The following is a 144,179-nucleotide window of genomic DNA, read 5'->3' as shown; positions in this document are numbered from 1 at the left end:
TTGTGGAAGTTGGAGACTTATTTTAGAAATCATGCATATTGAATGTTATGTTCTTACGCGTATGAAAGACAATGATATTGGTATGATGTCGTTGGAATATATACTATAAGGTTGTTATCGTGTTCATTGAAGTCGGAAGGTTTTGAAAAAAAATAATAAATTGAAATCATGCATCTTGGATGAAATGTGTGAATTGCTAGTGCGATTGTTGATTCTGTTAATAGTTTGGCCGGGTATGAATTCCCGGATTGTGTTGGTTGAGAATTTGGCTATGTTGAATGTTGAGGATGGTGTATATACAGACGAAATGCTGCCGAAATTTTGGTAGCCAAGTGTCTCCTTAAGATTCTAGCTCTAAGTATGCTAATAAGAGTTTTGGTAACTATGACCAAATTGCAGATTTTGACGAGATTGCGACGTGAATTTGAAATAGCAAAAAGGAGCGAAAGAGGTATGTAAGGCTTCACCCTTCTTTCTATGGCATATCTTAGTTGTAATAAGTTGGGTACGAGCCTCGGGGACAACTCAGTTCCCCGGAATCCGCACCTAAAGTTTTCCACTTTTTGTTTAATAGAATTGAACTAGAAAGTGTGTCAATTGTTGGAAAAACCTCCTACACCCTTAGAACTTGTATAAATGGGACCCGATTACCCTAAGACCCTCACAAGTAACGCTATGACACGTAACATACGTAAATCGTATACGCTACCTCATCCGGCCCGAGGTGGGCCCGTTACTCTCGGATTTTTCTATAGTCGTGGTTGCCTTACTTGAAGTAAATCCAAAGGGGACTTTTGATCCCAATCTCGTTACCGAATGATAAGCACTATGAATACTCTAACGAGAATGTTTCTATGAGGATAATGATAATTACAATGTTAGACAAGAGAATGTACCTTTGATAAGTACGACCGGAACGACTCTATGACTAAGATGACTAAGTTAAGTATCTTATGTAAACATGAAAGTGATACACCAATTTTTGAATCGTATTTATATTTCCTAGCTATATCTTTATTTTCTCTGACTCCAAAGCCTATGACGGTCATCTATGATGCCCACGATTTCATTCTACGGTTACTGTAATACTATTCTCCGTTGATAGTCTTGCCTTAAAATACTTGTTCCTTCAAGGTGAGACAAGGCTATAACTAGCATTCCATAACGTAATCGGAGGTCACCGACCTTACGTCACTCCGATGGATACATGATTTTTCCTTGACTCTTGTGTGCTTATATGATATATGTATATAAAACAGGTATATGTGTATGGATATGTATATATAAATAAGATAAGTAATTGTATATGAGACGTGTATATGTATAAAAGATAAGCAAATGTACATGTATATGTGTATGGGGAAAGGGGAAGGGCCACTGTTATATCACCACCTGATTCAGCTGGATTTCATCCTGGACGCAAGATGCCCGGACGCGGGATATGGGAGAGCCGTACGCGGCGTCTGTATATATATATATAATGTATGCTACCTATATATGATGTAATGTGTTGGGACACCATTGGGGAGGGGGCTTGGGAGAGCCGATGTATTCGGCGTCTGTAAATGTGGATAAAAGATACTGTTTACTGAAATGTACTTTTTTCTATATACGAGAATAAGGGACACCGTGGGGGTGGAGCTGATTGTATTCGGCGTCTGTAAATGTGAGCAAAAAAGGTACCGTTACTGAAATGTACTATTTTCTGTACACGAGAATAAGTAATATATAAATGTTAATTCCTATGCTTATGAAAAGAAACGTTTCAAAGACGAAAGGACAAGCCTACATGACAGCCGGCCTGAAAAGGGGCCTTCCTATGCACAGGTTACTTTCTCGCCTCGTTATATGCCCTGTGACTCTATGATATTATTAATCGTACTCTATGTTACTGCTTGTGTTAATTTCTATGCCTTACATACTCGGTACACTATTCGTACTGACGTCCCTTCTTGTGGACGCTGCGTTTCATACCGCGCAGGTCAGCAGACAGGCGGACTTGATCCTTAGGAGCTCTGCCAGCTGTACTCTACAGCGCTCCAGTCGTTCCGGAGCCTTATTTCAGTGGTACTATTTTGTGCATATATAATCTCGGGCACGATAGTACTCGGCCCTTTCTATGTATAAGTGTACTATGTCTAGAGGCTCGTAGGCAGATATGTACAGTCAGTCAAGTATAGTTAGATATATGGTGTTTTGGCATGTTAACGTTGTTGTATAAAGTGATAACGAAGTTTATTAGTCTATGTTCAGAATGACGCTGCTAATGTTAATGTCCAGTAACGAAAAAAAAATATGGTTCTGTTTACACGGCTTGCTAAGAGGTAAAGGTAATATGATAGATAAGGAGTGCTCGGTACAAGTATCGGGTACTTGTCACGGCCCCTAGTCGGGTCGTGACAGTATGTAAATGTACAGAGTTCATGATATCGCCCTTTTATCAGGCAGTATGAGATCACTCTAAGTCATTTATAGGCCCTTAATGCTTAGTATGATTCAGTTATGAGTACAGGGGTGTTTGGTCAGTAGAGGTCAGATACTCGCGTCACGACTCATTGGGTTGGTTCGTGATAGAAGTTGTATCAGAGCAGTTTCGTCCTAGGGTTATCTGCAAACAGTGTCTAGTAGAGTCTTATTTATGGGTGTGTTGTGCCCCACACTTATACATAAGAGGCTACGGGACATTTAGGAAATTATCTTTCTTTCTCTCCTAGATCATGCGATAGAGCCATGTGGTAAGAGTTCGCCTTCTAATAATTTGTTCTGATTTCAGCGATGCCTCGCAAGACAGTTATATCTGCCCAGAAGGGAAAGAGAGTGTCTGGTGAGGCCACTAGCCATACCTATCGGGCTACTAGGACTCAGGATGAGATTCAGAGTGAGAACCCATCTGAGACTTCACATACCCCACCTCCAGCACCTGCCCCAATTCCCCAGCCAGATGCACCAGGCCAGGATGATCGAGATGCTATACATTGACTAGATTGGTAGCTGTCTAGGCTCAGTGGCAGGGGGTTGGTATTGATGAGGTAGATAGGGCTGGTAGTTCGAGGGTTAAGACTTTCCTTGGATTAGACCCTCTAGAGTTCTCGGTGATAAAGCAAAATATGGACCCCAGGACTTTATTGATGGTATGCAGAGGACCTTGAGGGTTATGCATGCGGATGAGGTCGAGTCTATGGAGTTGGCTTCGTATAAACTTTGTGACATTGCGGTACAATGGTATCAGACTTAGGAGCTATCTAGGGGAGAGAATACCCCTCCAGTTATTTGGCGAGAGTTTTCAGATGCTTTCATTCGCCATTATTTACCTCCTAAGGTTAGGAGAGCCAGAGCAGATAGGTTTCTGTGTATTGAGCATGACAGTATGAGTGTCCAGGAGTACTATATATATTTTGATTCTATGGCTAGGTATGCCCCAGCCATGGTGGCTGAGATGGAGGACAGAGTTTATCGTTTTGTGTCGGGTTTAGGGCTGCATTTGATAGATGCTTGTACGACTGCTGCATTATAGCTGGGGCATGGATATATCCCGTATATAGGCGTATGCACAGAATTTGGAGGACCGCAAGCGTCAGCGGAGGATAGAGCGTGACTGTGACCGGGGCCATGGCAAAAGGGCCATATCTTTAGATACCGGGGGTGAGTCCAGTGGAGGACAGAGACAGCAGTATCCCCAATACCCATCCTATTTGGCAGAGAGTGCACCTCCGCGGTTTTTAGGTCCGAGAATTGATCGGCCTTCTTATTCCAGAACGGGTCAGAGTTCAAGAGCTTCGGGTTCTCAGCATAGACCGGAGTCAGGCTAGATGAGACCCCCTTTTCCACAATGTGCCCAGTGTGGAAAGTTACACGAAGGTCAATGTCGGTTAGGGTGAGATGTTTGTTATGCTTGTGGCCAACCAGGTCATAGGATGCGGCAGTGTCTGATGAGAGAGAGTGGGGGTATGGTTTAGCCTACAAGGTCAATGGCTAGATCTTCTTCTGCAGTACACCCTTCAGGGCAAGCTTTCCAGACACCAGCAGGATGAGGTAGAGGGAGGAGTGGAGTATACAGCTCAAGCAGTCCTCAGCATCGTGTGTATGCACTAGCCGGTAGGCAGGATCATGAGTCGTCTCCTGATGTCGCCACAGGCATATTATCAGTCTCCTCATATGATGTATATCGGGTTCCACTTTATCATATGTTTCTCCATTTATCGTCACCGGCAAGTTTGGAATAGAGCCTGAATCGATTAAACCATTTGAGGTATCGACACTAGTTGGTGATCCAGTCATAGCTAGACGGATATATCGAGGCCGTGTCGTGATAGTTTGTAGTCACCGTACCTTAGCAGATTTGATTGAGTTAGACATGATTGATTTCGATGTGATCATGGGTATGGATTGGTTGGCATCCTGTTACGCTAATGTTGATTGCAGAACGAAGATACTCCGATTGCAGTTTCCAGGTGAGCCAGCCCTTGAGTGGAAGGGCAATGCTGCTTCGCTGAAAGATAGGTTTATTTCCTACCTTAAGGCAAGGAAGATGATTAGAAAGGGGTACATTTATCACATGGTTCGGGTTTAGGACGTACATGCAGAGTCACCGACCCTTCAGTCTGTTCATGTGGTTAACGAATTCCCAGAGGTGTTTCCAGATGAGCTTCCAGGCATTCCGCCAAAGCGAGAGATTGATTTTACTATCGATTTATTACCAGATACTCAGCCAATATCTGTTCCTCTTTATAGAATGGTACCTGCGGAGTTGAAAATGTTAAAGGAGCAGTTGAACGATTTACTTGAAAAGGGTTTTATCAGGCCCAGTACATCGCCATGGGGAGCACCGGTATTATTTGTAAGAAAGAAGGATGGCTTCTTGCGAATGTGTATTGACTATAGGCAATTGAATAAGGAGACTGTGAAGAATAAGTATCTGCTTCCGAGAATTGATGACCGGTTTGATCAGCTACGAGGCGCCAAATATTTTTCAGAAATAGACTTGAGATCGGGGTATTATTAGGTTAGGGTGAAGGCGGAAGATATTTCGAAGATGGCATTCCGGACTAGATATGGGCGCTATGAGTTCTATGTCATGTCATTCAGATTAACTAATGCTCTAGCTGTGTTCATGGATTTGATGAATCGCGTATTCAGGCCTTTCCTAGATCTGTTCATAATTGTGTTTATAGATGATATTTTGGTCTATTCGCCGTCAGAGGCGGATCATGCAGAACATTTACAGAGCAGTGCTTAAAATCCTTCGAGATAGAGAGTTGTATGCCAAATTCTGCAAGTGTGAGTTCTGGTTGAACTATATGGCTTTTCTTGGCCACATTATTTCAAACGAAGGCATTAGAGTGGATACTCAAAAGATTGAAGCTGTAAAGAATTGGCCAAGACCCACGACACCTACGGAGATACATAGTTTCTTGGGTTTGGCTGGTTATTATAGGAGGTTCGTAGTAGGGTTTTCTTCTCTTTAAGCGCCGTTGACCAAGCTGACTCAGAAATCAGTCAAATTCCAGTGGACAGATGCATGTGAGTGGAGTTTTCAGACATTGAAGGACAAGTTGACCTCAGCACCTGTTTTGACTCTTCCAGAAGGAATAGATGGCTATGTGATATATTGTGATTCTTCGGGTATTCATTTGGGAGGTGTATTGATGCAGCACAATAAGGTTATTAATTATGCATCTAGGCAGTTGAACAAGCACGAGAAGAATTATCCAACTCATGATCTTGAGTTAGCTGCGGTGATCCATGCTTTGAAATTATGGAAACATTATTTATACTGTGCCCATGTTGATATCTATACTGATCACAAGAGCCTCTAGTATATCTTTAAGCAAAAGGACTTGAATTTACGTCAGAGGCGATGGATAGAGTTACTAAAGGATTATGATGCTGATATTCTGTACCATCCTGGAAAGGCCAATGTAGTAGCAGATGCTCTTAGTCGTAAATCCATGGGTAGTCTAACCGATGTACAGCCGAAGAGAAGAGATATAGTCCGTGAAGTTCGCCGATTAGCTAGCCTTGGAGTTCGGTTGATAGACTCGGGTGGGACAGGAGTTACAGTTCAGGATACAGCGATGTCATCTTTGGTGGCAAAGATAAAGGAGCGTCAGTACGAGGATCCTATTCTAATCCATTATCGGGATACAGCTCCTCAGAAAGAAAAGACACCTTTCGTGATCACAAGAGATGGGCTACTCAGATATCGAGGTAGACTGTGCGTTCCTAATGTTGCAGGCCTCTATCAACAGGTTATGGGGGAAGCCCATTATTCTCGCTATTCTATCCATCCGGGCACCACCAAGATGTATCACGATCTCAAGGAAGTGTATTGGTGGGATGGCATGAAGAGAGATATAGCGGAGTTTGTTTCCTAATGTCCGAATTGTCAGCAAGTTAAAATAGAGCATCAGAGGCCTGGAGGTTTATTACAGGCTATGGAGATCCCGACATGGAAATGGGAGGTAATTAATATGGTTTCATTACAAGTTTGCCCCGTACTCAGCGGAAGTATGATTAAATATGGGTCATAGTTGATAGGCTTACAAAGTCAGCTCCTTTCTTACCTGTCAGAACTAACTATTCGGCTGAAGATTATGCAAGGCTCTACCTTAAAGAGATTGTATGACTTCACGGTGTCCCTACAGCCATTATCTCAGATAGAGGGGCACAGTTCACGGCTAATTTCTGGAGATCTTTTCAGGATGGATTGGGGACTCAGGTGAGTCTTAGTACCCCATTTCACCCGCAGACCGATGGGCAAGCGGAGCGTACTATACAGGCACTTGAAGATATGTTGAGAGCTTCTGTGTTTGATTTTCAAGGTAGTTAGGATGACCATTTGCCTCTTATTGAATTTTCCTGTAATAACAGTTACCATTCCAGTGTCCAGATGGCTCCTTATGAGGCTTTGTATGGACGGAGATGTAGATCCCCTATAGGATGGTTTGATGTTGGGGAAAATCAGTTAGTTGGCCCAGAATCGATACAGCAAGCAGTTGACAAAGTGAAAGTGATTTAGAGAAGATTGCTAACGGGTCAGAGTCGATAGAAATCCTATGCCGATAACCGACGACACAAGTTGGAATTTGAAGTAGGCGATTGGGTTTTCCTGAAATTCTCACCTATGAAGGGAGTGATGATATTTGGCAAGAAAGGCAAGTTGAGCCCTCGGTACATCGGGCCATACAGAATTACTCGTACAGCGGGTAAGGTGGCATATGAGTTAGAGCTACCTTCTACATTGGAGTTTGTGCATCCGATCTTTCATATGTCGATGCTTCGTAAGTACATTGGGGATCCTTCCCGGATTGTACCTGTAGAGGATGTTCAAGTCATCGAGAAACGATCTTACGAAGAAGCTCCTATTGCCAGTTTAGATAGGCAAGTGCGGAGACTCCGAACCAAAGATGTAGCTTCAGTTAAAGTCTTATGGAGAAATAATAACAGAGAGGAAATGACGTGGGAAGCGGAAGAAGACATGAAGCTCGAGTACCCATATTTATTTCCATCTCCAAAGGAGACTCAGACAGAGACACCATCTTCCCCAGGTATGTAATACTTTATTTGATGCTTTCTTGGTCATGTGTGGCCATGGTTATTGATGTTGTTGTTGTATCCCTGTGAGGTGATGTATTTTGGGTTCTTGTGATAGGATGGTAGTTCCATATTACTGGGGAAACTCTGGCAAAATTTTTGTAGAATCCCCAAGAACCTAACATTCGAGGATGAATGTTCCTAAAGGGGGGAGAATGTTACACCTTAGACATTTCGTGTTGTTATGCGGTGAATAGACTTATGCAAGCTTAAGGTCAACACGAAGTCCATATGATCCCAAGGGGGGTATTTGGTGGTTTAAATGTGTATGCTACAAGGTTTTTGAAGTATTACGAATCGGAGAAATTAAGCTCGTCGAAGGAAGTGAACTATAAGTTGTGTTTGGGGAGGTTTAGCAATTGTCGAGTTGATAATTATTTAGTAATGTTTTGAGGAAGAGCTATAAGGCTCCTTAGATGGTTAATGAAGTGTTATATAAGTGCCTAGAAGGTTTCGTCGAGAGAAGTTTTCAAAAAACTGTGGGTTATACGACCACTTATATGGACCGTATAAGTTATACGGCCCGTATAAATGGTTTGTATGACCATGGCAGAGAGAGGTGTTTCCATGGTGGCATTATACGGACCGTATAAGTTATACGAACCATATAATGGTCGGTATAATCGGGTCGAGCTAGCTTTTTAAAATTTAATATATGGATGACCCTAGTGCAGTTAATTCATTTCCAACATGTTCCCAAGTCTTAAAAGCCCTAGAACCCTCTCTCAAACTTATTCTCCACAAACCCAAGGGGGATTAGAGATTAAATAGCAAGAATCAAAGGATCCAAGTGTTGGAAGGCTCAATAGGGTTTTTAGAACTCAAGATTTTCCTTGGTATTGAAGCTAGGGTTTTCCTACAAATTGGTAACTTGATCCAAATCTCATCTCTATGATATACAAGGTTAGTTTCCATGATTATTTCATGTTTTTAAGAATGTTTGGTTGTTCGATAACTTGGATGAGGGAAATAGTAGAAGAGGAATTTTAAATGTAGAATTCATGATATTTTGAGCAGCAACTTACCTTGGGTTATTATTGTTAGAATTTTATGATTATAATGTCGTTGTGAAGGGAAATAACGATGACAAGAAAGTGTTGTGTACGATTGTGTAAAGGATTGGTGTGAAGTTGTTGGTATAAGTTGAATGTGAGAATGAATTGTGAAACTTAATGAAATATGACTACTTGGTTATCATATTGTGGATGTTATTATAGTTGTTTGGGAGTTGTTTTGCAATATCATGGAAGTCAATAAAACAGAGGAAATGCTGCCTAATTTTCTCTAGCTCATGAATTATTCTAGTATGGACTTAAAAGTGTCTTTAAGGCCTAACCTTAGTATGATCCTTTTAATGTAGATTTTGTGAAGGTGGAAGGAGAACGTTAAACGATTAAGGAGACGTTAAGGTATGTTAAGGCTGTCCCTTCTTTCATTTTGGCATGATCCTATGCTATGAGCCAACCAACGAGTAAATGAGCTTCCATATTACTCTACTCTTAGAAGCACTAGGAGTATGTCAGTCTTTGATGCTCCTATACCCCGTATGATTTTTCCTTCTGCTCATGGGTCATAAGATTTCTTATATTGATGATGTTAGCTCAAAAGATGTTCATCGGAGATAGTACGACCATGTTTCACTCCGAGAGTTTTATGTACTCAGTTTATACATACATTGCATTCATAAATTCATATGCATATTGACCCGTGACCAGAAGGCGTTATATACACGTATATTATATGTACATGGGGTATAGGAAAATGGCTAGGCACTATATACACTTTACCACCTTATGAGCTGGGGCACCTTGATGATGATATATGGATCCGGCCGTACGTTCCTCATCATTATTATGTGATATATGGATCGGGTCGTACATTCCTCGGCACTATTATATGATATGGATCGGGCTAAACGTTCCTTAGCACTACGACCGATATTTACATACATGAGCACGATTGTCATTGGGAGTATGCATATTATGCGCCCACAGAGGCATTGTCAGTTACACAGATACTCATTCATACAAATCTATGCAGACAATCAGTTTAGCCTTGAGTTCCAGATTTCGTTCATGATTCTCATGTTTATACTTACGTTGCTCTTATGCCTTACATACTCAGTACATTATCCGTACTGACTCCCTATTGCTCGGGGGGCTGCGTTCATGCCCGCAGGTTCAGGTAGACAGACAGGTGGTCCAGCTCCGTAGGCCCTTCACTCAACAGTAGTTGGTGCGCTCCATTTGTTCCGGAGCTGCAGTCTATGTTGGTATGCCATTCCTTTTGATATGTATATGAATATGGGTATGACGGGGCTTTGTCCCATCCTCTCTACAGTTTTCTATTCCACTGGAGGCCTGTACACAGATGTGTGTGTATGTCAGATGATGTAGCCTTGTCGGCTGCTATTCTTTTGTGTACAGTATATGTAGTAGCCTAGTGGGCTTGCACTGTTCTTTTAGCTTGTATGTATGTAAATGTAACGAGTTCATGATGTCACCCCTTCATCAGGCAGTATGAGATCAGTCTAAGTCAATTATGGGCCCTTAATGTTCAGTATGATTCAGTTTTGAGTACAGGGGTGTTTGGTCAGTAGAGGTCATACACTCGCGTCACGACTCATCGGGATCGTTCGTGACAAATTCCACCATTCAGCTAAGGACAGAAATTGAACCCAATCAGTAGAAGAATCAGCACAAAAAGCTATAGAAGTCTGTTTGCTAACACCCTGAATAGTAAGGAATTCCTTCCAAAAAATACTAATAAAAATGGGATCTTTGTCACTGGTAATAGTAGCAGGAAAACCATGTAGTTTGAAGATGTTATCTAAGAATATATGCACCAACTATTGTGCAGTGTATGAATGTGATAAAACAATAAAGTGATCAGCTCTAGTAAGCCTATCAACTATTACCCAAATCACTTATTTGCCCTGGGATTTTGGAAAACCCTCCACAAAACCCATGCATATGTAAGACCAAGGTAAAGCTAGCATAGGCAAGGGTTGGAAGTAACCAACAGAAGTAGAAATCATACTTGTTTCTCTGACAAGTAGCACACTTGTGAATGATATCAACAATGTCATACCTGATATCCTTCCAGTAAAAGTATGTGAGCACCTACTAGTAGTAGGATCAATACCAGAGTGTCCACCAAAATGTGTTGAATGCCACAAACAGAGAATATTGAGTCTGAGAACCTTATCATTCCCAATAATAAGTTTCCCTTCCTTCTGGGTTGTTCATTAACCCAAGTAAAGTGCTTATGTGGTGTATGTTTGTCACGGCCCAAATCACTAGTCGTGCGGGCACCTACACTTCCCCACCTGGTAGGCGAACCCATCCCTCAATCATTCATTCAAACACAATAAGGTAAATAAAACATAAGTAATAAAAGTTTACATCGTAAATAACATAAGTTCAAAATCTAAATACAACCCCTAAATGTGATCTGAATCATGCAAGAGCAACTAAGTAAATGTCTAGAAATACAAGTATAAAAGTCAAAAACAACTGTCTAAATGGAAGAAAATAAAGACAAGGTTAGTTGAGTCTCTGGGCAGCGGGCTCGTCAGATGCATACCCTAGACACTCGAAGGCGTAACATGCTTTCTCCGATAATAACTAACTTTACATATGCTTCGCTAACCGAAGTTTAACCAGAAAGTAAGCCATAACCTACCTTACTGCCGAGCTGGAGCCACGTACGATCAAATCTGAGCTTCGCCCTTCCGAAGAGCCTCCAAGTACTCAAGGTCTAGCCATTATTGAATTCTAAGTTAGAAATAAGAAACAACGATATCCATATTGTTATACATTCATTCGGATCAAAATCAACTAAGTAAAAGAGGGAAAACGGGCCAACAAGGGTAAAACGAGTATTTCAAAGATGGAAGTGGTAACCCAAAGTTATAGAAGTTCAATTCTACACCCCAAATGCTAAATTAGCTCAAGTATTGATCAATTTCATCATTCAAGTCAAAACCCCCAATTTAGGTGTAAACCCTAACTTTCAATCTTTCAATTCTTCAGCTATAATGGAAGATTCAAGCCTATGGGTTACTAATTCATCAAATTCCATGCTTAGATTAGTCAAATCCATCAATAAATCTCATATTTGAAGACTAAATATCAAATAATAACGATATAGGTCAAAACTCATCTTCTTCCTTTAGTTCTATAGATTTCTACCATAGATTCAAGCTTATAGGAATGGTAAATAAAGGAAAGCAAGGTTACCGAGACTTACCCCAAGAAGAATCCACCTTGAATCCCTTCAAATCGACTTAAAGACACTTAGAAGAAATAATTTTGGGAATAAGAAATGAAAGGTTTAACTTAACATTAAATACAACCTGTTCTACGTTTCCTGCCACAGCGATAATGGGTTCGCTACAGCGGGACCGCTCCCACGACACACACACAAATCCCTCTATCACGCGCCAATGGACGAGGCCTCGTGAGGCGGGTCCGCTGTCACGACCCATTTTACTAGGCCGTGCGGGCACCTATCATTCCCACTGCGATAGGCGAACCCTTATCCCAATATAACCAACTTAAGTATAGACAGAAGAAATAAATATAGAATAAGTCTCAAATCATCCACATAAGAATAAGTGTGGAAATACTAAATACAACCCCATAGATCTGGTCTGGTCATACAGGAGCACTAACTACATACTACGAGTCTGAAAGATGATAAAGTCTCATAATGCAACTGTCTCGAAATAAGAGTAAGACAAGTAAATAAAGGAGAGAACATCCGGGCAGCGGCCGTCATCGTGCTCACCCTAGAATGAATCTACAGTAGCCTCGCCAATCATCCCCGAGGGAAAAGAGTGGAACCTGTCTAATACTATGCATCAATAAAAGAATGCAGCAAGCGTAGGTCATTACAAAACAATGGTACTGGTAGGTATCATCGGCCGACTAAGGATAGCTGACATAATTCAGACAATAAAGTAGAATAGGTAGATAAATCAACAAGTATAAGTCATACACAAGCAAGAACTAAGTACACGTCATCACCTAAGTTGAAGCATCTACTCCCCAAATGTGCCAAGTCACAAATACTCAGTCCGAATCCATACGTCACAAGTACATCACGAGAATATCAAGTACATCACAAGGATATCACAACAGAATCCGAGTACAATGCAATGCAATAATGTATGAAATGTATATGCAATGCAATGTTGTGTACACATGTACTCCGGATGGAAATATCGACGTCTTGGTAGCACAACCTATGAGGGACCCGCGAAGTCTATGTACTATGTCGCTCCGTATCACACAGCATAGAGACGACCTTTCCACCCTTCACGCCTGCCGACCATCCCGTATCACACAGCATAGAATGGTCGCGCAATTAGTATAAAACCTCCCAAGTATTTCAAACCAACACAGGCCACATCGTCACCGCCTTGTCAAATGTACCTTACAGATATATATATATATACAAGATGAGTGCTCCATGTATGATTCAAGTATGCAGAAGACAACAACAAGATCTCTTATCACACTCATTCTTCTCCGATACATGACCTCGGATCACGGACTCTCATCTCTCTTTCACACAATCTATGATTTCGAAAAAACCATCGGACTACTCACATCACTTGCATGGGAACGGAGCTTAGCTCATCACAGTGTTTCATCAAGTACCAACAATGTATCAGTGGTATATCATGAGAGCGTGTGCCAACATCAAGAATCAGGTCAACATCACAAGTACCAACATGGGTACGCCAACAATATCATGACAGACTACACAAGTCATATAGAACTCTATCCTCGCATTAACATCCACCCGCAAGATACTATAATATCACAATCAAAATGGAATAACAATTCCTAATATCTACTAGCAACACGTGGCATCAAACAAACACAATAAAATAAACAAGTCACAACACAATGGGGTGGCTAGCCCCAATCACACAACAAGGCCCAACCTAAGGCAATATCTAACCCAACTTCATACCCGAAAGTTTACATGCTTTCTACGATAATATAATCTAAATATATGTTTCACTATATGAAGTCTCACCAAGGGCAAGCCATAACCGACCTGGATGGCCGAACAGCAAACACCGACAACTCACTCCTCTGCCTTGCCTTTCCGCTGAGCCTCAGAACCAAAGTAGTCTAGGCATATTCGAAATCTAGATTAGAAATCATGAAGAATGATACTAATATTTCTTTCTTTCAAACTAGGTTAAAACAACCCTAAAATTTGGGGAAACAAGGCCCACAATGGTAAAATGTGAAACTCGGGGGCAAAATATCAAATTAAGCACTGGGTGATCAAAACTCATCAACTAATTGCTAAATTAACTCAAGTATTTACCTAATTTCTAAATTCAAGCAAACCCCCAGATTTTGGGTGTAAACCTTAACTCTTAGATTTACAAATTAGCCTCTAATTAGGAAGAAATCATGCAATAATAAATTCTAGTCATCAAATCCATGCTTAATAGAGCTAACCCAACAAAAAAATTGAGATTTAAAAGCCTACCAAGAATACTCATTAAACCCACTTTCATTCTTCAAGTTCTATGGATATTCTACCACGGATTCTTACTAGGGAAGGTAAAGAAAGAGATTAAGATAGGGAACTTACCCTCATGAGAAATCTAACCAAACCCTCCTCAAATTGCCTCCAAGATGCTATGGAAATGTAATTTTTGGAATGGGAGGAAGAACGGTTCCATAAGGCATTTAAATATAAAAATCTGGCCCGTCGACCACTTCGGCGGTTCGGCCAGCGTTTTTGCGCATCGCTTCGGTGGTTCGGCCATTGTTTTCATGCATTGTTTTTATGCTACCACTTCGGCAGTTCGGCCATCATTTTCTCGCATGGCTTCGGTGGTTCGACCACCTCTTCGGTGATCACCAGACACTAGAAAATTCTGGTGTCTTCCAAACTTGAAATCGACCCCCGAAACCATCCCGGAACCTCCCGGACACAAACCAAATATGCAGATATACATAAAAACGCGCTACGAGGGTACTTGTGGCCTCGGAATTCTCATTGGAATTCTTGTTGACCGAGTCAACCCCCGATACCTCAAAACTAACTTTCCAACTCAAGTCCCAAAATGCACCCGTGTGTATTGGGAACCGAACCAAATATGAACACAAGTTCTAAATGACCATCCAGACCTCTCAATATCGACGAATTTTTGAAAAAGGCCCGTTTACCCAAAAGTCAACTTTGAGTCAACCATTTTTTCGCTTTAAGCCCAATTTTCACAAAAGTCACCCGAATCAAATCTAAACACCTCGGAAAGAGTGTCAAGGGTCCCCTCAGGTAAAAAGTGAGCTAACCAAGCTTGTAAAATGATCAAAAGTGTCGGAGATGTAATAACAACCAAACGGGTCGTTACATCCGCTGTAGCGCACATTGTCTCGCCCCAGCGGGACATCAGACACCAGAAAATTGCTTATTCTTTCACTAACTTCTTCTCAAAACCCGACAATCACTCAATACCTCCCAGATGCAAACCAGGCATACAAACATACATAAAAGAATTCTACCGACTCACTCACGATCTCGGAATTTCCAATGCTGGTCTATTTGACCGGGTCAACACCCAATGGCCAAAGACCAACTTTCCAACCAATAACCCAAAACGCTTCTGAATGCCTCGGGAGCCGAACTGAATATCCCACTAAGCCATAATTGACCATTCGGACCTCTCAGATTTGACGGATTTCTAAAAAAGATCTGTTTACCTAAAAGTCAACTATCGGTTAACTATTTTTCACTTTAAGACTCTATCTCTCATAAGTCATCATAAAACTCTCCCGACTATCTCGAGAACCTAGCCACCCATCCCCGCAGGCCAAAATTATGCTAATAGGCTCGGGGAAGGGTCAACGGGAAGCTCTATAACGACTAAACAGGTCGTTACAATGTTGGATAGAAGCAATGAGAGCAACCACTTAGGGTATGTGGACCCACTGAGCTTAATTTCACTCAATAAGTCAGTTTAGATAGAAGAAACTAGCAATAACATCAACTCAGCACCTTGCATTCTAGAAAGAGAATCAACATCAACATTTTCCTTTCCCTTTTTATATTGAATTTCAAAAATAAAAAGGTAGAAACTTAGCTAACCAGGTGATCTGAGAATCAGTATGTAAATTCTGCTCTAATAAGTATTTTAAAGTTTTCTGGTTAGTCCTTACAATAAAATGTTGGCCTAATAAGTAATGAGACCATTTGGTGACAGCAAAAAAAAACAAAAGCCAAGAGTTCCTTCTCATACACACATAAAGCTGCATGTGTACCAGATAATCCCTTACTAATAAAAGCAACAGGATGGCCAGACTGCATCAACACTGCAGCAATACCATTTCCACTTGCATCAGTTTCAACCACAACCGACAATGAGTAATTAGGCAAGGCCAATACATGATCAATTGTGAGTGCAACTTTCAAGTTTGAAAAGCTCTCTCAACGTCCTCAAACCAAGCTAAACTATACTTCTTAAGGAGGTTTGTTAGGCGCCTACTAATGAAGTCATAACCTTCAATGAATTTCCTATCATACCCAGCTAAACCAAGGAACCCTCTCGGTTTCTTGAGAGTTTTTGGAATTGCCCAAGGTTGCAGTACTATTATCTTCTTAGGATTAGTAACAACACCATCAGTAGATATAAAATGACCCAAATACTCAACTTTGGGTACTCCAAAGACACATTTGGATTTATTAGCTAGTAAATAGTGCTGCACCATAATATCAAATACCTTCAGCAAATGTAAAATGTGATCTTGCAAGTTAACACTATAGATAAGGATGTCATCAAAAAAGACAAGAACAAATTTCCTGATATGCGGTTGAAATACATGATTCATCAAGCTTTGGAAAGTTGATAGACCATTTTTAAGACCAAAAGGCATAACCTAGAATTCATGGTGACGTATGTGAGTCTTGAAAGCAGTCTTTGGGATGTCCTCCCCTACCATCCTAATTTAATGATAACCTGACCTTAAGTCCACCTTAGAAAATACACTAGCACTAGATAATTCATCTAACAAATCCTCAATGATGGGTATGGGAAACTTGTCCTTCATAGTGCAATGATTCAATTCCTTGTAATCCACACACAACCTCCAACTTCTATCTTTCTTTCCCAGTAACACCACAGGGGAAGAGAATGAACTATTGTGGTGTTGTATGACACCTTGTTATAGTATATCCTTCACTAGTTTCTCAATAATATCCTTTTTCATGAAAGCGTACCTGTAAGGTATGATATTGACAGGTTGAGCACCAAGTTGAAGAGAAATCTTGCAATCAAATACTCCTCTCTGAGGGGGTAGAGAAGTTGGTTCTGCAAAAACTTGCTGATATTGAGTGAGTAAATTACCCACCAGTTTATAAGTTTCAGTGGTCTTAGGCAAGTGCAAAGATTTGAACTGACTATGCACTTCCACCTTAGCTGTAGTGGGCAACAGTTGTAGCATAAAAAATTGGGCATCCTCTCCTTGCAATTTAGTCACAACTTTAGAGCTAGTCAATCTACATTCGTCATTCACACCTTTCAGTACATGGTGTTTGACTTGATGGTCAAATGTCATGGTCAACTCAGTATTATCCATAGTAACTGGACCCATGGTTTTCATCCATAATGCACCCAAAACCACATCATATTTTCCAACTAGAAAAACTATCAAGTCAAGATAATAAGTGGTGCCATTCATCATCCACTGGAAAGCCTTGACTATACCAGATGTTTGCCTCCAATGAACTGTTACCTAAGCTAACATAACTAGGTAGGGTAAGAATGACAACAAATCCGAACTTCTTAATAGCATTGACATCTATAAAGTTATGAGTACTTCTTCCATCTAACAGAATTTGTATGGGCCTCCTGTCATTGTACCTAATGACATGAATGGTTTGAGCACCTTGCAACCCAGTTAATTCACAAAAAGAAATCATAGGTGTGTCCCCTTCAGTAGTTGGCCATTTCTCAGCTTCCTTGACTCTCTCTAACTACTCCAACCCTACCATAACCCCTTTTGGTTCACCTTCTTCTAACTCCAAAACAAACAATTGTTTCGGCAAGTTGCACTTGTGACCAGGAGTGTATGTGTCGTCACACCAGAAGCAAAGACCCTATGCCCTCTTAGCTTGCATTTCTATAGGAGATATAGTCCTCCTTGGTCTAGGATTATTGGTAGAATTAACAGGTGGTAGAGCTAACCTGGATTTCTGCTGGTAATTGAAGTTAGGAACTCTAGAAACTGAGTTGTCCTTCCTCACAATACTAGCATGCACACCAGTTGACTTTTGACCCCTAGCATTAGCATTCATGGTTGCTTCAGCTAATCTAGCAAGTCTGTACATCTTAGATAAAGTCTGAGGCTCATGCATCAGAATAGTACCAATCAATTCCTCTTTCAGTCCTTCTAGGAAACAAGATATAGCTTGTTCATTAGGTAGATTACATTGTGATAGCATTCTGTCAAATGCAAACTAAAATTCTCTCACTATTCCCATTTGCCTCAACCGTTTCAATTCCATCATAGGGTTAGCAAAGTCATCCCCAAATATTTCAGTTATTGCGAGCAAGTATTCCTCCTAACTAGGTAATGCAGGTGTTTCTCTACATTTCAAATACGGTTGGTGCCAAGCTAGGGCCTCATCTTCCAAATTCATTGCTACTAGTTTGATTCGATGAATGACAGGAGTGTCATCCACAGAGAAGTATTGTTCAATTCAATACAATCACGTTTTCAAAGTTTTTCCATTAAAATGAGGGAACATTAAATTGTGACTACAAGTATTACCAGTAAAGTAAGGATTGGAAGCTAAAATATCAGTACCAGGTACATGATTAGCATCCCTAGATGTTGATGAAGTCACTGTCTCCTTTGCCATTTGATGGAGGTGAATTCCATCGACGTAATTATTCAGTGCATTCACAACCTGAAACAACTCAACTTGTCTCCGTTCCATTTCATCGCGCATCTCTTAGTGTTTTTGATCCATAGCTGCACGAAGTTCAAACTGTTGAGTAGCGAGATCTTCATACGGCTCTTTTGCAACAGCGTATGGGTTCTCGAGAGCAGCTTTGGCTACCTTGCGTGGGCCATTTTAGAGTGCAGGAAAGGTGGCTTTGATACCAATTGATACCACTTAAATGGTATTGTGAAGAATTTAGTAACAAGAAGAGGAGGAGAATATGAAGAAGAGAGAAATTGGGAGAGAAGAAGGATTAAGAGTGGGCAAAATTAAGAGAAATGGAGAAATCAATGCATTAGCATGTCAAAAGTATCTATTACATTTTCCTCTATCTATACTCGCTAAAATAATAAAACTTGCAGAAATGCAGGAAATGAAATGCAACAATTTGAATTTAACCGAATTAACTAACTTTCCTGCCAAAAACTTGTGGGTCAAAATTGTGTAATCATAGCCTAGTTGGCACTGATGTGGCATTCCCATATGTATCTTGCTGATTAGGCACTGATATGTGTATCAGCTGCCAAAATTCTGAAAAATATGATTCTTTTTTTCTTCTCCAACGAATCGGATTAATTTTCCGGCCAAAATCATGTTTTCGGTCATTTTTCTTTAATCAAATCACTGGTTTACATCCTAAACGTATTTTAGGATTGATTTAAACCTCCAAACCAAAGTAAAACCATCCAAAGATTGATCCATATCACAAACAATTGATTGGTGTTGTTCTAAACCAACCCTAGTGGATTTTTCTTCTGATCCTACCCAAATATTCGATGAAAATCACAACTCATTAAATGGTTTTGCTCAAAAACATATGGGTAACATATTACCCAACTCAATTCACACAAAAATTACACGAAATTGAGATCATTGAATTTTTGGTGTTAAAGTGGTGATAATAAAACCCCAGATCTTAAAATTCAATTACTCACAAACTATAAGGCCAAATTTTATGATCCACATATCGTCGAAGCTCTTGCAGAGATTTACAAAAGCCCTAAGGTTTCATGCAAAAACTATACATTTATAAACATGAAATAATGCAATTAAGATTTGGGATTACTCATAAAAAAAACCCTAATTTTTATGTATTGCACAAGATCATGTCAACAATCAGAACACGAGCCTATGGCTCTAATGCCAATGAAGTATTTGAAGCATAAGATACTAGTTAGGAGACTCACGGGTTTCTCCATAGCGGAAGTGGATCTGGAGCAACCATGACTCATGTCACCGATCATCGGGAATCCTCATAAAGCGGATGAAATCCCTTTGTCCACAACCTAGATATCCCTCTAACAGATGATGCATAGATTTTATCCTAACCCAAGCCATTTGCTATTGTGTAAATCATCTTTTTTTTATTACACCCATAATGGTGTATTTGTATGCTAGTAATAGGGTCTTAGGAGAAGGGCTAGCTAATGGTTTAACGGGCTAGTTAGCACCCCTTATGGATGGACCCGACCCAATAGCAATTTTCCAACAGATGATGAGTTGAGATGAATGTACATCCTCCATATGTAACAACAACAACAACAAACCCGATGTAATCCCATAAGTGGTGTTTGAGATGTGGGGGGGGGGGGGGGGGGAGGTAGTATGTATGCAAACCTTACCCCCTACCTTGCGAAGGTAGGCTGTGGGAGTTGTTAGCAAAATATTAGGTATTGTCTCCTGCTTTGGATCATGGTAACACCAACACTTTGATGGTAAATGCAGTCCCAGTCTTACCCCACTTAGGAGTGTTTTTTTTTTCACCACCCCATCAAGAGGATCAATAGTGTTCCCATTTACACGAATCCCAACCTACTAATTGATGGTGGAGATGCTCAACCACTAGAGCAAGCCTCGCTTGTCCCTCTTGGGAGTGTCCAAAAGAACAACATGAAATTCAAGTTGCCATGGTCCTATATCAAATCTTACAACGTCTCCAGCCGAGCCAACTATACCTCAATACTCTGATATGAACTTGGTAGATATGATGAGGCGACACTTTGGCATCAGTTTTGGACAAATTAAATTGATCGACAAGTACACAAGAAACATCATTCCATGTGGGTAGATAAGAATGGCAGCTCTACCACTAGGTTAAGAGTTTTCTACATAAAGATGTGGTTGATAATTTAATGGGAAAAATAGACATTAAGGGGGGTGTCTATAATTTAAACCTAAAAAGGTGTTGGGATTTTAAAGTGTGAATGAGAAATGAGAAAAGGTATCTTTTGTAGTGCACCCCTAAGCCACCTTTTAGGTTGCACCTCTCCATCTCACCCTTTCATTGTCTGTAAATTCAAAGGATTTGCCTCAGATTTGAGACACAAAAAATCTGAATTTTTTCTCCCCTCAAAATTGTTCCCTGCATTTGTTTTCAAAACAAAATTATAGTATAGTCATGTGATTTGTTGCCGAATTTGCGTTCGATGAAGTTGGTGGGGTTTGAGGTACCTCTACACCATCAACAGGTAAATCCATTTTATCTTGGGAGGAAGTAATCAATATTCTTGGGTACAATGAGGGGATTAGATTTCTTAAGGGTACACAGTGAATTATGTTGACTCGGATAGTGTTTTTGTCATGTTGGTTTCTCAGTTTTATTAAAATATTGTTTCATTGTTTGACTAACAATGTTTATTGTTTTGAGCACAATTTGGATAACACGCTTAAGGAATTTATTATGTATATTTTCTGTGTTCATTTCTACTCCTAAGTTACTGCTCAATTTAAAGAATATAAAAACTTTATTGAGTTAGTAGATTTGGTTTAAAGAATACCAAGGTTTTGCCGAAGTTAGTAAATTGTGTTGGTTTGAAGAAATAAAATTTTCCCCGGTTCTCATTGTTTTTAAGAAATAAAAGTACTCTTTCCGGAGAAAAAAAAGTTACATTTTCACGAATAAAAAGTTACTTTTTTGGAGACTAAAATCTTTGGATTTTCTACTTCAGTTTTGAGATTAAAGTTTTCATAACTTTCTGCCAATTTGATTACTCGATTTGAAGATATAAAAACTTCATCGAGTACATATAATTTTTGTGTTCATCTCTTTTCTGTTTTGGAGATTAAAACCTTCGTGTTTTTTCTACTGCAATTGTTGAAGATTAAAATCTGTGAATTTTTTGCTCAGATTTAATATACAGTTTGAAGATATAAAAACTTCAATGTTTTATTAAATCTGTTTGTATTAGAGATGAATCAGTTTGAAGATATAAAAACTTCACCGGTTGCTGGAATTATAATAATTCAGATTCACTTCAAGGCGAACAAAACGTCTCTATTAACGTGATGCGTTCGCTAGAGAATTGAACTTCGTCAAAAACAAAGGAAAGATTTCTATTCGCGTCACTGGAGAGAATAACGTACTACTACCATTTGTTTTGATTTTTTTTAACTATTTTCGGCATTATCTTCTCATTCTAAAAGAACATCATTCATCTCCTTATGGAAACTTGTTTCAAATAGTACGTATTTCATGTCAATATTCGTGGAATAATATTAGAGCATGATGGAGATGGCGGCTAATACATTACTAATGAATGATATTTAACAAGAGAGTCTAACAGATCTCCATAGAAAATGAGAAGAAGAAAGTCAAATGAAGGAACCAATTTATTGTCCACCACAGGAGACAATGAAAAACTTGAATACAAAAAATGGGTTTTTGGTGGCTATGTCTTTGAACTACAAGAACAGAGGCATTAATTAAATTGATGTTGTTCTCATGATTAGTACCATCTTGATTATGGACATTAATATATGATGGTGTAACAATTTTGCATTTTGTGAGGAATATACAAAAAGATGATGGTCATCTACAACAGTGAAAGGAACAGAAAATTGCCTCTAACTTGGAAAGAGACTCAATCTTATTTAATGTTTTCGCTACATTCATGGTTTATAATTTTTGTGAATTTGGGTTATAAATGGAGGGTACTGAAGGAGATAAAAATGGAGAAGGAATTATGTATGTATCATATTCCCTTTATAAGATCTGATGAAAGGAAAGCAGTGACCTCGACCATTACTGTGATGGCTAAAGAAATAATAGCAGAACAACGAATTGAGAAGAAAGTGATAAAAATCGGGTTCTACTTTCTTTACTTTGCTCGTCTTTACATTTTCTACCCTTTATGATTTATGACATTTAGTTTTTATAAGCGTTAGAGTAAACGTTTATTATTTGATGATCTTAAAATATATGTTTATTTGTGTGCCATAAAATTAATTAGTAGGTATGCAATTTGATAGCATATATAAAATATGTGGAAGATTATTTTCAAGGTACTAAGGCATGAATTAGGCTTACATTTATACTTGAAAATTATTCTTGAGATCATGAAAATAATATGTTTATATTATTTTGAATCAATAAAATATACATATATTTTAGTTTGATAAGAACAAGACATCAAACTATTGAAATATGTACGAGTTACAAAGAATTAGTTGAAAGACCATTTATATGTCATGACATGCAATTATTTGGTGAAGAACAGAGATTGAAGTCTTCTTTACGCTAATGAAAATTAGAATTACAGTATGTTAATACTGTAGGCATGGCATAACTTTGTGACAATGTTATTTTTTAATATCTTTTGAAATATGGTCAAAAGTAATATGTTTCAGTTTAGTATATATAGAAACATGAATGATGGTATCAATTAACAGTGGTTTGATAAAGTCTATTCTCATTTAATATGAGTCTCGTGTGCATAACCATTGTTATTGATATGATCTTTTAATTTTGAGTTGCCCAAGAACATGGTACTTGAAATATTTAAAATGTGGGGGTTCTTAACTTATGATAAAGTCAATATTAGACTTAGTGTCTATTTTTTTTGGAAGAACAAGAGATATGAAATCAAATGACATTCTTGTACTATGTTATGTCCACAAAATCCTTGGCGGATATTTGATACGGTGGTCGTTGAATTTTTAACTAGTATATGATTAGTTTATGAAACTACCAAATTGATAATTGGTCATACACTTGTTCAAAAGAAATATGTCTTTCGTAAAAGGGTTTCACTTGAAATGTCGTGATTTTTCATGAAAAGATCGTCCATTAAAATATAATTATTTTTATAGACATAAATGTTGGTGAAAGCCTATCCCCGTTGGTCAGTAAAATATGACGATCAATTACTCATTAGTAATGATGAATGCCTTTTGAGTTACCTCAGAGCTTTTGAGGGGACCTGAATACTCAATTAAGTGCCCCATAGGCAAACACAGTATATTCCATATGAAAAAAGGAAAGGAAGAAAACTCAATTTGGAATACTTTAAAGTGTGGTGGTGTTTTGTCAAAGTGAAAGTTCCTAAATCCAAAAGGGGTAAAATAGGACCTAAAACTGTTGATTGTGTTTTCATGGGATATGCCACAAATAGTATAGCATATCGATTTTTGGTTCACAAATAAAGAAAATCCCGACATTCATGTGAATACAGTAATTGAATCAGATAATGCTAACTTCTTTGAAAATATATCCATATAAAAGGGAATGTGAGTCGTTCAGCGAAGGATCTAAATGACCTCGGGAAGAAACAAAGGAAGATGTTTCTGATGAGGAAAATTCAAGACGTAACAAACGTCAAAGGACATCTACTTCCTTTGGACTAGGTTTTCTAACTTTTTTTTTTTGTTGTTGAAAATGATCCTCGAACATTTCAAGAAGCTATGTCTTCCTCGAAAGCTCAATTTTAGAAAGAGGCAATCAATAGTGAGATAGAATTCATATTGACCAACCATACTGGGAAATTGGTTGATCTTCCTCCAGGGAACAAACTTTTAGGTTCAGGATATTCAAAAGGAAGATGAAAGATGATGGTACTATTGACAAATATAACGCAAGACTTGTTGTCAAAGGATTCAGACAACGAGAAGGTCTTGATTAATTTGACATATACTCACCGGTAACAAGTATAACATCTATTTGGATGTTAATAACTTTAACCGATGTGTATTGTCTTGAAATTCATCAAATGGACGTTACGACAACTTTCTTAAATGGACATTTAGATGAACAAAACTACACGGAACAACCCGAAGGGTTTGAAGTTTCCGGGAAAGAAAGTATGTCGACTTGCTAAGTCTCTTTACGGACTAAAACAAGAACCCAAATAATGGCATGCATAATTTTTCCAAACGATATTGGCCAATGGATTCAAGATTAATGAGTGATAAATGTGTTTACATTAAGAACACTCTGAATCATATAGTCATTGTCTGTTTGTATGTTGATTTGTGACACCTAATTTTTGACCTCCCATGATTTTATTTCATTATCCAGATTCCTTCAATATCAATTGAAGCAAAATGTATATTTTTACAGGTCAAAAGGATTTTTATAAATTATTCCGAAAATATTTTTCCATTTCATTTGGAAAAAAAAACTTCAGTAATATTATGAGTCATTTAGAGATTAATCTACACATTTTGTAGTTGTTATAAAATATTTGCTAAATATAATTATTTAATTGCTAAAATTATCAGATCAGTTAGCAAGCAATTTACTTCATTTAATCAAAGAACCTAATCAATTAAATAAATTTATCATTCTTACCCCTCAATTTTTTTTTTTTTTTTTTTTGCATACTCTATGCGCATTAGTATTAATCGTAATTAATAAGTGTTTTATTTTGGTTAAAATCCATAAGTTATTTTGCAACATAGCTAATAGCGGCGACAATTGAAATAATCAATTGTCAGCCGATTATGGCCATATTTTAAATATCCAATTTCATGTCTTAATTCAATTAAGGTCAATTTTGCAAAATTAGTTTTTAATTGGTCAATTAGTTATAACGTGGTCATAATTTAAATGTTCAATTAATGGACATTGTTTAAATTTGGCTATTTGTTAAAATTTTGCATATGTTCCCTCCATGTATGCATATATACACGGATATATGCATGTGTATACATATACACATATGAATATCGTGTGTACATATGCACAAATTGGGCTCCCCCTCTATGTCTTTGCAGTTGGCCGAGTCCAGCCAAAAATAGGGCCAGACGCGACCCAATTGGCTTAAAATATAAAAGTCAAAGTCTCAAGCCAAACAACCCCTTTGGTTCATTTGTTCATTTTCAGACAAGGGTTTCAATTCTAGGCGCCGCCACCACATTCTCTCCTCTCTTCTCGTCATCGGCTTGAAAATGGCAAAGAGAGAGTTTGCTTTTTGTTTACGCAGAAGATGCTCGATCAAATGGGGTAAAGCAATAATTGCTTTACCCTCTCTCCACCGTAGAATAGCCAAACACGGTAAAATCACCCCCTTTTCTTTGTTTTCGCTTTGCAACAGTCTTCAAGCACTGAAATCCTTAATGGGTTTTGTTTGCATGCATTTGAAATACTCGATTTTTATTGGTTCATGAAGAACTCATAGATTGACCAATTTCGAGTCAAATCTGACCCTTTATTTGTTGATTCACTCGATTCTTGGCTATTTGATGTGGTATTGAAAGATGCATTTCTAAAAATTGAAAGACTCCTACATCGATTTGGGGCTACGGTTTTTGAGGATTGGGGTTCTATATAAAGAACCCCATTACTACCATTTGATACACACCTTGAACTGAATACTTACAGGTATTAACTCAAAAACTCGATTTCTTTAAGTTTTGGCAAATAATTGCTTTGAAACTTTAATCTTCGAGTTTAAGTTAAATTTTAATATATTTTCTTTATTTGTGTGGCTAAGTCGTGGGGCTAATTATTATTTTTTATGCTCTAGTATTCATGCTTCAGGTTGTGAGTTATTTTTCTATTTTTTGGATATTTAATCTTAGTTTAGTTTTAGTATACTTCTATGTAACGACCCGTTTGGTCGTTATAGTCTTTCCGGCATTTTTGCCCTTTTCCGAGCATTGATTAGCTCACTTTTGACCCGAGGGGACCGTTGACACACTTCCCGAAGTGTCAAGATTGGATTCGGGCAACTTTTTGTGAAATATGGGCTTAAAGAGAAAAAGAATTGACCTAAAGTTGACTTTTGGGTAAACGAAACTTTTTTGGGAATCCATCAATTCCGAGAGGTCCGGATAGTCATTTAGAACTTGTGTGTATCTGGTTCGGTTCCCAATGCACTCAGATACATTTGAGACTTGGGTTAGGAAATTTGAATTAAGGTATGGGGGTTGACTCAGTCAATGACACCTCCGTTGGGAATTCCGAGGCCATGAGCGCATTCGTAGCGTGTTTTTATGTGTGTCCATGAGTATGGTATGTGAGCAGATGGCCTCTAGAATTAGTCAAAAAATCGGATTGAATTGTCAATTTGGGTGGATTTTTTGGTGTCTGGTGCCTGCTTTGGCGGCACCAGCACCACGGTAGCGGTACCGCTGGAGCGGTTACCCTGTCACTGGAACGGTCCAAGCCAATTGGGCTTGACAGCTGAAGCGGTCAAGGGACCGTTGGAGCGACTCCTTTAGGGCGGTCCCTGTGTCGCCAAAGCGAGTGACGGGCAGTGAGTATTATTAATGAAATGTTAAAAGCCTTTAGTCCCTCATTTATTACCATTACGAAAATAGAACTCTTGGGATCTGTTCTTGGAGAGTTTTAGTGAAGATTCTTGGTGGTAAGTTTCCTTAATCCTTTTACTATTTCATTAATCCTAATCATCATAGATTTCCGCTTCCCTTAATAATCCCTTGGTAATGGAAGATAAAAGTGGGTTTTGCTGAACATTCTATCTAGGCTTATTAATGATGAAATTGATGGTGTTTATGCTAGATTTGGATGAATCTAAGGCTGTTAATCATTTATATTCCATTATTAGAGTAGAATTCTTGAATCAAGGAGTTAGGGTTTATACCCAAAATTGGGGGTTTCACTTGAATTTCGAAATTAGGTCAATCCTTAAGTTAAATCAGCAATTAGTGGTTGGGTTATGATCACCTAGTGCTTAATTTGATATTTTACTCCCGAATTTCCCATTTTGGCCTTGTGGGCCCCTTTTCCCCAAATTCTAGGGTTGGATTTGACAAAAATTGAAAGATAGCAATATTAGTATCATTCTTAATGATTTCTAATCTAGATTTCGAATATGCTTAGACTACTTTGGTTCTGAGCTTAGCGGAAGGGTAAGGCTAAAGAGTGATTTGTTGGTGTTGCTGGTCGGCCATCCAGGTAGTTATGGCTTACCCTTGGTGAGACTTCGTATAGCGAAGCATATATTTAGATTATATCATCAGAGAAAGCAAGTAAACATTCGGGTATTAAGTTAGGATAGATATTGTCTTAGGTTGGGCCTTGTTGCGTGATTGGGGCTAGCCACCCCGTTGTGTTGTGATTGATTGTTTACTGTGCGGGCTTGATGCCACGTGTTGTTAGTAGATATTGATATCTGTTGTTCCATCTTGATTGTGATATTTTTGGCGTACCCACCGTTGGTACTTGTGACACTGATATATTGTTGGCGTACCCCTTTGTTTGTACTTGTGATATTGAGCATGATTATTGATATTGATACATGCATTGCACGCACTCTCATTCTTCATGGTATACTGTTGAGACACTGATGATACTTGATGAAACATTGTTGTCACGACCCGTCTAGGGGCCGTGACGAGTACCCGATACTTGTACCGAGCACCCCTTGTCTATCGTTTTACCTTTACCTCTTAGCAAGCCATGTAAACAGAGCCTTTTTTTTTTGAACATTAACATTAGCGGCGTCATTCTGAACATAGACTAATAAACTTCGTTATCACTTATACATCAACATTAACATGCCAAAACACCATATATCTAACTGTACTTAACTGACTGTACATAACTGTCAACGAGCCTCTAGACATAGTACACTTATACATAGAAAGGGCTGAGTACTGCCATGCCCGAATATATATACACAAAATAGTACCAAGGAAGTGAGGCTCCGGAATAACTGGAGCACTGTCAACACTGCTGGTAGAGCCTCTAAGGATCAAATCCGTCTGTCTGCTGACCTGCGCGGCATGAAACGCAGCGTCCACAAGAAGGGACGTCAGTACGAATAGTGTACCGAGTATGTAAGGCATGAATAGTAATATACAGAAAATATGAATCATGTATAATGACATAAGAGAGTTACAACACATGTCCTGGGATAGAAACATAACCTGTATATATATATACCCTTGGCAGGTGCTATGCGTACTTAGCTTTCCTTTAAGAATCTTTCCTTGTTCATATACATATACATATAAAATAGGACATCTCATATTGCCGAGGCGTCGGCAGCCGATCCGTTTAACCATAAATATACACATCCCGCGTCCGGGCATCCCGCGTCCGAGACGATATCATATCATGTAATGCCAACTGATCAGGTGGATATGCGTTCATAACGCTCTGCCCTTACCTCCATTTTCCCCGTATACACATGCATATATCATGTACATATATCAGTGTCTATAGCGCTTTATCTCTTTTATCATATACATATACGTGTGTCGTGTAGGTACATCAGCGTCTATAGCGCTCTAGCTCTTTCGTCATGTGCATGTTTTAAAAATATATATACACATATCTTACATACATTTACATGTCTTATATGCATTTACGTATCCTATATACATATGTCTCATAGGCACGCAGGAAAGCCCAAAGAAGAATCATGTAGTCATCGGAGTGACGTAAGGTCGGTGACCTCCAATTATATTATAGAATACTCGTGATCGCTTTGTCTCACCTTGAAGGAACGAGTATTTTAAGGTGAGACTACCAACGAGGAATAATATTAAAGTAAACGTAGAATGAAATCGGGGCATCATAGATGACAGTTCATAGACTTTGAAATCTTTTAGAAAATAAAGTCATAGCTAGGAAATATAAATAAGATTAAAAAATTAGTTTATCATTTTCATGTTTACATAAGATACTTAGCTTAGTCATCTTAGTCATAGAGTCGTTCCGGTAGTACGTATCATAGGCATATTCTCTTATCTAACATCATTGTTATCATTATCGTCATGGAAGTGCCCTCGTTAGAGGAGTCATAGTATTTATCATTTGGTATCGAAATCGGGATCAAAGGTTCCCTTTGGATTCACTTCAAGCAAGTCAAGCAAGACTGTAAGGAAAAATCCGAGAGTAGCGGGCCCACCTCGGGCCGGATGGGGTGACGTATATGATTTACATATATTATGTGTCATGTCATTACTTGTGAGGGTCCTAGGGTAATCGGGTCCCACTTATGCAAGTTCTAAGGGTTTAAGAGGTCGTTCCATCATTTGCACACTTTCTAGTTCAATTCTATTGAACAAAAAGTGGAAAACTTTCGATGCGGATTCCGGGGGCTAGGGTTGTCCCCGAGGCTCGTACCCGACTTATTACATCTAAGACATGCCATAGAAAGAAGAGTGAAGCCTTACATACCTCTTTCCGCTCCTTTTGCTATTCCAAATTCACGTCGCAATCTTGTCAAAATCTGCAAATTGGTCATGTTTACCAAAACTCTTATTAGGGTACTTAGAGTTGAATTCTTAAGGAAACATTTGGCTACCGAAATTTCGGCAGCACTTCCCCTATAAATACTCCATCCTACCAAGTTCAACTTGGCTAATTTCAGTCAACAACAATCCCGGGAATTCAAACCCGGCCAAAATATCAACCACAATTCCAACAACAACAATACTAACAACTTCCATATTCAATCAACTTACTACTTCTTCCAAAAACTTTCTAACTTTAATGAAAACAATAACAACCTCATAATCTATATTCCAACAACATCATACTAAATAAAATTAACTCATTCTCTTCCATTTTTTCACCATAACCACACGGCCAACACCAACATACACACTACAACTTCTCAAAATTCATTCAACTTCCATTTTCCACATATCATTCACAACAATAACAACCAAACACTAATTAAAATAATTGAAGCATGACTCCTACACATATATACATACACACGGCCATGTACTATATTTCTCTCCTTCATGAATTTCATCCATTTTAGCATACTACAACACATATAAACCATATATAACACATAAAACAAGATCAAAACTCACCTTTCTTCTTCAACTTCTCACTTGACTACAACTTGAAAATTTGTATGATTTTGAATTTTTCTTGCTCCAACAACAACTCCACCTTGTTAATCACCCTTTACTTGGTAGAAAATGATTTTTGAAGAATTTTTATCAATTTTTCCTTGGAAATTTGATCTTGGCCGAAATGGCCTTCAACTTTTCTCCTTCTCTTTCTTGTTCTTCAACTTCTTGAATATTCTAGAGGTTGTGTGATAAAGATGACTTAGTCATCTTATTTATTGACCAAATTTTATGTAATATGGGATTGGGCCATAACCATGGCCGGTTGGGCCTCACAAATTTGGGCCTTATTATTTTTTTGATTTTTTTGGGCCAACTCGGTTTGGTCCCGAGTTGGGCCTAGCCCACTGACCTTTTGACCTTAAAACGTTCATATCTCCTTGTACCGACGTCACCTGGGGACCCACGACCTATGGTTGGAAAGCTAATTCAATTATCTACAACTTCTAGTTCTTGGTAATTTTCCAAATTCCAAACTTATAATACCGTTTTTGCCCCTTGAAGTCAGATCACCCGAAAACGTTTTCTTAAAATATTCGTTTTGAGGACTTCCACTTTGATTTGGCCCAAGGGTCCTTCTTGAGTTGTGTTTAACTTCCCATATGTGATTCATATGAATTTTTAGATGTCCCAAAAAAAATCTCGATGTGTGGGTCCCATCTCAGTAAATAATCTGACGTTCAAAAATACGGGATATAACATTCTCTCCCCCTTTAGAACATTCGTCCTCGAATGTTAAACTGGCCTCATAGTGTATCATAATACTTCGGGGAGGTCTCCTTCGTAGACATCTCACATGTCGCTTAGGTCGCTTTTATGTCATAAGTCCATTGAGTAAGCTCTGAACGTTGGCCCTACGTTAATAAGTCCCCTTTCTGTCACGCTTTCTCCTCTTCCGTTAGTCTTGTCCGTCTCAGCCTACATGACTTTTATAGGGTTTGTAACCACTCCACACACTCTAATTTACATTGGACTACCTAGCTTCACATTCGTCTCTTGTTCCCACATTTGTAAAAATTTCAGCATATTTCCCAGGGGATCACCCATCATGAAATTACTCTCACCCTAGCACGCTTAACCTTGAAACTTTAGTGCATTTCAGCGTCTTAGCGTTAGTATTTTCGCCCCCACTCCCTCGCACTACTTATATCACATATTATGGAACGAGTTGGGGTGTTAGCAGTTTTCGAAACGCCGCGTAACACATCTCTTCTTTTATTTACGGTCCTAACCTCCGCAATCTCTAGTATTCGTCTTTTTACCTGTCCGTATGGCTACCTTTCGTCCTAATTTTTGAATTCTTAATATGATCAGCAATATAAAGGCAACGTAGGATAGGATAGAATCCGAATCAATTAACATACACATCATAGAAGGTGCCGAAAAAGTACCTGTGGCCGCGTCTGCGGAAGGCTCAGGGTCCTGTCGTCCTGTCAATGCATATAGGCGGTGCGGAGGACCAGCTGAACTAGGTGTCCCTCCTCCACCTCGGCCGCGGCCCGCTGGAGCTTGGGAAGTCTGTCCAAGAGGGCGTACGGTGGACGATGAACCAACCGCGGACCCGACGGGCTGGGCTTGGTCTCCCTCATACCTCAGTGGGCAATCACACATCAAATGGCCAACCCGCCCACAAGTATAACATGCACCTGTACCTGCGCGACACTCTCCAGAGTGTGGTCTACCACATCGCGCACACCGTGGCGGGGTGGCATCATCCTGCTAGAATCAGCTCTATACTGGGATCCTCACGCCTTAGTACCCTGATCTGGTCGCGAGTGAGTAGAACGGTCAAGTCCCCTATCCGTAAATCGAGGCGGTGCACCGGCCGCCGGTTGTTCTGAATGCCTGAATAGCTCTTGTGCCTGTCCCCCTCTGTACTCGCTTCTAGTCCTGGAAAACCTGCCCCTTTTTCTGGAACCCCTATCTGGGTAACGCTCCTCTCGCCATGGCTGATATTGTTCCTCCAGATTTTGGGCGTGGGCCTGGATTCGAGTAATAGTCATCCCGTCCTGGAGTGAAGCTGTCAAACATTCCTTAACCAAATGTGGCCCTAGCCCACTCACAAATCGGTGTACATGATCTCCCTTATCCGCTATCATGGCTGGGGCATACCTGGCTAATGAATTAAAACGGAGGCTGTATTCTCGAACGCTCATATTTCCCTGTCTCAGGTTCAAGAACATATCGGCTCGAGCCCGTCGAACCTCTGGCGGTAGGAATTGTCGCAGGAACGCCTCAGTGAACTCCTGCCAAACCGGAGGGGGTGTATTTGCTCCCCTCGATGATATCCAGCTACTGTACCACAGAACTGCCACATCCCGCAGCCTGTATGAAGCCAACTCTACGGACTCCGTATCCGAAGCATGTATGATCCCCAGAGTCCTCAGCATCTCATCTATAAAACTCTGCGGGTCCTCCTCTGGTTTTGATCCATAAAACTCTGGAGGCTTCAGGGTGATAAAGTCACGGGCCCTTGCACTTACCGCTCTGCTTCCCAGGTCTACATCTTGCCGCTGAGCCTGTGCGGCAACGAGCTGGGTTAATAACTGGATGGCCTCTGCCATCTGCTGGCCCGGAACTGCTGGCGGTAGAACTGGAGGTGCGGGGGCTGGAGCTGGAACTCTTTCCTGCTCTGCTGATATAGGGGAAGCAGGAGGAGTCTGAGGGAGAGCTTCATTATGGGATTCTCCTTCTTCTAGCTCCTGTTCAACTCTCCTTCCAGCCACCGTCTCACCCTTCTGTTCCGCCCTAGCTTTCTTTTTCGGCGGCATTACCGAAACCATAACTCAGGATTAGGAAAAGAATATGGAAACCTAGTAGCATAGCTCTATCGCACGATCTTGAGTACAAAGAAGGTCATATTTCCTAAATGCCCTGTAGCCTCCTGTTTATAAGTGTGGCGCGCTACACACCCATAAACAAGACTCTACTGGATACGGCTAGTAGACAAACTCCTAGGACCGAACTGCTCTGATACCACTTCTGTCACGACCCGTCTAGGGGTCGTGACGAGTACCCGATACTTGTACCGAGCACCCCTTGTCTATCGTTTTACCTTTACCTCTTAGCAAGCCATGTAAACAGAGCCATTTTTTTTTTAACATTAACATTAGCGGCGTCATTCTGAACATAGACTAATAAACTTCGTTATCACTTATACATCAACATTAACATGCCAAAACACCATATATCTAACTGTACTTAACTGACTGTACATAACTGTCTACGAGCCTCTAGACGTAGTACACTTATACATAGAAAGGGCTGAGTACTGCCATGCCCGAATATATATACACAAAATAGTACCAAGGAAGTGAGGCTCCGGAATAACTGGAGCACTGTCAACACTGCTGGTAGAGCTTCTAAGGATCAAATCCGCCTGTCTGCTGACCTGCGCGGCATGAAACGCAGCGTCCACAAGAAGGGACGTCAGTACGAATAGTGTACCGAGTATGTAAGGCATGAATAGTAATATACAGAAAATATGAATCATGTATAATGACATAAGAGAGTTACAACACATGTCCTGGGATAGAAACATAACCTGTATATATATATACCCTTGGCAGGTGCTATGCGTACTTAGCTTTCCTTTAAGAATCTTTCCTTGTTCATATACATATACATATAAAATAGGACATCTCATATTGCCGAGGCGTCGGCAGCCGATCGTTTAACCATAAATATACACATCCCTCGTCCGGGCATCCCGCGTCCGGGACGATATCATATCATGTAATGCCAACTGATCAGGTGGATATGCGTTCATAACGCTCTGCCCTTACCTCCATTTTCCCCGTATACACATGCATATATCATGTACATATATCAGCGTCTATAGCGCTCTAGCTCTTTTATCATATACATATACGTGTGTCGTGTAGGTACATCAGCGTCTATAGCGCTCTAGCTCTTTCGTCATGTGCATGTTTTAAAAAAATATATACACATATCTTACATACATTTACATGTCTTATATGCATTTACGTATCCTATATACATATGTCTCATAGGCACGCAGGAAAGCCCAAAGAAGAATCATGTAGTCATCGGAGTGACGTAAGGTCAGTGACCTCCAATTATATTATAGAATACTCGTGATCGCTTTGTCTCACCTTGAAGGAACGAGTATTTTAAGGTGAGACTACCAACGGGGAATAATATTAAAGTAAACGTAGAATGAAATCGGGGCATCATAGATGACAGTTCATAGACTTTGAAATCTTTTAGAAAATAAAGTCATAGCTAGGAAATATAAATAAGATTCAAAAATTAGTTTATCATTTTCATGTTTACATAAGATACTTAGCTTAGTCATCTTAGTCATAGAGTCGTTCCGGTAGTACGTATCATAGGCATATTCTCTTATCTAACATCATTGTTATCATTATCGTCATGGAAGTGCCCTCGTTAGAGGAGTCATAGTATTTATCATTTGGTATCGAAATCGGGATCAAAGGTTCCCTTTGGATTCACTTCAAGTAAGTCAAGCAAGACTGTAAGGAAAAATCCGAGAGTAGCGGGCCCACCTCGGGCCGGATGGGGTGACGTATATGATTTACATATATTACGTGTCATGTCATTACTTGTGAGGGTCCTAGGGTAATCGGGTCCCACTTATGCAAGTTCTAAGGGTTTAAGAGGTCTTTCCATCATTTGCACACTTTCTAGTTCAATTCTATTGAACAAAAAGTGGAAAACTTTGGATGCGGATTCCGGGGGCTAGGGTTGTCCCCGAGGCTCGTACCCGACTTATTACATCTAAGACATGCCATAGAAAGAAGAGTGAAGCCTTACATACCTCTTTCCGCTCCTTTTGCTATTCCAAATTCATGTCGCAATCTCGTCAAAATCTGCAAATTGGTCATGTTTACCAAAACTCTTATTAGGGTACTTAGAGTTGAATTCTTAAGGAAACATTTGGCTACCGAAATTTCGGCAGCACTTCCCCTATAAATACTCCATCCCACCAAGTTCAACTTGGCTAATTTCAATCAACAATAATCCCGGGAATTCAAACCCGGCCAAAATATCTACCACAATTCCAACAACAACAAAACTAACAACTTCTATATTCAATCAACTTACTACTTCTTCCAAAAACTTTCTAACTTTAATGAAAACAATAACAACCTCATAATCTATATTCCAACAACATCATACTAAATAAAATTAACTCATTCTCTTCCATTTTATCACCATAACCACACGGCCAACACCAACATACACACTACAACTTCTCAAAATTCATTCAACTTCCATTTTCCACATATCATTCACAACAATAACAACCAAAGACTAATTAAAATAATTGAAGCATGACTCCTACACATATATACATACACACGGCCATGTACTATATTTCTCTCCTTCATGAATTTCATCCATTTTAGCATACTACAACACATATAAACCATATATAACACATAAAACAAGATCAAAACTCACCTTTCTTCTTCAACTTCTCACTTGACTACAACTTGACAATTTGTATGATTTTGAATTTTTCTTGCTCCAACAACAACTCCACCTTGTTAATCACCCTTTACTTGGTAGAAAATGATTTTTGAAGAATTTTTATCAATTTTTCCTTGGAAATTTGATCTTGGCCGAAATGGCCTTCAACTTTTCTCCTTCTCTTTCTTGTTCTTCAACTTCTTGAATATTCTAGAGGTTGTGTGATAAAGATGACTTAGTCATCTTATTTATTGACCAAATTTTATGTAATATGGGCTTGGGCCATAACCATGGCCGGTTGGGCCTCACAAATTTGGGCCTTATTATTTTTTTGATTTTTTTGGGCCAACTCGTTTTGGTCCCGAGTTGGGCCTAGCCTACTGACATTTCGACCTTAAAACGTTCATATCTCCTTGTACCGATGTCACCTGGGGACCCACGACCTATGGTTGGAAAGCTAATTCAATTAGCTACAACTTCTAGTTCTTGGTACTTTTCCAAATTCCAAACTTATAATACCGTTTTTGCCCCTTGAAGTCAGATCACCCGAAAACGTTTTCTTAAAATATTCGTTTTGAGGACTTCCACTTTGATTTGGCCCAAGGGTCCTTCTTGAGTTGTGTTTAACTTCTCATATGTGATTCATATGAATTTTCAGATGTCCCAAAAAAAATCTCGATGTGTGGGTCCCATCTCAGCAAATAATCTGACGTTCAAAAATACGGGATATAACAATTGTGATGAGCTTGGCTCGATTTTTAAATGAGAGTGATGTGAGAGTCCGATATCCGATGTTAGTTCCGGAATCATGGATTGAGAGAGTGCATGGACTTCGCGGATCCCCTAGGCTGTTGCCGGTGAGAACCCACTGTGGGCAAAGATTCGGGGTCCCGTCTGTTTGTTGGGCAAATATCCGTTACACGTAGCACTTAGACTTCGCGAGTCACCTTGGGTTGTGCTACCGAGATGTCGATATTTCTGTCCGGAGTACATGTGTACACAACATTTGCATGACATTTCATTGCATCCATACATTATTGCATTGCTGTGCATCATAGCTTACATTGAGATGTTTTGGTGTTATACTTGTGATGTTGGACTCAGAATTGATATATTGAGACTTGACACATTTGGGAGTAGATGCTCTACTTAGGCGATGACGTGTACTTGACTTCGATTATGTTTGACTTATACTTGTTGGTTTATCTGTCTATCTTGCTTTATTATCTGAGTTGTGTTAGCTATGCTTAGTCAGTCGATAATGCCTACCAGTACCGTTGTATTGTACTGACCTGCACTTGCTGCATTCCTTTATGAATGCAGAGTATCAGGTTGGGTCTGCTTCAATCTCTCATGGCTGATTGTCATCTTCAGCATTGTTGCGAGTTTCCAGGGTAAGCACGGACGTTCGCTGCCTTGAAGACTCTTCCCATTTTATGTCTTATTTTGCTATTCTGAGACATAAACGGATTTATGTAATATTTTTTCGGACTTGTATATTTTCATTAGAAGCTCTTGTATGATTTAGACTAGACCCTAGGGGTATTTTTTATTCTACACTATTTCTATTATATTATAATTGTGAGACTTACGTATTATTCTTTTCCGCTTGCTCGATTATTTATTTTTGTCTTTATTTATTATTGGGTTGAGGGTTCGCTTACCGAGGTAGGGAAGGTAAGTGCCCGCGACTTATGTCGAATTGGGTCGTGACATTCTATGACTGTTTAATCATGCTGCTTAGATAGATTGTATTGTTAGGCTAGATTTGTTGTTTATTAATCCTGTTTATGTGTTTAATTGGGACTAGGCATTTATGGCTAATATTAACCCTGTCTATGTGATTAATTAGGAGTAATGGTTCGTAATCTCTACTGGCCATGTCTAAATGCCTACTTGTTTAGAATCAACTGACTTATAGTTTGCCAATCATGCCTAAATACTTTCCATGTCTAAGATTAGTGGTTTTCTGTTAATATGTGAAAGTGTTTACTTGCTTGTTTAAGATTAGTTAACTTGTGATTTGTTAGCCATATATGAAATAGCTTACCTGTTTTTCAGAGGTTCATGGATTTATGACTGTTGGTCCTGTCTATTCCTCAAACTGTTTGAGTTCAATTGGTTCATGGTTTGTTAATCATGTTCATGCACTTAACTAATTATTAAGGGTTGTTTGGTCCATGTTTTGCCTCATACAAATATGCCAAATCATAGTTGTAGTTGACTAAGTTTGGTTTGTGTAACAGTTAAACCATGATCATTAGTTTGAGTTTGCAACTTTCTTTAAGAGATGCCATATACATTTCTCTTGATTAACTACAAGTTTATAACTCATTTAAAAGGTCCTTGTTGTGTGTTGTTTGACTGTATTTGCTACCCTGGACATTAGTAAATATTTTGAATACCTTATATGAACCCATAGTGTAGTATTTCTTTGGAACTTGGTCTGTCTAAAAGTAAATGATATCCTGTTGGTGTTGAAGCTTTGTTTGCCTTCATGTGTGGTCTGTTGAAAAGTTCTCTACGCCTCTCAGTTAAAGTTTTTGAGTCTTTTGAAAAATTCTTGTTGACGTACTGATACATAGTTTACACATAGCCAGAATATATTTATACTTAAGTAAATAGAGTAGGATTTGAAAGTCATTAACAAGAGGTAGTCACTTAAATATGAAGGATTATAGGTGTGACTTACCTAGGACCAAGAAAAAGGGGACAAGACTTAGAATTTATAGTCAGACTCAGTCAAGTCTCTTTTCATTTTGGTAGCTGGGGTTCCCCTATATGAACTCAATATCATGGGACCCTTTAGGATAAATAAGAGGATTAATATACCCGCGCCCTTTAGTGTTGTTGAAGCAGTCCTGTAGAGTTTAAGTTTCATTTCAAAAAGTGTGGAAATCTGTGGCTTTTTTTTCCTTTTCAGTAAAAACTGTGTGTTTTAAGCTGTTAAGCGTTGACTTTACTGGGTTAATTACCATGAAAATTCCACCCATTTTTTCCCCTATTTGTTGCTGATATATGTCTTGTATACTGGGTGTATACAAAATATATATGACTTTCATACACCATGATGTATACAAAGAAGTATATTTTGTGTACCTCTTGAGCAAATCCTGAAACCTATTTTACTATCCTAAGTGTTGGGCCAAATCTGACCCTTTAAGTGTTTATCATATAGGCCTGATTAAGATTTGTTATGACTTGTTCTCAGTCATGTGACATTTGGGCCATGCTATATCTGTTTTTACCTAGGGCTTTGAAGTGTTGTGTCTATTTGTTTAAAGTTTGTTAAGAATATATATAAACCGTATATATGTATCTGTGCTTCCATGTTAGTTGTAATGTTTACTTGATTTTAAATTTCTTGTTAGTCTCGTAAGGGAATTTAGATACTTTCTAACCATAGATTTCTTTTTACCCCTTCGTGTTTGCATGTGAAATATTGTGGGATATTTGGGCCGCTCCTTTGCGTTGAAGCCTGTTGGGCCAGAGGCCCAAAATCACTATCTTTGATTGAGTCTGCGTGAAAATAGAAAGGGAAGATAACATATTGAAGGCCCAACCATGTTGAAAATGGTCACTGGTGGGCTTGGGTAGGCCCACCGGTCCAAATTCTCATTCCTTTCCCCTTATTTATTTATGTATATCATCATATGTATATGTATTGTATATGTAAACAATTGTATGGCATATTGGAACCCTATAGGAGTTAGAACGTAGAAAAACACTTAGTATTATTAGGAAGTCGCCCAAATAATTTTTTTCAAACCCCCTTAATATCTAAAAATTGCATGAAATCGATATTTAGGCTTCGATTGATTTTAAAACTATTTCAAGTTGTTTGGATACGGTTAAATAGATCTTCAAAAATGGGATTAATTTATAAAAAAAAAAACAAATTTGGGCTTTCTGCCTCTCATGAAAATCGGCAAAATGAAATGACCTAAAAGGGAATTAGTTTTGGGCCTTAAACCCATTTTAGAATTATTTTTATGAAAATCAATAACTGTTTTCTCCTTTTGGGCTTTTAATACAAACTTGGGCTGAATAAAATGGATAAGGAAATAACCTTTGGACTAAATAAAGGGCACCACCGTTAAAAAACTTGGGCTATTTATTTCAACACTAATCAAACCCAAATATTTTCAGAAAACGAATGGACTCTTTTTACACTTAAGCTAGAAGGAGTTTTTAGAAGAAGAGGAAAAATAGTAGTTGGGCTTAAGACCCAAAAACCTCGGGGACAAAAACAAGGAAAGATCTACTTGGACCAAATTGAGATAAATATACTCCATATTTTCTTATATATATATATATATATATATATATATATATATATATATATATAATAAAACCTATAAGAACTAAACTCAAATTATTAGGATCAAATAGTAGTGACTCTACTTGGTAGAAATCCCAAGTGTATCTTGATCTGGCAATAAAGTGAGTTGAAAACTTATATGGATTTTCGAAACCAAAGCCCCCTTTTCTAAGGGGACTTTTTTGCCGAAATTTTGAATTTATGACTAGCATGACAGTTTAGCAGTAAAATAAACATCTTAGCAAATAATCACAATATAATAACAAGTAATATCTGGAATGAAAATAGACATCTGGAAAGAGAGATCTTCAGGTGGCATGGCATGGATAGAAGCTTATGCTCGGATCTGATCAAGCAAACTAGCTTCAAGCTAGAGATGTAATCTACATGAAATTTCTGGGACATAATGTGCACTAAAAAAGGGTGCAGCAAGGTACTATCAGTACAAACACTATGTACCGGTAAGCATCATAGGCCGACTAAGATTAGTTCACGCATGTAAGTATAAAATCCACAAGATAAACAGATAGGCACTTAACACTCAAATCCAAGTCACAGAATATCCCTTAACCGAATCACAGCCTAAGATGAAGCTTCTAAACCACAAGCCTGTCAAGTTTCAATAACCTCACCTGATAATCACAAGTCCAAGTTCCTTCCCTAGGTAGAGTCACTAATCCACAATTTAACTCAGTTAATGATCATATCAATACCACAACAGCCGTTTCAGAAACACACAAAAATCAGAAGTAAACGAGCCATATAATAATGCAAAATAGAATATAATGATGTGCAATGCAAAATATGATGATGTGCAATGCAATGTAATGCAATGCACTAGCCAAATACACACTGTACACACATGCTACTGATGTCATAGCTCAATAGTCATGACCTACAGAGGACCCATGGTGTCCATGTACCCTCGTTCCAGACCCATTCCTCGGACCCGAGCCATAAATCCTCCGCCCCGGAAAGAACCTCGGTCGCGGCCATATCAATATACCTCTCATCTCCGGAAAGAACCTCGGACTACGAGCCCATGATCTAGGTCACATCACTCCCAATGATTAATTCATCAAGTACCATGTATCAAATAGTATCACAAGCGCAACAAGAAGATTATATTAACTTCTTCACTAATTTCACATCACAATATGTCTCAACGTATTCCAGTTCATCAATATGTATGTACTATGAACAATTAGCAATATCAATGTCAAACACAAGGCATTATGCCACAAGTCTTCCAAACTATTTCCATCGTGCATGAGTGTATGAATGCTTAAATGAGTGTAAACGTGGTAAATTAATGCAAGCCAATAAAGCAACAGTGAAGGTACAAGTCACAAAGCCACAAGTCATATCAAGACTCGGATCAACTCAACCATGGAATGAATCCTATAATCGTCTCAACCAACATAATAGTCTATGTCCCTCTTGACTTCCACCTGTAGCAAGTACGCCTCACAACTAAACCTTGTATTACTAAGAAGCTCCACTTTTCTATATTTTATCATCAATAGTAAATCATACATCAAGGGTTCATCTACGTATTATCATAAATATATAAATCACAATTCAGGTTTAGACCCAGTATTCCTTCCTTTCTTCGATGATATGTGTCACAATAAAAGAGAATTGAGTACAATACGACAATTCATGTAATAAGTCTAATCACAATAACGGGGCAACGAGCCACCATCAATAACAATCAGCCTAATAGAAATCCATCTCGAATCGCCACAGTATGAATACAACTATACCTCATATTTCAGTACATAAGGTAATGGCGACGAGCCCACAAAATCAGAAGTCATAGCAACCTAGCTAATATCCAACCAAAACACCATGTCCGAAGACCAAATCATGCTTTCTCCCGTCAATTCTACACAATACATATGTTTCGCTAATCAAAGTCTAACTAACGTAAGCCATAACCTACCTGGAATGCCGAGCAACAGTCTTGAATGGCCAAACCTTAGCCTTGCCTTCCTCTTTGGAAAACCTCAAATGATTAACGTCTATCAAATATGAATTTTATGTTAGAATACAAATCTAAGGATACCCATATTGCCATAGTTTACCCAAAATCCAAAAATGGACCTAAAATAGCCAAACCCGAGCCACAAGGGAAAAACTTTAATTTCATTGAAAATTCAGATACAATATAGTCAAAATAGTACTCTACAGGTCTAAATGAGTCCAACGACACCCATATGGCTATACTTTTAGAAAAATATCTAAAATACCCCTATAATGTTTTTTTTTTCTTTAATACCCCTACAATGTGAAACCGGGTTCATGAGGGTAAAACGAGAAATTTAGTGCATAATTATGTTACCCATCATCTGGTTAACATCTTAATTTCATGAAATTCTATTCATCACAAGATATTTGAATTCATCTTTCCAATTTTTAGCCCTAGGGTTCTCAACCCATTAGTTCTTCACAATTACTGTATAGGATGACTATGAGATGAAGATAATCGACAAATAAATAATGAATATTAAGTTAGAATCTTAACCCAAAGTGCTTGTGAATACTTTTCGATTGCTCTCTCCCCAACCCTCCAACTATTGAAGGTTTCATAAATTCGTGGGTTTTAATCTTGCACCCACCATTAATGGAGCTTAAACTTTTCATGGGATTTGAGGAAGGAGAAATAATGAATCACGTAAGGGTTTGCGCTTACCTTCAAGGAGGAACTTCACCCTAGCCCTAGGAAAATAGCCTCTCACATTCTAAGGAAGTGTTTTTGGGTTTAGGATGGGAAAAACTTGAAAAAAGACATCAAAAACGGACCTACTGCCCAGTTGGCTCACTACGGCGGTTACCAGACCGCTGTGGCGGTCACCAGACCTCTATAGCAGTCCTCTGGTCGCTGCCAGCGGCAAACTAGAACGGCCCGAAAGAAAACGGGCATAACTCCCTCATTCGGAGGCGAAGCACAACGATTCTTTTTCCTATAGCTTCGTAATTTCGATACAGATCTAATGGTTGAAACCTCACACACAAAAAAAAAGGTTGGATGATTAATATGGAGCCGTTTCTATCCATAGACCTCCGGCGAAAATGCCGAATACGAGCGCGACAAAACCCCAAACCCATCTGAAACTCTTTGGAACCTCACCGAAACTTGTGGACAAGTTCAAAATCATCATAATAACATATTGGAACTTCCAAAATATAGACAAGGGGTCATCCTAACCTGACATTGAGCATGGTCAACTCTAACTCATCAACTTAACTAGTTTCTCCATAAATGACTCAATTTACACTCGAACCTTGCGGAACCCAACCCAATGACTTTATTAAGTCATATATCATACTAACACGACATGGGGAAGGGTCAAAAAGGTAATTAGGTCAAAAGTACTATAACGACCAGGTGGGTGGTTACACTAGCGGATCTTCAGAACCCTTACCTAGAACTCTAGTACTAAAAAGGATTTTTCCCTTGTTGAATAAACACTTTTACCAGGTTTTCCTAATTTCCCTAATTAATTAGGTGGTGATTCTAAAAATACTAAAATCCCTTTCGAGTACCAACAACCTCGAAGTAGCTTTTATGCACCCACATAAAAGTGAACCGTAACAGATGGCGACTCCGCTGGGGATTTTTCCTAGGTTTTAACCGTAAGGTTTTCAATATAATGTGATATTAATTGTGAATATTTTCTTATTTGTTCACTTTCCTGTAATATATAAATTGTCATGCATTCATATCATAAATTCCACCACTCCTGGAAAAAGCATGGTTTCAAACGGGACACGCGAGCTTGCAGTCTAGCCTTCACTAAATAACTCGAAACACCTTTTCTTTAGAACACGTTGAATGTGAAGTTAGTGTGCGGTCACCCAACAGCCAACAACGGTTCACCCTGAGTAGTCCTTTCGGATCCATGGTCATTTCGAAAAATCGCTCTTGCATATGGCTAGATTAAAGCTAAAACAAATCCAAAAGAGAACTAGAAGGGTTTGGGTATTTGAGACGTATCTAAACCCGATAGGGAGACTACCTCATGTCAAGTACGGTCTACGACACGAAAAATACTGCATCTCATTTATGTGCTAAATGGAAACATGTAATATGCCTATGTACCAAACCATTGCCTGGGGGGGGGGGGGGGGGGGGGGCATTAACCTTGATTTTGTTTTTGTAGATGTGGATAGATTTCCAATTTGACATGGTCATCGATACATCGGGTTTGTTGCACATATGGTAGAATGGGTTGAGTCAAGAGGAGAAAAAGGGAATTTCTTGCTACTTAGAGAATTTAACTTTGATAATGACAGTGAAGTGTCGTAGAGAGTTAATAGAAGTGATCACCGGGTTTTGGGATCGGGATAGAATGGTCTTCCTCTTTGGGAATAATTTGGAGATGGCCCCGACTTTGGAGGAGTTAAGAGATGTCTTAACCAGTATAGGATTAGATCTAAAAAGAAGAAAGAAGCCCGATAATCACGTTTTAATCCCATAAAAGCCTACCTACCACCAAATATTCAAAATGCTTTCCTTATGTCACACCAATTAGGCGCATAGCCCAACTGTACCTTTTAGAGAATTATATAAACGATTCAGTAACGCAAAAGGATTTGTGGAACGCCCAGCCGAATTCGAAACCTATGCCAAATAGGACGCTACCCGACCCTTAGACTTTGCCATATGCTTCTTGGGACTCATGGTCTTTCCTAGATACGCTACCCTAGCTATAGACACCTGAATCATTTCATTCACCCATGTCATCTTTTATGGCATAACCCACCAAGAAGACACCAAATACTTCGACCTAACCCCCACAATCCTAGCTGACATGTACCGAGCCTTAAGCCTTTGCCGAAACCACCATAATATTTTTAAGGATGCAACCTACCCATACAATGGTAGATCCTCAAGCACATGATCAGAGTCGGGGGTTTCCAATGCCTAAGTAAGCCGACAGAGAAATATGGCCTATTCAATTTTTGCCCCAATTTTAGGGATCAGACCGAGCAAAGTTGGGCATTTACATTCTCTAGGCTTTGGGAGGATCATGTACAATAGATGTTTGATGACTTCGTAACAAACACCATTGTGGTCAAAGGAAGAAAATGTCCATTTTTGCCACTTATAGGAGTTCTAGGGATTCACCCTTATGTGCCTTCTAGAGTTTAGAGACAGTTGGGGAGGACCCAGATCGTACCCCAAGTCGAGAACATGGGGATTTAATTATAGACTATGACGGGGATAGGATTTTGAGGGTCGGGGATTGTGTTCGTGAATGGAATGGCCGCACAACGTGGGGCCCAGACACATTAGATCCAATAGGTTTTATCCGGGGTATGAAAAAGAATATAGGGATTGGTTGAGAGCCGACCTGCAAGGGACCCTTGCCCCTAAGCCTATCCTCTATAATTGTGTCCAAGATAAGGCCTCCAAGGCTGATATTAGAGCTCGTTTGATTCAAAGAAGGGTCGATGATCGAGATGCCAAATACTTGGAGAAAATAGAACATGACCGAGCTACCATAGAAAGCTTGAATTATGAGTTGGAGTTCACTTATGACTATTTGGTAGAGCTCGATGACCGAATGAAGAAGACATTGGATGACGTCGCTCCGATGAGTTTCACCAAAAAGGGGTTTCTAATGGAAGCCATGTTAACATCAACTCACCTCCGTATCCAGACCGCCCTCCGAAAGGCCAAGAAGGCAAGGACAGATAGGGTTTCATCATCAGCTACTGAAGGACATTTCTATTGATTTATTTTTCTGTCTTTATCTATCTTTTGTATCCTACGGGGAAGAATATCATTAATGAAAATTTATTTTGATTTTGGGGCAATGGTTTGGCATAATTGGCACGTTCATGTTTCAATACGAGTAGGAGCTTTAGAAACCCGAGTAGTATGTGTTAATATTGCTATGTAAATATATGCTTCGTTTGTTTCATATGTTTCGTTTTAAAGCTTGATTAATCTCAAGTATCGACCACTATCCAAAGAAAAAACAAGGAAACAACACCAAAGTGGTTACAACACCAAAGTGGTTACAACTCATACTAACCCTACGGTCGAAATGGATGTTGTGAGCACCCAAGAGCATACTGCCATCAAAAGAAAAATACAAGAGTTGGAAAGAAAAAGCCGACGAGTTGATGGACTAGGCAGAAAGCCCGCCCAAGGAACCCACTGAGATATGGTGCCACCAAGAGGACTTGCCAAGCAAGCGAAAAGGAATATCCTCGGGATACATAAACCTATTCAAAGAGCAAGAAAAGTGAGGGGCATGGAACAAATTCTTATCCACAAGAGCCAACCTGGCCATCAAGGGAGGTCGCCTCTGTAGCCTCCGCGAATCAATAAAGTGAGCCAGAAATGCAAGTAGAGTTCCTCCGCCCGACATGGCTAACTTGGTAGGCAATTGCACTTAAGGCCGGCACCTACCCTTATCGCGTCTCACCAAGTCATACAACATGCGAGGAAATCTTTGATAAGCTCAAGAGCATGGGTTCCATCTGCATCAGCCTCGAGAATCTGCCACCATGCACACCAGTCTTTGAGCATAAAAGGTGCCCATTCCATCCAGAGCATTCAGGCCATACCGCCAATGAATGTTTGGCCCTTAGGAAAAGAATCATAAGTCTAATTGATGACAAGACCATCACTAAGCTTTGGGGGCTTCATTCACTTTTGGTTCATGACACTCTCTCTCCAAATGAGGGAATCACTCTGAACACTCAAATTTGGCGGCTAGCACAGGAAAGATCCAGCCAATCAGAGCTTCTTGGAGAACTCGTCAGTAGGTACAAGTCGAAGAAAGATTTGTCTTTTCCACTCCGGGGCTTCGGGACATGACATTGAAGAATGCAAAGCTTTCAAGTTTGAGCTGGAGCATTTGGTCCATCAGGAGGAATTTTAGGTGGTACTCCCTCCTCAATATTAAAAGTAAAGGCCTCTTGGCCGGGAAATATAGTTTACAGGACAAACAACAAGTTTTGATCTCAGGAATAGGTCATCTTTCGGGTAGATATTTTAGGAGCCCCCCCCCCCCCCCCTCTTTGTTTTTTTATAAGTTTACATAGATTTGTCCCCTTCCCATATTTTATGTAAAAGAAACTAAGTCCGACCTGATGTCTCGCGGAGGGATACGTACGAAGCCCCTATAGGGCCTGGTCTGGGTAGGTTAAATAGGAGAGTCTTTATTTTTGTAAAAACGAACTACAAAAGGGCCTGATTTCCCACGGAGGGATATGTAGGCAGTCTACGTAAGACGTGGTCCCTATATTTTATAAATATGCATTCTCCCACTTAACAAAAAGCTAAATACCCAAAAAACTTGATACAGCAGATTAATCAAGCATTAGAATCAAACGTATGATGATTTGTGTGCTACGTGCTTTATATGTTAAACTCTGTGCGATGTTTTGTTTATTTTATCATGCCTTAACAACTAACTTTGTTTACCTTTAAGTGATTTTGTTTCTTATAGAAGAGAAAGTTGATCCGAGCTCACACTGGCATACTGCACGAGGTCTAAAGCTGCGATACCATCCCTATCCCAACAAGATCGAGGTAAAGGAAAAATGACTGGTATACCAGAGAATGGGCAAAACCAAACTGACCTCGCTCTTAGAGAGTCGCCTGTGGCTGAACTACAAGGACCCTCGCCTTTCGAGGATATAATGAAGATATTGTTGGAAAAAGTCATTGATCTCTAGGAGAAGCGGCAAGGACTGAAACATCCTTTGCTGCCCGAGAGCAGCCACTGAAACAACAAGGCCTCCACTGCCTTTTCCATCTCAAAGCTCTCCATCACCCAACCATTTACCCACTTATCCCGCTGGGACCCCTACTCCATTTACTGAACACATTGGTACCTCGTACCAAACCCCATCGCCAATCGTCACTACTCGAATCCCTGGAACCATACATTCCATTCCTTTTTAACAAATTCCACAAAACACCCATCCCAGCTCCACTACACAAACAAACACTGCTCCACCATCAACCACAAAAGCCATATACGCACCCAGAAATCACCTCGCACACCTAACTGTTTCTTTTCGCACACCTGTCACCTCAGATGCCTTCTCACCCGACCACCAAGAAATTGACCCCTACAAAGAGATGGAGAAGGCATAGAGGGCCAAACAGGAGAAGTGCGACAAAGAAATGGAGTACAAAATGGTCGAGATGTTGGAACAATCCACGAGATCCACTTGAAAGGCTGCAGGGTTGAGCTATGATAACTTATGTATTCACCCCGATTTGGATTTGCCCGAAGGCTTCAAGGTGACAAAATTTGAAATGTTCAATGGAACGGGCAACCCCAAAGCCCATCTCTGAGCTTACTGTGACCAGTTGATCAACGTGCGAAACAACCAAGCACTTATCATGAGACTATTGTTACACCCCGTATCTTCAAAGAAGCACTTATCGAATTTGAAACATAAGTACGTTGAGTTATGGTTAAGTAAACCCACTTTGGAATATAAGGAGCAATCATTATTAAGTATATTTAATGAGGAAGATGTATATAAGGTATACCAGAAGGTTTTATAAGGAAATGAGTGGAATAAATGGAGTAGTACGACTTTGAAAAAAGGATGGGTAATGTTTTGTGTGAACATTTTGGTCCAACTTGGTGGACGAATATATCTTATCATATGAAGTGGTTTAAGGTGAAACAAAAGCCTAAAATAAAGTTCGTCGAGTCTAGTTTCTAACGCAACAAATTGGTCGTCGATAGGACATCAGAGTAGAGAATTATGGACGTTACAAGTTCAGCTGACAGAGAAGAAACGCGTGCTACAGTACTGCTACAGTACCGACTTGCTACAGTACTGCTGCAGTAAAATGCTACAGTGAACCGACCCGAATTTGACCCTTATAAAAAGGGTAAGAACCCCTTTTTTCACCAGATTTTTCTGGAAAATTCCAGAAATTTAAAGAGAGAGAGAGAGAGAGAGGGAATCAAAAAGTGAGCAATTTCAAGTAGCGGAGTAGTAGTTTAGGTCCGGGTAATGCATGGTTGTGATTCTAGTGTTTTTTTGTGGTGGATTTTAGCGTGGATACTGAGGATATTGCGGTATTAACAAGAAAGAAGGTATGAATCTTTCTCTTTTGGTATTATTTAAGACTTAATTACGGAGATAAAGTCGTTAAATAATTGTATAGTAAGTTGGTTAGTTATGGAAGTTGGAAAAAAGCGTGTGGGTTGTTTTATGGTACATATTGGTGTTGGAAATGATGTTATTGATGTTGGTATTGTTGTTGTTGTTGTTGGTTGCTGAATTGAGATTCCGGGCTAGGCATATAAACAGGGGAAATGCTGCCCGATTTTCAGCAGGATATAAAATAGTTTGACTTGAGAGCTTAGCACAAATATACTACGATGAGTCTAACGATTGTGTGAATCGTCTTAAATGTAGACTTCCGAGCTCGGACGAATAAGTGTAGATAATTGGAGGTTGAACAGGTATGATAAGGCTCGTCCCTTTCTTTCAAAGGCATGATTCCTATGGTGTGATTTCATAAATGTTTCCGTAACCTTCTTGTTTTCAAAAACTAAAAGTCCATGGTTCTTAAAGCTTCTCATGATGTGGAGGATAAGAATGATTTTATGATGGCGGCAACGATAATGATGATTTCGTGTTTTAAGAACTCAAGTTTATGATTTCAAAGCGAATATGAGAATGTGGAGCTACTTCTAGATTTTCTCAATTTTACTCATGGATGATGACTCTACTTCTAAAGGCTCCAAAGTGTATGTAAAGCTATCCTTTCTTTCTTTATGGCATGAACTACATAAAGTGAGCGAACGACGAACATACATGACTCCAATGAACTCTAATTCTCAGTGGTACTTGACATGATAATTGTCTTTGATTCTCAAGTGTTGGTTTATCCTAATTATTCTATTGAGTCTCAGATGATAATTTAGTTTGCATATGGTTGCTCATGATATTCTACTCGTGCATACCGTTGATATATCATTCACCGAGTCCCGGGCCAGGTACGTAATCGTGCACAATTTCATTGCATTGTTCACCGAGTCCGTCACTAGAGGGCCGGGTACGGTATATTATATATATGCATGACTCTCATCTCATAAGGCACAGATGCATTGGTATCCTTGATTATCATACTTGTCTCATGTCATCTTCTACTCAGACATAATCTTCATTATTGTACTTCATGTTTTCCATACTCAGTACATTTTTCGTACTGATCCCCTTTCTTCGGGGGCCGCGTTTCATGCCCGCAGGTACAAACACTCAGTTTGGTGATGCTCTGGCTTAGGACTTCTGCCCAGCTGCTTGGAGAGCTCCATTGTTCCGGAGCTTGAGTTATTTTGGTACAGACCCTTTTGACGTAGACTTTGTTACACTCTTAGAGGTCTGTAGACATGTGTGGGTTGTGTATATACGGTTTGGTCAGCTATATCGATGTAGTTCATCTTGGACGTCCCCGTGTATAGCGGTAGCCTTGTCAGCTTGCATATTTGTTATGTTTTGGTTAACTGTGACTTCTCAGCAGACAGGTTCTTTCTGATGTATGATATGATGAGTTCACAGCATGCTTTTACAGAGTGCCATATTGTTTTCAATTTTAGTCTGATTATATCTAGCGGGTTGTATACGGGTGCCCAGCTCGGACACTAGTCATGGCCCATCGGTTTGGGTCGTGACAACTATTTGGTCGAAGTTTGACCGGAGAAGCTTCTGAATGGTTCACGACACAAGACATACGCCGATTGACCACATGGTAAGACATGGCGGGAGCTTTCATGGAAATATTCCGCTTCAACATGGAAATGGTGCCAAGCAGGTACTATCTACAGAAAATATAGCAAAAATCCACCGAGAACTATCGCGAGTATGCGAGTAGGTGGAGGACCGAAGCTGCTCGAGTGCAACCACCCATGGGGGAGAAAGAATTGGTTTCTGTCTTAATCCATTCCCAAGAAACGGATTTCTACGATCAGATGCTTTCAATGGCGGGAAGGCCCTTGTCCGAACTCGTCAAAATGGGAGAGGCCATAAGGATGGCCTTAAATCAGGGCGAATCATAAGTATAGCTGGCAGGGCTACTAGAACAAGTTCAACAGGGTTTGTTCGAAAGAAGAAAGAAGATGTGGCGAACATTTCCCATACCGCCAGCCCCAGACTCAAAAGGAAGGAGGATTTTCAGTCTCCAATAGACGTATATTCTTCGCCACCTCTAAATGCCTATATAACTACCCCGTACAACACAGTACCTGTTTACTACGCATAACCCACTTTCCAAACACCACCGCCCACTTACCAAGCTCCACAAAATACCTTCCAAACACCACCGCCTGCTTACAAAGCTCCACCAAATACTTTCCAATCACCACGACCAAACTATCAATCGCCCGCGCCCCTTTTTAGACGTCAATAAAACAATCCCCAAAAAAATTACCAAAATTAGCTACCACCAAATGCCTATAATGCGCCACGTCAAAATTTAAAAAAAAAAGGCTTGCCCGCACATTTACACCATTAATGGAAACTCGAACTGAGTTATTCAAGAGGTTGAGCACTGCTGCAATGATACAAACACTTCCCCCAAAGATCGTTGATCCCAATAACCGGTTCTACCCGCCAGACCAAACGTGCGCCTACCATTCCAATGAAGTAGGCATAGTACCGAGGATTGCATCAATCTAAAGTACAAAATGCAGAATTTGATTAACAAGAGAGAAATTGTCCTCCAAACGGCTGCACCTAACGTGAACACCAATCCTTTTCCCAATCACGGCAATAATGTGATTCATATGATTGAAAAAAGAGGAAGATTGGATCGCAGGAAGGCCAGCGATCCGAGACTCTATACAAGACTCGAGCGCATGGTGGTATCACTTACCATACATGAGCGCCACAGTTAAAGTATGATGAATACCCACGCTAGTGGTTGTGAACGTTTCCCAGATAACAGAAGGGCCACCCAAAAAAAAAATCCATAGTACAAGTGGCTGCAGCGCATGGAATGAAAAATTTAGGAAGGTGTTACACTATGAGGATGCCCAAGGGGCACCACGAAAAGAGGGAATCCAAAAGAGGACCATATCCTCAGGAGTGGAACACCTTCCAATGGGCACCACGAAAAGAGGGAAACCACAACAGGACCATTATCGAGGAGAGGCAGAAGACTTCTGGCGCCAAATGCAGCTAGGGAATACTCTATTGTAGAGCATTTAAAGAAAACACTAGCCATAATAAGAACATCAAAAGGATATTAAGGAAGATGACAGACCACTACAGAGGCTGGCACGAGCAGTTGCCAAACGCTCTATTGGGTTACCGCACAATAGCCCTAACTTCAAATGGGGTAACTCCTTACTTGCTTGTTTACGCTACCGAAGCCGTCATACCCGCCGAAGTCGAGATACCTTAACTTTGAATCATTCAAGAGGAAAACTTGGACAATGCAAAATGGATTAAGGCTCGATACGAGCAATTGGCGTTAATTGATGAAAAAAGGATGATTGTTGTATATCACGGTCAATTATACCAGCAAAGGATGGCACACGCCTTCAATAAACGCATCAGATCAGAGCGTGACTTTTTCAAATAGGCAATTGGTACTCAAAAGAATATTCCCACACCAGGAAGAGTACAAGGGGAAGTTCGCCCCTATCTGGCAAGGTCCTTTCGTGGTTTGCAAAGTGCTCTCCGGAGGATCAATAGTGCTAGTATAGATATACGGCTAAGAGTGGTCTAAGCCAATCAACGCAAATACAGTCAAGCGGTTCTATGCCTGAAGATGCACCTCCTCAGTTGCAAAAGTTTGTTTTCATTTGCTTGTAATCATTTGTAATAGTTAAAAGAAAAAAAAATTACCTCTTTGTAATATGAACTACGCAATGACCTGAGTTTCCCAAAGTGGGATACATCGGCAGTCCATTTGGGACCCGGTCACATTATTAGTAAAAACCAAAAATCAATCACTTTATTCCGACCTACGTTCGGCCTCATTCCTGCTGCTGGGAGATACCAAAATAAAAACCCATGAAACCCCTAGGAATCCTCGAGCAGGGTCTGGATCAGGCACAAAGAAATTGCCACACATGCCCAACTGGGGTAGAATTTTTGAGAGGATCTCAAAAATTCGCGCCACAAGCTCGTTACAAGAAGTAGTAAACCCAAAGTTCCAAAGTGGGGCAAAAAAATTTGGAAGATCTCAAAATTTCTCACCCTCAACCAGTCAACAAGGTTTAATCAATACGACACCCTAAATTAGGGCAGATATTTTGAGGGGATCTCAAAATTTTTACGCTATTACTCGGCACGAGAGTTTGCCAGGCAAATATGTCCAAATTGGGGCTGGATTTTTTTTTAAGAAGATCTCAAAAATTCTGCAGAGGAGAAAGAGCCATCAGCTATTCGAGTAGCAAAGAAGAGAATACTTCTCATCCAAAGCACATGTCATGACAATTAACTTAAACAATTTTATAGAAATTGAAAAACACATTTACTCCCATAAAATAGTTTTATTCTGTAACTTATGATATATGAAAATAATTTTCCTCTCATAGTCACGATAAATTCATCTTTCAAATACCAAACCCAAGAGGGATTGAGCCTGAAGCCGGCAAAGCTGGCGATACAACTAGGGATTGCAAGACGTATCAACTTTAATAGGAAACTAACCCTTTGCTGATGCAGGTCCTGATATCATCAAGAGAATGATCCATTTTTCTAATTTTGTTTCATGTGTAGGTGAAAAGAATTTGCCATACAAAATCGCAGCCATCGCCGGAGGCAAGGTTTATAATCTGGTTAGCAACGAGGGTTATAAAGTATCGAAATGCCATGAGGGCAAATATCTAGCCATGAGGTCTATCAAAAGATCGAAATGCCATGAGGGTAAATATCTAGCCACAAAGGCTAAATTGAAAAAAAAACAAATGCAATGAAGCAGCGCATCTGACCAAGAGGGTCACAACGAACGTTTAAAGAGGCAAACGATGTAAATACGGCCAATCGACTACAATTTTCGCTCAAGTGAGTTAGGCGATGTAAATTCGGTCAATTGGTTACAGTCTTCGCTACAAAGGTTAAGTGATGTAAATCGGGTCAATTGGTTGCAATTTTCGCTACAAAGGTTAAGGGATGTAAATCCAGCCAGTTGGGTGCAGTTTTCGCTCCAGTGAGCTAGGCGATGTAAATCCGGTCAATTGGTTTCAGTTTTCGCTATAAAGGTGAAGCGATGTAAATCTAGACAGTTGGGTATAGTTTTCGCTCCAGTGAGTCAAGCGATGTAAATCCGGTCAATTGGTTGAATTTTTCGGTACAAAGGTCAAGCGATGTAAATCCGGCCAGTTGGGTGCAGTTTTCGCTCCAATGAGTCAAGCAATATAAATCTGGTCAGTCGGCTTCAGTTTTCGCTACAAGAGTCACACAATGTAAATCTGTCCAGTTGGTTTCAATCTTCACTCAAGAGTCAAAGCGATGTAAATCTGGCAAGATTGGTTGCAGCTTTCACCCCAGTATATCAAAGCGGTGTAAATCCGATCAGTCGGCCGCAATATTCACTCCAAAAGTTCAAAATGATGTAAATCTGGCCAGACGTCCGCAATATTTTCAAGTTCAATCACAATATTACCCAGTAGATAGAAGAAGATTGGCAGCCACCAAACAAGAAGCAGGCTAATTCAATCAGATCCAGAAACATGCGAAGCAAATGAGGAACTTTTTCTTATGCAACCTGTCGAGATAGGGTGACCATGAGATTCAAGCTCTCCGGCCAAGACTTGGAAGATCGCTCCCACCCATGCTCGGCCACACAATATTACTTACTTGCTTGTTTTTTTGCCTTCTTTAAATCTTCTCGCAACCGATCGGGCACACACTGGACACATAAAGGCATTCCCGCATAAGGGATACCCTTTTCCTCTTATCGAGTCGAACAACAAATGACTTTATTCCCAAGACCAGGGATATGTAGGCGACTCAATACCAGAGATTCAGTCATACTCCAACCAATCACTCCGGACTTCTCGATTTTTGACAATCAGGAAATCTAAAATTTATTTAAATTTGCATGTTAGTCCAAATTGAGTCGAACTACATGTGGCCTGAATTCTCATATTACTTGAGATATGTAGCAAAACCCAGAAACCAGGGTTTAGCCATATATATTGAAAATTGCATAAAAAGAGAGGTAGCCGGAGTTCGGGTCAGTAAAAAATCAGGGTTAGTCAAATTTCGTTACTCAGGGATGGTCTCGCCATCCCCGAATACCCAAGGGGCAGTTGTTAACACCTAATTTTTGATCTCCCATGATTTTATTTAATTATCCAGAGTCTTTGAATATCTAACGGAGCAGAATCTATATTTTTACAGTTCAAAATGATTGTTATAAAATTATTTCGATAATATTTTTCCATTTCATTTGGCAAAATAACTTCAGTAATATTATGTGTCATTTAGAGATTAATCTACACAATTTGTAGTTGACATAAACTATTTGCTAAATTTAATTATTTAATTGCTAAAATTATCAGAACCTAATCAATTAAATAAATTTATCATTCTTACCCCTCAATTCTTTTTTTTTTTTGCATACTCTATGTGCATTAGTATTAATCGTAATTAATAAGTGTTTAATCTTGGTTAAAATCCATAAGTTATTTTGCTACATAGCTAATAGCAGCGACAATTGAAATAATCAATTGTCGGCCGATTATGGCCATAATTGAAATAGCCAATTTCATGGCTTAATTCAATTAAGGTCACTTTTACAAAATTAGTTTTTAATTGGTCAATTAGTTATAACATGGTCATAATTTAAATGTTCAATTAATGGACATTGTTTAAATTTGGCTATTTGTTAAAATTTTGCATATCCCCCCCCCCCCCCCATATATGCATATATACACATGTGTATACATATATGTATATCGTGTACACATAAGCAGAAATTAGGCTCCCCCTCGATGTCTTTACAGTTGGCCGAGTCCAGCCCAAAATAGGGCCAGAGCTGACCCAATTGGCTTAAAATATAAAAGCCGAATTCTCAAGCCAAACGACCCCTTTGGGTCATTTGTTCACTTTTAGTCAAGGGTTTCAATTGCTACCCTAGGCGCCATCCCCACATTCTCTCCTCTCTCCTCGTCATTAGCTTGAAAATGGCAAAGAGAGAGTTTAATTTTTGTTTACACAGAAGATGCTCGATCAAATGGAGTAAAGCATGAATTGCTTTACCCTCTCTCCACCGTAGAATAGCCAAACACGGTAAAATCAGCCCCCTTTTCTTTGTTTTCGCTTTGCAATAGTCTTCAAGCACTGAAATCCTTAATGGGTTTTGTTTGCATGCGTTTGAAATACTCAATTTTTATTGGTTCATGAACAACCCCATAGATTGACCGATTTCGAGTCAAATATGACCCTTTATTTGTTGATTCACTCGATTCTTGGCCATTGGATGTGGTATTGAGAGATGCAATTCTGAAAAATAAAAGACTCCCATATTGATTTGGGGCTAGGGTTTATTAGGATTGGGGGTTCTATATAAAGAACCCCATTTCTACCATTTGACACACACCTTGAACTGAATACTGTGTCTATTTGTTTAGAGTTTGTTAAGAATATATAAACCGTATATATGTATCTCTGCCTCCATGTTTGTTGTAATGTTTACTTGATTTTAAATTTCCTTTTAGTCTCGTAAGGGAGTTTAGATACTTTCTAACTATTAATTTATTTTTCCCCCTTCGTGTTTGCATGTGAAATATCGTGGGCCATTTGGGCCGCTCCTTTGCATTGAAACCTGTTGGGCCTGAGGCTCAACATCACTATCTTTGATCGAGTCCGCATGAAAATTGAAAGGGAAGCTATCATATTGAAGGCCCAACCATGTTGAAAATGGTCACTGGTGGGCTTGGGTAGGCCCACCAGTCCAAATTCTCATTCCTTTCCTCTTATTTATTTATGTATATCATCATATGTATATGTATTGTATATGTAAACAATTTTATGGCATGTTGGAACCCTATAGGAGTTAGAACTTAGAAAAACACTTAGCCTTATTAGGAAGTCACCCAAATCATTTTTTTCAAACCACCTTAACTTCTAAAAATTGCATGAAATCGATATTTAGTCTTTGATAGATTTTAAAACTGTTTCAAGTTGTTTGGATAAGGCTAAATAGATCTTCAAAAATGGGATTAATTTATTAGTTTTTTTTCGGGAGGGGGGGGGGGGGGTGCTTTCTGCCTCTCATGAAAATCGGCAAAATGAAATGACCTAAAAGGGAATTAGTTTTTGGCCTTAAGCCCTTTTCAGAATTATTTTTATGAAAAATCAGTAACTGTTTTCTCCTTTTGGGATTTTAATACAAACTTGGGCTGAATAAAATGGATAAGGAAATAACCTTTGGACTAAATAAAGGGCACCTCCTTTAAAAAACTTGGGCTCTTTATTTCAAGTAACACTAATCAAACCCAAAAAATTTCAGAAAACAAATGGACTCTTTTTATACTTAAACTAGAAGGAGTTTTTAGAAGAAGAGGAAAAACAGTAGTTGGGCTTAAGACCCAAAAACCTTAGGGACAAAAACATGAAAAGATCTACTTGATCCAAATTGAGATAAGATGATTTTGATGGGAATATAGTTTTACTTATTGAGCTTCAATTAATAAAAATAGGCTAAGTAAAAAACCTTCAAATTTTATCTCTCTCTCTCTCTCTCTCTCTCTGTCTCTCTCTCTCTCTCTATCTATCTATCTATCTATCTATCTATCTATATATATATATATATATATATATATATATATATATATATATATATATATATATATATATATATATATATATAAGATGGTTTTGATGGGAAAATTGTGTTACACCTCGTAGTTTTGTACGTTGAGATTCGCTAGGTGCGAGTTGTTCAATTGTGGACACTGGAGTTATTGTCGAAGATATATTAGATTATATGTGCTTATCTTATGATTATGAGGATTTACGCTCATGCAGCAGGTTATGAAACGATTGGAGAACACGTGAATCAAGGAGATTAAGTTTTTGGAACTTTGGAGAAAAGTTGGGCAAGATTTCGTACGGTAATTTTAGTCTAACTTGGGGAAAGAATATCTTTCAGCATATGAATATTTTTTTGGTAAAGTAAAAGCCTAAAATGAATTTCACGAAGTCTAGTTTCCAACGCAACAAACAACGCATCGATCCAACATCGAAATCAAACGTTATGAGCATTTTAAGACAGACTACCAGCGCAGGATTAACTCTGCGCGACCGCGCCTGGAGGTGGTGTGAACGCATAGAGGACCAAGGGATAACTTAGAGCGAACGCGCCCCAAGGTGGCGCAAACGCGCTGAGCAATTTCTAGGTCGGTGCAGGCAGGCTCTAGAACATTATAAAAGGGGGGTTACCCCTTATTCTTCATCCAAACACCCCACAATTTCCCCAAAATCTCTGAAATATCTCCCCAACTTCCAATTATCAAATTTTAACGCGAACTACGTATAGTCTCCGGATTCAGGTTCAGGCAGTGTATAGTTGCGATTATAATATCGTATTGCGATGAACCTTGGCTGGAATTCAAGGTGAATATTGAAGATATTGCGATTCTAGCAAGAGAAAGGTATGAATCTTTCCTTATTGATATTGATTTAGGTTTATTTACAAAGGCAGAGCTATTAAATGATCGTATAACGAAATTGTTGGTTGAGAAATTGGATAAACATCGTGTGGGATGTTTTATGGAATATTTTGATATGGATGATGATGTTGTTGACGTTAGAATTGTTGTTGTGTTGGTTGTTGGTATTGTGATTTCAGACTAGAGATATAAATAGGGGAGGTGTTGTCCGAATTTTGGCAGATTCTACATAGATTTCGTTTAAAGGCTCATGACAAGCATATGAAAATAAGACTAACAATAGTATAATTTTCTTGAATATTGATTTACGAGCTTGGGAGGACAAGCGTTAAGTAGTTAAAGTTAAGGCGGCCAAAAAGGTATGTTAAGGCTATCCTTTCTTTCATTTTGGCATGATCCTATGATATGAACGAACAAGCGAATAAACGAGCTTCTATATTACTCTACTCTTAGAAAAACTAGGAGTACTTCAGTCTTTGATGATCCTGTACCCCCTGTTATTATGTTCCTTCTATTCATGGGTCTTGACATTTCATGTATTAGTAAAGTTAGCTCAGCAGTTGTCCACCAGAGTTAGTGTGACATCATATTATTCTGAGAGTTTTATTGTTTTATCTTACATATGCATTGCATTCATTATACATATGCACATTGACCTATGACCAAACGACATTATAGACGCGTATATTATATGTATATGGGATATGGGGAAAGGGATAAGCGTTATATATGCATTACCACCTGATCAGCTGGTGCACCATGATGATGATATATGGATCGAGCTGCACGTTCCGCAGCAATGTATATGATAATGATGATGATGGCCGCAGAGAGGCCGATGGGATATGAAATAATGGATCGGGCTGAACGTTCCTCAACACTATGACCAATACATATACATGAGCATGATTATCATTGAGAGCATGCATGTTATGCACCCACAGAGGAATTGTCAGTATACAGATTTATGCAAAAACGTTCAGATACTCAGTCATACAAATGCCTACAGACAGTCAGTTGGTTTTTGAGTTCAGAATCAGTTCATGATTCTTATGTTTATATTACTTCTATGCCTTACATACTCAGTGCATTATCCGTACTGACTCCCTTATTGCTCGGGGGAGCTGCGCTCATGCCCGCAGGTTCAGGTAGACACAAAGACGATCCAGCTCAGTAGGATTTTCCCTCAGCTGTAGTCGGTGCGCTCCACTCGATCCGGAGCTGCGGTCTATTTTCGTATGTTATTTTGGGATGTATATGCATATATGGATATCACGGGAGCCCTGCCCCGTCCTCTCTACAGCGTGTAATCCATTAGGGGTCTATAGACAATTGTACATAGTTGAGATGTTATGTAGCCTTAGCGGCTCTTATTTTGTTGTACAGCATATGTAGCTGCCTAATCGTCTTGCATCATTCTTTCCATCTTATATATGTACAAATTATGCAGAGTTCATGACGACATCCTTTCATGAGTCAGTATAAGTTCGGTTTGAGGTATTTATGGGTCGGCTCTTATTTTGTTGTATAGCATATGTAGCGACCTAATCGGCTTGCATCATTCTTTCCATCTTATATATGTACAGACTATGCAAAGTTTATGACGAAATCCTTTCATGAGTCAGTATAAGTTCGGTTTGAGCTATTTATGGGCCCTTGTTATTTAATGTCATTCATATACGAGTATAGGCGTGTTTGGTCACTAAAGATCAGACACTCGTCACGACTCATGGATTTGGATCGTGATAAAAGTGGTATCAAAGTTGTTCCATCCTTGCGTTATCTACAGACCGTGTCTAGTAGAGTCTTGTTTATGGGTGTGTCGTCCACCACACTCTAAACAGAAGACTACAGGATATTTAGGATATTGCTATTCCTTCTATCCTAGATCGTGCGATAGAGCTCTGAGATAAGAACTTCCTTTCTAATAATTTGTTTTGATTTCAGCGATGCCTCGTAAGAAAGCTACAGCTACCCAGAAGGGAAAGAGAGTTGCTGGTGAGGCCACTAGCTGTATTCAGCTAGTTACCAGAGCTCGGGGCGAGTCTCAGTGTGAGACCCTATCTCAGACTTCATATACCCCTCCTCCAGCACCTGCCTAGTGCCCCTAGTTCCTCAGCCAGATGCACCGGTCTAGGATGTGCGGGATGCTGTACAGCTATTGACCAGATTGGTAGCCGCTCAGGTTCAGCGGCAGAGAGTTGGCGTTGACCAGGTAGACCGAGCTGGTAGTGCGAGGGTTAAGACTTTCCTGGGGTTAGATCCTCCAGAGTTCTCTGTGTTAAAGGAAAATATGGACCCTCAGGACTTTATTGACAGTATGCAGAGGACCTTGAAGGTTATGCACGCTGATAAGGTCGAGTCCGTGGAGTTGGCTTGTTATCGGCTCCGTGATATTACAGTGCAGTGGTATCAGGCATGGGAGCTGTCTCAGGGAGAGAATGCCCCTCTAGCCATGTGTTGAGAGTTTTCAGATGCTTTTATTCGCCATTACTTACCACCAGAAGTCCGACGGGCCTGAGAAAATAGATTCTTGCGTATTGAGTAGGGCAGTGTGAGTGTTCAGGAGTATTATGTACATTTTGATTCTTTGGCTAGATATTCCCCAACTATGGTAGCTGAGATGGAGGAAAAAGTTCATCGTTTTGTGGTTGGTCTAGGGCCATATTTGATAGATGAGTGTACAACTGCTGCATTATAGTCGGGCATAGATATTTCCCGTATATAGGCTTATGTAAAGAATCTGGAAGATCATAAACGTTATCAGAGGACAGAGCATGAGCGTGACCGAGGCCGTGGTATGCGGGCTAGATCTTTCGATGTCGGGGGTGAGTTCAGAAGAGGATAGAGATAGCAGTATTCCCTGTATCCATTCCATTCGGCAGGGAGTGCACCTTCGCGATTTTTAGGTCCGAGATTTGACCGGTCTTCTTATTAGAGCGGGCTAGGGATCTCGAGAATCAAGTTCTCAGTACCGACTAGAGTCAGGCCAGGTGAGGCCACCTTTGCCCCGGTGGGCCCAGTGCGGTAGGCAACATGCCAGATAGTGTCGACTGGGATAAGATGCTTGTTATGCTTGTGATCAGTTAGGCCATAAGATGAGGGAGTGCCCGACGAGGGGTGGTGCAGGCACTGTTCAACCTGCAGGGTCTATAGCCGGTTCTTCTTCATCTGTACGCCCTTCAGGGCAAGGTTTGCAGACCCCAACAGGACGAGGTAGAGGGACGAGTGGAGAATCTAGCTCAAGTGTGCCGCAGCACCGTGTCTATGCACTAGCAGGTAGACATGATCGTGAGTCGTCTCCTGATGTTGTTACAGGTATACTGTCAGTTTCCTCCTATAATGTGTATGCACTGATTGATCTGAGTTCTACCTTATCATATGTTACTCCATTTATTGTTGGCAAGTTTGGGATAAAGCCTAAGTCAATTAAACTTTTTGAGGTGTCTTCACCAGTTGGCGACCCAATTATAGCTATGTGGGTGTATCGAGTTTGTGTAGTTATAGTGTGTAATCGTCATACCATAGCAGATTTGATTGAGCTGGATATGATCGATTTTGATATCATTATGGGTATGGATTGGTTATCTTCCTGCTATGCTAATGTCGATTGTAGAACGAAGGTTGTACAGTTCCAGTTTCCAAGCGAACCAGTTTTAGAGTGGAAATGTAATGCTGCTTCACCGAAGGGTAGGTTTATTTCCTACCTTAAGGCCAACAACATGATTAGGAAAGGGTATATCTATCACCTGGTTCAGGTGCAGGATGTACAGGTAGAGTCACCGATCCTTCAGTCTGTTCCTGTGGCTAATAAATTTCCAGGGGTATTTCCAGATGAGCTTTTAGGCATTTCGCCGGAGCGAGAGAATAATTTTACTATTGATTTATTACTAGATACTCAGCCAATATCCATCCCTCCTTATAGAATGGCACCTACTGAGTTGAAGGAATTGAAGGAGCAACTGAGGGATTTACTTGAGAAGGGCTTTATTAGGCCTGTACATCGCCGTGGGGAGCACCAGTATTATTTGTAAGAAATAAGGATGGCTCCTTGTGAATGTGTATTGATTATTTAGTCTTAGTTTTTCTGTCACGCCTTATGCTGCAATCTTTACAAGAATATGCGAAGGTGCTCAAATGAGCCCAAGAATATCTTAACATCGTTTCGCTAGTCTGTATGATTTATCTTGTATTTTCCTCTTGTATCTTTCAATCGGTATCGGGGCTCAGCTATCGCCATGCCCTATCTGCCCTCAGTACTAATTCGGTACTTTGGTTCAAACCATCCCACACCTTTCCTTAATATATCCAAAATATCGCAACCTCATTATTATTACTGAATCCTTGCTCTTCTTATCAAGTACTCACTTGGTCTCTTTCAAAGCATACAAATATTCATAGGTTGTATAACTATTCTTGTACAACTTGTATAAAATATATCCAATCTTAGCCCTAACTCTTCTTCCTCCTGGTTCATTCTGCATTACATATCTCATCTGTATCAAAACTCGCTCGTATCCTATCTTATCATACTCCTTTCCTTCCTTTATTCACCCCTTTGATTTTCTCATATCCTACTGTAGGAGATTTTCTATCCCCTCCTTTTGCTGCTTATAAATCGCAATATCATTAGCGCACAACTCTGTTGCCAAATCTTAGCCTCTAATCTAGTATAGCATTGCTATCCTTCGTAATATCGCTTAAATTACTCGTTGCCATTCTCTTATCGTACTCTTTATTTTCATAGCACCTACCTTTTAATGTCATATCATTCAAGATCTTTATAAATAATTCTTAGCACTGTCTCAAATACCATTTTGACTACCATCCATTTCTCGCTAGCTTTCAGATCTTACCAACTTGTTTCAGCATGGGGTCTCACTTGAAGTTTGAGTATCCATATTAAATATATTGTAGTGTCAATTGTTTCCATTTATACTTGCTTTGCTTTCACCCGCTTCCCCCCTTTGGGGTTGTACTTATACCATTATCTGTTTATATTCCGCTCCATGTCCCTATTTCCAATCTCAAATTCACCCGATCCTTCTTCCAATTCACTCGGTATACTGTACCATACTCATGTCTTTCTTTATAATATATAACTTTGATTATCCACGTATGAAACCTTAACAAAATCGTGAAGCGATGAGGACCTTTCCATATATAGTATAAAATCTTATATGATAATTCGTACCCGAGTAATCCAACCAATGTAGCAACTCATCCAAGGCCACATTCCACTTAGTCCAATCAATAATTATTTAGTACTTGTAGTCGTTCTAACTTCTCAATCAAGTAGCACTCATATCCCAGTGATAAGTATCCAAGGCTCTCTTGTAACATTATCTTTACCCCAACCTATATCATCTATTTCCTTTAATAAATTCACAATACCTCATTTGTTCCTTAGGCTTACAGTCTTTATCCTTTAAGGATTTCACTCTTTCCGAGGTGAAGTCATATACACGCGGTACTCCTTTATGCCTTATGCTCTTTCACCCTTGTTGTGTACCCAACGCTAACTACTAACTTACTCAAAATCATATCGAATTCGTCTTAATAATGATCTTATCTTACCACCTTGTCGTCGTACTGCACCTTTAAGTTCGTAGCTACATATTTTCCTTTCTATTTCATACTCGTACTCAATTGGTCACGTTTATATTAGGTGTTTCCTTTAGAACTCCTTTTATTTCTCCAGTCTATGTCCATCTTTTATTCTGTGCACGAGGAATCTCATGCTACCTCGTTGCTCATCTTTCTATAGTCTAGTCTTTCACAACTCTGTCACTTATATTGCTCGTGTTCTCGACTATAAATGTCGTAACCAATTACTGTACTGTTATCTTGCTCGCTTCCTTCTTATTTCCTTCTTTCAATTAACTCATTTTCCTGTGCTCGCTTTCACTTTTGTTACCACTTTATCTCTATTCTGAACTTCCCTATAGGACTTTGTAAGTTTTTTTTTTCTATATTTGCTTTTCCGTTTCACACTGATCACATCATATCCTTTAGTTACTTCCTTGCTAGAATTTACTCATTTCTATAACAATCCTTATGGTATTCACATTACATCCTGTTCGTAATCCATCCTATAACATAACACTTCCTAACCTTATTCACGATTCTTACTATGTTTTAATTGCACTCTGTGGAGTAGGCGTATTTAACCCTTCACCCTTTCCGATCAATCTTATCCTTAATATCTCACAAGTTGTCTCATCAATACCTTCATAATTTGTCATAATTCTTCCTCCTCCGTACTTTTATCTCATTCATACTATCACTCCTTTTAACTGTAAACTCGTCGTAATTTATCCCTACTTATCAGTTCACTCGATACCTCAATAAAATGATTTGTTAAGATTTGCCACCTTTTTTTCTAAATCATCCTTAAGTACCACAAGCCCTTCCGAATTATTCTAGCATTTCATCAACAACATATGAAACACATGATCCTAGACAGCCCACAAGTTTGAGTCTTCCTTCCACAAATTCCATCTCCAATTAGTTTATTAATAACTAATAAAATGTCACCATGAGGCATTCTCCAACCGCCACTAGAAGAAAAACTAGAATCCGACAAGCACCACAGGACTTTTAGTGCTTGATTCACATGGTTTACCTCCAGATTTATTCTTGAGTCGTGAACGAATCATTTAGTTCATAAACTACTTGATGTATGCTCTGTATTCTTCCAATGAAGTGAAACTTAATTGTTGGACGTTTTTGCCCTTCAATATGAGCTTTTCTAAGGTATAAATGTGGCTGGAAAGTATTCTGGTCCGTTCAAATGAATTCCAAACTTTGCTGCTCATATATGCTTCTTCGAAATAAAATTTCCCAAGTAACAATGGTGCCTCTTACGGATTACATGGAGGGTATCTCTTAAAGCTTTAATCCAACATAATAAATTTACCCTATCGGTATCGACTTTCAAGACATATTATGAACTTATATCTCATTCTCTCTTTTCTATTTCTGGGAAAATTTAGGTAGAGTTTCCTCTGTACTTCTTACCATCCCAAAACCTGCACGCAGGAAATACCAACAATGCCTCACAGGGCCAACATATATACGTATATATCATATCATGTCATAGCCACAGAGGGCTCCCAATTTCAAGTAAAAAGTATAAAGGTGTCGAAACTTACCTCACATATCGCACCTCGAGACGTACCTGATCCTTTAACGATCCGTCCTATTATACCTTCCTATCTACCTCCCCTTTCATTCTTCAACTTTACATGTCAATCATACTCCAATATTCTTACCTTACCCGACATGCCTCTTTCGCACCGTGGCTTACCTGTGTACTGTGTAGCTTCTAATATCGTCAGTCACTTTCTTCTATCGATGTCGTTCTTCAGCTGAAATCAAAGGTTAGTATAAGGAATTTCATTTCCTATAGCTGGGCTCTATCGCGCGATCTAGGATAAGAAGGAAAGATAACATCCTAAATGTCCTGTAGGTTCCTGTTTATAGATGTGGTGCACAACACACGGATAAACAAGACTCTACTAGACACGGTCTGTAGACACTTCGAGGATGAACTGCTCTGATACCACTTTTGTCACGACCCAGCCCCGTGGGCCATGACTAGTGCCCGAGCTGGACACTCGTATACATACCTGTTAGATATAGTCAAACTGAATCTAAGAATAATATGGAAACTTGCGAAAGAACTGCAAAGGTTCATAATGTCATCATATATATATATATATATATATCCAGATAACCTGTCTCCTGAGGAGTTACATCTAATCAAAACATAATATGGTACGCAAGCCGACAAGGCTGCCACTACATGTCAATATGATACGCAAGCCGACAAGGCTGCCACTACATATCAGTATCATATGCAAGCCCACAAGGCTGCCACAACAGACGAACATATCCATAGCACATCTTATAGACACAGTTGAACAAAACTTATACACAACCCACACACATATCTACAGACCTCTACGAGTACTAACAGTGAAATATGACAGGACAGGGCCCCGTCGTACCCCTGGACAACCATATATAAATACATCAGAAGATCTGTACCAAAAGTCTAGGCTCCGGAACAACGGAGCTCTCTAAGACAGCTGACTGGAAATCCTAAGCTGGGGGAAAACTGAATCGAGCGTCTGTACCTGCGGGCATGAAACGCATCCCCCCGAAGAAAGGGGGTTAGTACGGAATATGTACTGAGTATATAAAGCATAAGAACATCAAGTACAGATGAATCATGAACACCAGCCTCAATAATAGAATGCATCTGTGGCTAACATCTGAGACTATCTACATAACTCTATATGACAGAAACTGACTCTACGGTGTATGATAGGCATAGATTATAATATAACTGATAGTGCTGTGGAACGTACAGCCCGATCCATATATAATATAATAGTGCCGAGGAACGTATGGCCCGATCCATAAATATAATATGTTAGTGCCGAGGAACGTACGGCCCGATCCATAAATATAATATGTTAGTGCCGAGGAACGTACAGCCCGATCCATAAATATAATATGTTAGTGCCGAGGAACGTACGGCCCGATCCATATATATAATATGTTAGTGCCGAGGAACATACGACCCGATCCATATATAATATAATATATACAAATGTATGTAAAACTCGGAAAAGGATACTCTGAACCCCTCAGGTGACATAAGAAGCTAATATGAAAAGTCTCTGGGAGTTATGGACATGAAACATAGGAGGCCAACGATACAAATATCTCTACAGTCTCTAAGAACAGAGTCTTTGGAACTTGCTTACTTACTGTGTTCGTTCATATGATAAGGATCATGCCAAAAAGAAAGAAAGGATAACTTTACATACCTTATCCGCTCCAGGCTAAATACAATAAGATCTCAGGCTTCCCAATCTACAACAACATTATTGATATCAAGTATTAACTATAGCGCGCCTAAAATCCAAAGCCTAAGCTAGCACGTTACTTAACAAAATTCGGGCAGCATTTCCCCTGAAAACTTAACAATCCTCGAGATTCCAATTTAGCAACATCAATCAACATACCAACAACAACAATACCAACAATTTCATATCAAACTAGAATTAAATCTATTCCTAAATCACTTCCAAAACAGCCCAATATACATTCCTATACCGATACTTGTATAGACCTCTTTATTTTCGTATATACATAGTATAACAATAAACACAACAACAACAACTACAGCCAATCCCACGATATTCAGCACACCAAACAATTTATAACAACCACCAAACAATCCACATGACGACAATAACAATTTATCCCATTTCCCGCAATTAATTTTCGTATTTCTTTCATCTAGCAATGTAGATATGACTTGGATAAATCAAATAAATCTAGTAGAGAGGATTTCTTACCTTATATGCAAAGAAGTAGTCTTCTTCCATCTTACTTCACTTCAAAGAAAGCTCGGATCAACAATCGGTATTAGAATTATGTAATTGACGGACATCACCACCATATTATTCATTGTATCTTGCTGCATCAACGGGAATTGTGCACCTTGTACTTCTAAAAAAAAATTATTGTTCCTCCAATATACTTGCTGCTCCATACGTTTAAAGAGGCACCTTTCTTTATAAAAGGAAAGATTTCAAGCAAAACTAATGCTTAGAGACCGTGGGGCCCGCCTTTAAATATATATAATTCACTTATCCTAAACATGCCACCAATGCCACCTTATAATCGGTGTATGTTGCTGCCCTTAGTCATGAACACGTGGAAGTGTCTCAACATAACACTTATTCATTACATTAATATGTAATTCCTTTCCCTCTCCATAATAATCCAATATTTAATCAAATACACGCATAACTAATTTCTTGATCTCAATTTATTTAAGTAGTAATAATTTTTAACATACTCCATATAGCCATTGCCATGACCATGTGATATAACACTAGTCCATAGCCTCATTCTCCACACATAAAATATTATTTTCAATCATCGTCGTCACACTTTTTTATCTTAAATCATTTCGGGACTTCATTCCTTGTATACATCGAGTTCTTGATTTTCCTGCTTGAATATGACCAAACCCTCCAGGCTCGAATAAATTTGCTCATGTTGGACGGTCCAATTTTCTAGCCCAAAATACGGGATATTATAGCTTGGACCGTATTTCATTCAAATAAATTTCGAACCTCGACGAAACTTATTTCTGCGATTTATTTAACTTCTAATCTCTATGATACATATGTACCATCACTATAACCACCTATGAGCTTGAGGGATAACCTCGCTTCCGTTACTAACGTCATTTAACTCGCATGCTTTCCAACGCACAAAAATAAGGGATGTAACAGTATGCTACGGCCATGGTAGCGGATATGGGTGGCCGAGTACACCGATTTGTGAAAGGCATAGGGACACATTTGATAGATAGGTGCTTGACTGCGTCCCTTCAGGACAATATGGATATTTCTCGCATTCAGGCCCATGCTCAAAATTTAGAAGAAAGTCTACAACAACAAAGAAGTAAAAGTGAGCATGATAGAGGACATAGCAACAGGGCTAGATCTTCGGGTCCGATGAGTGAGTTTAGAGGTGGGCACAGACAGCAGTTTTCTAGGCATTCAGGCTATTTTATGACTAGTGCGCCTCCAGGGTTTTTAGGCTAGAGATTTGATAGATCCACTCATTCCGGGCCGAGTCAGAGCTTTTCGGGATCTCAATTTAGAGGTGATTTGGGTCAGGCGAGGTCACACGTGCCACGATGTTCCTAGTATGGGAAGTTGCATTGGGATCCATGCCGATTGTGTTTAGAGGTTTGCTATTCATGTGGTCGACCAGGCCATATTATGCGTGATTGCCCTTCAGTTCATGGTAGAGGTAGGACCAAGCCTTCAGGGTTGGTAGCCGGATCTTCAGCATCTGTACGCCCTATGGGGCCAGGTTCACATGCGCCAGTCGGCCATGGTAGAGGAAGAGGGAGAGTCCCCAGTTCTAGCGGTCCTCAGCACCGTATTTATGCTTTGGCTGGACGTCAAGATCTTGAGTCTTCTCCTGATATGGTCACAGGTATGTTATCGGTAGTTTCTCATGATGTATATGCTTTGATTGATCCGGGCTACACATTGTCATATGTTACTCCGTGTATTGCGGGTCGCTTTAGAGTCGAACCGGAGTCGATCAAATCTTTTGAGGTGTCTACACCCGTTGGTGAATCGGTAATAGCTAGCCGAGTATATAGAAACTGCATAATCGTGATTTGTGACTGTCGTACTATGATTGACTTGCATGAGTTTAAAATGGTAGACTTTGATGTTATTATGGGCATGGATTGGTTGGCTTCTTGCTATACCAATGTTGATTGTAGAATGAAAATGGTTCGTTTCCAATTTCCGGGAGAACCAGTTGTATAATGGAAAGGGAATACTGCGTCACCAAAAGGTAGGTTTATTTCCTATCTAAAGGCAAGGAAAATGATCACGAAGGGATGTATTTATCATCTAGTTCGGGTTCAAGATATAGAAGCTGAATCGCCAACTCTTCAGTCAGTTCCCGTGGTGAATGAATTTCCGGATGTGTTCCCAGAAGAGCTTCCAGGCCTCCCTCCTGAGCGGGAGATCCATTTTTCTATTGATGTGTTGCCAGACACTAAGCCTATATCTATTCCTCCTTATAGAATGGCACCCGCAGAATAGAAAGAGTTGAAGGAGCAATTGAAAGACTTGCTTGAGAAAGGCTTTATTAGGCCTAGTTCATCCCCGTGGGGAGCACCCGTGTTGTTTGTCCGAAAGAGAGATGGATCCTTGAGAATGTGCATTGACTATCGGCAATTGAATAAGGTGACGATTAAGAACAAATATCCTCTTCCAAGGATTGATGACTTATTTGATCAATTGCAAGGTGTCAAATGGTTTTCAAAGATCGATTTGAGGTCCGGGTTTCATCAAGTGAGAGTTAGGGAGGAAGATATCCCTAAGACTGCCTTCAGAACAAGATATGGTCATTTTGAGTTCTGGGTAATGTCATTTGGGCTAACTAATGCACCGACATTATTTATGGATTTGATGAACAATGTGTTCAGGCCCTTTTTAGATCTATTTGTGATCGTATTCATCGACGATATCTTGGTGTACTCTAGATCCGAGGTAGAACATGCGGATCATTTGCGTACTGTCCTTAGAGTTCTTCAAGATCGAGAGTTGTTTGCAAAATTCTCTAAGTGTGAGTTTTGGTTGAACGTAGTGATATTTCTGGGGCACATTGTTGCAGCCGATGGTATTTGGGTAGATAGTCAAAAGATTGAGGCCGTGAAGACTTGGCCAAGGCCCACAACTCCTACGGAGGTTCGTAGCTTTCTGGGCTTAGCAGGTTATTACAGGAGATTTGTTGAGGGTTTTTCTTCTATTTCTGCACCACTCACAAAGTTGACCCAGAAATCAGCAAAGTTTCACTGGACAGATGCTTGTGAACGTAGTTTCCAAGAGTTAAAAGATAGATTGACTTCTGCCCCAGTCCTGACACTTCCAGAGGGATTGGAAGGATATGTTGTTTATTGCGATGCTTCAGGAATTGGGCTAGGCTATGTGTTGATGCAACATGGTAAGGTGATTGCGTATGCTTCAAGGCAATTACGGAAGCATGAGAAAAGTTATCCAACCCATCATCTAGAATTGGCTGCAGTGGTTGATGCATTAAAGATATGGAGACATTATTTATATGGTGTCCATGTGGACATTTATACAGATCATAAGAGTCTTCAGTATATCTTCAAGTAGAAAGAGTTGAATTTGCGGCAACGACGATGGTTGGAATTGCTAAAGAATTATGATGTTGATATCTTATATCACCCCGGAAAGGCAAATGTTGTGGCTGATGCTCTTAGCCATAGATCGATTGGGAGTTTGTGTGATGTATGACCAGAGAAAAGAGAAATGGATCGTGAGCTCCAGCAGTTAGCTAGCCTAGGAGTTCGAGTAGGGACTCAGGTAGCAGGGGAACTACCATTCAGAATTCATTAGTCTCGTCGCTAGTAGCGGAAGTGAAAGAGCGACAATATGAAGATTCCGTGCTAATGCATTACAAAGTTCTTCGATGCCAAGGAAGATTATGTGTCACGACCCAGCCCCGTGGGCCGCGACTGGTGCCCTATTTGGACACCCAAAAAGACTTAAGTACCGGATCGACATATCAAAGACTTAGTCAAACTTAACATACGTATATTTTAAGCAGATGCTAAAACAAGTGTCGTCTTAAGCGGTCGCCTGTACAAACCATCACATCAAATCCGATAAGTTGGCGGTATACACATCGCCCAGATATACACATATACAGACAAATGGGCCGTTTTGGCCATAATAGCAAACGGGACCGCATTAAGACGCAGATCATTATCACAAACGAACAAACATGACCCATGACCCACATACATGACTACAGGCCTCTACAAACCATGACAGAAACATAAGACGGGACAAGGCCCCGCCATACCTAAATAGTCATATATACAGAATATGTATAACAGAAGATTTGTACCAAAAATATGAGCTCTGGATCAGAAAGGAGTAATCCAAGTGGCAGAATATGTATCCTATACTGGAGGACCACCAAAACGAACGTCCGTACCTGCGGGCATGAAACGCAGCCCCCGACGAAAGGGGGTCAGTACGAATTATGTACTGAGTATGCAAAGCATGAAATACAGAAATCCGAATCATAATCGAAGTGAGGAGTACAGAATATGGATACAGAATAAGTATATCAAAATCTGTGCAGAAAACATATATATGTATATATATATATATATATATATATATATATATATATATATATATATATATATATATATCATGCAAATAAAAATCATGCATAAGGCTCAGGAACGTGGCCGCCACTCCGACGCTGGCGCCACAACACATCATACTCCAGAAGGTTTCATATCTCCGTACGATCCCCGAACATATCGTATCATCGTAACATATCACAACACCAGAACATATCATATGCCATATCACATCATAACGCCATATATAAGCGGTACCCGGCCCTATGGCGAGGTCTCGGGAACCGTAACACATCATACTGCCGAATATCACATAGTACGCACGATCACAAAACCGGCACGGGATCCGGCGAACGACATCATAGTAGTAGGCACGAGCGGAGTAGTGCGGAAACCATATGCATATACATAATTAAATTCCACGACTCGACAAACAAATACATATTTATATATTGATATCAGAAAGCTCAAAACAAGTATCGAGTCCATCGGAATAAGTATACAAAAGATGCGAGCTTTTAATTTACAAAACTTTCGAAAAACACTTCATAGGTCATTTCCTGAAAATTAAGTATCATTCATATTAAGGAGCTTGCAAATAACACTATGGAGCAATCAAACAGAGCCTTAGAATCGTATGCATATATCCAAAATATACATATCCAAACTTTGGCCATATCAAATATTTGTCGAACAACATCCGGAAACGTATCGGCTAGAACTACAAACATCACAAGTATGTATAAAATCATATGGGATGGTTTATGGGAAATTAAAGACACGGGCCATCCTAGTGGCTCTAGGAATAGAATTGTCTTTAGGAGCATACATATGTGTCATTCGTTTATTTCACAACGGACATGCCAAGGAAAGAAAGGTAAGCTTTACATACCTCGATCGCTCGCTAACAAAACTCGATCACTCGCCAACCAAATCCCGACTCAAGTCTCGGGCTCTCCAATATCTACAATAATATTATCAATTACCCAAAAATTAGCTACAAGTACTTAGAAGTTTAATTCTAATTAGTACTTGTCTACAAAAATTTTGGCAGCATCTCCCCTGTAAATTCAACATCCCCGAGAATTTAACTCAGCCAAATTCATCAACAACCATACCAACAATACCAACAACCATACCAATAACATCACTAATCAATACAAAACACATTTTAACATTAGTAACCTTCCTTTCAACATAATCCATCAACATTCAATTCAACTACGAATTTTCAAGCCGCTATCGACACTTACATATTCACTACCAATTTAAGATCATTCACGTGCAATTCAAAAGCATTTCATACCATTCTTGCAACATATACAACAATCCCACCAAAACTATAATTTACCCGAAACCTCCAACCTTCGACACAACATTCACAACACATTTTTCATCTTCCAATTTCATCAACAACAACAACAATTTGCATCTTACAACTCCATTCCCATAATTACGTAAATTATAATGAAATCACATACTTTCCGACAACAACTTAACAACAAATTTTTCATGCTAACTAGAACCATTAATCTTTCATTTATATCACAAGGCCACAACAACATAATTAACATACTAAGCAAATTCGATTCATCTTCCTTCACAAAAGGCACCACACGTCCACAACACACACACACACACACACACGGCTCACACACCACACACAACATCTCCATATTTTTCATTAAATTCTACTCACTATAACAATATAAATTTTCCATAAGAAAAGGGTAGAATTCTTACCTTTTCTAATTTTTCCACTTGATAAAAAAAGTACTTTCTTGCCTCAAAATTTCTATCCCGCTGAAGAGGGTCTTCCAACTTAGTAGGGATTCTAGAAAGTTAAGATTTTTGGATCAAAGTTGATGGGCTAAAATTTTTTTTTTCTATGGCCGAATGGCCCCCTCTCACTTGCTCTTTTTTTTTTTTTTGATCTTGAATGTTCTACTATGTTGAAGAATAAAGGCCCCTTTCCCTTTATAATACATGGGTTTTTATTGTTTATGGGCTTGGGCCATTGTAGTTGGCCGGCCACCCCACAAAAATATTGGGCCTCTTTTTTTTTTTTCATTTTTTTCCAAGCCCAATTTATTGTGGGTCTTATTTTGTGATCCACAAAACTAATTTCCGAAATTCTTATTTTACCCTTAGCCTTCCTCGATATTTCCACATCAACATTTCATGAGCAACACCCATATTTTAAATAAAGGTCAAATTATGGCCTTATTTCTTACAAGTCAAAATTTTGTTTCGATTTTTTTTTCCGAACATGCAAAAATGCGGGATATAACATCCTCCCCCCCTTTTTGAACATTCGTCCTGGAATGTTAAATTAGCCTTATAGATCTTACAAACATCTTGGGGGAGGTTCTTTAATTTTATATGGACAGCACAAATAAATCATTCATTAATCAACATAACCAATTACGGAATTTAGATTACCTGAAGGCATAGAAAACAAGTGAGGGTACTTCTTCTTCATCTCGTCCTCCGCTTCCCAGGTCATTTCTTCTCTATTATTGATTCGCCACAACACCTTAACGGAGGGTACATCTTTGGTGCGTAGTCTCCTCACCTGACGATCCAGAATAGCAACAGGTTGTTCTTCATAAGACAATTTATCCGTTACCTGAATATCCTCTATGGGGAATACTTTGGAAGGATCACCAATACATTTACGGAGCATTGACACATGAAATACCGGATGTACTGCCTCCAGATCGGATGATAAGTCTAGCTCGTAGGCAACCTCGCCTATTTTCCGAATAATCTGATAAGGCCCAATATATCGCGGACTGAGCTTTCATTTTCTGCCGAATCTCATTACCCCTTTCATAGGCGACATTTTCAGGAATACCCAGTCACCAATCTGGAACTCTAACGACCGACGTCGTTTATCTGCATATGATTTCTGTCGACTCTGAGCTGCTAATAACCGTTCTCGAATAAGTTTCACCTTATCGACTGCTTGCTAGATCATATCTAGGCCGATCAACTTAGTTTCACCCACGTCGAACTAACCAATTGGAGATCTGCACTTTCTACCATATAAGGCTTCATACGGTGCCATCTGGATGTTGGAATGATAACTATTATTATAAGAAAATTCGATAAGCGGCAAATGATCATCCCAACTACCTCTGAAATCAATAACACAGGCTCGTAGCATATCTTCCAGCGTCTGTATAGTACGCTCGGCCTGTCCGTCGGACTGAGGATGGAATGCTGTGTTAAGACTCACCTGAGTCCCCAATCCTTCCTGAAATGACCTCGAGAAATTTGCTGTAAACTGAGGGCCCCTTTCGGTTATAATAGATATAGGAACTCCGTGACGCCTTACTATCTCTTTAATATACAATCTGGCATAATCCTCAGCCGAATAAGTAGTCCTGACCGGAAGAAAATGGGCTGATTTCGTCAGTCTATCAACAATAACCCATATAGAATCATACCTGTGTGGAGTGCGCGGTAAACCTGCGATGAAATCCATATTGATTATTTCCCATTTCCAAGCTGGAATTTGCATTTCCTGTAGCAATCCACCAGACTTTTGATGCTCGATCTTAACTTGCTAGCAATTTGGGCACTGAGCAACGAACTCAGCAATATCTCTTTTCATACCGTCCCACCAATATAAACATCTGAGATCATTGTACAGTTTAGTGGATCCAGGATGAACAGAATATCGAGCATAATGTGCTTCTCCCATAATCTGTCGCCGCAACCCTGCAACGTCAGGCACACATAACCTGCCTCCATATAGTAATACTCCGTCAGGTGAAATTTCGAACTGAGTCTTTTCCTTATTAAGGGCCACATCTCTGTACTGTACCAAAATAGGATCCTCGAACTGACGCCGTTTTACCTCTTCCATAATCGATGATTCAGCAACTTCTCGGACAGAAACCCCAATATTTCCAGAATCGGCCAAACGAACTCCAAGGCTGGCTAACTGATGAATTTCACGGACTAATTCCTTCTTCTCTAGCTGTACGTCGGTCAAACTTCCTATAGACTTGCGACTAAGTGCATCCGCCACAACATTAGCTTTTCCAGGATGATACAAAATATCGACGTCATAATCTTTCAATAATTCAAGCCATCTTCTTTGCCGCAAATTCAGCTTCTTTTCCTTAAAAATATACTGAAGGCTTTTGTGGTCCGTGTAAATATCAACATGAACCCCATATAAGTAATGCCGACATATCTTCAAAGCATGAATTACCGCGGCTAGTTCCAGATCATGAGTAGGATAATTTCTCTCGTGCGGTCTGAGCTGCCGGGAAGCATAGGCTATAACTCGACCATGCTGCATTAGTACACAACCTATCCCAATACCAGAAGCATCACAATAAATGACGTACCCGTCTGACCCCTCTGTAAGAGCTAGAACTGGAGCTGTAATTAATTTTTCCTTCAGCAACTAGAAGCTGCGTTCACAAGCATCGGTCCACTGAAATTTTGCTGCCTTCTGAGTTAGCTTTGTTAATGGTGCCGCAATAGAAGAAAAACTCTCCACAAACCTCCTGTAATATCCGGCCAATCCCAGAAAACTGCGTACCTTAGTCGGTGTAGTGGGCCTAGGCCAATTCTGTACAACCTCAATCTTCTGTGTATCGACCCGAATACGATCTGCTCCAACGATATGCCCCAAGAATGCCACTGAGGTTAACCAGAATTCACACTTGGAGAATTTAGCATATAATTTATGTTGCCGCAGTGTGCCAAGTACGGTCCTCAAATGATCTGAATGCTCCTCTGCTGATCGTGAATAAACCAGAATATCATCAATAAACACAATCACAAACATGTCGAGGAACGGCCTGAATACCCGATTCATTAAGTCCACAAACACTGCTGGAGCATTAGTTAGCCCAAAAGACATTACTCTGAACTCATAATGCCCATACCGGGTCCTGAAAGCAGTCTTTGGAATATCTGCCTCTCGTACCCGCACCTGATGATAGCCCGAACGCAAATCTACCTTCGAAAAATATTTAGCACCCTGCAACTGATCAAATAAATCATCAATCCGGGGAAGGGGGTATTTATTTTTGATAGTCACCTTATTCAGCTGCCTGTAATCAATACACATCCGCAACGACCCGTCTTTCTTTCTCACAAGTAATACCGGCGCTCCCCAGGGAGACGTACTGGGTCTGATGAAGCCTTTTTCTAATAGATCTTTCAGCTGCTCTTTCAACTCTTTCAATTCGGCAGGTGCCATTCTGTAAGGAGGAATAGATATAGCCTGGGTATCTGGCAATACATCTATCGTAAAGTCTATCTCCCGTTCAGGTGGGAGACCTGGAAGCTCATCCGGAAATACATCTGGAAATTCATTAACAACCGGAACTGACTGGAGAGTAGGTGTTTCTGCTTTAGTATCATGCACTCGAACCAAATGATAGATATACCCTTTCTGGATCATCTTCTTAGCCTTGAGGTATGAAATAAACTTACCTCTCGGGGATGCTGTATTTCCTGCCCATTCTATAACTGGTTCCCCTGGAAACTAGAAACGAACCACCTTTTTCTGGCAGTCAACATTAGCATAACAGGAGGCTAACCAGTCCATACCCATAATAACATCAAATTCCATCATATCTAATTCTACCAAATCAGCCTTAGTGCAACGGCCATATATAATCACAGAACAGTCTTTATATACCTGCCTTGCTATGATAAAATCCCCAACCGGTGTAGCTACCTCGAATGGCTCTATAGGTTCAGGTGTTATCCCAATTTTACTAGCGACAAGGGGAGAAATATATGATAAAGTAGAACCCGGATCGATCAATGCATACACAGCTCGAGAGAAGACAAATAATGTACCTGTGACAACATTTGGCGACGCCTCCTGATCCTGTCGGCTAGCCAATGCATATATGCGGTTCGAAGGACCGCTAGAATTAGAAACCCCGCCACGGCCTCTACCGCAGCTCGCTGGTGCTGGCATACCTCGCCCCGCAGGGCGCATAACTGAAGGAGTGGAAGACGAACCAGCAGCTGATCTCGTCGGCTGAGCTGTACCACCAGAACCACCCGCCAATGGACAATCTCTCATAATATGGCCCTGGCGGCCACAAGAAAAACAGGCACCTGTAGCTCGGTAGCACTCTCCTGGATGCGACCTCCCACAATAAGAACACCGGGGCATGGGTGGCCTAGACTGACTGGGACCCCTGCTCGTCTGCGAACCCGAGGCTCTGGAACTCTAGCCCGCTCCAGAATACCCTGAACTACCAAATCGTCTACCTGTAGACTGTGTACCCCGGCCTGACGAAGGAGGATATCTACTAGACTGCTGCTGCTGAGGCTGCCCGCCTCGAGACTCTCTAGAATACCCAGCTGACCTAGCCCGCTTGGGCATCCTCCTATCACGATCTCTACCCGACTGATCCTCTCTGTGCCGGTCCTCCATCCCTTGCACATAAGCCTGTAACCGGGCAATGTCCATACCAGTCTGCGATGCCATCACCATACAACTGTCAATCAAGTAGCGATCCAACCCTATCACATACCGGTGCATCCGATCAGGCATCTCAGCTACTATGGCAGGTGCATATTTAGCCAGAGAATCAAACTCCAAGCTGTACTCTCGGACACTCCTGCCTCTCTGCCGCAACTGCAAAAATTTGTCAACTCTTGCCCGCCACAACTCTAGGGGCAAAAAGTGGCTGAGAAAGGCGGCTACAAACTCATCCCATACGGCCGGTGGAGCATCCTCGCCTCTGGACAACTCCCATGACTCATACCAATTAATCGCAACATCTCGTAATCTGTGTGAAGCTAACTCGACAGACTCGGTCTCAGAAGCCCTGACCAGTCTCAACGAGCGCTGCATCTGTCGAATGAAATCCTGGGGGTCCTCTTCGGGCTTTGACCCGTAAAACTCCAGGGGACCACAAGTCAAGAAATCCCGAACCCTCAGACTGTCACGTCTGTCCATATCATCACCCCCTAGCCCGCGTCTGCGAGCCTGTCCTGCTACCAATGTCGTCAACAACTGAACAACCTCTGTCATCGCCCTGTCCTCCGCCCCTGGCTGAGGAGCTGGAGGCTCGGGCGCGGGAGCCTCTGGAGCTAATGGTGGAGCCGCTCCAGGCTCCTCAGATGATGGTGTAGCAGAACTCTCTAACTGGGGTGCACTATCGGGCATAATCTGAGCCCGAGCCCGAGTAACCCTCTGTATCTGGCTGGTCTCTCCTGCCACTGCTTTGCCCTTCTGGGCAGCCGTCGTCTTCTTCGGAGGCATCACTGTAAACATAACAATCGGTCAGAAGAGATCATCCTAATAGTACAGCTCTATCGCACGATCTAAGATCCAAAGAAAGGTAACACCCTAAATGTCCTGTAGACTCCTGTTTATAGATGTGGTGCACAACACACCGATAAACAAGACTCTACTAGACACGGCCTGCAGACATTCCGAGGACAAACCGCTCTGATACCACTTCTGTCACGACCCAGCCCCGTGGGCCGCGACTGGTGCCCTATTTGGACACCCAAACAGACTTACGTACCGGATCGACATATCAAAGACTTAGTCAAACTTAACATACGTAAATTTTAAGCACATGCTAAAAAAAATGTTGTCTTAAGCGGTCGCCCGTACAAAACATCACATCAAATCTGATAAGTTGGCAGAATACACATCGCCCAGATATACACACATATACAGACAAATGGGCCGTTTTGGCCATAATAGCAAACGGGACAACATTAAGACGCAGATCATTATCACAAACGAACAAACATGACCCATGACCCACATATATGACTACAGGACTCTACAAACCATGACAGAAACATATGACGAGACAGGGCCCCGCCGTACCCAAATAGTCATATATACAGAATATGTATAACAGAAGATATGTACCAAAAATATGAGCTCCGGATTAGAAAGAAGTAATCCAAGTGGCAGAATATGTATCCTATACTGGAGGACCACCAAAAAGAACGTCCGTACCTGCGGGCATGAAACGCAGCCCCCGAGGAAAGGGGGTCAGTATGAAATATGTACTGAGTATGCAAAGCATGAAATACAGAAATCCGAATCATAACCGAAGAGAGGAGTACAAAATATGGATACAGAATGAGTATATCACAATCTGTGCAGAAAACATATATATATATATATATATATATATATATATATATATATATATATATAAATATATATATCATGCAAATAAAAATCATGCATAAGGCTATAAGGCACAGGAACGTGGCCGCCACTCCGACGCTAGCGCCACAACACATCATACTCCAGAAGGTTTCATATCTCCGTACGATCCCCGAACATATCGTATCATCGTAACATATCACAACACCAGAACATATCATATGCCATATCACATCATAATGCCGTATATAAGCGGTACCCGGCCCTATGGTGAGGTCTCGGGAACCGTACCACATCATACTGCCGAATATCACAGAGTACGTACGATCACAAAACCGGCCCGGGATCCGGCGATCGACATCATAGTAGTAGGCACGAGCGGAGTAGTGCGGAAACCATATGCATATACATAATTAAATTCGACGGCTCGACAAACAAATACATATTTATATATTGATATCATAAAGCTCAAAACAAGTATCGAGTCCATCGGAATAAGTATACAAAAGATGCGAGCTTTTAATTTACAAAACTTTCGAAAAACACTTCATAGGTCATTTCCTGAAAATTAAGTATCATTCATATTAAGGAGCTTGCAAATAACATTATGGAGCAATCAAACAGAGCCTTAGAATCGTATGCATATATCCAAAATACACATATCCAAACTTTGGCCTTATCAAATATTTGTCGAACAACATCCGGAAACGTATCGGCTAGAACTTCAAACGTCACAAGTATGTATCAAATCATATGGGATGGTTTATGGGAAATTAAAGACATGAGCCATCCTAGTGGCTCTAGGAATAGAATTGTCTTTAGGAGCATACATATGTGTCATTCGTTTATTTCATAACGAACATGCCAAGGAAAGAAAGGTAAGCTTTACATACCTCGATCGCTCGCTAACAAAACTCGATCAGTCGCCAACCAAATCCCGACTCAAGTCTCGGGCTCTCCAATATCTACAATAATATTATCAATTACCCAAAAATTAGCTACAAGTACTTAGAAGTTTAATTCTAATTAGTACTTGTCTACAAAAATTTCGGCAGCATCTCCCCTGTAAATTCAACATCCCCGAGAATTTAACTCAGCCAAATTCATCAACAACCATACCAACAATACCAACAACCATACCAATAACATCACTAATCAATACAAAACACATTTTAACATTAGTAACCTTCCTTTCAATATAATCCATCAACATTCAATTCAACTACGAATTTTCAAGCCGCTATCGACACTTACATATTCACTACCAATTTAAGATCATTCACGTGTAATTCAAAAGCATTTCATACCATTCTTGCAACATATACAACAATCCCACCAAAACTATAATTTACCCGAAACCTCCAACCTTCGACACAACATTCACAACACATTTTTCATCTTCCAATTTCATCAACAACAACAACAATTTGCATCTTACAACTTCATTCCCATAATTACGTAAATTATAATGAAATCACATACTTTCCGACAACAACTTAACAACAAATTTTTCATGCTAACTAGAACCATTAATCTTTCATTTATATCACAAGGCCACAACAACATAATTAACATACTAAACAAATTCGATTCATCTTCCTTCACAAAAGGCTCCACACGGCCACAACACACACACACACACACACACACACACACACACACACACACACACACACACACACGGCTCACACACCACACACAACATCTCCATATTTTTCATTAAATTCTACTCACTATAACAATATAAATTTTCCATAAGAAAAGGGTAGAATTCTTACCTTTTCCAATTTTTCCACTTGATAAAAAAAGTACTTTCTTGCCTCAAAATTTCTATCCCGCTGAAGAGGGTCTTCCAACTTAGTAGGGATTCTAGAAAGTTAAGATTTTTGGATCAAAGTTGATGGGATAAAAATTTCTTCTTCTTTTTTTTTTCTATGGCCAAATGGCCCCCTCTCACTTGCTCTTTTTTTTTTTTTTTTGATCTTGAATGTTCTACTATGATGAAGAATAAAGGCCCCTTTCCCTTTATAATACATGGGTTTTTATTGTTTATGGGCTTGGGCCATTGTAGTTTGCCGGCCACCCCACAAAAATATTGGGTCTCCTTTTTTTTCATTTTTTTCCAAGCCCAATTTGTTGCGGGTCTTATTTTGTGATCCCCAAAACTAATTTTCGAAATTTCAATTTTGCCATTAGCCTTCCTCGATATTTCCACATCAACATTTCATGAGCAACACCCATATTTTAAATAAAGGTCAAATTATGGCCTTATTTCTTACAAGTCAAAAAAAAATTTGATTTTTTTTTCCGAACATGCAAAAATGCGGGATATAACATTATGTGTTCCCGATGTGGCAGGTTTACGCCACCAAATATTGAGAGAAGCTCATTACTCTCGTTATTCTGTTCATCCTGGAGCAACGAAAATGCACCATGATCTTAGATCTATATATTGGTGGAATGGGATGAATAAAGATATACCGGAATTCGTAGCTCAATGTCCCAACTGTTAACAAGTGAAAATCGAGCACTAAAAGCCGGGCGGATTGTTGCAAGCTATAGAAATTCCAACTTGGAAGTGGGAAGTAATTAACATGGACTTCGTTACAGGCTTACCCCGTTCTCGACGCAAGTATGATTCTATATGGGTGATTGTGGATAGAGTCACGAAGTCAGCTCATTTCTTACCTGTCAGAACGACATATGTGGTGGAAGATTATGCAAAGCTTTATGTTAGAGAGATAGTGCGAATCCATGGTGTCCCAGTAGCTGTTATCTCTGATAGAGGGACTCAGTTTACAACTAATTTTTGGAAGTCCTTCCAAGAGTGTTTAGGGACCCAAGTGAGTCTTAGCACGACATTTCATCCGCAGACTGATGGCAAGCTGAACGTACTATTCAGACTCTTGAAGATATGTTACGGGCATGTATGATAGATTTTAGGGGTAATTGGGATTATCACTTGCCACTCATTGAATTTGCTTATAACAATAGTTATCATTCTAGCATTCAAATGGCTCCGTTTGAGGCTTTATATGGGCGAAAGTGTAGATCCCCAATTGGGTGGTTCGAGGCAGGAGAGAAAAAATTGATAGGGCCAGACTTGGTCTAGCAAGCCATAGAGAAAGTCAAGCTCATACATGATTGGTTATTAGCAGCCTAAAGTCGTCAAAAGTCCTATGCGGATAATCGTCGAAGGGACTTAGAATTCTAAGTGAAAGATTGGGTATTCTTGAAAGTGTCACCAATGAAGGGTGTAATGAGATTTGACAAAAAGGGGAAGCTTAGTCCCCGATATATTGGGCCTTATGAGATTGTGCGCAAAATAGGCAAAGTGGCCTATGAGTTAGATCTACCTCCTGATTTGGAGTCAGTTTACCCAGTTTTCCATGTCTCGATGCTTCATAAATGTGTTAGAGATCCTACTAGGATCGTGCCAGTAAATGATGTTCAAGTGACAGAAAAGCTGACCTATGAAGAGGTACCCATTGCCATACTAGATAGGGAAGTACGGAGGCTTAGAAACAAAGAGGCGGCCTCAGTTAAGGTTTTATGGAGAAGCAATAAACGAGAAGAAATGACATGGGAAGCGGAAGAAATTATGCGATCCAAGTACCCGCATTTATTTCAGCCAAAAGAAGAAATCCAAGATGAGATATCAAGATCATAAGGTATGTATGTTTTCCTTTTATGCTTTTGGGTCGTGTGTGGCCAAATTCTATTGCTATTATGTTGTGGCCCTGTGAGGCATTGTTATTATGGGATGTTGTGACAGGATGGTAGTGCCATATTATAGGGGAAACTCTGGCGAATTTTTTTATAGAATCCCCGACAACTTAACATTCGAGGACGAATGTTCTTAAGGGGGGGTTGGGGGGGGGGGGGGGGGAGAATGTTACACCTCGAAAATTTTTCCGTTGATGCACAGTGAATAGACTAACGAAGAGCATGAAGTATACTGTATTTCGATAAGTAAGGAATGACATTTGATGACCCTAATTAAGATTTCAAAGACATTCGAGAATGAGGAAGAAAGTTACCAAGAGAAGGCAAGGAATACGATAGGTATCGAAGAGGAATTACGAGTAACAAGTTAACGAGGATTTAATAATGCTTTGGAGGAGAGTTATAACGTCCCTTAGATTGTTAATGAGGTGGTAAACAAGTGCTAAGAAGGTTCCATAAGGATTGGGGATCAAACGAGTCGACGGGAACGAACTTCGAATCACTGGGGTTTATACAGCCAAACATACTGGTCGTATAAACATACGGACCGTATGTTGGACCGTACAATCAGCTCAGATTTTCACCATTCTCTGGACCAATTCTACGGCCAGACATACGGTCAGTATAATTTATACGGACCGTGTGTTGGTCCATAGAACTGGCCGGGAACAGATTGGTGTATTTAATGAGGGACCAAGTCTGATTTCTTTTCATTTCCATATCACACCCCTTCTCTCTAAAACATCTCTCTACATTTATTCCACAAGAATTCAATAGGTATTAGTGATCAACAACATAACTAAGTGAATCAAGTGTAAGAAACCCATTAAAAGAACACCCAAGTCAAGAAATCTCATTGGAGATGAACTAGGGTTTTGGCTCAAGTGAAGTATTTCCAACCAAAGTTTGTTCCTACAACATCTAAGGTAAGATTTATGGTATTTCAATGTTTTTTAAGGTATTTTAAAGTTGAAATACTTGGATTGTATAAGGATGTAGAAAAATGGGTCATGAATGTGGAATAGTGCCATTTTGAGTAATAGCTCAAATTGAGTCATGATTCTTGATGTGCTGTGATATTGATATGTTATAAATGATGTTAAGAACACGGGATAGGCAATGTATATGAATGAACGTAGTCGTGTGTTATGACCATGGATATGGGTGATTGGAAGTGAATTGAGAAATATAGATAATGTGGATGAATAAAGGCTATTGTTATGATATTGTGTATGTATTATTGACGTTTGGGAGTTGATATACAATATGGAGGAATGTTGTATAAATAAAGGAGATGCTGTCCAATTTTCTCTAGCTATAGTCGTGTATGCTAGCTATCGATTTCTAATGATAGTATAACTTCAATGAAGGTAAAAACGTGAGCGTTGAAGGAGAACGTGCAAGTGGTAGAATAGTTGAACGGAAAGGTATGTAAGGCTAACCCTTCTTTCATAAGGCATGGTTCTTTGGCCAATCTTCTAAATCTTTTATAAGTCTATGATGTCCTCCAAATGACTCTATCTTCAAAAGCTATTAAGCTTATGATTCTCGCTATGTTACGATCATACTGAGTTCCTCATATGACGAGTAATCTTATAAGGATAGATGTAATGAACGACGATGATAGTGATAACGATACGATAACGACAATAATAGCGATGACGATAATGATAGTGATGATAATAGTAAAGATGCTTATGAGCTATTATGTATATGTATCTATGTATGACTAGTATGGAACCCCGAGCTTATAAGGCCGAGTAGAATATGTACATAATTATGTAAAGCGTGCACACCTCTGCAGTTGGTACGGATTACCCTGAAGCCTTAGTAGGGCCAGGTATGTGTAACCTTTAGCCTTGGTTGGCCAAGTATGTATGATAACCGAGCCTAGCCATGGTCGGGTATGTGAAACACCGAACCTTCTTGGTCGGGCATGCTATGTATATGATATGGTTATGTATATGATATAGATATGAGTATGAATACGAGTATGATACGAATATGAACAAGACTATATATATGAATACGATTATGGACGAAATGTAAATGAGTACGGATACGGATATGGATGTATGTACACAAATACGTGCTAGAAATGGAAGGTCCGCATAAGAAGCAAGTAAGTGCTAATGACGATGATACGATTATCTCCCATCTTATGCCTTTTCTTATGTTGTGTATTGTGCTTCTATGTTGATATTGATCATGCTTTACATACTCAGTACATTCTTCGTACTGACGCCCTTTTGTTTGTGGACGTTGTGTCATGCCCGCAGGTGCCCAGGGAGATAGACTTGATCCGTAGCTATATTGCTCAGGGACTACATAGCGGAGCTCTATTTCATTCGGAGCTATAACTTTTGGTACTTATTCTTTTGTGTACATATTTATGGGCATAGCGGAGTCTTGTCCCACCTATATGATATTACATACTCTCCTTAGAGGCTCGTAGACATGTGTATGCGGTTAGATGTGTTTGGCCTTGTCGGCCTATATTTTGGGTTTCATTTTGTTGGCCTCGTCGCCTTATGTACATTGATATGGGCATAGATGCCAATGATGATATTGAGGTATTGTTGTCCAATGGGACTAGTATGATTGATGAATGGAAATGTACGATTTAGTATGTGGCTCACTGTTACACCTGCGAAATTTTCCGTTGGTACGCAAGTAAATGGACTAATGATGTGTGCGAGGAGTGCGAGTGTATAATGTTTCATGGGAAATGTATGTGAAGAGATGTGGATGATTAGGATGAAAAGTCGAGAAATGAGAAAAAATTGAAAGTTGGCAAAACTGCCCAGTGGTCGTATATTGCAAAATACGGACCGTAAAGTGCAATACGGTCCGTAAAATGGCAGTCATAAACTGCCATGCAAAAGCTTCAGCCTTCTGCCAGTGGTCGTATAGTGCAAAATATGGACCGTAAAGTGCAATACGGTCCGTAAACTTGAAGTCGTAAACTGGCATGCCCAACTTCAACTTTCTACCAGCTGAGGAAGAGGTATAATACGACCTGGTGGACGGACCGTAAAGTGATTTACGACCCGTAAACCATGGTCATAAATCCCATGCATGCAGGCTAAAGTCTCTGGTCCTGCTTAAGCTTAAAAACGACCATGAGGGACGGTCCGTAAAGTGGAATACGGACCGTAAACCTCCATGGACGACCACTGTTCACCCAGCACAGATTTTCCAATTCATTAAATATGAGGATCAAGACTTGTCTTATTTCATTTCCACATTACACCACTTCTCTCTACATTTATTATATGAGTTTTCAAGGATTATGAGCCATCAATAACATTAAGACAAGTGAATCAAGGATATGGGAATCATCAAGGATCATCCAAGTCAAGAAATCCAAATGGAGAAAAACTAGGGTTTTGCTCAAAGAAGAGTATTATCAACCAAAGCTTGTTCCTACAACTTCTAAGGTAAGATTCATGATTTTTACAAGATGTTTAAGGTATTGGAGAATTAAAATACATGGATTGTAGAAAATGTGGTCAACTAGGTCATGAATGATGAATAGTGACATTTTGAGAAATAGTTTGAATTGAGTTATGAATGTTGTTGTGTTGTGATATGAATTTGTTATAAATGGTATTAAGATCATGAACTAAACACTTTAGACGATAGGGATAAAGATGGGTGTTATAATCATGAATGTGGGTGAATTAGAGGCAAATTGAGGAATCTAGATAATGTGGATAATGTGAATGACTAATGGCCATTGTTATGATATTAATGAAGGTATAAACTCTAGCATTGGAAGGGAACGTGCAAGTGTAGAATAGTTCGACGGAAAGGTGTGTAAGGCTAACCCTTCTTTCATAAGGCATGGTTCTTGGCCAAATTCCTAATTCCTCCATATGAGTATGTTGTCTTCTCATGGTTGACATTCCGAGCTCATAAGCTCACGACCCTTGATATGTACTATGATTATACTATGTTCCTCGTATGACGAGTAAGTCCATAATGTAGATGTAACGATAACGATGAGAATAGTAATGATAATGATATCAAAAATGATGCAAAAGGTGCCTACGAGCTATTATCCTTATATGTGCCTATGAAGGGCTATAATGAACCCCGGGCTTATAACGCCGGGTAGAATATATGTATATGAATATGTATGAAGTATCTATACGATTATGAAACGCGCGCGCACATCTGCAGATGGTACGGATAACCTTGAAGCCTTGGTAGGGCTAGGTAGAAATAACATTGAGTCTTGGTTGGCCAAGTACGTTTGAAACACCGAACCTTATGGTCGGGTACGCTATGTATGTATATAAGTGTATGGCTATGTATATAATATGAATGTGAATGTGATAAGACTATGTATAAGAATATGAATAAGGACATGTATACGAATATGAGCACAAGTATGGTACGAGTATTATTATGGGATACGAACGACGATGTATGCAAGTAAGCGACATGAGGATGATGATATTACTGTCTCCCCTCCTATGCTATCTTCATATGATATCTATTATTCTTCTATATTGATGCTGATCATGCTTTACATACTCAGTACATTCTTCGTATTGACGTCCTTTTGTTTGTGGACGCTGCGTCATGCCCGCAGGTGCACAGGGAGACAGACTTGATCCATAGCTGCTTATTCAGAGATTGCATAGCAGAGTTCCATTTCTTTCGGAGCCGTAGCTTTTGGGTACTTATTCTTTTGTGTATATAATTGTGGGCATAGCGGGGTCCTGTCCCGCTCATATGATATGTCATACTCTTAGAGGCTCGTAGTCATGTGTATGTGGGTAGAGATGTTCGGCCATGTCGGCCCATGTTTTGTATATCTTTTGTTGGCCTCGTCGGCCTTGTACTTATGATGTGGCATAGATGCCTATGATATGTTAAATGATGATGGTCGTCTAATGGGATCAGTATGATTAACGATAAGAACAGCACGAATTGACTTATGGTTCACCTAGATGTTATGTTATGTACGATAAGGGGGTGCCCGGGTGGGGTAGCACCGGGTGCTCGTCGCGGCCCCTAGCCGGGTTGTGACAAAAGTGGTATCAGAGCGGTTCAGTCCTAGGATGTGTCTACGAGCCGTGTCTAGTAAAGTCTTGGTTATGGGTGTGTTGCGCGCCACACTTATAAACGAGAAGCTGCGGACATTTTAGGAATATATGACCTTCTTTCTTCATAAGAATCGTGCGATAGAGCTATGACGTAAGAAATTCTTGTTCCTAAATCGTGTGTTGTGTATTTCACAGATGCCTAAAAAGAAAAAGGCTACAGCAGCCCAAAAGGGCAAGACGGTGGCAGAAAAGCGGGCTGAAAGAGCACCGCCACCGGTAGTAGTGGAAGATGAGTCCCAGAGTGCGGCTCAATCTCAGTCCTCCCAGATAGTGCCTATTACTGAGGAGCACGTGGGAGCCTCAGCCCCAGCTCCAGCTCCTCCACCGAATGCTTCGGGCCAAGACGTGAGAGAGGCCATTAATTTGTTGACTCAGTTGGTTGCGGCCCAGACTCAGAGGCCAAGCGCAGGGCAAGGTGACAGGACTGTTAGTGCAAGGGCCCGTGACTTTATCGCTTTGAAACCCCTGGAATTCTTTGGGTCGAAACTGGAGGAGGATCCCCAGGACTTTATTCATGGTATGCTAAGGACGCTCCGGTTGATACATGCTTCAGACACCGAATCGGTGGAGCTAGCGTCATATAGATTGAGGGATGTCTCAATCCAGTGGTATACGGTTTGGATGGCTTCGCGGGGAGCCAATGCACCTCCACCGGTATGGCAAGAGTTTGTTGATGCTTTTCTCCGTCATTATATGCCTCCGGAAGTTCGGCGAGCTAGGGCCGATAAATTCTTGAATTTGAGGCAAGGTAGCATGAGTGCTACAGAGTATAGTCTCCGCTTCAATTCCTTGGCTAGGTATGCTTCAGCCATGGTAGCGGATATGGGCGATCGGGTGCACCGGTTTGTGAAAGGCCTAGGGCCACACTTGATGGATAAATGTTTAACTGCGTCCCTTCAGGATGGCATGGATATTGCACGCATTCAGGCACATGCTCAGGAATTAGAGGAACACTTACAGCAACGGAGAAATGAACGTGAGTAGGATAGGGGCCATAACAAAAGGGCCAGACCTTCGGGTTCGAGGAGCGAGTCCAGGGGCGGACACAGACAGAAGTTTCCCAGCCATTCAGGCTATTCTATGACCAGTACACCTCCACAGTTCACGGGGCATAGATTTGACAGATCTACTCGTTCTGAGCCGAGTCAGGATTATTCGGGGTCTCAGTTTAGAGGTGATTCAGGCCAGCCAAGGCCACCTATACCACGATGTTCCCAGTGTGGGAGGTTGCATTGGGTTCGATGCCGATTGGGCTCGGATGGTTGCTATTAATGTGGTCAACCAGGCCATATCATGCGTGATTGCCCCTCAGCACAAGGTAGAGGTAGGACCCAGCCAGCAGGGTCGGCAACCGAATCATCAACATCTGTACGCCCTACGGGGCCAGGTTCACATGCTCCAGTCGGCCATGGTAGAGGTAGAGGCAGAGCTCCCAGTACTAGCGGTCCTCATCATCGTATTTATGCTTTGGCTGGTCGCCAAGATCTTGAGTCTTCTCCTGACGTGGTCACAGGTATATTATCGGTATTCTCTCATGATGTATATGGTTTGATTGATCCGGGCTCCACATTATCATATGTTACTCAATATATATTGCGGGTCGATTTATAATTGAGCCGGAGTCTATCAAACCTTTTGAGGTGTCTACACCCGTGGGTGACTCGGTAATAGCTAGCCGAGTATATAGGAATTGTGTGATTGTGATTTGTGATCGTCGTACCATGATTGATTTGCATGAGCTAGAAATGGTAGATTTTGTCGTTATTATGGGCATGGATTGGTTGGCTTCTTGTTATGCCAATGTTGATTACCGAATGAAGATGGTTCGTTTCCAGTTTCCGGGAGAACCAGTTTTAGAATGGAAAGGGAATGCGGCATCACCAAAAGGTAGGTTTATTTCCTATCTAAAGGCAATGAAGATGATCACGAAAGGGTGCATTTATGACCTAGTACGAGTTCAAGATGTAGAAGCTGAGTCGTCGACTCTTTAGTCAGTTTCGGTAGTGAACGAATTTCCGGATGTGTTCCCGGAAGAGCTTCCAGGTCTTCCTCCCGAGCGGGAGATTGATTTTGCTATTGACGTGTTGCTAGACACTAATCCCATATCTATTCCTCCCTATAGGATGGCACCCGCAGAGTTGAAAGAGTTGAAGGAGCAATTAAAAGACTTGCTTGAAAAAGGCTTCATTAGGCCTAGTTCGTCCCCGTGGGGAGCACCCGTATTGTTCATCCGGAAGAAGGATAGCTCTTTGAGAATGTGCATTGATTATCGGCAATTGAATAAAGTGACAATTAAGAACTAGTATCCCCTCCCGAGGATTGATGATTTATTTGATCAATTGCAAGGTGCCAAATGGTTTTCAAAGATTTATTTGAGGTCCGGGTATCACCAAGTAAGAGTTAGGGAGAAAGATATCCCTAAGACAGCTTTCAGAACAAGATATGGCCATTTCGAGTTCCGAGTATTGTCGTTTGGGCTAACTAATGCACCGGCAGTGTTTATGGACTTAATGAACAATGTATTCAGGCCTTTTCTGGATCTATTTGTGATTGTATTCATCGATGATATCCTAGTGTATTCTAGATCCGAGGCAGAACATGTGGATCACTTGCGTATTGTCCATGGAGTTCTTCGAGCTCGAGAGTTATTCGCGAAGTTTTCCAAATGCGAGTTTTGGTTGAACTCAGTGGCATTTCTGGGCCACATTGTTGCAGCTGACGGTATTCGAGTGGATAGCCAAAAGATTGAGGCCGTGAAGACTTGGTCAACGCCCACGACCCCTACGGAGGTTCGTAACTTTTTGGGCTTAGCTGGTTATTACAGAAGATTTGTTGAGGGTTTCTCTTCTATTTCTGCACCGCTTACTAAGTTGACTCAGAAGTTAGCTAAGTTTCAATGGACAGATGCTTGCGAGCGTAGTTTCCAAGAGTTGAAAGACCGATTGACTTCAGCCCCAATCTTGACACTTCCAGAGGGATTGGAAGGATATGTTATTTATTGTGATGCTTCAGGCGTCGGGCTAGGCTGTGTATTGATGCAAAATGGTAAGGTGATTGCGTATGCTTCTACACAATTACGGAAACATGAGCAGAATTATCCTACCCATGACTCAGAATTGGCCGCGGTGGTCCATGCTTTAAAGATATGGAGACATTACTTATATGGTGTCCACGTGGATATTTGTACAGATCATAAGAGTCTTCAGTACATCTTCAAGCAGAAAGAGTTGAATTTGCGGCAACGACGATGGCTAGAGTTGCTAAAAGACTATGATGTTGAAATCCTGTACCACCCCGGAAAGGCAAATGTTGTGGCTGATGCTCTTAGCCGTAGGTCGATGGGAAGTCTAAGTGATGTACGACAAGAAAAGAAAGAGATGGCCCGTGATCTTCAGCAGTTAGCTAGCCTAGGAGTCCGAGTGATGGACTTAGGTAGCATCGGAGCTACTATTCAGAATTCAGCAGTTTCATCGTTAGTAGCGGAAGTAAAATAGCGACAATATGAGGATCCCATGCTAATGGAGTATAGAGATACACTCCCTCAGAAGGAGGAGTCATCATTTGACATTTCGGAAGACAGAGTTCTCCGATGTCGCGGCAGGTTATGTGTTCCCGATGTGGCAGGTCTACGCCATCAGATTTTGAGAGAAGCTCATTGTACCCGTTACTCCGTTCACCCCAGAGCGACGAAAATGTATCATGATCTTAAGACTATATATTGGTGGAATGGGATGAAGAAAGACGTAGCGGAATTCATAGCTCAGTGTCCTAATTGCCAACAAGTGAAGATAGAACACCAAAAGCCGGGTGGCTTATTGCAAGTTATAGAATTCCCAACTTGGAAGTGGGAAGGGATTAATATGGATTTCATTACAGGGTTACCCCGTTCTCGACGTAAATATGATTCTATATGGGTGATCGTGGATAGGCTCACAAAGTCAGCGCATTTCTTACCGGTCAGAACGACCTATATGGCAGATGATTATGCCAAGCTTTATCTTAAAGAGATAGTGAGACTCCATGGCGTTCCGGTATCTATTATCTATGATAGAGGGACTTAGTTTACAGCTAAGTTTTGGGAGTCTTTCCAAGAGGGTTTAGGGACCCAAGTGCGCCTTAGCACGGCGTTTCACCCACAGACCGATGGGCAGGCCGAACGTACCATTCAGACTCTTGAAGATATGTTACGGGCATGTATGATAGATTTTGGAGGAAATTGGGATGACCATTTGCCACTCATTGAGTTTGCTTACAATAACAGTTACCATTCTAGCATTCAAATGGCACAGTATGAAGCTTTACATGGGCGAAAGTGTAGATCCCCAATTGGGTGGTTTGAAACCGGAGAAGCTAAGTTGATAGAGCCAGACTTGGTCCAGCAAGCAATAGAGAAAATTAAGCTCATACAAGATCGGCTGCTAGTGGCTCAAAGTCGTCAGAAGTGTTATATCCCGTGTTTTGTGCATTCGGAAAATTAGAAATGAGTTTGACTTGAAAGAAATAAGGCTATGTTTATGTTATCTAACATATGTGTGTGATATTTATGAGAAATATTGTTGCGGAAATACGGAGGAAGGCCAAGGGCAAAATTTGGAATTTTGGAAATTAGTTCGGGAATTACAAAATAAGATTTCTAATGAATTGGGCTCAAAACTAATAAGAGAAAATGAGGCCCAAAGTGAGGGGGTGTCCGGCCATAGCCCATTAAGAGGAGCCCAAGCCCATGTTTTAGTTCAAGTCATGTGATGATTAAATAAATAAAGGGACCATTGTTCATTCTAGACTATTCTTGAAAACAAAAGAAAGAAGAGCAAGAACAAAGTGAGGGGGTTTCGGCCCCTTCAAGAAAAAGAGAAAAAAATTCCAAGCTCTTCAATCTTGATCTGAAAATTTGTTTCTTCATGTATTTCTACTAACTCAAGGATGCTCTTCAACATGGTATAATTTTTAAGGCAAGAAAGTGCTTGTGTTGGCAAGTGGAAGTTTGAAGAAAAAGGTAAGATTTCTATTCTTTGGTGTTATGGAATAAGTATATATGTTATGATGATGAGAATTGGATGAGAATTATGGAGTTGTGATGTGTATGTGTCTAGCCGTGTGTATGTGTGAAGTAGTGCATGGCCGTGTGCCATGGTGATGAAGGGAGGAGATGAATTAAGTTCCATTTAGTTTGTTAGTTGTGTTGTTGTGGTGTTTGTGATATAAATAAGGGTTTAATGAATCAAGTTGGTATTGAAAATGGTTGTGGGTTGTTATGGGAAATTATGTGATTTTTATATAATTTTTATATAATTATGGAAGTAAGATTCTAAGTGTGGATTATTGTTGTTGGTTATGAATTTGTAAGTAGAAATATGTCTTGTGATGGTTTTGTCGCATTTGTAGGAGTTTCAGATGGAATATGGAATTGGCGGAAACACTTGAATTCATGAATATTGTTTGGAATGCTATGGAAATATGTTTGAATAATCTTGAATTAGTTAATGGATATGGAAAATGTTGATATTAGTTTGATAGTGTGAAGTTGGAATGGAAGTCGTTGAACTATGAAGAAAAGAGGACTATTTATGTTATAGTGCGTTTTGTGGTAATTGTTGGTGTTGTTGAATTGTTGGGTTGTTGTTGTTGATATATTGAGCCGAACTAAGTCTCGGGGATGCTATATGTATAGGGGAAATGCTGCCAAAATTTCGGTAGACAATATGAATTTAAGTTTGAATTCATAAAAGCTTGGAACTTATATTTGGCAACTATGACCAATTGTAGATTTTGGACGAAACGGGGATTGAGTTTGGACGAGCGTAAGGCGCAAGTGAGGTATGTAAAGCTATCCCTTTTCTTCTCTTGGCATGTCCTAGATGTACTAGGTTTGAGTTTGAACCTCGGGGATCATTCTATTCATAGAAATCCGAGCTTACTTTTAGCACTATTCCATTCAGTGAAATTGAATTAGAAACTTATGCTTTGTTGAAAAGAAACGTTCAAACATTCGTAACTTTCGTAAACATGATCGAATCACCCCTAAGCTTTCATGGTTGATTCCATAAGGTCAAATGTCTGTAAAATTTGTACGCCGCCTCGACATGGACCAAGGTGGGCCCTCTAGCCCCGAGTCTCCTTCGTTCTCCTAATTGACTTAACTTTGTTCGATATCGAAAAGAGACTTTTACTTATGACTTTAGCTATTAAAGAATAATGTTTTGATTTCTCCATGATATTCTGATTTACATTTTGAACTATGAATACGATTTCAGAAGTACTTTTGTGAGATAAACTCCGTATTGATCAGTTGTCCGGACTAGTTTGCCTAACGGGTTGTCATATGATTATGTCCAGTTTCATAAATGTTTTGATATGTAAATTGCATTAGTTTCCGCACTACTCTGCTCGTGCCGATTATTATGATATCGTTCGCCGGTTCCCGGGCCGATTTTGTGATCGTGCGCACTATGATATATTCGGCAGTATGCTGTTTTACTGTTCCCGAGACCTCGCCATAGGGCCGGGTTCCATTTATGGAGTTATGCTGTGATATGGCTTATGATATTTTGTGATGATGTGTGACGGGGATACGGAGATTTGAAACCTTCTGGTGTTATGCTGTGTTATGGCGCCATCGACGGGCGGGCGACCATATTCTCTGTGCCCTATGCATGACTTATATTTTGAGAGTAAACATTTTGATATTTTGGGTTTGCACTTATGTTCTGTACTTCTATTTCATTTATGCCTCAGGTTTGTTTTCTGTATCCTTTGCTTTGCATACTCAGTACATATTTCGTACTGACCCCCTTTCTTCGGGGGGGCTGCATTTCATGCCCGCAGGTACAGACGCACAGTTTGGTGATCCACCAGTTTAGGACACCCTCTTTTGCTATTTGGAGTGCTCCTCTTATTCCGGAGTCTACATTTGGTATATATCTTCGTTCGCTACATATGTATGTATTTGTTCAAGGGTACGGCGGGGCCCTGTCCCGCCATATGATTCGGTTGGTCTGTTTAGAGGTCTGTAGACGTATATGTGGGTTGTGCCTACTTCTGTACAGGTGTGTTTGTATGATCCCACTCGCCATGGCCGCCTTGTCGGCGCACATTTGTATATGTTTTGGGCCGTTGCGCCATTTGATAGCCTTGTCGGCTTCTGATATATATGTATATATATGGTTGTGTTTGAAATGTGTCTGAGACAGTTTGATACAATTTGAGGCAGCGTGTGATATTTGTGCCCGGCGATGTACATTCCGCCAATCTATCAGATTTTGATGCGGCCTAAATGGCCTGTATGTTCGTATATGTGTGTATATATTCGGCGATGTGTATTCCGCCGCCCCTTTTTGTTCTGATATGATATCTCTGTACATGTGACCACTTCATATGATAATGATTTTCAGATCTGTTTATAATGATGAATTTGAAATTGACCTAAGCTATTATATGACGATTTGGTATGTTTGTCCGTTTGGGTGCCCAAGTAGCGCACCAGTCGCGGCCCACGGGGCTGGGTGGTGACAAAAGTGGTATCAGAGCGGTTTGTCCTCGAAATGTCTACAGGCCGTGTCTCGTAGAGTCTTGTTTATCGGTGTGTTGTGCACCACATCTATAAACAGGAGGCTACAGGACATTTAGGGTGTTACCTTTCTTTGAATCTTAGATCGTGCAATAGAGCCAGCCGTAGGAAATGAATTCTTTCTACTAACCTTTGATTTGAGCTGGAGAACGGTATCGACAAAGGACAGCGACTGATGATATTGGAAGCTACACAGTACACAGGTAAGCAATGGTATGAAAGATGTATGTTGGGGAAGTTATTTGAAGTATGATTGAAATGTAAAGTGAAGATCGAAAAGGAAAGTAAAAAGGAAAGTGCCACCGGTGCCGTCTGGGTTATGTATGTGAGGTAAGTCTCGATATATTCATACTTTTACTTGGAAATTATTAGCCTTGTGTGGCTATGATACGATATGATACGTACGTATGTTGGCCCTGTGAGGCATTGTTGCTATTTCTGCGTGCAGGTGTTGGGACAGTAAGAAGTACAGAGGAACCTCTGCCTAAATTTTTTCCAAATTTATAAAAAGGAAAGAGAGTAACTGAGTGGAAGATAAGGAGATCAAAATGTCAGAAAGGTGAAAAGTAAGAAACGTAAGTAAGCAGAGCCTCAAAAAGAGCCGACGGGCAAAGCACGAAATTATTTGCAAAAAGGAACTGGAATGTAATAGTGCAGGGAAAAAGGGAAACCTATGGTATGGAATGATGAATCATGTGAATACCAAGTAATTCAATTATCGAGAAAACAGAACGACAGATAAGGAACGGGTATGGAGGAAGGATATGATTACTAAAAGATAAATTGCTACGTAAATTATATTATTTGAGGACCAGCTATCAGATAAGATTTTGTACTATGTGATCGAGAGTTCTCATCGCCTCATAAAAAGAAACTCCCCCGAAATGCTTGTGGGACCCTATAAGGCCAATCCAACATTCGAGGACGAATGTTCTAAAGGGGGGCAGAATGTTATATCCCGTGTTTTGTGCATTCGGAAAATTAGAAGAGTTTGACTTGAAAGAAATAAGGCTATGTTTATTTTATCTAACATATGTGTGTGATATTTATGAGAAATATTGTTGCGGAAATACGGAGGAAGGCCAAGGGCAAAATTTGGAATTTTGGAAATTAGTTGGGGAATTACAAAATAAGATTTCTAACGAATTGGGCTCAAAACTAATAAGAGAAAATGAGGCCCAAAGTGAGGGGGTGGCCGGCCATAGCCCATTAAGAGGAGCCCAAGCCCATGTTTTAGTTCAAGTCATGTGATGATTAAATAAATAAATGGACCATTGTTCATTCTAGACTATTCTTGAAAACAAAAGAAAGAAGAGCAATAACAAAGGGAGGGGGTTTCGGCCCCTTCAAGAAAAAGCGAAAAAATTTCCAAGCTCTTCAATCTTGATCCGAAAATTTGTTTCTTCATGTATTTCTACTAACTCAAGGATGCTCTTCAACATGGTATAATTTTTAAGGCAAGAAAGTGCTTGTGTTGGCAAGTGGAAGTTTGAAGAAAAAGGTAAGATTTCTATTCTTTGGTGTTATGGAATAAGTATATATGTTATGATGATGGGAATTGGATGAGAATTATGGAGTTGTGATGTGTATGTGTCTAGCCGTGTGTATGTGTGAAGTAGTGCATGGCCGTGCGCCATGGTGATGAAGGGCGGAGATGAATTAAGTTCCATTTAGTTTGTTAGTTGTGTTGTTGTGGTGTTTGTGATATAAATAAGGGTTTAATGAATCAAGTTGGTATTGAAAATGGTTGTGGGTTGTTATGGGATTTTTATATAATTTTTATATAATATGGAAGTAAGATTCTAAGTGTGGATTATTGTTGTTGGTTATGAATTTGTATGTAGAAAAATGTGTTGTGATGGTTTTGTCGCATTTGTAGGAGTTTCGGATGGAATATGGAATTGGCGGAAACACTTGAATTCATGAATATTGTTTGGAATGCTATGGAAATATGTTTGAATAATCTTGAATTAGTTAATGGATATGGAAAATGTTGATATTAGTTTGATAGTGTGAAGTTGGAATGGAAGTCGGTGAACTATGAAGAAAAGAGGACTATTTATGTTATAGTGCGTTTTGTGGTAATTGTTGGTGTTGTTGGATTGTTGGGTTCTTGTTGTTGATATATTGAGCCGAGCTAAGTCTCGGGGATGCTATATGTATAGGGGAAAGGCTGCCAAAATTTCGGTAGACAATATGAATTTAAGTTTGAATTCATAAAAGCTTGAAACTTATATTTGGCAACTATGACCAATTGTAGATTTTGGACGAAACGGGGATTGAGTTTGGACGAGCGTAAGGCGCAAGTGAGGTATGTAAAGCTATCCCTTTTCTTCTCTTGGCATGTCCTAGATGTACTAGGTTTGAGTTTGAACGTCGGGGATCATTCTATTCATAGAAATCCGAGCTTACTTTTAGCACTATTCCATTCAGTGAAATTGAATTAGAAACTTATGCTTTGTTGAAAAGAAACGTTCAAACATTCGTAACTTTCGTAAACATGATCGAATCACCCCTAAGCTTTCATGGTTGATTCCATAAGGTCAAATGTCTGTAAAATTTGTACGCCGCCTCGACTTGGACCAAGGTGGGCCCTCTAGCCCCGAGTCTCCTTCGTTCTCCTAATTGACTTAACTTTGTTCGATATCGAAAAGAGACTTTTACTTATGACTTTAGCTATTAAAGAATAATGTTTTGATTTCTCCATGATATTCTGATTTACATTTTGAACTATGAATACGATTTCAGAAGTACTTTTGTGAGATAAACTCCGTATTGATCAGTTGTCCGGACTAGTTTGCCTAACGGGTTGTCATATGATTATGTCCAGTTTCATAAATGTTTTGATATGTAAATTGCATTAGTTTCCGCACTACTCTGCTCGTGCCGATTATTATGATATCGTTCGCCGGTTCCCGGGCCGATTTTGTGATCGTGCGCACTATGATATATTCGGCAGTATGCTGTGTTACGGTTCCCGAGACCTCGCCATAGGGCCGGGTTCCATTTATGGAGTTATGCTGTGATATGGCTTATGATATTTTGTAATGATGTGTGACGGGGATACGGAGATTTGAAACCTTCTGGTGTTATGCTGTGTTATGGCGCCATCGACGGGCGGGCGACCATATTCTCTGTGCCCTATGCATGACTTATATTTTGAGAGTAAACATTTTGATATTTTGGGTTTGCACTTATGTTCTGTACTTCTATTTCATTTATGCCTCAGGTTTGTTTTCTGTATCCTCTGCTTTGCATACTCAGTACATATTTCGTACTGACCCCCTTTCTTCGGGGGGGCTGCATTTCATGCCCGCAGGTACAGACACACAGTTTGGTGATCCACCAGTTTAGGACACCCTCTTTTACTATTTGGAGTGCTCCTCTTATTCCGGAGCCTACATTTTGGTATATATCTTCGTTCGCTGCATATGTATGTATTTGTTCAGGGGTACGGCGGGGCCCTGTCCCGCCATATGATTCGGTTGGTCTGTTTAGAGGTCTGTAGACGTATATGTGGGTTGTGCCTACTTCTGTACAGGTGTGTTTGTATGATCCCACTCGCCATGGCCGCCTTGTCGGCGCGCATTTGTATATGTTTTGGGCCGTTGCGCCATTTGATAGCCTTGTCGGCTTCTGATATATATGCATATATATGGTTGTGTTTGAAATGTGTCTGAGACAGTTTGATACAATTTGAGGCAGCGTGTGATATTTGTGCCCGGCGATGTACATTCCGCCAATCTATCAGATTTTGATGCGGCCTAAATGGCCTGTATGTTCGTATATGTGTGTATATATTCGACGATGTGTATTCCGCCGCCCCTTTTTATTCTGATATGATATCTCTGTACACGTGACCGCTTCAGATGATAATGATTTTCAGATCTGTTTATAATGATGAATTTGAAATTGACCTAAGCTATTATATGACGATTTGGTATGTTTGTCCGTTTGGGTGCCCAAGTAGGGCACCAGTCGCGGCCCACGGGGCTGGGTCGTGACAAGAAGTCCTATGCGGATAATTGTCGAAGAGACTTAGAGTTCGAAGTGAAAGATTGGGTATTCTTGAAAGTGTCGCCGATGAAGGGTGTGATGAGATTTGGCAAAAAGGGGAAGCTCAGTCCCCGGTATATTGGGCCATACGAAATTGTGCGCAAAATAGGCAAAGTGGCCTATGAGCTAGATCTACCTCCGGATTTGGAGTCAGTCCATCCAGTATTTCATGTCTCGATGCTTCGGAAGTGTGTTGGAGATCCTACGAGGATCGTCCCAGTAGATGATATTCAGGTGACAAAAAAGCTAACTTATGATGAAATACCCATTGCCATATTAGATAGGCAAGTACGGAGGCTTAGAAACAAAGAAGTGGCCTCAATTAAAGTTCTGTGGAGAAATAACAATCGAGAGGAAATGACATGGGAAGCGGAAGAGAATATGCGATCCCAATACCCACATTTATTTCAACCCTTGGAAGAAGTCCAAGATGAGACGTCAAAATCATAAGGTATGCATGTTTTCCCTTTTGTACGTTCAGGTCGTGTGTGGCCAAATTTCTAGTGCTGTTGTATTATTGCCCTGTGAGGCATTGTTATTGTGGGTTGTTGTGACAGGGTGGTAGTGCCACATTACAGAGGAAACTCTGGCGAAATTTTTATAGAATTCCCCAAGCCTTTAACATTCGAGGACGAATGTTCCAAAGGGGGGTAGAATGTTACACCTCGGAAATTTTTCGTTGGTACGCAAGTAAATGGACTAATGATGTGTGCGAGGAGTGCCAGTGTATAATGTTTCATGGGAAATGTATGTGAAGGGATGTGGATGATTAGAATGAAAAGTCAAGAAATGAGAAAAAATTGAAAGTTGGCAAAACTGCCCAGTGGTCGTATATTGCAAAATACGGACCGTAAAGTGCAATACGGTCCGTAAAATGGCAGTTGTAAACTGCCATACAAAAGCTTCAGCCTTCTGCCAGTGGTCGTATAGTGCAAAATACGGACCGTAAAGTGCAATACGGTCCGTAAACTTGAAGTCGTAAACTGGCATGCCCAACTTCAACATTCTGCCAGCTGAGGAAGAGGTATAATACGACCTGGTGGACGGACCGTAAAGTGATTTACGGCCCGTAAACCATGGTCGTAAATCCCATGCATGCAGGAAAAAGTCTCTGGTCCTGCTTAAGCTTAAAAACGACCACGAGGGACGGTCCGTAAAGTGGAATACGGACAGTAAACCTCCATGGACGACCACTGTTCACCCAGCACAAATTTTCCAATTCATTAAATATGAGGATCAAGACTTGTCTTATTTCATTTCCACATTACACCACTTCTCTCTACATTTATTATATGAGTTTTCAAGGATTATGAGCCATCAATAACATTAAGACAAGTGAATCAAGGATAAGGGAATCATCAAGGATCATCCAAGTCAAGAAATCCAAATGGAGAAAAACTAGGGTTTTGCTCAAAGAAGAGTATTATCAACCAAAGCTTGTTCCTACAACTTCTAAGGTAAGATTCATGATTTTTACAAGATGTTTAAGGTATTGGAGAATTAAAATACATGGATTGTAGAAAATGTGGTCAACTAGGTCATGAATGATGAATAGTGACATTTTGAGAAATAGTTTGAATTGAGTTATGAATGTTGTTGTGTTGTGATATGAATGTGTTATAAATGGTATTAAGATCATGAACTAAACACTTTAGACGAATGGACGAAGATGGGTGTTATAATCATGAATGTGGGTGAATTAGAGGCAAATTGAGGAATCTAGATAATGTGGATAATGTGAATGACTAATGGCCATTGTTATGATATTAATGAAGGTATAAACGCTAGCATTGGAAGGGAACGTGCAAGTGTAGAATAGTTCGACGGAAAGGTATGTAAGGCTAACCCTTCTTTCATAAGGCATGGTTCTTGGCCAAATTCCTAATTCCTCCATATGAGTATGTTGTCTTCTCATGGTTGACATTCCGAGCTCATAAGCTCACGACCCTTGATATGTACTATGATTATACTATGTTCCTCGTATGACGAGTAAGTCCATAATGTAGATGTAACGATAACGATGAGAATAGTAATGATAATGATATCAAAAATGATGCAAAAGGTGCCTACGGGCTATTATCCTTATATGTGCCTATGAAGGGCTATAATGAACCCCGAGCTTATAACGCCGGGTAGAATATATGTATATGAATATGTTTGAAGTATGTATACGATTACGAAACGCGCGCTACATCTGCAGATGGTACGGATAACCCTGAAGCCTTGGTAGGGCCAGGTAGAAATAACATTAAGTCTTGGTTGGCCAAGTACGTATGAAACACCGAACCTTATGGTCGGGTACGCTATGTATGTATATAAGTGTATGGCTATGTATACAATATGAATATGAATGTGATAATACTATGTATAAGAATACGAATAAGGACATGTATACGAATATGAGCACTAGTATGGTACGAGTATTATTATGGGATACGAACGACGATGTATGCAAGTAAGCGACATGAGGATGATGATATTACTGTCTCCCCTCCTATGCTATCTTCATATGATATCTATTATGCTTCTATATTGATGTTGATCATGCTTTACATACTCAGTACATTCTTTGTACTGACGTCCTTTTGTTTGTGGACGCTGCGTCATGCCCGCAGGTGCACAGGGAGACAGACTTGATCCATAGCTGCTTATTCAGAGATTGCATAGCAGAGTTCCATTTCTTTCGGAGCCGTAGCTTTTGGGTACTTATTCTTTTGTGTATATAATTATGGGCATAGCGGGGTCCTGTCCCGCTCATACGATATGTCATACTCTTAGAGGCTCGTAGTCATGTGTATGTGGGTAGAGATGTTCGGCCATGTCGGCCCATGTTTTGTATATCTTTTGTTGGCCTCGTCGGCCTTGTACTTATGATGTGGCATAGATGCCTATGATATGTTAAATGATGATAGTCGTCTAATGGGATCAGTATGATTAACGATAAGAAAAGCACAAATTGACTTATGGTTCACCTAGATGTTATGTTATGTACGATAAGGGGGTGCCCGGGTGGGGTAGCACCGGGTGCTCGTCGCGGCCCCTAGCCGGGTCGTGACACTCACCTAGATGTAAATGTAAAGGTATGATAAGAGGTGCCCGGGTGGGCTCGCACCGGGTGCCCGTCGCGGCCCTCCGGTTGGGTCGTGACATAAGCATAGCAGTCAGCACTACCACGGCCACTCTGGCTAGACAGTGCTCCTCCCCTGGAGACTTAGAACCACTCCTGCCAAACTGATGTCCACTCCTGGAAGAAGGCGAACCACTGCGGCTAGAATCAGCACCTCCTCTAGCTGAAGAACCACCCTCGCTACCAAAAGATGTCAGAGTCCTAGAGGTATGGAACTGGGAGCCCTGCTGAGTCCCACTCTGTCTAGGTCGGGTGCTGTCACGACCCAATTTCATTAAGTCGCACAGGAACCTACAATTTCCCACCTCGGCAGGCCAACCCTTTCCAAAATTATCAATTCAAACTACAATAAATTAATAGAGCAGAATAAGTAGAAGCCTGAATGATAAATAATCATAAGTGCAAAATATAAATACAATCCTCAAGGAACTGGTTTGACTCGTACAAGAGCAACTAAATAATATCCAAAAAATACAACTCTCAAATGATAAACACATTTGTCTGAATGGAAGGAATAAAGATAGGGATAGTGGAGTCTACGGGCAACTAAGGGCAAGGGATAACCAAGCTGATATAAAAATAGGGGGAAGGATCTCTAAACCACTCCTCTGTTAGTCAACTCATCACCTCCATCACCTGAGTGGCTGGAGTCCTCGCTGCCAAGACCAGATGCACTTAGGAAGGAGAACTACGGAACATCTCAGGTGGTGACCTTGGGGTGCTTCTCCTTCGGGACTAGGGTCTTCAAAAGGATTTTGACGCTTTTCCATATCCTCACAAATAGCTTGTCCCTAGCCCGGATCTTCTTCTTCTCCCGGTCCAAGTCCTTTCAGAGATCCACGTGGGCCTGGGCCAAAGATCCAAAGGCGCCCTGCAGGGCATTCACAACGTCCCCCATTTTGGACTGAGCGTCCAGATAACCCTTCATCTCATCAGGAGTGAAATGACCCGCACCAACAACAGCACTAGAAGACCTGGCCTCCATGGAAGGCCATCCAAACGCCATCATGACCACTTTCACTATCGCCATATCCGCCTCCATAAGCTCCAAGGTAGCCGAGGGCTGTGAATGACCACTCCCGTAGCTGCCCTGTTGGCCCTCGCTGTCCTCATCATCATCCGAGTCAACCCTCCCTCTCTTACCCCTACCCTGTGCTCCCTTCACCTTTAAGGGGGGTCAAAGGGGACATTTCACTTGACATATCGGTCACCAGGCTCCAAGGGCAGCCTCACATTTCGGCATAGGTGGATAATCAGAGAGGGAAACATCAAGCTCGGGCCAGCCTTGGCCATGAAACCCCGCCACTACTCAATCACCTGTATCCCCATATTCACGGGCACGTCATCTAATATGCAAGCAATCATAAGGTCCCGGGGGTAAGTGACATCAGTAATATTGCTCGAAGGACGAACCCGTCGGGCAACGAGGTTCAGCCACCTCCGAGCCTCCGGAGTAAAGTGACGGCTCTTGATGGCTGACTGGGTAACACCCCATGTAGTCTTCATCCTCTTAGACACTTTCACCAACGTCCTCACCAACCACGACCCGTTCCCCTCGTGGTCCTTGGCCCGAAACTCAGCAGGTGAAGGGTTAGGCAGACCATGAGCAACATTGATGGCCTCCGTACCAACCTTGATATTGACCTCTCGGATAGTGATCTAAGGTTTTGGAGCAGTCCAATAAATAGTAGGGAGCATGGCATAGAATTCCCTAACCCAGTTGCAGTTTATATTCCCCGACTCCTCGACCAGTTGACCCCAACCCATGTAATGTAAACGTTGGTAAACTTCTGGGGCCAGCTCTTCCACTCGGTCCATAAGAAAGGCCCTCTCATAGAGTAGACCTTTGGTCTAAGGTCTATTGCTCCATAGAGCTCCTCTTACAAGTATGTGAAGCGAACCTAACATAGGCGGGGGCAGCGGGTGGTGGTTATTCTTGTGGATTCACCATAGCAAAGTGAGAGAGTTAGCCTGTAAAGGGAAGATTAAGTTAGAGTAATAGGGCAAAGAGATTAGGCAGTGGTAGGACATGCATGATTTAGTTAAACAATCGGTGTATTTTAGGTTGAGGAGTTTCTGCCTAAGGCAGCTTTACTGCGGCGGTAGAATGACCATTGTGGCGGAGCCGCCTTAGCGGTAAAGGGGCCGCCACAGCGGAAAAGGCTCCGCCATGGCGTTGCTTCATCGTTGTAGTGGGCTTACTATAGCGAGTAGGTGTCCGTTACAGTGGACATCTTCCAAAGTTGACAACCCGCTCCCAGTGATAACTCCATCGCCACCGCAAAACCGCTGTAGCGAAGGGTGGTCCGCCTGTCTTCTCCAACCAGAAAACCCTCCGACCCAACATTTAGGAAACCCAAAATTTCACCATAGTTTCCCCATTTTTGGAAAGGATAAAGTATTATGATAGCATGCATTACTTTTACAACCTATAATATCCTATTTCAACTACAATGAGCACCAAAAGTTGAACAAAATCATCAAAAGGTGTACCTCTGCCAAACACCCCCACCCAACATGAACTACCCCATTTTAAGTAGATCTTTAGTATAAAGTGATGCTAGGACGGTATGAACAACGAAATAACCTTCCATGATGCAAGAACTTCCTACCCCAAGAAATCAAAAACCCTTGTTCAAAGAACCCAAAATTTTACTCTAATCTTGCAACTTAGGCATGGGAAATTTCGAAATAAAAGGCCATAATCAAGTTGTAGGACAATGAGAGGGAGTACATACCTTGGAATTGTCACGACCCATCCCCGTAGGCCGTGACTAGTGCCCGAGCTGGGCACCCCTATGCGCTCATGTACCAGATTCAGCATACAGATGACTCGTACATAATGAATATCAGACGTGGCTCAACACTGGTGCCTGCAACCATATATACTGCATAGAAGCCGGCAAGGCTATCATACTAAACATAATGAACCAAAGTATACATACACGCGGCCGATAGGGCTGCCACGGCGGATGAGCCGCTCAAACCCAATTCACACAACGCGTCCAAACAAAACTGTACATTACCCACGTCTATGTCTACAGACCTTTAATACGGAACAACAGAATCAGATGGCGGGACAGGGCCCCGCCGTACCCTGAATAAACATAAGCATATACATCGGAAGAGTATGTACCCAAAATGTCGGCTCCGGAACAAAGGGAGCACTCCGAACGACAGAATGGAAATCCATTGCCAGTGGGTCACCAAAACGTGAGTCTGTACCTGCGGGCATGAAATGCAGCCCCCGAAGAAAGGGGGTCAGTACGAAAGATGTACTGAGTATGCAAAGCATGAAGTACAGAAAACGAAGTCATAACCGAAATACAATGTACAGAGGGTGAGCACAATAACCAGAATACCAAACTGTTGCATCTGACGTACAAATCATACATAAGAGGTTCCGGAAGACAAATACGGCAATCAGAATGCTAAAATGCTTTGCTTTCCTTTGAAAAACATTTCCGTCTCATACACATAGAAAATCAAACACACAATTGCCGCGGCCAAAAGTCCAGCGGTCACTATCACACATACCGCGGCCAAGTACCCAGCGGTTAACATCCCAAACCCGACATACCGCGGTCAGGAGTCCAGCGGTCAATGTCGCAGATACCGCGGTCAGGAGTCCAGCGGTCAGTGTCACAAGTCCGGCATACCGCGGTCAAGAGTCCAGCGGTCAATGTCGCACATACTGCGGTCAGGGGTCCAGCGGTCAATATCACATAGTGCGCACGATAATATAACCGGACCGGGACTTGGCAAAAGAGGTAATAACAGAATGCTAAATTTATTACTTTCCAAACATAAATCACACATGCCAGGGTCATGCATCACACAAGATTCATGTATGCCAAAATCGTATATCAGAAAAAAATACAGAAGGTAAGTAGCTTATCCAGAATATCAGAATAAGATTTCCAAAAACGTTCCAGGTGTCAAAAATATTTTATAAGACTCATAGAGGTAGTCATAACACTTATCGCATAGTAAACAGAATAATAACCAAAAGCTACCCGTGAATTCCGGAAAGAAATGAGTTGGCCAAAGCCATGCAGAAAGTCTCAGGATTTGTGGACCCACCTTGGGCCGAACCGAGGTGGCATACATAAATTATGGATCATAGGTCTTATGGAGTCATCCGTGAGAGTTTTAGGGCATTCCGACTTCATTTGTGAAAGTTGCATACATATAGGTCATTTTGCCGACGAAATGTTAAGAAACCAATTCAATCTCATTGAATGAAATGGAGCCAATTTCAATCTCGGATTTCTAGGAACAGGGTCGTATCTAAGGCTCGCGGCCGAGCCTATTATGTTTAGAACATGCCAAAGAATGAAGGGCAAGGCTTTACATACCTTAGCTGCGCCTTACACTCGCTCAAATTCAATTCCCGTTTCGCCCAAAATCTACAAATGGTCATATTTACCAATTGTCAATAGTATGACTTTTAGCATTCAAATCTTTAATTCATTACTTGTTTACAAAAATTTGGGCAGCATTTCCCCTGTAATTTCGCCGCCCCGAGAATATCACTCGGCTCAAAATATCAACACAACACCCATAACAATATCAAAAACATCAACACTTACGACAAAACACATTCTAACACAAATAGTCTTCCTTTCTTCATAATGCCACAACTTCTACTCCAACTTCATACTTTCAAACTAAGATCAACATTTTCATATTCATCCACAAATTCAAGATCATTCAAATGCAATTCGGAAGCATTTCACATTATTCTTACAAAGTATACAAAATTTCCACCGAAACCATAATTCATCCAAAACTTCCAACCTTCGACATAAACATTCATAATGCATTTTTACCTTCCAATTTCATTAATAACAATCATAATTTACACCTTACCACTTTCATTTCCATAGTTACATAAACTAGAATAAAGTTGCATATTTTCCTACAACAACCTTACAACAAGTTTTCCATAACAACAAGAACCATTAACCTTCCATTTTCATCACAAGACTACAACAACACAATTAATATACTAAATAATTTAATTCATATTCCTTTAGACTAGGTGCCACACGGCCACACATACACACACACTTACACCACAATTCCATGATTTCCATTCAATTCTACTCACTCTAACATCTATAAATCTTCCATAACATAAAAGAAACAAGAAATCCTTACCTTTTTCCAATAAGTTCTCCTTGCCACCAAAGTCACTTTCTTGCCAAGACAATTATACCACTTTGTAGAGAATCTTGAACTTAGTAGGATTACAAGAGAATTATAATTCTTGAATCAAAGTTGAAGGCTTGGAATGTTTTTTTTCTCTATGGCCGTGAGCCTCTCTTTCTCCTCTCTTCTATGATTTTCTTGAAACTTCTTGAATGAAAATGACAACTTATGGGGGAATTTACCTCTTATAGCCATTTAAATTAAAATCCCAAGTGGGCTTGGCCCATGGTTTGGACGGCCACACCCTCCAAATTGGGCCTTTGTTTCCCCTCTTTTTTTAGCCCAATTACTTGTGGCTATTTTGTGTAATTCATGAAACAAATTTCCGGAATTCCAATTTTGCCCTTGGCCTCCTTCCATATTTCCATATCAATATTTTCCATGAACAACTTATATATTGAACAAAATCAAAATATAGCCTTGTCTTTAACTTGTCACAATTATTTTCAAATTTTTTCAAATATGAAAAATTGCGGGATATAACAGGAATAGTTAGAGATCTCCAAGTTTTTGCTCTGAAAGGTGACCCTTGGGTGATAGAGAAATCCTTCCTTTTCCTTGGTAATTGAGTAGTGTAATGAGAAATGGAGAGCGTAAGGTGTTTAAAAAAGGGACTGGAGAGGGAGATGAGAGTTCTAAGAAGATGAATAAAGGGAGAAAAATTCATGGGAGGGGAGACTTTTTTAGTTATGGGGTATAAGGGGAGAGTATGTGAAGAGAGGGGTGAACTGAATTCACCCCACTTTTAAATCTGCCCGATTACCGCTATGGCGGTGGATTTACCACTGCGGTGGCTGACCGCTGTAGCGGGCTACACATTTTCCAAACTCTTGTATTTTTTCCCTTTTCGCGACGATGACTCAAAATCTTGCCTCCTATGGTGTAATGGCTAGGAGCATGACCATTACCCCACCCTATGTTGTTCGGGGATGAACGGTGGTTTAATTGGTATCTGATGTAACAACCAGCCCGGTCGTTATATAATACTTCGTGAACCCGTGCTCAATCTAGGCCTACGATCCGAAATGGTCAGACCCATGAGGTGTTTAAAAGATAAATAGTAGAAAAAATCAGTTTCGAAGAGAGTTAAAAATCGTAAACCCAGGCAAAAGTTGGTCCGGTACAGAGGCGAGTGTACTGCCGCTGCGGTCCCACTATAGCAAACCTGACGTCTGCTGCAGCGGATTTCACAAACCAGAATGCGCATTTCCATACTCAGTTTTATATTTCACCATCCCTTTTAATAAATGACCCTCCAAGGCTGCTATTAGGTTTTACCTAAAGAAAAACCCTTGATACTAAGAAAAAGAGGCTCCTCCAACATTCTCCATATTTTTCCCTACAATTACCATCCCCCGTGGATTTCTAATAAAGGCCAGAAGGGTGGATGCTTCATGAAAGTTCGAATAGTTGTTCATCATCGAGGTAGGTTACAATTTACTTGAGTTAAACATTGATTAGTGAATCGTATATACATATAGAGTTGACGGGAGATTTCATGATAATGTCTTCAAACACAGAGTTTGGATGGATGCATTCATAATTTAGTGGAAGTTTATGTGTATACAGTAACTAGGGTAACAACGAATATATAATTGAGTACTAAGTCCTACAATTGTTGATGTTATATGTGTCACAAATAGGAAGTGAGTATTTGTCATGGTTAGAAAAGCGCTATTCTGTAGTTAGAGTATTTATTCACATGTATATTTAATTTCCGCAGCGATTGTCGAGTAAACTTGTAATATTCATTATGGCTGCCCATTCATGTCAATTAAAATGGCTGCATTGGGGGAGTTGAAACAAAGGCATAATAGTGTACGCCGCGAAGGACATCTTTCATGACATTGCTTTCGTCCTTTAGCATCGTTGCATATATTACAAGTTGTTATGGAGTAATGCATGGAGTAGAAAGTTTGAGTAAGTACCAGTTGTGTTATCCGGTATTATGGCCGACTTGGGGTGATTATGAGGTACTACTAAGAATCGATCATTGGAAGCGATGGGAAGGTAAGCATATTTACATATATGAAAAGGCACATTTGACCGAGGGTGAGAATGTGGCTCGATTCCGAGGAGTGGATCCGAAACGACTGGTACATGGATACCATGGGTCCCCTACAGGTCATGACTACTAAGCAATGACATCAGTTAGCATGTATGTACAACGTGTATTTGGTCTTAGTATTGCATTTCATACGTTCATATCCCTATATTTATATGCGGCTAGTATATCACATTGTATGGTGTATCTCCTATAATTGTGTTGTACTGTTTGAGGTGTTGATCATTTAAGAAGGTTTTGACGTAAGAATGAATAATTAAGTTTCATAGTTCTGTATGTAATCTGATGGACTTAGAGAGTTCCAGTGGTTGGTGGAAGTGTGGTGAGTATGTTCCGTGGATGCATCATATCTTAGCGAGTGTACCGGATAGAAAGCTCTAAGGCTAATAATCAGGAAGTAGACGTTAGTGTAATTGAGGAGATAAGACATAATTATTTTGCCCTAGAGGAAATATGAAATAGGACTTCACTTGATTAGTCGGATAGCTGGTAATGCTGTGAGAATAAAAGAACCGAGATAAGTTGGAGTTAGAGAGGTGAGTTCGCATTGGGGTAACTATTTATATTGGGAGCCCTGAAGGCGTACATTGACTTATCTTTTGATCTTATTTTGCTTATATTGTGTTGCTTGAACTAATCTTAGTCGACCTATGATGCTTACCAGTACGTGTGGTGTATTGGTACTACTCTTGCTACATCCTTTTGGAAGTAGGTGTGTTGTAGGTTTAAGTTGAAGTTTCTTCTTTTGGATTACCGGACATCTTCCTACAACCTTGCTTATCTCATTCCAGACAGCTACTGTGTAATTTATTTTCTTTATCCTTGTGTAATAAGAGCTCTTGTACCTGTCTAGACTAGATCCAGGGGAGTTTTCAAATTTTTCTTGTATCAATAACAGAGTCATCATGAGTTTTACTTTGAAATTTGTGATCATTAAGTATTTGTTGTTAACAAAACTGTTTGAACATTGGGTTGGTTGATAAGGGTCTGCCTACTAAGTAGTAATATGGTAGGTGCCCACACGACCCGAAGTTGGGTCGTGACATGGAGTCTCTGGGTAATGACTCGCAAGCCAAGCCTCAGAAATCAGTCTTGAGAAGTGGAAATGAAACATATCTCAAGCTTTACACCCCAAAAAGGAGTGTAGTAAGGTTGCATTAGTACAAACAACACGAACTGAGTAGGCATCATAGGCCGATAACAGTTAGTTAACATATATAAAGAAAGAAATTGAAAAATAGACATGCTCACAATCAGGTATATGCACCACACTGTCCAAGAATAACAACTCAAGTACATACAGATCAATAACTAAATCATAGCCTATGGTGCACCTAAACACAAGTCTTGCCAAGTTTCCAACGAGTCCTCGGAATAACCATAAACACTAGTACAGACAACAATCTTACTCCATAACCTCAAGTCTAAACCTAGGAGAAAGTCTTTACTCCTCGAATCCATCAATTTCAAAAATATATTAATCAAGCACACAGCGATCTCAATCAGTAACCAACGAGGAAGTCAATGTTCATGAGCACCGTACAATATGATAAATAACCACACCTAGAAATCAAATATATGACTGAATAAAATATGAATGCAATGCAATGATACACACAAGCTTTGGGCGGAAATATCTCGTTGCCTCGACAATCATGAGCCATAGAGGACTACTAAATCCATGTACCTACTATGGCACGCAACCCGGTCTCAGTCAATGTTGCATTACGTGCAACCCGATCCAAGTAAGCGTTGCGGTACGTGCAACCCGATCCAATATATATATATATATATATATATATATATATATATATATAAATTCATGCATGATATCAATGTCAACAAGAGTATATCAATTGCCAAATCCTTCCACACATGGACGCATATCACAATAACAACCACAATATCAATTGCTTCCACTTCGCAAGTCAATAACCAATAACTGAGAGATACGGGTTCACAACCATGAATAACTCACTAAGTATTCATATCAAAGTATCGTGAAAGATGAAAATTAGTACACTACATAGTATCAATAAATAATGACAACATATCAAATCAATCATGCCACACATGGACAACTTCGTTATTCAAGTGAAAACTCCCAAACTGAGTATAAAATGTAACTCTCCAACAGTCAGTCTCATTAATCATAAATGGAAGGTTCAAGCCTATTAGCTATTACATCATCATCTCCTATGGTTAGATTAGTCAACCACCAACAATCCTATTTAGAAAGACTAAAACTAATTTTATTCCTCTTAGTTCTATGGAGACTCCAGCATGGATTTAAGCTTAAGGAAAGATAAAGGAATGGATTTAAGGTTAGGAGACTTACACACCATAGAAAGCCACCAAAAACTCGCCAAATCGCCTTAAAGGATTCTTACAAGAAATAATACTTGGAATGGGGAATAGAAGGGTTTTAACTAAGATTTAAATAACATTCTGGTCACATCATCCACTACAACAGTTGGATTTCCACTGCAACAGGCTTGCTACAGCGAGGCTGCGCCCAATACGGTGGACAACCTCTAACTCACACTACCGCTAATGGGACTCCTTTTCCACTATCGCGAGTCCGCCACAACGGATATCCGTCCGCTGTGGCGACTCGCCATAAACTTCACACAATTGCTATGTCAGTCAGTCCCTCGCTTTAGCAAGACCACTACAACGAGTCTGGTTCTGCTACAGCGGACACCCGACACCAGAAGAATCCTTGTTTTTCACAAGTCTCACCCTAAAATTCGACTATCACCCGAGGCCCCACATATACAAAACAAACATGCATACAGATATAAAAATGCACTACGAACTCACCCGTGGCCACAAAATTCCCAACGGAGATCTATTTGACCAAGTCAACCCCCAATGGCCTAAACCTAACTGTCCAACCCAAGTCCCAAATCGCTCCCAAGTGCCTTGGGAATCGAACTGAGCAACCCACCAAGTCACAAATGACCATACAAATCTCTTAGAATTGATGGAATTCTTAAAAAGGTCTGTTTACCTAAAAGTCAACTTTGAGTCAAATATGTCAAATATTTTTCACTTAAAGGCTCAAATTTTCAAAAGTCACATTTAAACTCGCCCGATGACCTTGGGAATCGTGCCACCCATCCCTACTAGTCAAAATAAAGGTAATAAATCTTAGAAAAGGGTCAACAGGGGTAAAAGGGTCAAAAATGATATAACGATTGAACGGGTCGTTACATGTGCACTCTCTCGTGATGTGACCGGGATCACCACAAACCCAAGAACCTCTAGGTGCTGGAGGCTGATAAACTGAGATTGAAGAACCAGAAAGACCACCTTGGTTGGCTGGTCAAGCGAATGAACCTCCAGAAGCCTGCCCGGACCCATAACCATTTTGTCTAGAAGGGCCACCAGAAGATGCCTGAAGTGCGAACTGCATGTGGCGGCTGGGGTGTGACTGATAGGTCCTGGAAGACTGACCCCTGCCTCTAGAACTGGAACCATTGTATCGGCCATACTGATGAGGCCTCTTCCACTAGCCTTTCTAAAAGATCAATCCTTGGCCGACTCAACACCCTCGGCATGATCCACTACTACCTGAAAGGAAGGCCCCGTGTCTACAAACTGAAGACAAGCAATGTAAAGTGGAGGCACAAGTCCACCCACATATCATTGAACCCTCTCTGCCACTGCCGAAATTAATTGCATTGCATATCGATCCAAAAATAAGAATCGGACCTCACACTCTACCATCGACATACCCTCAGTTGCAAATGACTGAACTCATCCCTTCGTTGATCCCTCAAAGTATGTGGCACGTACTTCTCCATGAAAGCCTAGTGAAACTATGCCTTGGTGAGTGGAGGTGAATGAATAGGTCTGCCCTTAATAAAATTCCTCTACCACGTCTTTGCGTCCCCGCAAAACTGGAAAGACACATAATCCACACCATGTGACTCCATAAAACCCATCTTGTACTGTCTCTCATGCATATCCATAATGAACTTATACGCGTCCTTGCCAGGCGTGATGAAGAATCTGGGTTGCTTCATATTCAAGAATCTGCCGATGAGCTCCTGATCCCTAAGTGTTAAGACCTGACCTGCTACTGTCCTAGGAGCACACTCAGGGGCTGGTATACCATTAACCCGTAGGGCCATGGCACCAGCAGGCTGCATCCTCGTTGTCTGTCCCTGCTCAGGATTCCGTACTCCTGCTCTGGTCTGCGAACCACCTGGAGTAGTGGCACCACCCACGGAATGCTGGGCATCGAGATGAAGAAGGAAGCGACCCATAATTTCCAGGAATACTGGATCGGACATAACCTCGGGGTGAGTCTGGGCGGGCCCTATACCCCTCTAGTTGCTTGCTCTCTTGATGCTCTGGAAAATGCTCTGAAGTAGCTGATCGAGCGCGCCTCTGTCTAGCCCCAGGGGCCCTGCCCCTGGTCGGTGCAGTACCACGACCTCTAGCTCGGCCGCGGCCTCTAGCCTGTCCTCATCTCCTCGTGTTGGCCCTAGCAGTGGGCTCGGGAACCTCATACCTCGTGATAGTAGCTCCTTTTGTCACGACCCAACCCCGTAGGCCGTGACTAGTGCCCGATCTGGGCACCCGAACGCATCTATCAAATGCTATCTCAAATTGTATCAAACGCATTCCAGTATATAGCAGAAGCCGACAAGGCTTTATTTCAAATTTAGTTAATTTCCAGAAAAATTTCGGCAGAGTTTCCTTTGTATTACGGACTATCCAATATACCCTGCACGCAGAAAATACCAACAAAGACCACACAGGGCCGACAAAAGCAGCATTTATCATATGCGGACCGGCCGCCGCGGCGAATGGAATCGCCCAAACACGACATATACACACATCTGTACAGAAAGACCCCAACCCACAGACATATCCACAGACCTCTAAACAGACCGACAGAATCATATGACGGAACAGGGCCCCGCCGTACCCATGAACGAGAATATACATATATAGAAGTGACAGACTATACCAAAAGATGGCTCTGAATAAAAGACCGCTCCAAAATAGCAGAATAAGATCCTAAGCGGACGGATCAGCAAACCTGTCGTCGGTACCTGCGCGGAATGAAAACGCAGCCCCCGAAGAAAGGGGGTCAGTACGAAATATGTACTGAATATGTAAAGCCTGAATTACAGAAACAAGATCATAACTGGTACAGAACGTACAGAAAGTGAGCAGAAAATCCAAAGTATCAAACACATATTTTCAAAACATGCAGAGTGTGTACAGAAACATATGTCATATCAAATCCGGCCCCTGCCAAGGGACTCAGCAGACAGAACGTGGCCACCCTCCCGACGCTGGTGCCACAACACAGAAGAATCAGAATAGGGCATAACCCCGTAACATAATATATCATATCAGATGGCCATAGCAAATCATATAAGAACATGTGTACATGGCACAGCATACTCCACAAACCCATGTACACGTATACCTGCCCCCTCACATCGAGGCACGGCGAACAATGCAGGGGATTACGCTTGACAACATATCCTAGCCTGGGCTCAGTGTGGGAAACATTGGGGCATCCACGAATGGAGTAGTGAGAGACTAATGCATTTAAAATATCATGAATGTTTCCGTAGACTCAATGAGGCATATCAAAGACAAACCGATCCAATGAAGTCTGAAGGAATCATAGTAAATGAGTTTCGAGTATCAAAATAATTTATCAGACTTAATGGAATGTTTAACACAACGTTTGTTAGGTAATTAGAATGGTAGTCAAAACATTTCTTTCAATGACCGCTCGAAAGCAAGACTTGAGTACAATAAGGGCAAAACCGGGAATAGTGGGCCCACCTCGGAACAAGCAAGGCGGTGGGCTCAAATTACATGTTTTAAGCTTATGGGGTCACCTACAAAGGTTCTACGGACGTTCTATAGCTTTCCATGGAGTTTAGAGAAAGTTTGCATAATTTCCAAGAAAGCATACCAAAAGAGTTTAATCATACTGAAAGGAAAAGTGATATTTTCACTTACGGATTCCGATGGGCAGAAAGTCTTTCGAGGCCCGAATCCGATTCTAATACACTTAGGCATGCCAAAAGAAGGATCGGGGTAGCTTTACATACCTTTTGAGCTTTTTAAGCCTATCCAAGCTCACTCCCCGTTTCGTCGAAAATCTGTAAATGGTCACATTTACCAATTGTAAGTTATAGATGCTACGAATTCAATTCAACTCATATTTGTCTACCGAAATTTCGGCAGCACTTCCCCTATACATATAACATCCCCGAGGCTTAGCTCGGCTCAATATACATCAACCACAACAGCCCACAATACCACAAACATCATAAATTATAACAAAATAAGTCGAACGTCAATATTCTTCCTTTCTACTTAAAGCGACAACTTTCATTCGAATTTCACAACATCAAACTAACATCAATATTATCGTATTCATTTTTTTCATTCAAGGTTATTCAAACACCTTCCAATAATTTTCCAAGTGATATACATGAATTCGAGTAGTCCGCCACTTTCCATATTCTATCCAAAACTTCTACGAATGCAACAAAACTTTCCAAATGACATTGTTTTCCTTCCAAACTCATTAACAACCATAATTTACATTTAGAATCTTGCTTCCACACTTACACAAAAATCATATAAAATTCACATAATTTCTCATAATTACATACAAGCAATTTCAATGCCATTTCAATTCATTAAACCTTCATTTGCATCACAAGAGCTCATCACAACACAACTAACATATTAAACAAAATTAATTCATTGTCATTCTTGTCTCCATACCACACAGCCAAATGCACCCATATATACCCACTTTGCAAACTTTCATATTTTTCATAATTTCTACTTATTCCTACATGCTACAACACATATATATATATATATTCCAAAGTAAAAGGAGCAAGATCTTACCTTTGTTCTTCCAAGCTTTTTCACTAAACCCACTTGTTAATTTGAAGAAACAAGCTCCCTACCTTCCAAATTAGCTACACCAAGTTGTAAAGGGTACTAGGATTAGTGAAAATATCACAAAACAATAACTTTTGGATCAAAGGTTGATGGCAAGAAAATTTTCTTTCTTTTCTTTCTTGTAGCCAAAAATGGGGTGGTCTTTAGCTTCTTGATTTTTTTCTCTACAAGTTGAAGATGACTTAGTCATCTTTTTTTTTTTTTAAGTCTTTCAATTAAAAACCCACTCATGGGCCTTGACCCATAAAGGGGGCCGGCCACCCCCTCCAATTGGGCCTTAATTTTTTTTTTTTTGCTCTTTCTAGCCCAATTAATTATGGCCCTATTTGTAATTTCCGAAATTCCAATTTTTCCCTTAGCCTTATTCCACACTTCCACAAAAATATTCTTTCATAAACAACTCATGTGTTACATAAAATTAATTATGACCTTATTTTTCACAAGTCAAGATTATTTTGCAATTTTTCCAAATACGCAAAAACACGGGATATAACACCTTTCCTCACCAGCTATGAGAGATATAAATGAATCAAATACCAATTCGAATGTTCTAGATACCAATTTGAATAAAGTAGCATGAAAGAATGAAAGAATTTGAAGTTTCCTAAATGTCCCATAACCTCTCGCAGTTAAGTACGGAGCTCATCATACCGATCCACAAAATTGTACTAGACATGCTCTTATACTTATAGACCGAGTAACCTAGGGCTCTGATACCAACTTATCACGACCCAAAATTGTTTAGTTGTGCGGGCACCTACCATTTCCCACATTGGTAGGCGAACCCGTCCCTTAATCATTAATTCATCAACAATAAAGTAAATAGGACAACAGAAATATAAGTCTTCAAATGTAAATATAAATAAGTGCAGAATACATTACTAATACACCCCAAGGATTTGTTCTGAATACAGTACAAGAGCCACTACGAATTAACTACAAGTCTGGAATAATACAAAGTCTCAAAATACGAATATTGTCTTAGAATGCAAGAAAAGACAATTATAAAGAAAGAGTCCCCGGGCTGCGGATCCATCAAGCATGATCACCCTAGACACTTAACACCGAAGCCTCGCGAGGAGTGGGTTTGGAACCTGTCACGTATTCTACACTCATAAAAGAATACAGCAAGGTAGTATCAGTACAAACACTATGTACTGGTAGGTATCGTAGGCCGACAACAGTTAACTAACATATATAAAGGAAGAGACTAAAAAATAGACATGCTCATAATTAAGTATAAATACAACACACTCCAAGAATACCAACTCAAAAACAGAAAGATCAAGTCCTAAACCAACAAGTATGAGAATGAAATAATGAGTGCATATGCAATGCAATGATATGCAATGGCCAATGTAATCTCTGTACACACATGCTCAGGGAAGAATACCTCCACGCCTCGGTCATGTACCATGGGGGACCCGTGAAGTCCATGTACCACTCTCGCAATCCCAGTAAACACCTCGGGCATCGACCTCATCTCTCTCATCATCATCAATACCAAGTCTCAACTCATTTCAGTGTATCATGAAATATGAGAATAAGTGTTATGCATAATATCAATTTCGAATGATAACATATCAAAATCAATCATGCTACACATGTACACATATATTAGTATCAATACTAAGTCAAGTTCTTTCCTCTATCCAAGATAATACCCAATAAGTGAGGGATAGCAGTTTCACAGTCACGATAAGGCAACTAAGTATCAAGTCTAAAATCCACACGTGGAAATAGGCCAATAGATCACAACAACGAAACAAGCCCACGATTAAACAACAGTACCAACCTTGGTAATCCATCCCAACTTCTGTCCTGAAGGTGTAACATTCTTTCTCCGACAATAACTAACTCTACATATGCATTTCTAACTGAAGTCGAACTATAAGGTAGCCGTAACCTACCTGATAGCCGTGCGGGAGCCACGAACAATCAAATCTTCGTCTAGCCTTTCCAAAGAGCCTCTAAGTACTCAAAGTCTATCCATAATCAAATGCTAAATTAGAAATAAGAGACAACGATACCCATATTTCTATACTATCTTTCAAATCAAAATTACCTATAGAAAAGGGGATAACGGGCCCACAAGGGCAAAACGATATTTCAAAGGTGAAATTGGTAACCCAACGTTCTAGAGGTTCAATTCTACTCTTCAATTTCTAAAGCAACTCAAGATTAGGTCAATTTCCCCATTCAAGTCAAAACCCCCCAATTTGTATATAAACCCTAACTTTCAACCTTTCAAATCATCAACATAAAAGGAAGATTCAAGCCTATTAGTCACTAATTCATCAAATTCCATGATTAGATTAGTCAAATCCATCAACAAATATCATTTTAAAAGACTAAAACTCAAATAATGAAGTAAATGTCAAAACCCATAACCATACGGTGGCCTCACCCGTGAGAGAGAACGGGAAGAGACTCAACCTAACCATCTCGGCAGAGACATTTGGATGCACATTAGTGGTGCAAACTTCAAAAAAATCTTTAAGTTCCTATTCGGGTCATCCATTGGTAGACCCCCAAATAAGCCCTTGGTGTTGAGCAGGTGCAACATACTATTGTTAATAAGGAAACTTCCGTTTCCTTGAACTGGAGGTGGGCGAATAACGGCTGGATCACCCGGCTCCACATCACTTCATTATCATCCGTATTATTATCCCCTATTGCACCTGGGTCAACACAACAACAACAAACAAAAATAAAAAGAGAAATAAAGACTAAAAGTAGAGTTTTACACAAATTGGTAAATTTCTAGACCGTATTCCCCGGCAACGGCGCCAAAATTTGATACGCCCAAATTACACCTTCAATATTAGGAGTAAGCAGTTGTTGTCAAATATAGAACCCAACAAGGTTGGGGTCGAATCCCACAGAGAATACAATGAAGAAATATACTAGTTAAGTGTAGCGCTCGACTATTAGTCTATATTTCGGGGGAGAAGGGAATATAATGATAATTGGTTGGAAGTTTGATCATTAACGTCTAAGAGTTTTGTTATGAAATGTAAACTATTGGTTAAGGGACTAAGGTTGTGGTTCCAGTGGAAAGTAATGCGAATGGGTATCAATCCAACTCCTTTATATGTGTAGATGTAATTAAATATGGGTTACTCGAGTTTATCAAAAGTTTCTCAATCAAATTGATAAATGTCATTGCTATGCTTTATCAAGCCTTAGAATGTAGAAAATATGAACACCCATTTTATTTCAAGTAACTTTCCTATCTCTAGCTCAAGTTATTAGATGAGGTTGATAAGCCTCAAATCCTTGCTATTTACTCTTTTCCTAACTTTCCCTTTCTTTCTCAAGCAAAGGAAAAGTAACTAGGCACCAATAATATTGTACACCATTAAATGACATTAAAGGTTGAAGAGTAAATAGAAAAATATCTTTACACATAAATGGAGGATGAATACAAAATCCAATCACATAACTAACACATTTGGTGCCACAACCTTAGCTAATTGGTTTAGCTACTCATATTCATTAAATAGAAAATAGTAGCAAAAAGAATATTCATAAAGCTTATAATAATGTTAATGGAGAAGATGACAAAAAGATGGAGAATCTTCTCAAAAGCTTCCACAATCAATGATATTCAAAGCTCTCTCAATGCTAAAAGACAACTAGAAAGTAAAAGTAAAGAATATTCAATAATGTGCAGAGAGCAGTAGGTAGAAGTATTTATAGAGGGGGGACAAAAAGTCAAATCTCAGACAAATTCACGACTTGCGGCCCAAGTTTGCGGTCGCAACATGAATTTGTGACCGCAAGTCACTCATCATTTCTTCCCAGTCCTCCTGAAGATGCAGCTGCAAACTGAGTTTGCGGTGTCGCATCTTCTTCGCATATTCATGCATATTGCTTGGCTCACTGGATGTTCAGGTCTCCAAAATGCGGCCGCATCTCTAAAATTACGGTGCCACATTCTCTCTGCAATTTGAGGTATTGTGTTCAGCTCACTCACATTTTTCTGGGCAAAAGATGCGGCCTCAAGTCTAACTTGTGGTGCCGCATATTAGCCGCAACTTCTTGCTCTTTTGCTCCTTTTGTTCCATTTTGTCCCTCTTTTGTCCTCGACTCACAAAATCTGAAAACACATGAAAACACGAACAAACACTTGAAAAGACTGCTCAAGAAGTAAAAGTAGTGGATGTAAACATTCCTAAAATCCATGACATATCAACACCCCCAACTTAACCTTTTGCTTATCCTCAAGCAAATGACTCAAGACTCACAACTCACAACTTGCCAACTGGCCTACACGAGATGCACGTGACTATCAGTTGGTATCAATAATTAAAAAAATACACATACTCATTCTACTATATCCACCCCTTCTTGCTATTTCGAAAATGCATCAACAATGACCATATGACACTCCAAAGCTTCATATAGTTTCTAGATATTACTCAATTCTCATTCACATTCCATTGACTCGCTTGAATGGTCCCATTGCTCATCTATTATTACAACACATGTGCCCTTACGAGAAAGAAAGTCTCTTTCACACAAATATCATATAGAGGGACAAAATAAGAACACTCGCACTAAAAAAGAATCTCACATGTCACAAGTATCAAACCATATGCTTGCCCTTACTTTCTTTCCATATTAGTTCAAAAACAATCTATTGAAGATCACAAAGGACTTCCTAGGTTGTAATGACGGCTTTGGGTTGGGTAAGATACAAATTTGGATAAAAAAGTGACTATCCCTTCCTTGAGCACTACATTTGACTTGGTAGAGGCCTTTTCTTTGATTCACCACAATTTCACTCTCTTTCCCACCATATTTCTCCTTAGTCACATTATTATATTTTCTTCTTTATTGTCAGCCCCTTTTTGCACTTATTAGAGTGATTTGCACTTTTTGCTTTTTTTAATTTGCAAGGGCAACCTATTCATTTCTATCAACTACCAATCCACCTCTCATTTCCGTCACTTTACTCACAAGGCCTCTCACCCCCAACTTAGTCTAAAAGCCTATGTTGGGATTTAGAGTTCAAGGAAGGATGGGTTCAAAAGAGATACAAGTAAGAAGTGGTATGACTTGTAACATGGAAACAAAAAAGAGGCTTAAAGGCTCAAAAGGGGTAACTAGTGGTACATATATGCACAAGGTGTTTCATAAGGAAATTCAAAGGTTGCCTAAGATCATTTCTTCAACTGATCATTCAAGATTAGCTTAGTTAGATAAACCGGGCAAGTTCTAGTTGACAAAAGCAATTACACAATTTTAGTACAAGACCTCACCACTCATGGCACATGCATTAGTCAAAATGAGTCAATAACTTTTAAGACAAGATCAATTCATGCATTACCAAAATGAATAGTCAATAGTAACAAAGTGAAGCCTATGTTGGTCATGATCATCAATTTTCATTAAAGCTCAAACATTTTGGAGGGCTATGTAATATCATGTACTATTCTAACTGTATTGATACCAAACAAATCATGCTCACATCCCAACCCTACAAGTCTTAGTTCCCTTAAGAAAGCGCCCAAATATCTATCATTGGGACAAGCTGACTCGAAACTTCCTAAAAATACCGGGTTCAAAAGACCATTACCATCCTCCGAAAAAGAACCACGACTAAGAAAAGGCAAGGATATAGGTAATACCACAAAGTAACAATAACAAGGGCAACAACACATATGCAATAATGAAAATACTACAATGTTTAAAACAACCAATATAAATACTATCCGTCAAAACGCAGGTAATATATACAGTATCCCTGGTACATCATATCAAAAACTCAAAAACTCGATCAAAAGAAACTAGGAGTACCCACCCCCCACTAAAAACATTGCATTGTCCCCAATGCAATAAACAAGTATCACTTAAAAGGAAATGGGCACTCCCCGTGACGCATCAAGCGTCGATGTGCTTAGTAGTAGCAGTGGTGGATGGTGTGGACTCTAAAAGCACAACCTATGATGAAGTGCCGCCAACAGGTGGAGGTGTGGGTGTAGCAAAAGGGCTCTTCCCCGTAGAGGGCATCACGTCCACAAGTGAGTGCTCTCTCCCTCTCTCTACATGTCACGCTTAAGCTTCTAGTCTGTATGAGCGACATAGTGACCATGCTGAACAGAGGATACATATGCAGCTTGTATCTGCTCCTCTGAAGCATCTAGCAATGTCTCAAAATAATCCAACTCCTTATACACATCATCACCCAAATCTAATGGATCATCTCTGACAGTGATGTGATATGAGGAACTCTCTGATGCCTCTACCTCTACATGGGCCCTGTCAACCTCCTCAGTATCCAAAGCCGCCCCTGTACCCATTGCCTCAATTAGTGGGGTCCGAGAAGCTGTGAAATCGGAGCGTAACTGAGCAAGGTCAATTTTCACCGCCTTTAAACTCTTTGTCTCACCAACTCTTTCTTGTCCACCCTCTTCTCTAAGCCAACCACACACTCTTCCCACTAGCTGTTGGACTCTTCCACTGCCTTTTTAATCATGTCAGGAAGAGTGCAGACAAAGCAGGTCAATTTAGAATCCACAGCCCCTACGGTTCGCGCCATGTTCCAAAAATCATCAACAGATGAAGGGCGCGTGCTCCGAGGTGGGGCCCCTGTAGTAGGTGCTGGGTTCCACTAGTAGTGGACCCTACAACTATGCTAGTGGAGGCACCAGCAGAAGCAGTACCCGAAGGTGTCGGGATGGTGGAAGTAGCAGGCCTAGAAAGGTCCTCCAACCTGGCTGTGAGGTCAATGGTCTGAACCTGGGCCTTCTTTTTATTTCTCTCGGGGTTATCATCATCTTCAATCTAAAAAACATCTACCACCCCAACTGTGGCACATTATCGATCGACCCTCTTAAACACAGGCACATTGTGCCTCTTGCATAAAGCAGTAATCAAGCAAGGAAATGGTATGGATCGGGACGTCTGCCATGCTCTATCAATAATATGAAGGTACATGTCATAACCCAACCGGAGGGCCATGACGGGCACCCGGAGATAACCTACAGAGCACCTCTTAACATATTCTCATAACCACATCTAGGTGAGCCACATGGCTAACTCATAATTACTACGAACCAAAAGGGGCACAAGTTTCATCAAACATCGGCGCATCTATATAAACATCGTTAACTATGCCCATATATACAAACTGACAAGACTACCAAATATGATATATAAAATATAGACCGATAAGGTTATGGGAACTCTAACTATACACATCTGTCTACGAGCCTCTACAAGGAGTGCATAACATCATAAGGACAGGACAAAACCACACCATGCCCATATGTACACAAAAGAATAGTATCACTAGACTGTAGCTCCGACGCAAATGGAGCGCTCCTGAGAGATAGATGATGAAGTACCTAAGAATCTGATCTGTCCCCCTACCTACCTGCGGGCATGAACACAACGTCCGTAAACAAAAGGACATCAGTACAAATAATGTACTGATTATGTAAGGCATGAAGCATAATACAATAAACGTATGTCATAAGAGGAGAAGATAAGAATATAACCTAGTATCTCGACTTATTGAAGTACTCTTAGTATGCATATACGTATACATCTACTCTTATACTTTGGAAACCTCAACTATGTTCATAGGCAATGCTATAACTTGATTATCTTATTAACTTAACGTTATCTGGCCAAGTGTTGCGGAGCCCGATCCATATATAATGTATATGTTGCAGAACGTGCAACCCGATCCATATATAATGTATATGTCGTCCATCCTCAACTTACAAGAAGTACTATCACATTTCTATTTAAATTTTAAATGTAGAATGAATACTAAGTGCATATAAGTCCCTCAGGAAGCATACCATAGTGTTCAGGAAGTTATCTGATTAACTAGACTTTATCTGGAGAACCAAATCCTACATTTGTTTCGTAAATGAAAACTTTTCAATTAAGGTACGTATTTGAATTCACTTGAAAAACGCTAGGCAATTTTATGCCCCAACTATCATCGTATACCTTATGTCATCCTGGAATATACAAGCAACTTATCTGGAATACAAAAGACGTGCGAAATGACTCTTCATTATACTTACAAGCTCTACTATCAAGGAGTGAATAAGAATCAAGGAAGTTCTCGGTTATCATGAATATAATCAAGCTTAGGACTTTTATAATGTCTAACTTACATCACAGACATGCCAAAAGAAGGAAAATGATAGCCTTCACATACCTTTACGTCTCCTTAACTACTTAATTTTCCCCTCCTAAGCTCGCAAATCTACATTCAAGAGGAGGATTCATACTAAGGTTAAGTCTTAAAAACACTCTTAAGTTCAAACTAGTATAATTAACGAACTAACGAAATTTTGGCAGCATTTCCCCTATTTTATCAACTTCCTACATATTACACAACAACTCCCAAACAACAACAACAACATCCACGATGTCATAATGAAGAAATTGTATTCAATTTAGTCTTAAATTTATCCAAAGTCCCTTTTCAATTTCATCTCATAGTCATCTTCTTCACTTCAACACTTTATGACTTCTCCACTTTAATTATTTTCCTTTCCAAGATTTACTAAACCTTTACATAAACTCAATCATGTAAATAATAGGAATAACATACCTTATAATATAGGAACTTCACCTTCCTCAACTCCTTTCAAGGCCAAGTTCATCATAACTTTGAAGAGAAGCAAGAACCATCATCTTCCATGGATTTATCTTGAGGTTTTGATGTTTGATCTTCTCTCTCGATGGTATGGAAGGTTTTAAGGTATTGTGGAACCTTCAAGAACCCTCTAATAATGTGAGGAAATAAGTATGGGAGTTTGAGATGAAAATGGGATCTTTTGGGATTTAAAAAGGGGTCAAAGTCGCCTCCCGCATCATTTTGAGGTGGAGATGCAGCTCAGCATATTGGATATGCGGCTGCATCTCCCCTCCTCTCCTTAGGGAGGAGTTTGGGTAGTGATTCAATCCCTTTTATGAGTTTTCGGCCAGTTTGCTGCACAACAAACTGGTCCACAAACTTTGATTTTTGGCGAAAAGTGTTCTTCTCGATTCGTTTGACCTCCAGTCCTTATGGAACCTTCTTGGCACTTATATAAAACTTTATTAACCATCTTAGGGGACCTCTAACTCCCCCTCAAGGTAATTCTATGAAATGCATAACTCAAATGATATGAAAATTTCCCAAAATATGACTCAAGTTCCAATTTCTTCAACCAACTTACTTTTTTCGATTCATATGACTCCAAAACCATAAGGTACACACTTAAAGTTATCAAATACCCTCCTTAAACTTATAAGGGTGTCGTGCCCACTTTAGTATTGCATTAGTTTAATCATAATGCAACCGACATGAAATTTCCAAGATGTAACATTCCTCCCCCCGTAGGAATATTCGTCCTCGAATGTTAGACTCTTAGGGATTCCATAAAAATTTTGCTAGATTTTCCCCTGTAACATGCCACTACCATCCTATCGCAACAACCCAAAATATACAATGCCTCATAGGGCTATAATATCAACAATAATAATGACCACATACGACCAAGAAATTGTAAGAAGAAAGCATTTCGTACCTGAAGATAATGGTGGCTTTATCTGAACCTCCTCTGGGAGTGGAAACAAATGTGGATACCTGAACTTCATATCTTCCTCAGCTTCCCTAGTCATTTCTTCTCTATTATTGTTTCTCCATAGAACTTTAACCGAAGCTACATCTTTAGTCCTGAGTCTCCAAACTTGTCTATCTAGAATCGCAATGGGAAATTATTCGTAAAATAATTGCTCGGTGATCTGGACATCGTCCACAGGTACAGTTCTGGAAGGATCTCCAATGCACTCGTGAAGTATTAACACATGGAAAACTGGGTGGACTGACTCCAAGTTCGGAGGTAGATCTAACTTATAAGCCACTTGGCCTACCTTGCGTATAATCTTGTAAGGCCCAATATACTGAGGGGTAAGCTTTCCCTTTTTACCAAATCTCATGATGCCTTTCATTGGAAACACCTTCAAGAATACCCAGCCATTCACTTGGAACTCTAAGCCTGATCAGCGTTTACCTGCATAAGATTTATGACGACTCGGAACTGTCCATAATCGGTCCTGAATAAGTTTGACCTTTTCCACTACTTACTGGATCAAATCTGGACTTATTAGCCTATAATGAATTCCATATTAATCACTTCTCATTTCTAAGTTGGAATTTCCATAGCTTGCAACAATCCCCCAGGCTTCTAATGCTCAATTTTTACCTACTGACAGTTAGGACATTGAGCTACAAACTCTGTTGTTTTTCTTCATTCCGTCCCACCAATATATGGATTTAAGATCATGATACATTTTTGTCACTCCCAGATGAATAGAACAGGAACAATGGGCTTCCTCCAAATTTGGTGACGTAATCCTGAAACATCCAGAACACACAATCTGCCTCAACATCTGAGAACTCCATCTGCAAAAATCTCAAAGGATGACTTTTTCTTCTGAGAAAGTGTATTCCTGTAATGAAGTAATATAGGATCCTCATACTGGCGTTCTTTCACCTCAACTACTAATAACGAAACAGCTGAATTCTGGGTGGTAACTCCTATATTTCCAGAGTCCATAAACCGGACTCCTAGACTAGCTAACTACTGAAGTTCACGAGCTAACTCTCTCTTCTCTAGCTGAATATCGCATAAGCTACCCATAGATCTATGGCTAAGAGCATCATCCACGACGTTCGCTTTCCCTGGATGATATAGAATACTAATATCATAATCTATTAACAGCTCCAACCATCGCCTTTGCCATAAATTCAACTCTTTCTGCTTGAAAATATACTGAAGACTCTGATGATCTGTATAAATATCAACGTGAACACCATACAAATGATGCCTCTACATCTTCAATGCATGAATCATAGCAGCTAACTCTAGATAATGGGTTGGATTGTTTTTCTCGTGTTTCCACAACTGCCTTGAAGAATAAACAATAACTTTACCGTGCTGCATCAACACACAACCTAATCCCATGCCTGAAGCATCACAATAGACAACATAGCCCTCTAATCCTTCTGAAAGTGTCAGAACCAGGGCCAAAGTCAATCTATTCTTTAGCTCCTGAAAACTGCGTTCACAAGCGTCTGTCCATTGAAATTTATCTGATTTCTGAGTCAGTTTCATCAATGGTGCAGAAATATAAGAAAATCCTTCTAAAAATCTTCTCTAATAATCTGCCAAGCCCAAAAAACTACGAACCTCAGTAGGTGTTGTAAGGCTCGGCCAAGTCTTTACAGCTTCAATCTTCTGGGTATCCACCCGAATGCCATCAGCCGAAATAATATGCCCCAAAAATGTCACAGAATTTAACCAAAACTCACATTTTGAAAACTTTTCCTGTAGCTCCCGATCCTGAAGAACTCTAAGAACAACACGTAAATGATTCGCATGTTCTGCTCTCACGACCCGAATAGGGGGCATGACGGGTACCCGGAGCTGACTACTAAGCACCACTCATATCGCTAGTTATCATACTTATTCTCGTGCTCATAATCATAGGGAAAACCAATCTCACTTTGAAACATGTTTACCTTTATATACATAAGCCCTTCGGCTATCAAAATAATACATGTACGATAAAGAAATCATGAGACCATACTACCCACACATACGTATCTACGAGCTTCTACTGGAGTACTAGACATATGGACGGGACAGGACCCCGTCATGCCCAAAACATATACATACACAAAAGAATAAATCAATGGCACCTCTAAAATAATGGAGTGCCCTCGAGTCAGCTGATAGCTCCTATGAGTCTGGGGCACCTCTCGGTCTACCTGTGGGCATGAACACAGCGTCCAAAGAAAAGGACGTCAGTACGAACATTGTACTGAGTATGTAAGGCATTAACAATAATAGTACATCAATGGAATAAGGAAGCATAAAATGAGAAGCAACCTGTAACTGACTATCAATTATGAAAGAAATAATGCATGCTAGCTTACTCCATAATCATCATCACATCATGTATGCATATATGTATAAGCTGCCCGACCATATAGGTACGGTGTGATAATCATTATCCCACGTCCAGGCCTCCCGCGTCCGGGGTAACCATCTCATGCTACCCATTAGTGGTGTCTGCCCATGCCATCTAGACATGGTGTATACGTTGCCCGCCTTAGCGGTGTCTGCCCGGCCATATAGGCGCGGTGTAATATCATCATCATGTACTCGTTATATTGCATGCATAGAACTCAAAGACAACTATTTTTTATCAGGATGACATAAGGTCGTGAACCCCCGATTCCATTATGGAGCATTCATAAGCTATTATATCCCGTAATTTTGCGCATTCAGATAAATTGAAATAATTGTGACTAATAAGAGGTAAGGCAACATTTTGATCTTATTCAATATATATGTTGTTTATGAAAAATATTGATGCAGAAATATCGAGGAAGGCTAAGGGTAAAATTGGAATTTTGCAAATTAGTTTCGTGAATTACAAAATATGAACCACAAGTAATTGGGCTCAAACAAAAAAATGGCCCAACAAGTGGCCGGCCATGGGAAAAAAAAAGGGCCCAAGCCAAATAAAAGGAAGAGGCCACAAGTCTTCAACACACTAGAACATTCAAGAAATCAAAACAAAGTGAGAGCAAGAGCAAGGGGAATTCGGCCAACATAGAGAAAGAGAGAGAAAAAATTAAGCCTTCCAACTTTGATCCAAAAATTATAATTTTCTAGTATTCATACTAAGTTCAAGACCCTTTTCAACGTGGTATAATTATTTAGGCGAGAAAACCACTTTAGTGGCAAGTGAAAAATTGAAGAAAAGGTAAAAATTCTATCATTTTTTTATGTTATGAAGGTTTATATATATGTTTTAGTGAGTAGAGTTGAATGAAAATCATGGAAATGTCGTGTGTTGTGTGTGGGCCGTGTGGGTGTGTTGTGTGTGTGTGGCCGTGTTGTTCATATGGGTGAAGGAAGATGAATTAAATTTATTTAGTATGTTAATTGTGTTGTTGTGGCCTTTGTGATGTAAATGGAAGACTAATGGTTCAAGTTGGCATGGAAATTGGTTGTAGGTTGTTGTAGGAAATTATGTGAATTTAATATGGTTTTTATGTAATTATGGAAGTGGAGTTGCTAAAGTGTGAATTGTTGTTGTTGTTGATGAATTTGAAAGAAGAAAATGTGTCGTCGTAGTTTCGTTGCATTTGTAAAAGTTTCGGGTGGAATATGGTGTTAGTGGGATTGTTGGAATATTGCACAAATTGTTTAAAGCGTTCTTGAATTGTGTTTGAATGATCTTGGATTAGTAATGAATATGTGAGCGTTGATATTGGCTTGAAAATACGTAGTTGAATTGAATGTGATAAGCTACGTAGAGATAGAGGGTTACTAATATTAGAATGCGCTTTAAATTGATTCTTGATGTTATTGGTATGGTTGTTGGTATTGTTGGTATGGTTGTTGATGAATTTGGCCGAGTTAAATTCTCGGGGATGTTGAATTTACAGGGGAGATGCTGCCGAAATTTCTGTAGACAAGTACTAGTTAGAATTGGATTTCTAAGTACTTGTAGCTAACGTTTGGTAATTGATAACGTTATTGTAGATATTGGAGAGCCCGAGACCTGAGTCGGGATTTGGTTAGCGAGCGATCGAGGTATGTAAAGCCTACCTTTCCTTCTTTTGGCATGACCCTTTTGAAATGAACAAAAATGTATATGTATGCTTATAAAGAAAATCCTACTCTTAGAGCCACTAGGATGGCTAACATCTTTGACTTTCTTAAGCTATTTCATATGGCTTGATACATATTTGTGATATTCGAAGACTCTAGTTGTTATGTTTCCGAATGTTGTTCGAAAGAAAATCGAGATGACTAAAGTCTTTGATGAATATTTTGGTACGTAAATATGGTCCAAAAGTCTCCATTTGATTTGATCCATAATGTTATTCGAAAGTTTCCTAATATGAATATTTGATTCATAATGATGTTCGAAAGTTTTCTAATATGAATGATACTTGAACTTCCAAGTATGGCTTATGAAATGTTTTTCAGAAAGTTCTGTACTTCCAAAGCTCGTAACTTTCTTATACAAATTCCGATTGACCCGAATCTTATTTTTGAGCCTTCAGATGTCGGTAAATATATTTGTCCATCGAGTTTTGAAATGTATTTATGTACTTATATGCATAGGGTTTCCTTACTACTCCGCTCGTGCATACTACTATGATATCGTTCGCCGGATCCCGGGCCGGTTTTGTGATCGTGCGCACTATGTTATATTCGGCAGTATGATGTGTTACAGTTCCCGAGACCTCGCCATAGGGCCGGGTACCGCTTATATACGGCGTTATGATGTGATATGGCATATGATGTGTTCTGATGTTGTGATATGTTATGATGATACGATATGTTCGGGGATTGTACGGAGATTTGAAACCTTATAGAGTATGATGTGTTGTGGCGCCAGCGTCGGAGTGGCGACCACGTTCCTGAGCCCTATGCATGATTGTCATTTGCATTATTTATATTTTTAGCACAGGTTCTGATATACTAATTCTGTATCCATTTTATGTACTTCTCACTTCAGTTTTGATTCGGATTACTGTATTTCATGCTTTACATACTCAGTACATATTTCGTACTGACCCCCTTTCTTCGGGGGCTGCGTTTCATGCCCGCAGGTACAAACGTTCGTTCTGGTGACCCGCCAGTGTAAGACACTTATTCTGCTATTTGGAGTACTCCTTTGATCCGGAGCTCATATTTTGGTACATATCTTTTGTCATACATATTTCTGTATATATGACTATGTGAGAGTACGGCGGGGCCCTGTCCCGTCATATGTTACTGTTATGGTTTGTAGAGGCCTGTAGATATATGTGTGGGTCATGGGTCGTGTTTGTTAGATTATGTTTGTGATTTGTGCCTTAAGCGGTCCCGTTTGCTGTTATGGCCAAAACGGCCCACATGTTTGTATATGTATGTATATTCGGGCGATGTGTATTCTGCCAGCCTGCCGGCTTTTGGTATGATATTTCTGTTACAGGTGACCGCTTAAGATGACGTCTGTTTCTTAGTATCCGTATAAATAACGCATGTTAAATTTGAATAAGTGTTTGATATGTCGATTTGGTAAACGAATGGGTTTGGGTGTCCACTTAGGACACTAGTCGCGGCCCACGGGGCTGGGTCGTGACAAAAGTGGTATCAGAGCGGTTTGTCCTCGGAATGTCTACAGGCCGTGTCTAGTAGAGTCTTGTTTATCGGTGTGTTGTGCACCACAACTATAAACAGGAGGCTACAAGACATTTAGGGTGTTACCTTTCTTTGGATCTTAAATCGTGCGATAGAGCTGTGCTATTAGGATGATTTCTTTCTGACCGACTGCTATGATGCCTCCGAAGAAGGCGAGGGCGGCCCAGAAGGGCAAAGCGGTGGCAGGAGAGACCAGCCAGATACAGAGAGTCACTCGGGCTCGTGCTCAGATTATGCCCGATATTGCACCCCAGTCAGAGGGTTCTGCTACACCCTCACCAGAGGAGCCTGGAGCGGCTCCACCATTAGCTCCAGAGGCTCCTGTGCCCGAGCCTCCAGCTTCTCAGCCAGGGGCGGAGGATAGGGCGATGAGAGAGGCTGTGCAGTTATTGACGACATTAGTAGCAGGACAGGCTCGCAGACGCGGGCTAGGGGGTGATGATGGTGACAGACGTGACAGGTTGAGGGTCCGTGATTTCTTGACCTGTGATCCCCCAGAGTTCTACGGGTCTAAGCCCGAAAGGACCCCCAGGATTTCATTCGACAGATGCAGTGCACACTGAGACTGGTCAGGGCTTCTGAGACTGAGTCTTTCGAGCTGGCTTCACATAGATTACGGGACGTAGCGATTAATTGGTACGAGTCTTGGGAGCTGTCTAGAGGAGAGGATGCTCCTCCAGCCGTGTGGGATGAGTTTAAAGCAGCTGTTCTCAACCACCTTTTGCCCCCAGAGGTGCGGCGGGCGAGAGTTGACAGATTTTTACAACTGAGGAGAGAGGCAGGAGTGTCCGAGAGTACAGCTTAGAGTTTGATTCTCTAGCTAGATATGCACTTACCATTGTGGCGGATATGGCTGATAGGATGCATCGGTACGTGATAGGGCTGGATCATTATTTGGTGGATAGTTGTATCATGATGGCGTCGCAGACTGGGATGGACATTTCCCGGTTACCGGCCTACGCGCAGGGTATGGAGGACCGGTACAGAGGCCGCCAGCCTGATAGAGATCGTGACAGGAGGCAGCCCAAGAGGGCTAGATCAGCCAGTTATTCAGGGGAGTCTCGAGGCGGGAAGCCTCAGCAGCAGTATAGCAGATATCCCCCTAAGTCAGGCCGGAGTACACGTCCACTGTCTCCAGGCAGACGATTTGACAGCGCAGGGCACTCAGGAGCGGGCCAGAGCTCCAGGGCTTCAGGTTCGCAGGTGAGTCGAGGTTCCAGTCAGGCGAGGCCACCTATGCCTCGGTGTTCTTATTGTGGGAGTTCTCATCCAGGAGAGTGCTATCGAGCTACAGATGCCTATTTTTCTTGTGGCCGCCAGGGTCACATTATGAGAGATTGTCCGTTGGCGGGTGGTTCTAGTGGTGTAGCTCAGCCGACGGGATCAGCTCCTGGTTTGTCTTCCACTCCTTCAGCTATGCGCCCTGCGGGGCAGGGTATGCCAGCACCAGCGGGACGCGGTAGAGGTCGTGGCGGGGTTTCTGATTCTAGCGGTCCTTAGAACCGCATATATGCATTGGCTAGCCGACAGGATCAGGAGGCGTCGCCAAATGTGGTCACAGGTACATTATTGGTTTTCTCTCCAGCTGTATATGCATTGATAGACCCAGGTTCTACCGTATCATATATTTCTCCCCTCGTTGTTGGTAAAATTGGGATAACACCTGAACCTATAGAGTCGTTCGAGGTAGCTACACCGGTAGGGGACTTTATTATAGCGAGGCAGGTATATAAGGATTGTTCTGTGATTATATGTGGCCGTTGCACTAAGGCCGATTTGGTAGAATTAGATATGGTGGAATTCGATGTTATCATAGGCATGGATTGGTTAGCCTCCTGTTATGCTAATGTTGACTGCCAGAAAAAGGTAGTTCGTTTCCAGTTTCCAGCGGAACCAGTTATAGAATGGGCAGGAAATACAACATCGCCGAGAGGTAAGTTTATTTCATACCTCAAGGCCAGGAAGATGATTCAGAAAGGGTATATTTATCATTTGGTCCGTGAGCATGATACTAAAGCAGAAACACCTACTCTCCAGTCAGTCCCGATTGTTAATGAATTTCCAGATGTATTTCCAGACGAGCTTCCAGGTCTTCCCCCTGAACGGGAGATAGAATTTACGATAGATGTGCTGCCAGATACTCAGCCTATATCTATTCCTCCTTACAGAACGGCACCTGCAGAATTGAAAGAATTGAAAGAGCAGCTGAAAGATCTATTAGAAAAAGGCTTCATCAAACTGAGTACGTCACCCTGGGGAACGTCGGTATTGTTTGTAAGAAAGAAAGACGGGTCGCTGCGGATGTACATTGATTATAGACAGCTGAATAAGGTGACTATAAAGAATAAATATCCCCTCCCCCGGATTGATGATTTATTTGACCAGTTGCAGGGTGCTAAATATTGTTTGAAGATAGATTTGCGTTCGGGTTATCATCAGGTGCCGGTTCGAGAGACAAATATTCCGAAGACTGCTTTCAGGACCCGATACGGGCATTATGAGTTCAGGGTGATGTCTTTTGGGCTAACTAATGCGCCAACAGTGTTTATGGATTTGATGAATCGGGTATTCAGGCCATTTTTAGACATGTTTGTGATCGTATTTATTGATGATATTCTGGTTTATTCCCGATCAGCAGAGAAGCATTCAGATCATCTGAGGATAGTACTTGGCACACTTCGGCCACAGAAATTATATGCTAAATTCTCCAAGTGTGAATTCTGGTTGACCTCAGTGGCATTATTGGGGCATATCGTCGGAGCAGATGGTATTCGGGTCGATACACAGAAGATTGAGGACGTGCAGAATTGGCCTAGGCCTACGATATCGACTGAGGTACGTAGTTTTCTGGGATTGGCCGGATATTACAGGAGATTTGTGGAGAATTTTGCTTCTATTGCAGCACCATTAATGAAGTTAACTCAGAACGTAGCAAAATTTCAGTGGACCGATGCTTGTGAACGCAGCTTCCAGTTGCTGAAGGAAAAATTGATTACAGCTCCAGTTCTAACTCTTCCAGAGGGGGCAGACGGGTATGTTATTTATTGTGATGCTTCTGGTATTGGGATAGGTTGTGTATTAATGCAGCATGGTCGAGTTATAGCCTATGCTTCCCGGCAGCTCAGACCGCACGAGAGAGATTATCCTACTCATGATCTGGAATTAGCCGCGGTAATTCATGCTTTGAAAATACGGCGGCATTATTTATATGGGATTCATGTTGATATCTATACGGACCACAAAAGCCTTCAGTATATTTTTAAGCAAAAGGAGATGAATTTGCGGCAGAGAAGATGGCTCGAATTATTGAAAGACTATGACGTCGACATTTTGTATCATCCTAGAAAAGCCAATGTTGTAGCAGATGCACTTAGCCGCAAGTCTATGGGCAGTTTGACCGACGTGCAGCCAGAAAGGAAAGAATTAGTTCGTGAGATTCATTAGCTAGCCAGTCTTAGAGTCCGTTTGGCCGATTCTGGAAATATTGGGGTTTCTGTTCGAGAATTTGCGGAATTATCTATTATGGAAGAAGTAAAACGACGTCAGTTCGAGGATCCTATTCTGGTACAGTACATAGACACATCCCTCGATAGGGAAAATACCCAGTTCGAAATTTCACCTGACGGGGTATTATTATATAGAGACAGGTTATGTGTGCCTGACGTTGCAGGGCTGCAGCGACAGATTATTGGAGAGGCACATTATCCTCGGTATTCTGTTCATCCTGGATCCACTAAAATGTACCATGATCTCAGATGTTTATATTGGTGGGATGGTATGAAAAGAGACATTGCAGAGTTCGTCGCTCAGTGCCCAAATTGCCAACAAGTTAAGATCGAGCATCAAAAGCCTGGTGGATTGTTACAGGAAATGGAAATTCCAGCTTGGAAATGGGAAGTAATTAATATGGATTTCATTACAGGTTTACCGCGCACTCCGCGAAGATATGATTCTATATGGGTTATTGTTGACAGGCTGACAAAATCAGCCCATTTTCTTCTGGTCAGGACCACTTATTCGGCCGAGGATTATGCCCAGTTGTACATTAAAGAGATAGTAAGGTTTCACGGAGTTCCTACATCCATTATTTCCGACAGAGGTGCACAGTTTACAGCTAACTTCTGGAGATCGTTTCAGGACGGATTAGGGACTCAGGTGAGTCTTAGTACAGCATTCCATCCTCAGTCTAACGGACAGGCCGAGCGTACTATTCAGACGCTGGAAGATATGCTACGGGCCTGTGTTATTGATTTCAGAGGTAGTTGGGATGATCATTTTCCGCTTATTGAATTTGCTTATAATAATAGTTATCATTCCAGCATTCAGATGGCGTCGTATGAAGCCTTATATGGTAGAAAATGCAGATCTCTGATTGGTTGGATCGATGTGGGTGAAACTAAATTGATTGGTCCAGATATGATCCAGCAAGCAGTCGATAAGGTGAAACTCATTCGGGAGCAGTTATTAGCAGCCCAGAGTCGACAGAAGTCATATGCAGATAAACGACGTCGACCTTTAGAGTTCCGGATTGGTGACTGGGTATTTCTGAAAGTGTCGCCTATGAAAGGTGTAATGAGATTCGTCAGAAAAGGAGAGCTCAATCCGAGATATATTGGGCCTTATCAGATCGTTCAAAAAATAGGCGAGGTCACCTACGAGTTAGACTTACCATCTGATCTGGAGGCAGTACATCCGGTATTCCATGTATCAATGCTCCGTAAGTGTATTGGCGATCCTTCCAGAGTATTTCCTATAGAGGATATCCAGGTAACAGAGGAACTGTCCTATGAAGAACAGCCTGTAGCTATTTTGGATCGTCAGGTGAGGAGACTGCGCACCAAAGATGTGCCTTCTGTCAAAGTCTTGTGGCGGAACAATAACCGAGAGGAAATGACCTGGGAAGCGGAGGACGAGATGAAGAAGAAGTACCCTCACTTGTTCCCTATGCCCACAGGTAATCTAAATTCCTTAAACTGGTTATATTGATCGGTGAATAAATTATATGTGTTTTCCATAAAAAGAAACTCCCCCGAAATGCTTGCAAGACCCTATAAGGCTAGTTTAACATTCGAGGACGAATGTTCTAAAGGGGGGGAGGATGTTATATCCCGTAATTTTGCGCTTTTGGATAAATTGAAATAATTGTGACAAAGAAGAGGTAAGGCAATATTTTGATTTTATTCAATATATATGTTGTTTATGAAAAATATTGATGCGGAAATATCGAGGAAGGCTACGGGAAAAATTGGAATTTTGGAAATTAGTTTCGTGAATTATAAAATATGAACAACAAGTAATTGGGCTAAAAAAAAAAGAAAATAAAGAAAATGGCCCAATAAGTGGCCGGCCATGGGAAAAAAAAAAGGGCCCAAGCCCATGAAAAATTAAACCCAAGCCAAATAAAAGGAAGGGGCCACAAGTCTTCAACACACTATAACATTCAAGAAAACAAAACAAAGTGAGGGAAAGAGCAAGGGGAATTCGGCCAACTTAGAGAAAGAGAGAAAAAAATTTAAGCCTTCCAAATTTGATCCAAAAATTATAATTTTCTAGTATTCATACTAAGTTCAAGACCCTTTTCAACGTGGTATAATTATTTAGCCGAGAAAACCACTTTAGTGGCAAGTGAAAAATTGAAGAAAAGGTAAAAATTCTATCCTCTTTTTATGTTATGAATGTTTATATATATGTTGTAGTGAGTAGAGTTGAATGAAAATCATGGGAATATCGTGTGTTGTGTGTGGGCTGTGTGGGTGTGTTGTGTGTGTGTGGCCGTGTGGTTCATATGGGTGAAGGAAGATGAATTAAATTTATTTAGTATGTTAATTATGTTGTTGTGGCCTTTGTGATGTAAATGGAAGACTAATGGTTCAAGTTGTCATGGAAATTGGTTGTAGGTTGTTGTAGGAAATTATGTGATTTTAATATGGTTTTTATGTAATTATGGAAGTGGAGTTGCTAAAGTGTGAATTGTTGTTGTTGTTGATGAATTTGAAAGAAGAAAATGCGTCGTCGTAGTTTCGTTGCATTTGTAGAAGTTTTGCGTGGAATATGGTGTTAGTGGGATTGTTGGAATATTGCACAAATTGTTTAAAGCGTTCTTGAATTGTGTTTGAATGATCTTGGATTAGTAATGAATATGTGAGTGTTGATATTGGCTTGAAAATACGTAGTTGAATTGAATGTGATAAGCTACGTAGAGATAGAGGGTTACTCATATTAGAATGCGCTTTAAATTGATTCTTGATGTTATTGGTATGGTTGTTGGTATTGTTGGTATGGTTGTTGATGAATTTGGCTGAGTTAAATTCTCGGGGATGTTGAATTTACAGGGGAGATGCTGCCGAAATTTCTGTAGACAAGTACTAGTTAGAATTGGATTTCTAAGTACTTGTAGCTAACGTTTGATAATTGATAACGTTATTGTAGATATTGGAGAGCCCGAGACCTGAGTCGGGATTTGGTTAGCGAGCGATCGAGGTATGTAAAACCTACCTTTCCTTCTTTTTGCATGACCCTTTTGAAATGAACAAAAATGTATATGTATGCTTATAAAGAAAATCCTACTCTTAGAGCCACAAGGATGGCTAACATCTTTGACTTTCTTAAGCTATTTCATATGGCTTGATACATATTTGTGATATTCGAAGACTCTAGTTGTTATGTTTCCGAATGTTGTTCGAAAGAAAATCGAGATGACTAAAGTCTTTGATGAATATTTTGGTACGTAAATATGGTCCAAAAGTCTCCATTTGATTTGATCCATAATGTTATTCGAAAGTTTCCTAATATGAATATTTGATTCATAATGATGTTCGAAAGTTTTCTAATATGAATGATACTTGAACTTCCAAGTATGGCTTATGAAATATTTTCAGAAGGTTCTGTACTTCCAAAGCTCGTAACTTTCTTATACAAATTCCGATTGACCCGAATCTTATTTTTGAGCCTTCAGATGTCGGTAAATATATTTGTCCATCGAGTTTTGAAATGTATTTATGTACTTATATGCATATGGTTTCCTCACTACTCCGCTCATGCATACTACTATGATATCGTTCGCCGGATCCCGGGCCGGTTTTGTGATCGTGCGCACTATGTTATATTCGGCAGTATGATGTGTTACGGTTCCCGAGACCTCGCCATAGGGTCGGGTACCGCTTATATACGGCGTTATGATGTGATATGGCATATGATGTGTTCTGATGTTGTGATATGTTATGATGATACAATATGTTCGGGGATTGTACGGAGATTTGAAACCTGCTGGAGTATGATGTGTTGTGGCGCTAGCGTCGGAGTGGTGACCACGTTCCTGAGCCCTATGCATGATTGTCATTTGCATTATTTATATTTTTAGCACAAGTTCTGATATACTAATTTTGTATCCATTTTCTGTACTTCTCACTTCAGTTTTGATTCGGATTACTGTATTTCATGCTTTACATACTCAGTACATATTTCGTACTGACCCCTTTCTTCGGGGGCTGCGTTTCATACCCGCAGGTACAGACGTTCGTTCTGGTGACCCGCCAGTGTAGGACACTTATTCTGCTATTTGGAGTACTCCTTTGATCCGGAGCTCATATTTTGGTACATATCTTTTGTCATACATATTTCTGTATATATGACTATGTGAGGGTACGGCGGGGCCCTGTCCCGTAATATGTTTCTGTTATGGTTTGTAGAGGCCTGTAGATATATGTGTGGGTCATGGGTCATGTTTGTTAGATTATGTTTGTGATTTGTGCCTTAAGCGGTCCCGTTTTCTGTTTTGGCCAAAACGGTCCACATGTTTTTATATGTATGTATATTCGGGCGATGTGTATTCCGCCAGCCTGCCGGCTTTTGGTATGATATTTCTGTTACAGGTGACCGCTTAAGATAACGTCCGTTTCTTAGTATCCGTATAAATAACACATGTTAAATTTGAATAAGTCTTTGATATGTTGATTTGGTAAACGAATGGGTTTGGGTGTCCACTTAGGACACTAGTCATGGCCCACGGGGCTGGGTCGTGACATAAGCATTCTGCCTCACCTTGAAGGAATTAGCATATAAGGTGAGTGTACAGAATAAACAACATCAATGGATCGTAGTTAAGATCATTAGCTTTATAGAAACATCATATCGTGAACTTTAGAACCTTTGGACTTATGCTTATCATCATCATGTTCATAATATCTCTTATCTTTAACTCATATGGCTATTCATAAACATAGACTCTTAGTTTTCCGGAATGTAGGAAATTCAAGGAAAAGGAGGGAAAATCATGCCATAAGATTCATGCCTTAGAAAGAAACGACTAGCCTTACATACCTTTTCGTTTAGCTACTCTATCGCTTGAACGTTCCTCTCCAATATTCACGTTTCTACCTTCTCGAGAGTTCATACTCATATTAGATAATCGATAACATAACCATGTTTGGACTAAAGCTAGAGAAAATTGAGCAGCATCTCCTTTGTTTCTACTACTTTCTCCATATCATATATCAACTCCCAAACGTCAATAATAACATTCATAATATCATCATCAATAACGTTTGTCAAATTCATCATTATCCAATGATATACGACCCTTATACGGACCGTATAATGTTATACGGACAGTATAAGCGGTCGTATAACCCCATTTCTCTGAAATCGTTTCCGTCGTTCGTTTGATCTTCAATCCTTATGGAACCTTCTTGACACTTGTTTAACACTTCATTACCAATCTAAGGATAATTATAACTCTTCCTTAGGACATCATTAAGTCAACATTAGCTCGGTACTTTACGAAACCTTTCCAAAACACAACATATGCATTGCCTTCCTTAAGGAACCTTCTCCTCTTACTTCTAACGCCTTTTGAATCTTAATTAGGATCGTTAAATAACCTTTCTTAGTTATAGGAACATCGTATACTTCTCGCACTACGTTAGTCTATTTACTATGCAACAATATGAATTTTTTTTCGAGGTGTAACATCTGCCTCAGATCGAGAGTATACCAGGATATCATCAATAAACAAAACCACAAATAGATCTAGGAAAGGCCTGAACACATTATTCATCAAATTCATGAATACCGCTGGTGCATTAGTCAATCTAAACGACATTAGTCGAAACTCGAAATGACCATATCTAGTTTTAAAGGTTGTCTTCGAAATGTCCTCCCCCCTGACTCTCACCTGGTGGTACCCCGATCTCAGATCTATTTTTGAGAACCATTTCGGACCCTGCAACTGATCAAATAAACCATCAATCCTTGGAAAGGGATATTTATTCTTTATTGTCACATGATTCAACTGCCTATAGTCAATACACATCCGCAAGGAACCATCTTTCTTTCTTGCAACCAACACAGGTGCTCCCCATGGCGACGAACTAGGCCTAAATAAGCCTTTCTCGAGCAAATCTTTTAGTTGCTCCTTCAATTCCCTCAATTATTTAAGAGCCATTTTGTAAGGAGGAGTAGATATGGGCTTAGTATCCGGTAACACACCAAGAGCGAAATCAATCTCCCGGAAATTGGAAACTAATCATTTTTGTTCTGCAATCAATATTGGCATAACAAGAGGCCAACCAATCCATACACGTAATGACATCAAAATCTATCATTTTCAGCTCAATTAAATCAGCCATGGTCTGGTGGTCGAAAACAACAACCACACAATTTCTATACCCGTCTAGCTATCACTGGATCACCAATGATTTAGATACTTCGAAAGGTTTAATCGACCCAGGTGTCACCCCAAAATGGCCAGCAACATAAGAAGGAAGATATGACATGTAGAACCTCGATTAATTAATGCATACACATCATAAGAGAATACTGATAATATATATGTGACAACATCAGGGGAAGACTTAAGATCCTGTCGCCCAGCTAGTGCATATATACGATGTTGAGGACCACTCGAACTGGACACTCTTCCTCTACCCCTACCACGGCCTGCTGGTGTCTGTGAGCTTTTCCCCGAAGGGCGTACAGATGATGAAAAACCAGCTGCTGATCCAATGGGTTGGACCCTACCTCTCCCACCTATCGATGGACAGTCACGCTTGATATGGCCTGGCCAACCGTAGGCATAACAAACATTTAAACCCAATTGGCATGTTCTCCAATGTAACTTACCATACTGAGTACATCGTGGTATAGGTGGTCTTATCTGACTGGAGCCACTCCTAATGTGAGAACTGGAAACTCTGGGA

This window comes from Lycium barbarum, chromosome 12 (assembly GCF_019175385.1).
Source record: "Lycium barbarum isolate Lr01 chromosome 12, ASM1917538v2, whole genome shotgun sequence".
Lineage (NCBI taxonomy): Eukaryota > Viridiplantae > Streptophyta > Magnoliopsida > Solanales > Solanaceae > Lycium > Lycium barbarum.
Note: the sequence above shows the minus strand (reverse complement) of the source record.